Source organism: Desmodus rotundus, chromosome 6, assembly GCF_022682495.2.
Source record: "Desmodus rotundus isolate HL8 chromosome 6, HLdesRot8A.1, whole genome shotgun sequence".
NCBI classification, from domain to species: Eukaryota; Metazoa; Chordata; class Mammalia; order Chiroptera; family Phyllostomidae; genus Desmodus; species Desmodus rotundus.
In genome coordinates, this window is record NC_071392.1 from 43,967,753 (window position 1) to 44,111,931 (window position 144,179).

A 144,179-nucleotide genomic window follows, 5' to 3' on the forward strand; every position below is an offset into this window, starting at 1 on the left:
AAGTCCTTGAAGCCCTACCTAAAAGGTAGAGCTTTTGGATAAAGTGGCAGGATGAATTCTGCAGTGGCTTATCTCATACACAGATAAGGTTACTACATGCTTTACATAGAAAAACAAAAATGATTAAGTGTTTTCTCCAGTGTTGCAGGCAATATAAAAATTAATCATTGGGAGAAAGCTAAAGCTGGAAATAAGCACAATTTTAATACACCATCATAAAGATAAGCAATGGAATAAAAAGAATAAACATCTAGACGACTCACAGATCAGTGGGTACCTAAAACTTAGACAACCTATATAACAAGTGGAGAAAACATTAAATGGTGATGGGTCAAAGGAATAAAAATCTTTAGATAAAAACATAAAATTTTTTAAAGTTTGTAGAAAATTGTAGAATATCTTTGATTTTGGATGAACAAAGATTTCTAAAAGAGGACATTGAAGGGCATTAATTATACAAGATTGATAAATTGGACTAAATTTAGGAACTTATCAAAAACAAAACAAAGTACTATTAATAACGTGAAAATACCAATCAGTCAAATCCAAAGGGAATACAATGTGGAATATGTAAATAATTCCAACAACTCAAAAGAAAAACAGGTGTGAAACTGCCAGATTATATGTGCATACTCAGCTTTCATAGATAGCGCCATACAGTATCTGCTTGAGACTTGAACAGGTAGTTCAGAAAAGAGAATATCCACATGGTCATAAGCACATTTTAATGTGCTTAACCTCAGTCATGAGGGAAATATATATTCAGATCTCAATGTCAGACCATTGTGTACCCATTTGGATGGCTAAAATGAAAATCATTGCAACGATTAATTGCAATACCAAGTGTTAGGATATAGAACAATCAGAACCACTTTAATCCAAAAAACCCACTTCTTGTTATATACCCAAAAGATTGATGTGTGTACGTGTGTGTATATATGTATTTATATACATATATATATTTATATTTAAATATTTTATTTATTTATTTTGAGAGGGGAAGGGAAGGAGAAAGAGAGGGAGAGAAACATCAATGTGTGGTCGCCCCTCGCACGCCACCCACTGGGGACCAGGCCCGCAAGCAACCCAGGCAAGTGCTCCGACGGGGAATCGAACCCTGTGGTTCACAGGCCCACACTCAATCTACTGAGCTACACCAGCCAGGGCAGATTGACGTATTTTAAGTGTATCAAATAGTTCACTGAAACATAATTTGTAATATTCCCAAACCAGACACCCAAATGTCTATTAACAGCAGATTAGACAGACTGTGATATATTCATACAATGCAAAGCTCTATAGCAATGAAAAATGAACAACTGCTATACATAGAATAACAAATTTCAGAAGCCTAAGGGGGAATCTTCTCAGTGGCTCATCTGTTCTATTGTCTGACCTAGGTGGTGATCACACAGAGGCATGTGTGTCTACATTATGCTTCAATATAGGAGTTCCAAAAGAAACCTGGTCCCAAGAAAAAAATCTTTACAAATGATTTTAGGACTGTATTACACAAATGATCAAGTGTGTGAAGGGACTAAATATTTTTCAGTTATACTTTACTTTAGTATAAATTTTATTAGGAAAATTAATATGCTATAAAGGTGTCTATCTCTTGTGAATGTTAAGGGCCCATTGTATTCATATTTCCTTATGACCAAAATGAAGGAGAAAAACTGGAAATTCTAAGGGATCAACAAGAAGATCATTTGGTTTTAAAAATATTTTGGCATGAAGTTGTATTTTGTCTTCCACAATGATTTTCCTTCTATTCACATAAGGTTACTCTATCTCATTTTATCTCAATTTCTCCCCCTTCGTATGCAGAGGGCAAAGATAGAAGATGTCTACCAAATTTAATCCATGATGTCAATTCAAACTTGGTTCTTACGGATGGGACCTGTGCTCCAGTAGTGTGATGGAAAGAAACTGATTTCCCTTTCCTAACTCACATCTGTTTGGTGTTTTACTAGTACCTTAGTAGGCAGTAATGCCTAGGGCTGACTCAAAGGCTAGCACCAAAATTAGTATTACAATTGCAAAGCCATGTGTTTGCAGAAGGTGCTCCCTCTTCTTTAATTAAGAGCTTAAACCCTGTTCACACTCGTGCCTGTAAGGTAAGACTAACCCAGCAGGAAGGCAGAAAATAAGTCTAATTTCCTAGGAATAAGGAATGAAAAACTAAGACAAGTAAGCACTGTAAAACTGACTTTTTAATGGCTGGTCAAATATCCTGAAACATACATATATTTTGATAGTCTTCTAATCCCAGTTGAGTTCAAATATTAAAGTAACACACACGAGCTAAGAGAATTCAATATTGTTCCAAGGCACTTACTGAATCTCCATGACTAGATGAAAACAAGGACAATTAGAATAGACAATTAGACAGTATATAATATAAAAATAACTTTTTGCTTACAATTTACAAAATGTATTATTATTACAATCTTTGATCTCTGATAACCTGCAGTGCTGGCTGCATGAATCCAGCAATTTTAAAACTCAGAAACTATTTTCTAAAACTTCAGGGCAAATAATTTACAAATAAGGTACATAAGGATTAGACCATGCAGAAATTTCTTACATCTTCTGTTAATAATATTTTATGACTCCAACTTTATCAAATTATATACCTACTTGCCCTGTACATATACAAAATAATGCATACATGATAAAACATTAGCAAAAGAGTAGTCCTTAAACTCAATTTATCATAAAAGTATTACTATATTAACATGTTTACAAGCAGCGTGTAACAGGGTTAAGAGACATTAAGGCAATAATACTTGAAGTTACAAAAGAAACCATATGTAATACTTTTTCCTAAGTGTAGTATAAGGCAGGTAGATGCTCCCAGCAAAAAAATGCTAAGGTAACAATCTACACTGCTGTTAGTCCCACATTTTTCAGATGGAATACTATTAATCTGGCTTTCAGTGGCACTTGAATTTTCCAGTATAATTTAAAGTGTTTTCTGGCTCCCTGAATCATGTCCATTCTGAAGGTGGATCTCTTGGTCCTTTGGGTTTTCCACAGCGACTACCAAAACCTATAATCAAAACACCACAACAACTGGTTAGTGTTGAGAAATGTTTTTGTACTGTTAAAACCATACCAGACATCCGTATTTTCTGGAACAAATAAATTTCCATATAGGAATTTAGAATTTAAACTAAATAAATAAAACTATAAACACAAATTAATTTTCAATTTGGGGGAGGTATCTCATTTAAGAAACTGAATAAATTATAATACAAAGTTTAATAAACTTTGTCTTAAGAATATCCTACAATAATGATGGTAAATGAACTTTGTTCAATCTTGCCAGCATTAACTTAACATTAACTCAGATTCTGAAATTACCAATATCAGTGGCTTTTGTTGGACTTCCTGGCATTTGATCTTTCTTCTTACTCGAAGCAGGTGGACATTCTGTGCAAGTCTCTGTGTGAATACCTCCTGCTGGATGATACAAAATGCAAAACAAAGCCACTGTTAATTACCATTATTTGTAGCATCATATGTAGAATCCCTTAACTGTTTTAATATGGACAGTAAGTTAAATGGGCAAGTTTTCTCTCCAGGGCACCATGATTTTAGAGGCCCAGATAAATATAAATGCTAGGGTAGGGAGCACAGGATATTCAGTTCCATGCTGGTCAGGGCACATGCCTGGGTTGCAGGCTAGGCCCCTGGTTGGGGCCGTGTGCGAGGCGACCAATCAATGTTTCTCTCCCTCTTTCTCCCTCCCTTCCCATCTTCTCTTCAAACAAACAAACAAACAAACATCTTAAAAAAAAAAAAAAAACAAAACAAACCTGGATCTCAGCATATTTCCTTGAAGTAGTTATATTGTGTGCTAATTGCAAGTGAAATGCCTTTATATGGAAATCAATGGCAAGCAAGTTCATAGTTAAATAATTGGACTTAGTATTTCCCCTAAAAGTAATAATTTTTTTCTTTTAAAGTTTTACATTACTTAAGTTTCTTTCCTATCAGCCTAAAACTACTGATAATAAATACTGTTATTTTCAAGATCAACAATAAGCTCTGGAATAGTAGTTAATTTGGAAGACATACTACACAATTCAGGTTCTAGAAGAGGTATCCTACATATTTGCACACACAGAAAGAACTACATAAATAGCATATACCATAAGACATTCTATTTTATGAAAATTAATTTATATAATCTATAGCAAAAAGGAACAAAATCTAACTTACCACATTTTTCACTTCCAGAGGTTATCAAGCCCTATAAGAAGACAGTTAATAGCTTTATGAACAACTACAGAAAAATTTGTCTGTTTTAAGTATAGGTCCCAAGAAATGAAGACTTATCAAGATACTCAGTGTCAAAGGAAAAGAAACAATGATGTTTTCAATTAGACTTAAATTTTTTAAATGTACATTATTTTATATTGGGAGTAAAAGGATAGGGAAATTCGTTTTCTTTTTTCTTCTGGATAAAAACTGAAAATGCAGGAGCTACTACACAAAAAAACATATGTACTTCTACATTTTGCCAGTCTTTTACCATATTTATAATTCATAAGCTAGAAACATACCATAATTATCATAGGTTACTACTATTTTATGAGAAAGTGTATCAATGCTTTTAAGCAGTGGTAACATGTACCCCAATTTCAGGGATATTAAAACATGGGAGAAATACAAAAAAATTAATGTTGATGAAAAACGATTATTTTTCATGGCTAAAATACTTAGCTACCAACACATTTCCTAAATGTGAAAGGAAACCTCATGTGACCACAGAAAAAACCAAAGGGAGGTAATGTATCTAGTACCATAACAGAAGGAAAAAAATCTAAGAAAGTACTATGACCCTCAAAAAGTAACTCCAGTTCCATTCATACCCCCAGAATAATTTACACATTTCAAAAGCGGCTTGGGAAAATGACACTCTGAAGTGAAATGATGGTCATAAGTAGACCAGACTACCCTTTAAAAAAAATTCAGATCTCACATTTCACCTGAAATCTAACACAAGAAATGCTGATAAAAAATACATTTAATAGTCTTAAGCTAGCAGTTATTATAACAAATAAACGTATAAGAAATTAACCAAAGAGCAAAAATATTGAGCTCTATCTATTTGAATCCAAAGGACTCACTTCAGACTTTTTTTGTTCAGACTCTTCCTGACTTTGAAGTTCACTCCATTCAGGTGTACCTGAGAAAAAGGAAATCTTACAATTAAAATTAACATCTTTACTTCCTGAAATTTCTTATACTAGATAATTACAAACACATTCTATAGATTTTTAGAAACTATCACTTTCATAAAAAAATTTCTTGCTTCTATTAATTTAAGAACATTCCTTTAAGTTTTCCTTTCTTAAAATCAATTTTAAAAATTCAGTCATCAGTTTATGATGACAATGAAGCCATATACGTCAATAATATTTTTATTTATTTGTTTTTAAAGAGAGGGGAAGGGAGGGATAAAGAGGAGAGAAACAGCGAAACGTCAATGGGCTGACTTGCACACCCCTAACCTGAGAGCTGGCCCGCAACCTAGGCATGGGCCCTGACTGGGAATCAAACTGGCTACCTTTCAGTTCGCAGGAGGGCGCTCAATCCAATGGGCCATACCAGCCAGGGCAACATTCTTAAAATCAGTTAAAATGACACTAAATATATTAAAGATGTTCCTGTACTCTTTTTCTAGAGGGGAAGAAGAGAAATGTATTATCAGAGCTTTGAATTATGATCACTATTCCCAGTTCTCACTGATACTCTGGTGGCCTTAAGTGTCCTTCAATTAATACCAACTGAATGATGCCCAACTAGCAACCCAACTGAAATGTTTACTTACCTGAACTGGCACAAACGACACCAAACTGCAAATACATTTGTAATTGCATTTAACTGCATTATAGTATCTAACATAAATGCAGTCATTTTAGTTATCTTAGCAAGTAAAAACAACATTTTTAAAAGTATTTTTCATACAAGGAATTAAAAACATTCGTCAATATCAATTCAAACTTTTTAATTTAATTATACAGTTTAATATCAACTACATTAACATCAGCCATGTTTTTCAGAGTTTAAACTAGAGTAACAAGTATTTTTATAAAAGCAGAAGAGATACTCACTATGTTCACTTGCTAATACAAAAGACTCGGGAGTTCTTTCGGGGAGAGGAGGAGGTAAATCTTCACTAATGGCAACATCTATATTAAATACATAAAATTTAGACAAATTATGAACTTTGTAAAATGTTGACTCATTAAAAATGATCCTATTATCTAAGCAAAAGAGCCTTCTTGACATTCTCAATTTACCACCATAAGTATCTGAAAAAATTTTTTAAATGCAAGACTTAAGAAATCCTTACCATTTGACTTGTCAAGAATTACAAGGCCTATTCAGCAAAGAAGAATGGAATCCACCACAGAAAATGACTCTCCCATAACTTTCCCAACACCCTGCAAACATCATCACACTGCCTCTGAGCCTGGAGGCAGTCTCCAGAGAAGCCAGCGGCAGGTGACTTCTTTACTTCTTTACTGGGTATGACGATGATGCTTTGAATCCACAAAGGAAAGCTTTGTCATTCCATGGAAGCCAGTATTGCCTAAACTGGAATCAACCACCTAACTGGACTTTGTGAGTTCTGCCACACTTCATAGCATCTATCCTCTTTAATTTTTAAATGCCACTCATTTTAATTATGTAATTCAGTCATTTTTAAAACAGTGATTAAAATAACAGATGTGAAGTAGTAATTTTTCTACTATACATAAAAATAAGTTTTTTTGAATGTCCATTCTTATATTGACTAAAATCTTCTGAACAGCAGCGCATGACTATGAGAATATTGACTGAAGCCATATAAAAGCTTTTCAATAAAAACAAAATTACCTCTTAAGAGAACACAATGCCTTAAGCCTCACCAGCCTTACTACGGCATAGGGTGAATTAAATCTTTTGAGGTTTCACTGGAACCTCAAAAGGCAGAGGAAGAAAACATGAGGACACAATTCCATGTGTGGACTCTTAGGTTAGGGAGGATGAGGTAGGGAAAGGGAAATCTGAGGATCCTATATTATTTTGTCTTGGCCTTGATAATTCTTTTTTTCAAATTTTGCCATGATACTTTGCTATTTTAGCACATCTGACAGGCTATCTATTAAAAAGACATTGAAAATTAAGTAAACCATTTTCAATTTTCAAGAAGCACGAGCCAGGTATGATTGCTATTGTCCGTTCAATATTTATTCAGCTGAATCTACAGGAAACTAAGAGTTCTGCTTCCCGCTGAGAGCAAAGTTCCGGTCCAATACTTAGTAACAGTCTGAGCCATCATCATCCTTCCCCTTGCCCTTTTGTTACTAACAAATCACAGTGACAGAGAGATGGCTGCTGGAAGAAAGGGATGCATAATGCTGGCATTGTGGTGCCATTTCATAATTAAGTGAACAAATCAGGAAGGGCAGTCTTGCTTGTTTACATTAAGTATCAAGTATCTTTCAGAAACTTTATACCTCTTCTCTCTTAAAGCCTTTATTATTTCCAAACTGTGGCACTTGCTTTTAAACTGCATGTTTCTCCCTCAGTTTCTCTGGATTGCCCTTCCTACGTTATAAACTTGTTTTGGAGGTTATTTAACCTCTAAATATGGGGTCCTAGTGTAGCCAAGTTTGAGAATCTTTCAGTATACCAGAGTCAGTGTTAAAATCAACATTCATAGCCAGGAATTTGTCAGGCAGTAACTTATGCCAAAGGGTGTTTTAGGTATCAAAACAGAATTATTCTGTTCAGCTCCCTAACAAAGTTCTAAAACAAACAAAAATCTATTCTTGAGCCAATGGTTCATCTGAAGATAAATAATGACATTAAGAACAGAACTGCTTGTAGTTCCGTTGTTGCACAGAACACTTACATAGGAAAATCTTCAGTTAACACCAGACTAATTTAGCATAGTCAGGAGGGAGTGAAAAGAAACAGCAATCACATTTATAGCTATCTTTGCTTTGAAATACAAATTAAATAAAAAGCAGAAGTGAGCCAATAAATAGTAGGATACTTTCAACTATCCCTGTACAGTATGTGGTATTTTAAAGGAACTCTTTCTGTTATCACCAAAAAACTGGGCATGTGGCAGTAAATTTAATGAGCATATCATATCGTGCCATCCTTCCTGCCCTCAACAAATTCTATTTCTAATAATCATTAAAAAAAATTTTTCCTAGGCCCAAGACTTCATGACTGAAAAGGGGGTGGGGAGCCCCAAATGAAAATTTCTTGTCTACACATTTTCTTGAGTAGTTACAACTTGATAGTTATTTTTAAAACTCTAAAGTTGAGGAAGAAAAAGATATTAATGATTTTAAACTGTGGCAAACTGGTAAAAATAGTATTTATTGTGGTATCCATTATCTCCTGAAGACCTTTCAAATAAAACACAGAAGACTCAAGAATACTGAAAATCCTATAAATTTAGGGAACTAACTTAAGACTCTCATCCATTCATCAGATACATTCTCAAAATAAAAAATACAGTATGTATGAGTTGGGAAAAATAAAGGCACCACAGTATGAGTGGTACTTATTCAATGGTCTTTCAGTAAGAAAAAGAAAATTGTCTTTCAAGTTCACAGTACTTATTTGCCAGCACATTACAAATAAGTCTGCATGTGTTACTACCAAAGTACACTGACAAGTTAATGGCCACTGATAATCTATCAATAAACAGCTTTCATGTTTATTCATTTGCACTCAACTTTTTGGTCTGTTTAAGAAGGCAGCCAATGATTATTTTTAGCAGATCAAAGATTTCCAAGTATACAATAATACACCTTAGGAACTGAGTGTATCTTGAAATGGTAAGACTCCTTAATTAAATAATAGCAGTGATGACTTTATACAGATATAGCTCATTTACTACTTATTGGATTAAAATTCACATACTTCTGCTGAGTAGCTGCAATATTTCGTCTTGGTTAAACCCAGGATTGAAAGCATCCTCTTTCTCAAGCATTTGTGAATAAAAATTTAAATAATGTTTTTATAGTTAAAATAGCATAAAAGATAACAAAGTACTTTTTTATAATCATGGGTGGAATTAAATGGCCAATCAAGCCATTCTACCATATTTGTGCCATTATTTTAAGCAATTGTTTTAAAATTATTTGTTATTCAGTGAGATAAAAAAAAATTTTAAAAAGATTTTATGTATGTTTTTAGAGAGAGGGGAGGGGAGGAAGAGACAAAGAGAAACACTGATGTGTGACAGAAACATCTATCAGCTGCCTCTTGCATGGCCCCAACCGGGGACTAGCCTGCAACCCAGGCATGTGCCCTGACTGGGAATCAAACCAGAGACCTTTCAGTTAGCAGGCCAGCACTCAACCCACTGAGTCACTCCAGCCAGGGCCAGTCAGACAAATTTTTGACTCATATAAAACACTGAAAGCTATACTATAGAAAATTTTTAGCTACAACAATTGAAACATTTTGAAAACAGAAAACCCAGCAATGCAGTGTGATCAAATTAAGGTAAGAAACAGATTACTTAAAAAATTTTAAATCTAAAATAATAAAATTTTGCTGTAGGTTCTAGAGTAAAGTATGGAATAAAACACCATGAATTAATACAGCTAAAGTGGTAGAAACAGTGACTGGCACATAGTAAAAATATTTAAGTGTTAGATACTATTATTACCTTTTTCAGCACCTGAATGTATTGTTCCTGCTATATCATGCCTAGCAATGGACATTGGCAATACTTTCCTTGTAGAAATGCTTTCAGTACTAGTAGCAGCAGAAACTGTGGCACTTGCTGTTGAAATACTAGTTTTATTCTTGGTCAAAGCATCATCACAGTTCCTTTCATCTGAATCTGAGTCATCCGAGTGAAGAGGATTAGTAAAACTGAGGGGTGCTCTGAATAGAGGTGAATTGCTACGATGATCCACAAGATCCTGGGTTTCAACTTGTACTGTGGGGCTTGGTGTCAAACTCACAGTTTTCATTGTTTGACAGTGGTTATCTGAGGATTTTCCTTCAGATGAATCAGGCACGGGTAGGGTATTTTCGGGTCCATGAAATGACCACATTATGTGTCCCTTCTCATCAAGAGGCAAGCGGTCTGGCCTTGGAGGTGTGTCTGAATTCTTCTGTGATTCTTCTGCTGGAATAACTGCAGCTTTATTTGACTGTGATCCACTGCAATCCACACAGGAATTCTGAGAATTATCATCAACTTTTGGATCCCTGGGTGAAGCTGACTTAATTTTAATTGCATGTCCCCTATTCAAGAGTGTGTTCCCATCAAAACTTTTTGGTCCCTCTTGGAGAGGAACCTTCTTAATTTCAAAACTTAAATTTCGCTCTAATTTTTTATCTGTCTGTTCAATAGTTGATTCATTTTTTCCTGGAAGTTCTGTTGCTTTATTGTAATTTCTGTTGAGGTCTGTCAAATGTTGTTCTGATGAAACCATGTGCAACACCGGCTTTGGATGGTATCTGTCATTGTCCTGCCACACAGTAGTGACTGTTGGAAAAGCTGAAGGGGGAGAAGGCGTCAAGATGGGTGGCACTGGGTGAGGTTCTGGTGGCTGCAGTATTTCTTCCTTAGCATCCCCTTCTACAAGGCAACTGAAAAACAAGATTAACAAAAGGCTATTTTAAGAATGTTCATTCTTTTAAAAACAAGTTGATAGGTAACAATTACCTATCATTACCACAGGTTAAGTCTATATTATATAGACTTAACCTGTGGTTATGAACAAAAATTGTAATTTGTCAAACTAAAAAACTTAATGTTTAACAAAGTAATACATGTACAGTTTAAAAAGTCAAATCCAAGAATTTTAATGCAAAACAGAAGCCCCTCACATAGCCGTTTACCTACCCAGACATCGACTTTCAATGTTTTTTAATAGCTGTTTTACCTTCATTATCTCAAAATATTTTAAAATCCATAAACTATTTTAATCTATTTCATATATTCTCTATTGTCTTCCTACTATGTCTTCTTCATCTTCCCAACACTGTAATATTGTAATTTTTGTTTAGTTCCATCTTATGACTGTAGTTATTATTCGTATCAGTGATACAATTATTTTTTATCTCTTATACAATTTCTTGTTTCCCCCTAATAGTTGATTTGTGTTTCCGATGGCTTGGTTCTCTATGTATCATCAGTAATGCAGCCCTTCTTACAACTTACCTGCAGATTTGTACACCTCCTCTCAACTAGCCAGGCACACCAGGTAATTTATCAACACCATGGGCAACCCGCTCAGAAACTCCGGGCCTCCTGTTCCAGTATGGGATACTGGCTCCTCGGGCCACCACAGAGATGATTTCTCTCCTGTGTCATACTCCTCTTCCCCACATCCTGCCTTCCTTTTTCTAGGTATACTCCTTTGTTTTGGTGGGTTATACATCTTCTAGTTGCTTCTTAAGAACTATACAGTCCCCAATCGGTGTGGCTCAGTTGGTTGGAGCATCAGTCCAGTACACCAAAAGGTTGGGGGCTCCATTTCCAGTCGGGGAATATACCTAGGTTGCGAGTTGAATCCCCAGCTGGGCAGTGTCCGGGAGGCAACTAATTGATGTTTCTCTCCCTCCTCCTTCCCCTCTCCCTTCTCTCCCTAAAATCAATAAACATTTTTTTAAAAAAAGAACTATATATAGCAAATTTCTTGAGGCTTTGTATATTTATTAAGTTTTCAATGTTACTGACTTTTTTGAGAAGATATATAATTCTTATATTAGAAATCATTTTCCTTCAGAACTTTATAATTCTGATTCCTATTCCTTTGAATGTAAGCTTTTTTTTCTCTTGATGCTTTCAAGTTTTTTATTATTCTTGATGTTATGTAACCTCATGTAACTGTCTAAAATCCACTGTATTAATTTTTAATCTACTATGTTGGGAACTTTCTATATTAAAATTAATGTTTTGTTACTAGGAAATTTTTATTTCTTTGCTAACTTTTTAATTTTTGTCTCCTTCCAGACTACTACTACTATTATTTAACAGACCTCCTAGTTTGATTCTTCGCTCTCCAATTTTCTCTATTTGTTCATATTCATGGGTGATATCCTTGATTATCTTCCTTTTTGTTTAATTTTTAAAATTTATGCTGTTATAATTTTAATTTCCAGTAGCTTATTTTTTACTATCCAATTCTTATTTCATGTATCAGTATTTCCTAATGAATGAAAAAAACGGACATCTGTCCCCTTTCCCCATCTTTCTTCTACTATGTATTGTCTCCATTTCCTTCCAGTTCCTTTTTCCCCTGCTGACTTGAGGTTGACTTTCACATTAGAGGCTTTGTCAAATGCCTGATCATTCCTAATTTGGTTCACTTTTTTAAAGTGAATGATGGTCTAACTACCACGCTGTGCCTCTGAGGCTAACACAGCACAGTGTTGAATATAAACTGTTATTGAACAAATGTATACATAAAAAAATCAATCTCTTAAATTGTACCTTGAAAAAAAGAATAAAATATTTAAAATTACTGAAAGATGTGTATACGTGTTATGGGAAAGGGCTTGTGGCTTAGTGATCTCTTACTGCATGGGAACTGAACACAGCCCTTGCAGTATCATTGATGGGCACTACCATCAATAATGATGATAGCTTTCCTCTCTTGGGCTGGCTAGTTTTTTAGGAAGAGAATTCTGTCAACACTAGAAGTGGCTACCAGTATTCTGGGAGTGAAATAAAGGGTAAGAGCAAGGGGGCTGAAGGATCTCATCAGTCAGTAGGCAGATTCCTGTTCTGAGTAAGACACTAACTACAACTTCCATTAGTTGGACCTAGTATCCTTGAATCCAGAGATTGCCTGTTCAACCACTCCGGAGTAAATCCTTCCTACTGTGTGCCAAGGTATGGGTGATGGAATATGGGGTTCTAAATCCTCTTTATAGAGACATTCAAGTAATCTTGTTTTCAGTGTCATCCTAAACAACAGCTTAAGTGAGACCTCTAATTTCTGAGTGCCTTTCTGGAAGGTTCTTTGAAGAGAATCATTTTGCTTCCTACTGGTTTTCCCACCTACAGGAAAGCAAGTTTCAGCTTTCTTTGTTAGGTCCCTTTTCATTGGTCACTGTGCTCTTCACTTTTCAATATTTTGTCAACATCTCATTTGATGCTATCTCTGCTCCAATTTTATTTTTTTCTTTAATCTTTATGTATTTTTATATTTCTTCATTAAATTTTAGGAAATTTAGAAAGGGACCAGAGGTAAGTGTTCAAACTGCCTTATTTAACCAATGATCTTAAAAATGCTTTTAGAAGCAACAGTCTATGCATGATGTTCATACGTACACAGTAAATATATTCTTGACTACTCGCATTTTAAAAACAGCTTTATTGAGGTTGAGTTGATATACAAAACAAACTGCACATATTTAATGTATATAATTCAATGAATTTGGACACATATACTCATGACACTATCACCACAATCAAGGTAAAACACATATCCATTACCTCCAAAAGTTTTAGTGTGTCCTTTCTGGCTATTCAAATTTGATAATTATACTGACAGATTTTTTTCCCCCTTATCCTTCCTTATTTTAAGTTTGGTTTAAACAGGGCTTAGTATACATTTATACCACTTGTATACACACAAAAATTGTAAGCCCATTCACAAAAAACATATGCTACATACTGATTTACCACTATGGTACTCAACACTCATATTTTCATTAGATATTCTGATGTAAAAAAAATTCCAGCATAGAGATACAATAGATTTGCATCATTCTAATTTTAAATATTGTTCTAAACTGCATCTGTTCTGAGGAAGGCATGTTTCACTTCTCAGAAACAAAACAAAATATTAGGGACCTACTATATGCTAAGCATTATACCAATACCAGAAAATGACAAAGCAGTGAACACAATAGTCTGGGTCCCTAAGGAGTACAGAGAAACTGAAAAATAAGGCTAAAAAGGAAAGGGTGAAGCTGTTATTATAAGGGCCCAGAATTTCATGGTAAAAAGTTTGGACTTTATAATAGAAAATTTACATTTAGTTTGTTTGACCAAATCTTAAAGAGTTACTCTATAATTGTTTCAAATTAATGTTTTATAGAAATTCATAAAATTATTTTCTTTATAGTAATATAGGTTGGCTTCCACATAGGATGGAAAGATTATAGAGGTGAAAGAAATGACAACCAAAATTTCAGAACACTTTAAACCCACCTCCAAACTGATCCATTCTCCCACAGTAATACCACACACACACACACACACACACACACACACACACACGTATTGGACTGGAAGATAGATTTGTGTTCTCAGGTAAGTCAGCTAGCCTATGCAGGCCAGATCCTTTAGGTCAACTATATTAATATTCATTTAAGAAAGATGCTCCACTTATGTTTAATCTTTATTTCTTGGTTTTACTGTGTACTCTGACCTCTACCAATAACTTTTAAAATTATACCTGAGACCAAAGGTATTTTCTAACAATGATAAGGAACAACCCAAGAATTAAGATTAAAGCACAGAAAGCATAAAAATTAAGAGTGACAATAAGCATGAATAACCATGCATTTTGCCAAACTCTACCCTTATTTATCTTAAAGAATGCCAATGTTTTTTTTAAGGTCTTAATTTTATTTACTTATTTACTTAATTAATTTTTAGAGAGAGGGTGAGAGAGAGAGGGAGAGAAATATCAATGTGTGGTTGCCCCTCACCCACCCCCACTGAGGACCTGGCCTGGCACCCAGGCATGTGCCCCAACTAGGAACTGAACTGGCGACCCTTTGCTTTGCAGTCTAGCGCTCAATCCACTGAGCCACACCAGACAGGGCTAAAGAATGCCAATTTGGAATAAATAATTCAACTGGAACTTTAACATTCTTTTTTAAAATTATTTTTCTCTTTATTTTTAAAAAAATTTGTTTCACTTTTTAAATTCTTATTCAATACAGTAGTCTCCATTTCCTACCCCCACCCCCGCCACTCCAGTGGAACTTCAAAATTTTTAAGTAGTCAAATAAGTCAATCTTCTCCTTTGTGATTTCCTTTATCATAGACTTCTTCAAGTTTGTCAAACATTAAATTATATTTTGTTTCAACGACTTGACTTTTTATACTTACCAGTAATTTATTTAACTACCTGAAGCTTACTTTGATATTTGCTGTGATATAAGGATCTAAATATATTTTTTCCCAAATGGTTAATATTATATGGCAATAAATAATCCTTTTATGTTTCCCTATTTAGTATATGTGAAATTAATTCATAAAAGGACCAATTCCTTAGCTGATCCAATTCTGTCAACTGTTACATTCTTATACCACTAACAAACTTTTAAAATAGGTCTACTGTTTTATAATTTTTTAAAGGGTTGGTTCTCACTCATCATTATTTTCATTCAAAGTTTTCTTTGGTATTTTTGCCTCTTTATTTATCCAAATGGAATTTAACCTTATACTGTCAAGTTCAAAAAAGAGCTTCTTAGGATTCTGATGAGAATTACATCAAATATACAAAGAACTGATAGTTTAAATATCATTGAAAGAAGCTAAGTAACTTAACTTTTCCAACCAAGAACAGTTCATTTTTTTTTTTTTGAAAAATGTAAATGAATACATTCCTACTTTCTACTTCAGGTTGTGTCCAGGTATTTGATATTTTGAAAAGGATCATTCTTTTAACCTTTTCTTCTCCTATTTGGCTGAACTACAGAACTAATTTTCTTCTACCTTTATTCAGCCACTTTGCTCCCCTCTTTCTCATAAATTAACCATTTTGAGGCAGTATATTTGGGTTTAAAAAAGTCAACAACATGGACCTGGCTGAGGTGACTCTGTTGGTTGGAGTGTCGTCCCATAAGCCAAGGGTTTGATTCCCAGTCAGGGCACATGCCAGGGTTGCAGGTTTGGTCCTAGGTTGGGGCACATAGGAGAGGCACCAATTGATGTTTCTCTGCACCCTCCAGCCCCCCGCATCTCCTCACTCTAAAATTAGTAAGGATGTCCTCAGGTAAGGATAAAAAAAAGTCAACAACATGGAACAAACTGACAAACGTCAGAGGGGAGGGAGTAAGGGCACTAGATAAAGGGATTAGCTAAACAACAGATGTGCACAGCCCCTGGACACAGACAATAGTGGGATGATGGACAGAGGAATGGAGGTGGGGGCTGGGTGGAGGTGGGCAAAAGTGGGAAAAATGGGGAACCTCTGTAATAGTGTCAACAATAAAAAATTAAAAAAAAAATCACAACAGCTTATAAAGGATTAGCCACAGCTTTGAGAAAAAAATAAGTCAGTCAACAAAAGAAATGTAAAATTAAAACAAAACAAAACAAAACAAAAAAAACCCCCAAAGACTCTTTTTTTAAATAGTGAAGTAGAATAGTAACTGTTGTAGGGATTGCTCCCATTACCTAATTTTCTACTTGCTATTTCCCCAGGGTCCTTAGTTGCCAAAAATCCCATGACATCCTGTGCTAGATGAGGGTTCCCAAAATCAGGTAGCTTTAAATGCTTCAATTTGAGCAGAACTCAACTCCTGATTTTGACCCCACATATGTTTTCACTTTAGAATATCCAGGTCATTCTAAGAGTCATAGATGTCTGAAAATCCAGCTCATTCTCCCAGGCAACCCTTATAGGAAGTTGATAGTCATGTATTTCTGCCAGATACAAAACTTGCTCCTTTATGACCTCTTTAATGCCACTGTTTTCTGGTTTTCCTTTTCCTTTTTATAGCTTTCTCTTAGTCTGCTCTTTACAAATTACGGTGCCTACCATAGTACTTTGATACTTTGTTATAACCCGAATCTGAAAATTTTTATTCATGCCTGAGTTTCCTATATTTTTATTCTCAAATCTTTACCTCCAGCCTAGATATCAAAATGTCCAAAAGAGAATCAATCACATTCTGTCTTCTTCTCAATTGTATTCCCACTTAAAATTGTTTGAATTGAGAAGCATTAAGAAAGCATCAAATATACTGTTATTGTCTCTGAAAAACTTAAGGAAAATTTACTAAGGCACACACCCTTTTGTGTCTCTAGTTAAATCAATTGACAGTTTATAGAAATAGCTAACAAAGTACACTTCTAGCATGCTGGTGTTAGTGAAAAAAATATCAAAAATTGTATTTGTTTGAAAATAGAAAACTGAAACCTGCTATTCAAAATCTATAATATGATTTAAGTATTTATAAACCATAATTATATGACTCATTAAATCTAGGATCTGGCCTGCAACCCAGGCATGTGCCCAAGACTAGGAATTGAACCAGTGACCCTATGGTTCACAGGCCCACACTCAATCCACTGAGCCACACTAACCAGAGTTTCATTTTTACTTTTCATTAATCTTAGCTCTTGTGATTTTATTTTCAGTTAACAATTTACAATAGTTCCAAACCTCATCTCAACCTATTAGTCACAGACACAATGAAATTCTGCCATTTGGCTCTACTGACTGAATTTAAAAAAAGACCACCTACACATGTAATATAAAGTCACATACATAAAAAACTGAGCACATATCCCCAAATAACATCCTACCATAAGGTGAATTAACGTTTTTCTGTTAATACACATTTGCTACTTTTATTATCCTTTTGTTTATTAAGAAGTAACAGGACCCGAAATTGTGAAATGATATATAAGAAAGGCTTAAAATTTAGGACATTCTATTCCTACTTTTCCTTCAAAATTAGGAAGAGCCTACCATTATTTATTGTTGGAGGTAGAAAACCATATAAACCACAAATTTCAGTGTACAGCTTGAAAACCTCCACACTGGCTCAATCACAAAAAACAAATTAAAAGATATTAGAGGAGCAAAATATTTAATTTAATTTACAGCCAGCACAGTTTCTTCTAGGACTCACATGTGGGACAAAGAAGTTAAGAGAACAGTTTACAGGTTTTTAACTGGCTATCTTCCATAGGAGATTGAAATTCCAATTCTGGTAGATACTACAGTGGAAATCAAACAGGAAAGAACTACTGGGAAGTTCTATTAATGCAGTTAACATCCTAAGCATTTAAATGCTGAGACTTAAACCCATCTATGTAGGCATCCTGATCTTCCTTAGAGAAGCACCACAAAGGCAATCCAGAGACTATAGTAATTACCACATCTTGCCTTAGTTATTGAGGATAGCTGTAGTCTTTTTCTCTTTTTAAAGAGGAATGGTCTTGTTAAGGTACTCAATGCCAAGACCAAACCCTGGTTCACTTCAACCAACATAAGTCAACTTCTATCAAGGTTATAAGGGAAAAAAATTGGTGAGTCCTATATAAAAGAAGTCTTACTCTGAGGAAAGGTCAATCGGTTTGGGCAGATATGTGCTTGAGACAAGACACTATATATCAGTACATCATTTTCGTACTTTTATTACAGATCTCTGATTGTGCTTCCTTTTAAAAATAATCCAGTAACTTGATTGTAACTTCACATATTTTATTTCATTTAATCCTTATGACAATACATAAACAGAAAAGCCGCAAGGATCAAACAAGTGACTTACTTATGACCTTAAAGCTAGTAAGGGGCTAAAAAGGATTTGAAACTAAATCATTTTGACTTTCTATACCTTTTCCATACTACCACATAACTAATCTAGCAGTATAATTATGTTGATTTTAACTACCATAAATGAGCTTAGTAAAAAACTATGTATGTAGCCCTGGCTGGTATGGCTCAGTGGATTGAGTGCCGGCCTGCAAACCAAAGGGTTGCTGGTTTGATTTCTAGTCAGGGCACGCGCTTGGGTTGCAGGCCAGATCCCCAGTAGGGGGCGTACAAGAGGCAACCACACATTGATGTTTCTTTTTCACTCCCTCTCCCTTCACCTCTCTCTAAAAATAAATACATAAATGAATGAATAAATGAATAAATAAATAAATAACTTTAAAAAACTATGTATGGTGCCAGGTGTGTACTAGAATTACTCAGGGGATCGGAGGGGATCACTTCAAAAATTATTTAATTGTCTAACCACTATGCTGTACATCTGAAACTAAAAAAAAAAAATTACCGAATGCCAACTCTAACTGAAAAAAACTAAAAAACAAACAAAAACAACAAAAAACTTAGTATGAGAAAAAATGTACAGAATAAACTAATTTTTGTTAATAATATTATGAAACATCTTCACATAACCTCTTCAATTTGCATATAATTTTTGGCAATCATACTACCTGTATTAATCATTAAGAGAAATTGTAATCTTTAGAATATCTAAAATTTTAGTTGTCCGACATACCAAAACATGAGCTATAGTCAGTTCTGGTTATGATCACTGTTCTTACTCAGTATACTAATTTTATCAAAGTGAAACAAAATTTATGTAGTGCATCAGTATAAATTAGTTGCCACACTTATGCTACATCCTAAACAAAAGAATGATAAAAATTATAAAGAAAATCTAGATATATTCAGAATTTGTTATTTTAATTAACAGTGAGTAAAATAAAAAATATCCTTTCAAAGTGTGACGTACAATACCTGCGGGTCCTTGGTGGTTTTGGAGGAGGAGAATCTTGTTTGTCAGAATCTATGGAGCTGACCATATTTTCAGTGTTAATTTCATTCTGCCAAGAAAGAAAAAATGCTTCATTAAAGTTAGGAGAAAAATAATTTTCTTTCCTCTTATTTCAGATAAGTTGCTTCTGGGCTTTTGATTTTTTTCAAATACCAATTTCTGCCTAGTAACAAAATAGGTCTTATTATTTTGTATAATGTAGCCTGAAGAACTATCAAAAACCAGTCCATCTCCACTTACTAAAAAATCAATCGTATACAACAGCATTTCCACATATTTCAAATGCAGATTTTCCCAGGTTTTGGAATGTGTGCACGCATACACACAAAGAAAAAATAGGTTTCCTAAAAAAAATAAAGATCAAAGAAGGTAAGTCTTTTTAAGGCACCGCTACACTAGAAACTTAGTATGTGGAGAGAAGAAAAAAAGCCAACAAAATAAGGGTTATATCCTTCACCTTCCCAACCTTTTTTGGACCCCTATTGCTACCTAGTACTTTTATTAAAGAGGTCCCAGAGCTCACTTAAATCATTCATTATCCTATCCTCCCTCTGTCACCATGAAGTGCCCTAGTCTGTTAGTGTACATAGCCCCTGTATCACTGCCTGAAAAAATGAATCCCCAAAAGGCAGCGAGAACCCATCCAGGGATATCTTCAGTTCTCACTAGTCACAAGGACCAGGGTTTCATCAATACAGATGTTCCAGGAGAGGTGGAAGAGTGTACAGGGTGGATAACTGGTGATGGAAATAAATGAACAAAACAACAAAAATAAACGATAGCTATAATTAAAAATAACAACAAACTTTGTTAGTGTTTAGGATTGTGAATAGAGGAGCTATGAAATGATTATATAAAACATTCCCTTGAATTAAGTTTCAGGCTCAGGAGTACCTCATTTTTAGCCAGCTAGGCTACGTTAATTCTGAACCAATAAGAAGACAAGAATGATTTTTCACCCTTGCCTATACCAAAGATAATTTGGGGTTGGGGGTGGAATTTTTGCATATACTATGATCACTTAAGGAACTCTAAAACTGTAGTTACTTTTTTTTTTTTTAATCAAAAGGCACTTCTACCATATCCATCTTGGCAGCCTCTTTGTCTTTATAACTGTTTCTTCACAGTGCTTTTTAATAAATTCCCCCCACTAAAGAAAACAGAGATCTCAACTTTCCATCAATTTTTAGGTTACCCTATCTCCTAATATATAATCACATGTATTAGAAGAGTTTTATGCATCTTACTGTGCATCTTACTCTGACCGGAACAAAAGTTATATGACGAGACTAAACATTCTCATTCTTAATTAAACCCACCTACCATAACAAAGGCATATGTTGCAGGAATATCTATTAAAGTAGGGTTAACACGTAATTTATCATTCAATTCTGGGCTCTTGAGAATGAAAGGGGGAGCACTATTAACTATTATATCTAAACAAAAAGTATAAATGAGCATTGCCTCAGGTAAATCGGGACATTTGGTCACCACACTTTTAGATCCTCAGATGTCATGAGAATTTAGAGACTTGCATAATAAAGATACATTTGACATAGTAATGATTTATTGCCCTATTAAGTATCCCCACAACATCCACTAATATTTTTGTACCAAAATCTGTAAATATTCACATTAAGTAGGTTAAATAAAGATTAAGACTGCATGGAAAACTGCTACTATAGACCTGTTTTTAACCTACAAAAACAGCTATTTTTTATAGTACAACATAAATAGCAGCCTCATCTCATGTCAAGTCATGTTTTGCTGAAAAATGAGCATAATACTAAACACACAGACACACACACACACACACACAGAAACACAATTTTAGGTTTTCAAAGCATTTTGGATTTTGAAAAAATAGCCAAGACATTGCGGATCCACAAGTGAAATGCACTGAAGAGTAAGCAATGGAGAGGATACAAAAATGTAAAGGAAACAGTACTTAACTTCAAGAAGTGCATCGTCTGATATATCACCAAACAAAAAAGTAAAAGGTTAATAATAAAACCAAAAAGTCGTAAAATCACTACTACAAAGCTACCAAATCAGAGAAAGGAGATGTTATAGGTGGGAATATTAAGGTGGCATGTTGAATGGCATGGAGAGATAGGTAAGACTTTGACAAAAATAACAAGAGGATGAGAGGGGGAAAAGGTGGGAAGGGAACAACAAAAAGTAGAGCATTTAACAGCAAATGACTACATGTGACAAAGGAAAGAAGGTGTCTGTCACGAAGGATTCCTCATTCTGGGTGAATAAGACAGTGGTAGAGCCATAAACAGAAAGAACAAAAAAGGAAGAGGAATTTATGAAGGAAGTCTTTCTGAGCATGTTGAATTTTATCTGATGAAAGGAATTAATGTAGAAATGCAGAGGGAGCCATGGCCTGCCTGCCTACCCAGCAAGAACACAACATCCTAGTCACTGGACTTCAGAACAGAAAACAGTGTTTTTCTTGGACTCCTAGTTTTTACCTACTGTAAGATTTACTGTACTCATGTCTTCTGACTCTTAAATTGACTATAGTTTTTGTCCCCACATTTGTCCTAAAGTATACGAGGTCTGTCCAGATGGTATCCAGCCATGTACTATGAAAAAGAGACATTTATTGAAGAAGATAGAAGATGAAAAAAACACTGTACATAGGACAATGATGCCTCAGTCCCCTTCAAAGTAGACAGTGTGGGACCTCATGCAGTTCTTCCAATTGCCATCAGCTGCCCCCTTGTATTCTCCTGAATCTCATCAACGGTCTGAAATCTCTTCCCTTCCAAAGGTGATTTTAGTTTTGGGAAAAGTCAGAAGTCACAGGGTACCAAATCCGCGCTGTAGGGGGACTGAATCACCTGGGTGATTTGATGTTTCTCCAAAATGCTCTGCACAAGACGCAATGCATGAATGGGCACATTGTCATGACGAAGCTGCCAATAACCAGTTGCTCATAGCTGTAGCCTTCTGAATCACCTGAATAGTTTCTGAGGATGAATGTTCAAGCTTAGCACAAAATTTGAAGCAGATTCACTGTTGTACTCAATCAATCACGTTGAAAGCAATGGCCACACAGTACACTTGCTCACTCAACAGCGCCTACTGCCCCCACTGATGTGTACAGTGAAGTCGTCATTGTCCACCTGCGTGCATTCCAGTCCACTCTCCTTGGCTGCTAGGTTACACCAATATTGCGTAAACCATTCTGGTTTTATTAACAATGGTTGGACTTTTTCTGGACAGATCACAGATAGCTGTCTTTAGCTGCTTTTGTTACCAATTGAAATAATCTCCAACTTTTTTCCGGCCGAGATGGAGGCATAGGTAGACACACTGCACCTCGGCACACAACCAAAAGAAGGACAACAACAATTTAAAAACTAAAAACAACCAGAACTGACAGAAAATCAAACTGTATGGAAGTCCGACAACCAAGGAGATAAACAAGAAACATTCATCTGGACCGGTAGGAGGGCTGGACAGGACTCACAGCAAGGCGGCAGCTGGTGGACCAAGCAAGGTGGCGGACTGTGGAATGGGGCAGGCAGGGCAGCTAGCAGACCCTGCGGCCCACATTCGCGCATAGATAAACCGGGAGGAATGGTGGGGGAGTGAAGCAGACCACGCAACCCAGGGCTCCAAGGTGGGGAAATAAAGTCTCAAACCTCTGATTGAAAACACCCATGGGGGTTGAAACGGAGGCGGGAGAAACTCCCAGCCTCACAGGAGAGTTCCTTGGAGAGACCCACAGGGGCCTAGAGCGTGCACAAACCCACCCATTCGGGAATCAGCACCAAAGGGGCCCAGTTTGACGGTGTGTGAAATCCTGCAGTGACTGAAATCCTGCAGAGTGGAGCAAGCACCATTGCTCCCTCTCCCCCACATACAGTATCACAACACAGCGACCAGCATTACCCTGCCCCGCTGAACACCTAAGGCTCTGCCCCTTTACATAACAGGCACGCCAAGACAAAAAAAATGGCCCAAATGAAAGAACAGATCAAAGCTCCAGAAAAAAAACAACTAAGTGACGAAGAGATAGCCAACCTATCAGATGCACAGTTCAAAACACTGGTAATCAGGAAGCTCACAGAATTGGTTTAATCTGGCCACAAATTAGATGAAAAAATGAAGGCTATGCTAAGTGAAACAAAGGAAAATGTACAGGGAACCAATAGTGATGCGAAGGAAACGAGAACTCAAATCAACGGTGTGGACCAGAAGGAAGAAGAAAACATCCAACTAGAAAAGAATGAAGAAACAAGAATTCAAAAAAAATGAGAGGCTTAGGAACCTCCAGGACATCTTGAAACGTTCCAACATCTGAATTACAGGGGTGCCAGAAGGAGAAGAAAAACAAAAAATTGAAAACTTATTTGAACAAATAATGAAGGAGAACTTCCCTAATCTGGCAAAGGAAATAGACTTCCAGGAAGTCCAAGAAGCTCAGACAGTCCCAAAGAAGCTGGACCCAAGGAGGAGCACACCAAGGCACATCATAATTACATTACCCAAGATTAAAGAGAAGGAGAGAATCTTAGAAGCAGCAAGGGAAAAGGACACAGTTTACCTACAAAGGAGTTCCCAGATGATTGTCAGCTGGTTTCTCCAAAGAGACCTTACAGGCAAGAAGGGGCTGGCAAGAAGTATTCCAAGTCATGAAAGGCAAGGACTTATATCCAGGATTACTCTACCCAACAAAGCTTTCATTTAGAATGGACGGGCAGATAAACTGCTTCTCAGATAAGGTCAAGTTAAAGCAGTTCTCATCATCACCAAGCCCTTATTATATGAAATGTTAAAGGGAGTTACCTAAGAAAAAGAAGATCAAAAATAGGAACAGTCAAAATGACACCAAACTCACAGTTATTAACAATCACACCTAAAACAAAAATAAAAGAAAACTAAGCAAACAACTGGAACAGGAACAGAACCACAGAAATAGAGATCACATGGAGGGTTATCAACAGGGGAGTGGGAGGGGGAGAGAGGGGGGAAAGGTACAGAGAATAAGTAGCATAAATGGTAGTTAGAAAATAGACAGGGGGAGGGTAAGAATAGTATAGGAAATGCATAAGCCAAAGAACTTATAAGAATAACCCATGGACATGAACTATAGGGGGGAAATGTGGGAGGGAGGGGGTGGGCAGGATGGAGTGGAGTGAAGGGGGGGAAATGGGACAACTGTAATAGCATAATCAATAAATATGTATTAAAAAAAGAAAGAATCTACAGCTTTCAAAGTTGAAAGGAATTTTAGAAATTAGCCCACTGGAGATTAGGTTCTAATGTATTCTCCTGCTTCAAAGAGAGCTTGCTAAAGTTATTATTTTTAAACTGCTGACAACCTTTACCCATTAGCAAAAGTTATTTTATGTGTTACTATTTCCCATATAACTGTAGCAAAAGCCATAAAAGCAAAAATCAAAACCTAATTATCAAATATTTAAGGATAACCATCAGCTGCACAATAAAATAAATATTAAAACAGGGTGCCTTAAAATTTAACATTATTTTTTTAATTGTTGTTCAGTTACAGTTGTCCCGCCTTTTCCCCTGTTGCTCTCCCTAGCCCCGCCCCCACAGTCAACCCCTTGAAGAACATTATTTGAGGGAAAAATATTTAGAATTTAGTATCACATCTAAAATGTGTAACACAAACTATTGTTGCTATTACACAATCATTCTAGAATTGAAACTCCTGGTGTTGGTAACTGACACTGGTGTGTTTTCTATACAAGGTAGGAGAGCATGGGTGTATATACTTCACAGGTAGTTTGCTTACTGAGACGTCTCTAAGTCACAAGTAATATAGTACCAGACGTCAGAATAAACTCTCTCTTTAGATCTCCTATTCAGGAAAGTCACTTAATTATAAATACCTCTTAGTAAATACCATGCATTTATTATAGAGTCTTAAACTGCTGACTAGCATTTCAAACTAAAATTTCTATAAAAATATTTCTGGAACATAGAACTTGTTTAAAAAAATTTGACTCTATGTTGTCAGAGAAATAAACAGAGATTCATGACTTTTATAGCACAGGTTCAGAAAGGTAAGTAAACATTATTTCAAATAATTTTATGTAAGCACACAGTTTTAAGATAACTTCCCCCATTTTTTTAGACTCCACACTTGCTCTAATTGGGGTTCATAGTCTCCAATTATATATAAACATGCTCTAATAAGTCACCTATACTTAAAAGTACCCAAACAACAAGATTTCTTAAGAGGAAATCATAGCACGAGACATTATGGTACACACACAACCTTAGGTAAAAAAATGTTTATTCTCATCAGATATAGCTTCTTCAGAATGGATTCTATACAAAGTTGTTTTTACCTTATGCAGAATAGAAAAACCCCATCTTGTCCAAATGGAAAACTCAGCAGTCACTATGTCAGCTTAACAAAATGCAAGGACAGAGGTTTAACATTTTAAATTCAGTTAGCAGACATTTAGTGTGTGTATCCTTATGTACTTGTGATTTTTTTTGTATTCCTTAGCCATTGGTAAACCTCTGACTGACCGACGAGACAGAAACAACCTATAGTGGGAACACAGTAAACTAAAAATCATCTGTACAACAAAGGGAAGTATCAACAAAATGAAAAGGCAGCCTACTAATGGGAGAAAACATTTTCATATCATGTATCTCATAAGGAATTAATATCCAGAATATATAAACTTATACAACTCAAAACCAAAAAAATAAAAATAAAAAAATAAAATAATAAAATAAAAAAAATAAAATAAAATAATAAATAAAGAAAGAAAAATCCAACTTAAAAATGGGCAGAGGCTCTAGAGACATTTTCCTAAAGACATACAGATGGCCGACAGGCACATGAAAAGGTGCTCAACATCACTATTCATGTGGAAATTGTAGATCTAAACTACAATGTGACTAGTTACAACAGAATGGTTATTAATGAAAATAAATATACAGTGGTAGAAAGGATGTGGAGCAAAGGGAGCCCTTGTGCACTATTGGAGGGAATGCAGATTGCTGCAACCACTGTGGAAAACAGTACTGGAGGATCCTCAAAAAATTCAAAATGGATCTACATATGATCTGGCAACTCCACTTCTTTGTATTTACCCAAAGAGACACTAACTCAAAGAGATATATGCACTCTCATGTTCACTGCATCCTCATCTATAATAGCCAAGGCACAGAAGCAACCTATGTATTTATCACTGGATGATTAGATCAAGTATGTGAGCTCTATACATACATTGGAATACTATTCAGCCATAAAAAGGGCAATCTTGCTGTTTGCAACAACATGGACAGCATTAATACTGAGTGAAGTAAGTTAAGAGAAAGACAAATACTATTAAGTCCTCACTTATATGTGGAATCTAAAAACATAAAGGCAAAACCAAACTCAAAGATATAGAGAAGAGATTAGTGACAGCCAGAGGCAGGGGTGGGAGGTAGGCAAAAATGGGTGACAGGGTTAAAAGGTGAAAACTCGCTGCTATTAAAGTCAGTCATGGGATGTAATGTGCACTTGGTGACAATAGTTAATGTTACTGTATTGTATATTTGATAGTTCCAATGAGAGTAAATCTTAAAAGTTCTCATCACTGGAGAAAAAAATTACCACTATGTGTGGAAATAGATGTTTACTAGACTTATTTGGTGATCATTTCACAGTATATAAAAATATTGAATCATTATGTTATATACCTGAAACTAATAATATCATATGCAGATTATATCTTTAAAAAATTGAAAATAATTCTCTCTATGATTAAATATGTAATGCTTAGAATATTTTTCACTTCTATATACTAAGGAAATCAGAGTTTAAAACATCTATATTTCTGGCCCTGATCAGTTTTGGCTCGGTTGGGCAAAGCAAATCAAAGCAAAGCAAAAGGTCACTGGTTTAATTCTCAGTCAAGGCACGTGCCTGGGTTGCAGGTTTGGTCCCTAGTTTCCATCTCACATTGGTGTTTCTCTCCTTCTCTTTCTCCCTCCCTTCCCCTTGCTCTAAAACATAAATAAAATGATTTTTGTTTTTAAAAAACTATATTCCTGAAGTACAAAAACTTTAAAGTTAATGTTGCATTTATGGAAAAAAACAGGTATATTTTTCAATTAAAGTTTAAAGAAAACTATATAGCCTCCTTTGCTTTTTGAAATATTAAATAAATCTCAATTTAAGTAAGATTATACACAATAATATATTAGCATTCTATTCTGTATTATAAAAATTTGGCTACATTCAGCATAGGTTATAACAAGCTTTAATTAAAATAAAGGGAAAAAGTAATGGCAATGTTTGAGGCATAGTTGCACAATCACACCTATGATAACAAAGGAAGTAAGAATGAGTTCACATAAATAAACCTTAAAAATGTGAAATTGTCACTTGGCTAATAAAGGAAATACACAGTCCCTAAAACTCATGGATCAATGTTTGTCTTAACACACTGAAATCAGCATTCGAACAAATCTTTCCTTTGTAAAACCAACAAATTTCAAGCAAATTGTCTGGGAAATTGCCAAAACCATGTAAAAAAAAAAAAAAAAAACCCCAAGGGTTATAAATTTTGCAACTCACTTCCTCATTCTACTTCAATTATTGGAGCTAAGGTGGTTTATAATGTGATAGTTGTCTTAGGTACAGTGATAAAGATATAAAGAAATTTTAATAAAATAGCCCAATGTCTTCAAGGACAAGGTTATTATACATACAAAGGAAATAAGAGAATTAGTCAAAAAACACAGGCAGAAAGGAGAATATAACAATATACATTTTTATCAGTTCTTAAGTTTGAATATCCAATAAAACCTTTTTTCCTAAAATTTAGCTTTAAATTATACTTGACACACATTAGTTTCAGGTATACAATACAATATTAGACATTTACATACCTTACAAAGTGATTACCATAATAACTCTAAAACCATGTCACCACACATTTATTACAGTATTATTGATTATATTCCCTATGCTGTACATTATATCCCCATGACATAATCTGTAACTGGCAGTCTGTACTTTTTAATCCCCTTCACCTTTTTCATCCATTTCCCAACTCCCCCTCTGTCATCTTGATCCTACCCTCTCTCCCATAAGATCCTTTAAAGCTAAAATGACATTAAACTAAACCATGCCAAAAGGGGACTTAATTGTGGCCCTATACTTCTACCTAATTAAAAAGCATGTACAAAATAACTACATCACCATGGCCAGAACAAAATAAAATTCATGCCAAATCGATTTACAGTTACTTATGTGGCAGTGACAGGAAGAGGACAGACAACTGTGAAGGAACAAGGGGCTGGCTACCTGGCAGACCAGACAAGATCAGGGGACAACTGGCAGGCCTAACAAACTCATTAAGGGAAGGTAACAATACCAGATGTTTTGATCATAAAAATTCCTGACTTGAAGAAGTTATAATGGGAAGTCAGGTCCTACGCCTACGTGATAGATTAATCTTTATCCTGAGCAAGTCTTACACATTGTTTTTGTGTGTCTAGGATAACACACTTAAAATGTCACAATGATCCCTTCTCCAGACCTCCAGAGATAATAAACACCCTGCTAATTGGGGCAAGACAACCCCAACATCCCTTATTGTTATTTTTTATCTGCATACCTCTGTTAACTACATTTATTAAAGGTTAACTATTGTGTACCTACCAATATAAAAGAAGTATATTCCTCTCCATTTTGCTTTTTATCCATTCCTGGAGATTATCCCACTTTACTTTCTCCTGCCTCCTTAAGATACCACCAGTGGATTTCATGTCACCTTCCTTACACCTTCTTTGATCGTACTGTATAAAATAGTGGCAAAACTGCCAGTCTCTGCAGCATTTTATTAATCCACTGAGATTTGCTTCCAAGCTTGGCTCCCAGCCTTTGCTGAAATAAACTCATTAAGTCTTCCCTTAGGCTTGGAAACTCTTCCTTTTATGGAACAATGCAGCTAATTTTTTAAAAAGTAATTTATAATTGAAACAATAAAGAATTACATGATTTTTGACCTAAGAACTACTTTCCCAACTGTATTTTATTTAGTATATGATTTAACTTGTACTGGAGTCATTAAATAACCATCCTAATTGAGAGTTTCAAACAAGAGGAGGAAAGGAATTAACAAAATCAAGGTTAAATAAAAATAAGAACTATCACGGATAGTGTGATGTTAGATTAAACACAAGATTACAATTAAAATATTACATCCAGGTAAAAAGTAAAAGTTTTCGAAAATTAACAGGCCAAGAACACGTACCACTCCATCAGCAATTTTCTGGACTCCATGAATTTCATACAGTTGTAGCTGTTTTTCAAACAGTTGGGCAATAGCTCGGTGAACAAGTTCATACTGTTCCTATTAGAGAGATGAAATGATAAAGGTGAAACATTTTAAAAAGCATTTATAAAAATATAGTTTGCAAGTGAAATAAAAAACTATACCTTAGTTTGTACTGCAGAATGCCTCTGTGTTCTCATTTCTTGTATTAAATTAAATACATTAAATTCCTCTGGTATTTTCTAAAACAAACAATGTAATACATGAACTTTGAATAATTGTTCAGAAAAGTAGTAAAACAGTCTTAGGACTATATAAACATAATAGATATAAACATAATAGAGTTTAAATTCATTCTACAGGCCAATGTTTCCTGGGCTGGCTACATAAAGACAGGCTGAGAGAGGTAAAAATAATCAGATATCTCTGCTACATCGCTGGAGACTGATTACCCTAGACAATTCTTTTGTACATCTGTAATTAGAACTACTGCAATAGGTCACCCTGAAGTGAACAGACTTGATATTCAGGCAACTTTTGTAGCAGGGAAGACGGCATTCTGAAAAGAAGAGAAACTGGTAGAGGTTCATTCAAGCAGTATAAAAACTATAGAAAGGTAGAAACAGATTTCAGGCACATTTCTGAGGCAAAACTATTATACTCTGGGAATCAATATGAATACTTTCAGTGATAAAGAAGATAGAAGAGTGAAGAAAACTCCTAGATTTTTTGCTAGGGAGTCTTTATATCAAAAGATTTTTACATCAAGTCCTAACCTAAGGCCCAAGACGATGGTAAACCAAACTGAATCAAATGGGGATTATGTTCAAAATATACAACTGCTGAAATGATGAGTTTATTTTGCTTGCTGGCATTTATCTAATTGCCTCTTTCCACCTCAATTTTAATCTCTGACTTTTATGTTAACATGTGATAGAATCCTACTTGAATTTTATTCACTTAAAACTTTTCAGTGAATATTAGGAAATGATTACCGTTTTGAGGAACATAAAAATTAAATTTAATTTCTGGGCTTTTTAAGAAACTGTTTAAAATTTAAATATTCCCTAACGAAAGTAAAAAATGGCAGAAAGGTAGGGGGGAAAAGAACAGAGAAAAGAAGGAAAAGAAACTAAACATTTTATTAATCCTATTTTACACAAGACATAGATTGACATATTCAGAGGAACCTTAAAGCTATAAGGGATTAAAAGCTTCTCTGCAATGCATAAGAAATGAACATATTATAGAACCAACAAACAGACCGAATCCATACACAATAAGGAGGACTGTTTTTTTCAAATCCTCCGCAGTACCAAACAATCTTTTTAAAAACAGTAGTGGTGGTAATAGCAGCAATAGTAATAAAAACTAGCACTGAACTGAGCACTTGCTACATGCTACACATAATTCTAAAGAACTTTAGAATGGTTAACTTATTTCATTTTTATGAATTATTAGTATGATGATTCCCACTTTCAGATGAGTTGAGGCACAATGAGACTGAGTAATTTGACCAAGATCTCACAGCTACTAAATGACAGAACCAGAATATTAATTTGGGCAGTTCTACTACAGAGTCAGCATACCTAACCTCTATACTATGTTTCCAGTTAGGCATAAAATATTTATGAAATGGATTTGGTAAAAGCCAATGCAGAATAGGTATTAATTCACCTAGAACAAATGGTTGACATGTTTACCTTGCTGCCCAGTTTATTATCTCAAAGTAATGTGAATCACTTATACCTTTTCACTAACCCATATTATTTGATAGCAAATCTACTTCTAAAAAAGTAACATGTACAACAAAACACATGCTGAAGTTTATGGAAATTGGTTATTATATTTGAAAATCCTAACAGACAAATTGGACATACTGTTATATAAAAATTATTCTTACCCCAGCTTTTAGTAAATTCCACGTATAATCTATGGCACAAATGGCACCTGTTCTTCCACAGCCTGCACTATGAATACAAAGTTTTAAAATTTTGTTTTGATTTTTATGATTAAAAAACTACAAAAATTAAAAACATTAATATTTAGAAGCAAAAAATATCACTTAAGAAATTTGACAAAATTCTAATTATAGTACTTAAAGTACTGTATGTGCATGGCAAACATCCATAACATTAGTATTTGCATTTTGTTTTTATTAAATTTAAAGAACTGTCAATGGTAAGCAACTCACAGAATACCTAGGAACCTTTACTTTGGATGTCTAATTCTACCTCAGAAAAGCTTGTCTAGCTAACAAAATATCTGGCAGAGATAAATTTATTCAATGTTTAAACACAGTTCTGGTGCTTGAGAATAAAAGACAAAACAGTGCATTATTTCAATCTGCAAAAGGTATAGGAAAGATGAAGAATGCTACAAGCCCTGAGACTGATCTGAACACCAGCAATGATTCACCAAAACATCACTGATGCACCTCACCTTCTGAAGAACTAATAGAACCTAGAGAATGTAAAATAAAATACCACAGGTTTTTTATTTTAAAACATTACAAAAATACTTTAGAATAACCAATTCTCAGTTAGAGGGAGGGAATAAGCACCTCAGGATTGAGAGTCACCATGAGTAATTAAAAATGTTACTGACATCACTAGAATAATTTTTAGGCAGAAAAAAGTTGAGCATTATTTTAATGTGTATTTAAAAAATTTAGAAGTACTCTATTAAACCTGTAATCTAGAAAGTCCTGATAAAGTACAGTATAAGCAACTTAGCATGATTTTTAAAAAGCTCTTAAAATGATCAATAATACTCCTTTTAAACCGCTGATACATGTCAATTTCACACATTTCTAGAATTTTATAGTCAAGAATTACTATAGCTAAATAATACATACTTATATCTTCATGGTTAAAAGTATAATATTATAGACACAGGGAACTAGACAAATAAAACAAAACAGAGAAGTTCAGAAACAGATCTCAGTATATTTAAGTGTGTATTACATAATGGTGGATTCTCCAATCGAAGGGTTTCCCTGTTTTACTAGAACACTCAAACAAAGGGCACAGGGAGTTAGCTAACAATGGAGAGCAAAAATTGAATTCTTAACCTCATACCTTAATCATAAAAAAATTATAGATGGATTAAAAATAAAATGTTAAACTATAAAGTGCTAAAAAATACAGGCAAACTTTAAGCACTACTGTGTTAGGGAAGGACTTTCAAGCTTATCACAATAGACAGAAATCATAAAGAGATTCACACCTCTAACTACAAAACAATTTAAAATTTAGACATCGCGAAAGAAGCAGAATAAAAACTATGACTAAAAGTTAGTATCTTCAATATATAAAGAATCTATAATGTATAGTTATTAAGAGATAAATGACTACTACTATAAAATAACTGGCAGGGTATACAAGCAAGCAATTCACACAAAAAAGCATAAATGACCACCCCCAATAAGCCTGCCTATCATAGGCATTAAAACAAACAAAAAGTCTTGGGGTAACTCTGAAGCAAACAGGTCCTCCCACAAAATGGTGGTGGTAGGACTATATATCATTAACATCAACTTTATTTAAATTTAAAAATAAATTTGCATTAAAACCTTCACATCCTCTGACTTAGAAATCCCACTTTTAGATATCTATCCTTATAAAAATAATTACAGATGTGTTCAAAGATTTTGCCATAAGACTGGCCACTGAATTTTTAAACGGTTGTTTATAATTTCAAATAAATTGTAAAGAAGTCAAAGAATTTGCTTTATCTTTTAATTTTACAATTAAATATGGTTTTTTTTCTTTTTAATCAATTACTTGATTAAAAGCACAACTAACCACTGAAATAACTACAGGAAAATATTTTTTAATTAACCAAGTTGTTAACTGACTGTCCCAAGTCCATCAACAATACCTTTTCTGGCTAATAAATAAAAAAGTAGCCCTTTCACTTCACTAATGTAGGCATAACAACTAGATTGACTGGAGAAACTATCTTCAGTGTTCCATCCCCAGTAAAAAAAATCTTTTAACTACTGAATAAGCCAGTAAATCTCCAAGTCACTTAAAGAGGCAAATTAAGAGCAGTTTTATGAAGTACTATGAATATAAGTCTTTTTAAAAATCTGATATGGCCCTGGCTGGGGTGGTTCAGATAGTTGGGAGTGTCACCCTGAGAACCAAACGGTCATGGGTTCAGTTCTCAGTCAGGGAACACGCCTAGGTTTTGGGTTCAGTCCCCGTTTGGCAAGTGTAAAACACAACCGATCAATGTTTCTCTCCCTCTTCTCCCTGCTCACCTCTAAAATCAATAAGCATGTCCTTAGGTGAGGCTTAAAAAAATGAAAACCCTCTCTCAAAGGCCTAGCTTTATAAACACTTATTTAAAAAACATCTACTGTAATTTAAAGATGAAAATTGCCTCAGGATTCAGGGTGTTTTTATGATTTGGAAACACATGTAACTACCTAATGAAATCCAAAAATTAGGTTTCAAAATAAGATATATCTATCACTCATATTGTAACACCAGCAATATTCCAAACTATTTAAAAATCTGGAAAATACTTTTGTACCTGCAATGGATACAAATAGGCACATCTTCATGTTCCTGGTATTTCCTCATTAAGCTTATCATATCCAGAATAGAATCAAAAGATGAGGGAACATCATGGTCTGGCCAGTTCACATAATGAAACTGATAAAGCCTCCGAGATTCCTTCAAGAATAACAAAAATGCAATTATGAAAATACATTTGCAGATTTTAAAACAAAAGCTGCATCTCGCTTTGCTGCCATTTCTAAGAATAGTTATGTGGTATTCAGTATTACATTTAAACAACAACAACAACAAAACCAAATGATAGTCCACATTTATTATCGCATGCCTAGTATTGATCTAAGGGCTTCACATGTAAGAATTTATTTAATCCCCATGTAATGCCACGAGGAAGGTACTATTAATACTATCTTCAGTTTATAGGTAAGAAAACAGACAGAATGATCAAATAACTTATCTAACACTTCATAACAAGTGACAAATGTCAGATCTGACCTCAGAAGTCCTACCTTCAGAATATGCTCTTTAACTATTAAACTATATATACTATTTAATTATTCTACAGTATTAAATGGATATACAATATATCATAAGCACTGTGTTATAATCTATTATAATTAGAAGATTATCATATTGAAAGTGAAAAAGGAAAATTAGAAATGAACCTGTCCAACCCCAAACCCATTTCTCTTATTTCAGATCAGTATGGAGTGGGGAGCCCCATTCCCCAATACTTTTAGGGGATCTATGAGTTTTAAACTATTTTACTACTAATAAAAGGTATTAATTTGACTTTTTTACTTTTATTCTCTCATATATGTACAGCAGGGTCTTCCCATCACTACATGACTTATGATACCACCACGTTGACAACTAATGGAACATGGGCTTGTGTATTCATGTTTTTTAAAGAATATGTCTTGGACTTCCAGTCAAGATGGCAGCATAGGTAAACACGGCTCGCCTTCTCGCACAACCACATCAAAATTACAACTACAATATAGAACAACCATCAGCCAGAACTGTCAGAAATCAAGTTGAATGGAAGTCTGACAACTATGGAATTAAAGAAACCACATCTATCCAGACAGGTAGGTGGGACGGAGATTCGGAACATGCAGGTCTTATATCCACCAATGATGGATAAAAGTTCGGGAGGGATATCTTGGGAGTGAAGAGTCCCCCCCCACATCAGGCCCCCAGCCCAGGGTTCCAGTGCCAAGAATATAACTCCCCAAAACTTCTGGCTGCAAAAAACCAGCAGGGGGGGAACTGAGTAGGTGGAAGAAAGTTCTGGAGTCCCAAGCAGTTCCTCTTAAAGAACCCACAAATGGACTTACTCAGACTCACTTCCTCTGAGCTCTAGCACCAGGGTAGTAGCATGAAAGGCACCAGTGGCATGCAGGGGTGGGAATCGCAATGTCTGGCATCAAGGAGAGAGCTGGGAGACAGTTTTCTCCCTGACAGAAAGGCAGACAGAAGCCATTGTCCCTTTTTTGAACCCTCTCACTCTCAGCCACAGAACCAGCAGGCAGGTGCCATATCTGAAACTTCATCAACCTAGCTATCACAGTTTGCCCCACCCTGGAGATCCCTTAAGACTCTGGCCCCCCAAACTTACAGCTATTAACAGTAGCTGTTCCATATGAATGGCTGATCTTGGCTCATGCTTCACAACTTCCTAAATCCTCTCAGACAAGCAACAGCGTGCAACAGTGAGCACTCTCCCTACCTCTTGCTAAGTGGCCCCAGGCCCGGCACTAGCAGCAGCCAGCCTAGATTCACAGCTTGGCTTCACCTGGGAATCTCTAAGCCCAGCACAAGCCCGGCCACCTCAGATTGCTTTATAGCCCAGGCAAGGTGGCCCTGGCAAAACACACTGGGCCTGCACCACGTGGGAAACCCCAAAGCCTGTGCACACAGTGGACAGCTACAAACCATGTTGGAGCACCACCACGATGCACTGCACAGCTAATCCTCCAGAGGGTGGAGATTGATGGTCAGTGATCCTAGTCAGTCCTTGCAGCTGACTGGCCTGGGTAAATCCCCCACTAACCTGCCAACAGCAATCAAGGTTCAACTACAAATGGAGGGTGTACTCAGCCCACACAAGGGGCACATCTCAAGTACCCAGCTTGAGGGACAGGAAGACTGTGCCACTAGACCCTACAGGACACCTACTGCATTAGGCCATGCTACCAATACAGGGAGACACAGCAGCCCTAATACATAGAAACAAACATAAGGAGGCTACCTAAAGGAGGAGACAAAAAAACATGGCCCAAATGAAAGAAAAGAACCAAACTAAAAAAAAAAAAAAACTAAACAAAATGGAGATAAGCAATCTATCAGATGTGGAGTTCAAAACACTGGTCAAGGAACTTAGTAAGGACCCCAAAAGTATAAAGAATATCCAGTCAGAAATGAAGGATTCACTACTTGAAATAAAGAACAATTTACCGGGAAACAACAGTAGAGTGGAAGAAGCTGAGAATCAAATCAATGATCTGGAACATAAGGAAGCAAAACAAAAACAACCAATCAGAACAACAAGAAGAAAAAAGAATCCAGAAAAACAAGGACAGTGTAAGAAGCCGCTGTGACAACTATAAGCATTCCAACATTTGAATAGGGATGCCAGAAGAAGAGAAAGAAAATTGAAAATCTGAAAAAATAATGAAAGAAAACTTCCCTAATTTGGTGAAGGAAATAGACTTGAAGTCCAGGAAGCACAGAGAGTCCCAAACAGGATAGATGCAGAGGCCCACTCCAAGACATGTCATAATTAAAATGCCAATGGTTAAAGATAAAGAGAGAATCTAAAGGCAAGAGAAAAGCAGATAATTACCTACAAAAGAGCTCCCATGACACTGTCAGCTGATTTCTCAACAGACACTTTTCGGGCTAAAAAGGATTGGCAAGAAGTATTCAAAGTGGTGAAAAGCAAGGACCTACAACCTAGATTACTCTATCCAGAAAATCTAACATTTAGAATTGGAGGGCAGATAAAGTGCTTCCAAGACAAGGCAAAGCTAAAGGAGTTCATCATCACCAAACCATCAGTATATGAAATGTTGAGGGACTTATTTAAGAAAAAGATCAAAACGATGAACTTTAAAATGGCAATAAATATGTAACTATCAAAAATTGATTCTGAAAAACAAACTAAACGAAGAACAGAAATAGAATATAGATATGAAGAACACTGGGATGGTGGTCAGTGGGGAGGGGACCTGGGATAATGGGAAAGGTGAAAATATTAAGAATACAAATTAGTAGTTACAGAATAGGCAGGGGGATGTAAAGTACAGTATAGAAAATAGAGTTGCCAAAGAACTTATATGTATGACCCATGGACATGAACAAAGGAGGGGAGATTGCTGGAGGTGCTGAGTGGAGGGGGACGAAGGGGAAAAACTGGGACAACTGTAATAGCACAATCAATAAAAATAAGAAAATAAATTTAAAAAATAAAATGTCTCGCTTTAAATTTCAAATATAGTAAATACCAAAAGATATAACCCACATAAATAAAAGCTCCTAGAATCTTCAATAATTTTTAAGAATGTTAACAGTGTTATCAAAATGCTTTGAGATAGGCTATTGTAGGTGTTTAACTGAAACAGTACCTGCTTTGAATCCAGATTAAAACTGTATTTAAATTCTATTTCTGCCATTTACGGAGTAACTTTAAGTAAACTAATTAACTTCTTTAAAGACTCTGTATCTTCATCTATGTGCAATGCAGATAAAAATATCTAGACTGCAATAAAGTTAGGAAACTTGAAATGCCTGATACACTAATGAAACTTAATAAGGTACCTATCATTATTACTGTAAGTTAAGAAATAGCAACCGAAGTACAATAAATGACTCAATAAAGGGACATGATTATTAGTCAAGTCAGGAGGGCAGTAAAAGTACTGGAACCATGTCTTCTTGCAAACAGTAAGGTAGAAGTTGCAGCTATGTTTACAAATGCACTTGAAGGGGAAGAATAATGAACTTCGTGGACAAATTACATTACAGATAATAAAAGTAAGGAAAATTAAGATAATATAGATAAATTGAGGAAGAGGTAGACAAGCATTCTCTAAAGTCCATTAGATTTTTCTTTGATTTCTTCCTAGACAAATTATCATTTTATATAGCTCTGAAACACTGAAATCAAATGTTTCAACTAAAAACAATATATCTAAATGTCTTAGCTTTGACAGTGGCCTGTCCCCTTCTAAAATATTATAAACTGCAGAAGTGGATAATAATCATCTAAACAATGCTATAATCTGCTATTCCAATAAAGGAAATATATTTGCAGTAAAGAAACCAACTATTCCAAATACAGTAAATTTAATTTAGTGACAGCTGTCCTAAGTTAAAATTTATATTATGGGACTTTCGGCCAAGACAGAGCTGTAGGTAGACTCACTGTGCCTCCTCGCACAACCAAAAGAAGGACAACAATTTAAAAACAAAAACCAACCAGAACTGACAGAAAATAGAACTGTATGGAAGTCCGACAACCAAGGAGATAAAGAAGAGACATTCATCCAGACCGGTAGGAGGGGTGGAGACCAGAAGCCAGGCGGACAGGACTCTCGGCAAGGTGGCAGCTGGAGGACCCAGCCAGGTGGCAGACGGTGGAGCTGGGCAGGCAAAACTGCAGCTGGCCGGGGAGGCAGAAGCTGGTGGACCGGGGGATAGACCAGGCAACCCAGAGTCCCAGCGTGGGGAAATAAAGCCTCAAACCTCTGACTGAAAATACCCATGGGGGTTGAGGCAGCAGCAGGAGAAACTCCCAGCCTCACAGGAGAGTTTCTTGGAGAGACCCACAGGGGCCTAGAGTGTGCACAAACCCACCCACTCTGGAATCAGCACCAGAGGAGCCCAATTTGATTGTGGGTAGCGGAGGGAGTGACTGAAACCTGGCAGAGAGTGGAGCAAGAGCCATTGCTCCCTATCGGACTCTTCCCCCACATACAGTGTCACAGTACAGCAATGAGCTTCACCTCGCCCTGGTGAACACCTAAGGCTCCGCCCCTTTACATAGCAGGTGTGCCAATACAACAAAAAATGGCCCAAATGAAAGAACAGATCAAAGCTCCAGAAAAATATACAACTAAGCGATAAAGAGATAGCCAATCTATCAGATGCACAATTCAAAACACCAGTAATCAGGAAGCTCACAGAATTGGTTGAAAAGAGAAACAAAGGAAAATGTACAGGGAACCAATAGTGATGCGAAGGAAACGAGAACTCAAATCAACGGTGTGGACCAGAAGGAAGAAACATCCAACCAGAAAAGAATGAAGAAACAAGAATTCAAAAAAAATGAAGAGAGGCTTAGGAACCTCCAGGACATCTTGAAACGTTCCAACATCTGAATTATAGGGGTACCAGAAGAAGAGGAAGAGCAAAATACTGAAAACTTATTTGAACAAATAATGAAGGAGAACTTCCCCAGTCTGGCAAAGGAAATAGACTTCCAGGAAGTCTAGGAAGCTCAGAGTCCCAAAGAAGCTGGACCCAAGGAAGAACACACCAAAGCACATCATCATTACATTACCCAAGATGAAACAGAAGGAGAGAATCTTAGAAGCAGCAAGGGAAAAGGACACAGTTACCTACAAAGGAGTTCCCAGAAGACTGTCAGCTGATTTCTCAAAAGAGACCTTACAGGCAAGAAGGGGCTGGAAAAAAGTATTCTAAGTCATGAAAGGCAAGGACCTACATCCAAGATTACTGTATCCAGCAAAGGTATCATTTAGAATGGAAGGGCAGATAAAGTGCTTCTCAGATAAGGTCAAGTTAAAGCAGTTCATCATCACCAAGCCCTTATTATATGAAATGTTAAAGGGACTTATCGAAGAAAAAGAAAATAAAAAATATGAACAGTAAAAATGACAGCAAACTCACAGTTATTAACAACCACACCTAAAACCAAAACAAAAGCAAACTAAACAAACAACTGGAACAGGAACCAAACCACAGAAATGGAGATCACATGGAGGGTTATCAACAGGGGAGTGGGAGGGAGAGGGGGGGAAAGGTACAGAGAATAAGTGGCATAAATGGTAGGTAGAAAATAGACAGGGGGAGGGTAAGAATAGTATAGGAAATGCAGAAGCTAAAGAACTTATAAGTATGACCCATGGACATGAACTATAGGGGGAGAATGTGGGGGGGGGCAGGATGGAGTGGAGTGAAGGGGGGGAAATGGGACAACTGTAATAGCATAATCAATAAAATATATTTTAAAAATTTATATGCTATTTAAACTACATTATTATCTAATTTGATAAGCATGAAGCTGAAGACACTAAATGCTGAAGATACTAAGGAAACATTACATTCTGATTTTCTTCATTATTGCACAGAAGTAAAAAAACTTAAGTCTCTTATGTAAGATAAAATACGATTTGTCTTCTCTTAAAAATTATCCTTAGAAATTACCTCTAAATGAAAAATACTTACATTCTGAAATTCAAGTAAGAGTGTCCTAATGAAGTAGTCTGTTCTTGCTTGTTCAGCTTCCTAAATAAAGGGAAACACTTGTGAGTCAGTGACAAGATTAAAACAAAAACAGTACACAGCAAAAGAACAGTAACTTCGTATTTAAAGTCCACAATATAAAATCAACATTTAAAATTCCTGGTGTACTTAGTAATTATAAAAACCACCACCCGAAAATTCATGAATTTAAGTTTGTGTGTGTGTGTGTATATATTATTTTCTTATGTTTACTTTTTTCCAGTCAATGGAAGGGAAACTTTATTGATGTCTCAGGGCCACGGGGGTCAGGCAGAAGGCCACACTGTGGGCTGAGAAGGTGGTGGAGGGGCCTTATTTAACCTTCTTGGTGTGCAGCTGGTGTGCCCACACTTCTTGCAGCAACTGACAGCATAGGGGTACAGGCAGGCATAACACTTGCGGCAGATCATCTTGTTGCAGTCACACTTCTGAGCAGCCTGGCGAAGGGAGGGCTCCAATATGCCACCCTGCAAAGTCCACCAAGCACAAAGTGGACTCTTTCTGAATGTTGTAGTCTAATTAAGACATTGGGGCCATCCTCTAGCTATTTGCCAGCAAAAACAAGATGCTGCTGGTCACACAGGATGCCCTCTTTGTCTCATATTTTAGTTTTGACATTCTCACTGGTGTTACTGAGCTCAACCACAACGGTGATGGTCTTGCCAGTCAGGATCTTCACAAAGATCTGCATCTCTGTGCCTGCTGGGGATGCTGCTCTGCCACCTTCTAGAGGAGAAACGAGGGTAGCGCTCTATTCATATTTTTAAACAGAAGTGTCTGTTAACCACCATCACCAGAATTATATAACAGAAATTATACAAACAAAATGTAACTTCTTAGTACCTATCACCACCTTCAATCGTTTCATCCTTCCAGAGAACCTGATTTGCCTTACTAAACACCCAACTCTCAGTTAACTGGATGCCAAATGGAGAAGAGTATACGCTCAGAAATTCCCAAATAGTTATTCTGATTAAGGATAACATAACCACTTTAAAAGTCTTTTACTGTCATTAGTCAGAGTGTTAGAATAAAGGCTCTAGGTCAGTTTGTCCCTAAGCAAACTATTCTTCACCTTAGTAGTTAAAACCAAAATAGTCTAGGACAGTGATTGTCAAGAACAACATACTATTTTATTAATAAAAACAATCCAATATTATCATTGCTTTAATTTTTAAATTCCTACTAATTCATTTTCAACTTTTCAAATAACATTAAGGTAAAAGTATGTTTTTTACTTCCATCCAAAATGAGTATGAATGAAAACATTGGCCTAAGACTTAATCTTCTCTCGCCTATAAAGGATAAGCTAGTATCTATTTTTGAATTTTCAGTCCATAAAGTCTCTATCTACTCAAACTTTGCTGTTGTGAGAGGCAAATATGTAAATCAATGAGCCAGGTTGTATTCCAACAAAACTTTATTTACTAAACAAGCAGTGGATTAGACTGACTCATGGATAGTGGGCAACCTCTGATCTAAGTGGTGTACATGCAGCAACACACAACTGAGCTCCTGCTAGCCAGTCTTTCTGCTTCTACAAACACTTTACCCTCCTCATCCCCAGACCAAGAGAGCTCCTCACACTGTCCTTCCTCAGTCTCAGACACTGACTGCCAAGTAATCAAGTCACTTACTATGGTTATTTTCACCAACTTGCTATCTATTTCTAAATTGATTTTTGTTTACATGAGTTCTAACAAATCCTAAGTTGTTTGAATCAACAAAAATACATACAAACTACCTTTCATTTTGAAATCTTGTAAAAAAATTTTTGCTTCTTCAGCAAGTATCAATCACAATGCTGACAAATCAAACCGGCTGCTACTGATCAAATCAAACCTCATCAAGAGGACTTCTTAAGTATCTTCTAGTTCCATTGAACAACTACCTCCCCCAAAATCAATTTATCTTTTTTCAAATTATAAATGTTTTCTCTCTCTTCTCTATTCATTATTTTAAGTTGTTTTACTATTCCCGATCCCCTACTGATCAAAAATTAAGTTGTTTTGTTGTTGAATGTTAAGCACATGTATTTTCACTTTGAATTTTGTAACACTGAGTACAGTTATCTTATCACATTTAAATTTGCAAATGTTCAACACAACCACACCGCACAAAACTAGGTTTCCTGTGTTCTTAGTATTTCAGAATACTTTTTGGGTTGGTGAGGGGGAAGGTGTTCCCTCATAGAAGTAGACAATGTGGAATGTATTGGTTTTTATTAATTTCAAATAATATGAAATGCAGTATGATTTTTTAAATGTTTATATTTAACCCACAAATAGTTTGTTCTAACGATACTTTAGAGTACTGACTGCCTATTAAATCCAGGCAGTTGCATTCTGAGTTATAGTTAACATTACAAAAACACATTGTATTTATAAAGGAGGTTGTGTGATACAAGTTGAGTCCTTTTCTGTATCAACCCAGGAAGCACTAAACTTTGGGTATACATCAGAGGAATTCAGAAGTTTTAAGTACAAATAAGTCATAAAATTATGGACTTCCTGAACTCACCAGTGACAAGTAAAATCACAGAAACTGTTTTTCATTTAACCATGGAAAACAAAGTCAAAAACAAGCAATTCTGAGATGGAGAATATGAGATGGGGTTAATTTTTGTGTCAACTTGGTTAGGCCCAAGAGTGGTCAATATCAAATAATTGATATTTGGTCAAACATTATTCTTAGTGTTCCTGTGAGGGTGTTTTGGGTTAAGATTAATATTATGATCAGTGGACTTTGAGAATAGCAGACTGCCCTTTATCTACTTAGGCAAAGCCTAAACAGAACAAAAGGACCAGTTTCCCCCAAGACAGAGAATTCTCCAGATGACTGCTTTCATCTGCAAAATCAATTCTTCCTGGTTTTACAACAGACTGTCTTTGAACTGGATTGCACATCAGCACCTGGTCTCTAGCTTGCCCACCCACCCTGCAGATTTTGGACTTACCAGCCTCCATAACAATGTGAGCCCATTCTATATAATTAACCTGTTTCTTTCTATATATACACACCCTACTGATTCTGTTTCTCTGGAAAACTCTACCTAATATAGGTAAGTTATTTAATTTTCATGTTTGCTCAATTATAGGTCTTTTGAGTTGAGTAAATAAGAAAATACATTTCTTTCAGCTGATGAGAAAGATGACATCATGTGTAACCCAGAGCAAACTGTGGTTTTTATTTTAAAGCTCATTTATATTTTACCTTTTTTCTTTCATTGGCTTTTTAAAATTCATTTCTCAGATTTGTGTTGAGAACTTCAACTTAATTCATTTCAAGAGCTCATTAAATGGTTGTATATTTTAAGTTTCTTAACAAATTGTCTACCATAAAGAATCAGTCTTTACGTCTAGGATGGCAATTCTTAGAGCCATCTTTGTATAATATATAATAAGAACATCCTGGAGAGTGTGACAGATATGAAAGATAAACATGATAAACTGCAGTCATCAAAGGTTCCAAATATATCACTCAAAGCACAGTTACTCCATTTACTCATATACTTATTAACTTACATACAAAGACTAACACAACATAAGGCAACAAGTGATTTATATATTTATCATTTATCTCAAAGCTTCTAATTTTTAAGGTGGTATAAAAACAAACATTATTAATATTTGTTTAGTATAATTAAGTACAGATTTACAATGAAATATTGAATGCTTGGCTTATATAAAAAAAGGGTTTACACCGTATTATAATTTTTCATCAGACTAGCATGCCAATCTTCTGATTAAACAATGTACATAAAAACAGGTACTTACACAAGAAATTTTAAATGGTGCAAATGTTATAGGGTCTTCTCCATATAAAGGCCAGTAGCGCTCACATTTTTTCTGTTGTCCAAAAAAGAAAGTTAGTAATCCATAGGATAAGTTTTTCTTGACTTTTTATAAATATTTTCTGCCCTAGTGTTCAGTCTCTTGTTACTTCCCAGGAAACAGAATAATTGCCAATTGGCAAGGATCTGAGAGAGCTCAAATTTATCCAATCGTTCTCATAGATGAGCTACTCTGTCCTCTCCAAGACTGATAATAAGAATGTTATTAACAATGTTCTCTAGAAAAAAAAAAACAACTGCTTTTGGTATAAGATCTATTTAGAATGAAGGGTTTCCAGGCAAGATTCAAAGCCTATAAAATTAAAATCCCTATAATATCTGGCTGAATTTTCATCAAGTGTAAAATCTGTGGCTTACTGGAAAGAGCATTCTGGCTGGTAGCAAAAGAATTTCACAAATACAAGTACTAATTTTCCTGTTTAACTGATCTTTAGTTCCTTTACCTATATAAAAATGGGAACAATAATTCTCATCTTACATAATTGTTGCAAGTACTAAAAATAGTATATTTCAATGTTATACTGATAAAAAATACTCATTAATACAAGCATAATGAATAATGTAAACTATCCACTTTTTTTTGAAATTACAGAAAGTGTAACCAGTTTCCCCCCTTATCTTTCTGTTTTACACAGGCATAGAAATAGAACACTAAATTTTCATTTGTTTTCTAATATCAAACCCCATCATTTTAGAAAATTTGGTTAAGAGAAAAATAACAATAAAAATATACAATGATTCTGATGCTAAGTAATGAAATAACTTTAAAACCCACTAAAATGAAAGCTTTTAAATGACAGTCCAGCTAAAATAAACCTTTAGGCAGTGGGAAATGTATCAATTCTTACTAAGTTCTTACAGTTTCAAATACAGTAAGCAGAATTATTACCTATGGGTTAGAATTAACCCTAAGCTAACATTACTGCTCAGAAGGCAACAAAGTAGAACTCTTTAGTGTGTTATTTTGGCCTAGAGCAGTATTATTAATATTTTAGGATGCTTAGAACAACAAAACTCATTTCCTAGAAGTTCACAGAAAATAATAAAATTAATTAAGTTATTTTTAAGGATTTTTTGGTCTTCTACCTGCTAAAGTTTTAACATCTTGAAAACAGACAGAAACAAATTATACAAGATAAGTAAGAAATGAAGCTGTGACTTATATACCACAGTAAATGAGTAAGGATTATATTAATATTTATAATCCAGGTATAAACTAATGATTATTAATACCAAAAACTATGTGTTAAACATCAATACATGCATAACATATAATCATATAATATTCATGTCAACGGTGAGTAAAATGAAGCTTAGAGGGGACATTTACTGTACCAATGGTCAAAAAAGCTAGAGAAGTGTAGGTTTGTTTGATTTCATTACTTATGCTGTTTCCATCAGGTCACATTCTAATTGAGATTTAAGTTAAGGTTATCAAACAAATTAGCAGACCCGAATTCACTGACAATCTGACAAAACACTACCAATCACAAAATCTTTAGTTTAAAAAAATTTTGCATTCAATGCAACTTATTTTTCATCAAGTATTATTACTGATATATATGGGGAGCTTATTAATAGCACAAAGAGAAGTAAGTCCTAAACTTAATAGTAACTTGAGAAACTGTTAGGAGAGTAAAATTTAAATTTCTTAAGACAACTGATAAATAATGGTACTGAACTACATACTAACAGCACTTAAACAGGTAAGTTAGTAATTTCTCAGTCTGTTTAAGTTCTATTTTAGCAAATGTTTATTTTCTGTCCAATATTACTGAATACTTCCACTATTGGTAAAAAAAAAAAAAAAATTGGTTTGGGAGGAGGAATGACAGAAACTACCAGTTAAACTAAGCTTTTGCAATGATTTATATATTAATACATCTCACATAACTGAAAGATGTACTATCTTGCTTTTGCAACATATTCTTTACCGAAAAAAATTTTAATAAAAATTTTTACAATAAAACTAATTTTTACCTTAACTAATGAACCACATTAACATAGGGAAACTTCAAACTACCACATAACTTGTTTCCTAAGTTTGATTTGTGTGTTACATTTACAGAAGACTACACATAAATTTTATTTAGTTCCTATCCTATAAATATTACCACCCCAATGAAGACACAGTAGTTGATGCTGCAGGAGATCAAATGAATTTAAAACTAAATTCATGTGTATAAGGGCATAAAAATACCATTATCAAAAATCTCAGATTAAAGAACTTTCTTTGAATATAGCATAAACAAACAAAAAAATGCAGTGATATTTGCAGAGAAATCAATTCTAGTTATAAATTTATAATAATCAAAATTATTTAACTCACGTTCATGGCTCAATTTTATCCCTATTTTTAAAAAAGATTTATTTATTTATTTTAGAGAGAAGGTAAGGAAGGGAGAAAGAGAGGGAGAAAAACATCCATGTGTAAGACATACACTGATCAACTGCTTCTGTTATGCCCCCAACTGGGGAGCTGTCATGCAACCCAGTCACGTGCCCTCACTGGAATCGAACTTGTGACCTTTTGTGTTTGCACGCTGGCACTCAATTCACTGATCCACACCAGACAGGGCATTATTCCTATTTTTAAAATGCCTCTCCACTTCAGTCCATAAACAGCATTCTACTTACAGCACCATTAAAATCCATTATTTTCAGTATATAATAAAATGTACTTATATTTTGTTCCTTTCATCCAGTAAAAGCAATAGCAGTACACACACACACACATCTGCTTTAATGACAAGGGCTCAGAATATAAGACCAGGAATATATATCCTTAGAAATAAAGTGACAAAAGGAATACATCAAAATTATTTTTAAGTGTTAACAAGTATACATACCCTTCCCATCTCAAATTCTCGACATGCCATTACAATGATCTAAAAAAGACGTGGGGGTGGGATAAGAGGAAGAATTAAACACAATTTTCTCTTTTTAATGAAATATAGATTTCAAGAATTAATTTTTACCCAGAACTATCAGTCGGTTGCCTCCCATACATACCCTAACCAGGCAAAAAAAGTAGTTTTGATATGAAAAGTATGAAGACTATACTTTCAGGGATCATTTATATAGTTTGTTAATCTAAAAAGTGTGAGTTACAGAAATTATCAAAATCACACCTTCCAAACAAGGGCTATATAGCAACAAATTAAATTTTATGAATCTTACAGATTTACTTGTGACTTGAAATTACATTTAATAAAATTACCTAAAGGATAAATGCATTAAAAGGTCTTTATTATCTTTTTTTTTTTAATCCTCACCCAAGGTTACGTTTTTATTGATTTTTTGGAGAGAGAGGAAGGGGGAGAGAGAGAAACAAAGATCAGTTGCCTCCTCTTGCACCCTGTCTTTGGATGTAGGTATGTGCTGTGATCAAACTCACAACCTTTTTTTTTTTTTTTTGGTGTACAGGACGATGCTCCAACCAACTGAACCACCAGGCCAGGGCCATTTAACTGTCTTTAAACCTCAGGTTGTTACATTTGCTCCCCCACTCTAACATTTTTTAATGTAATGCAAAGTCGGGTAGCTGCCATCTGTATCCTACAATTAGTATTTCACTATACCTGACTTACCACATAGCTATCCCTCTATCCATCTATCAATCCCTCTTATTTGGTAGCTGTCTTATTAGTTACTGACAGAGGACAAGATTTAAAGTGTTATCACTCCCTCTTCTTAATTTAATGAAACATCCTAGAATCAGTTTCTGACTTTTTAGATTATAAAAAGTAAGTTACTTACTACAACATTGTACTCCCATATCATCCTCCAAAAATCTATTACTGTATTTGCTAAAGGTCCTTGGGTTGCCACGTATGCTTTTGGCCCATAAACACCCTAAAATGGTTAAAAGCAAATTTCATTATGATTACCAAGAATGTTCCCTTACCTAAATTTTAAGGTTTCAAATTTTATTAATACTGCTGTTTTCACTTACAGCATTTCCAAATATAATTTTTCATCCAGACTACATAAAAGCATTACAAAATTATAATCAATTCACTTCAGCTTTGGGTGAAATATTATTACTTGTGTATTTATTAGACATGGTACACAGAATTAACAATTGACTGCCTTATGATTGCTCAAAAATTATTTACCGAAGAATTAAAAAGTCCCAAGACTGAGTCAACAAAGTTAACTGTAGTGTAGCAGAAACATAAAAGTATCCTTTGATTCTAAAAACAGTACTAAAACTAGCCAACAGTTCTTTCTTAGATAGATTTTTCTGTAGCTACCTTCATTATTTATTCAACTTAAAGTTTACTGCATGCCTACTATATGTTTCCAATAATGAACCTGAGAATAGACCAAACAAGATAGCAGACTAAAATACTAAACCAGCATTAATGGAATCACACAATGACTAAGTGTTACTAAAGTGCAATTAAAAAGTAGAACTTTTAACAAATGTCCTTTTATAAATACTTAGCAAATGTTTATAAAAGAATATAAACATGAACTACATCTGAAACAACAAATCACCTATGTATTAGTTTTATCTATTTGTTTTGGGTTTTCTAATAAAATTCAGTTTGTTTGGAAAAATAGTTTTTTATTTGAAAGCATTACTGTTCAACATTGGCATAGATATTCTTTTTATCACATAACTCTTACCACTTTAATACTTCTGTCAACAAAATATTCTATTAAAATATGTATGTATACATACCATATACAAGCCACTAAAAATAGCAGGACTATATTGTCATATAAATATTCATATAAAAACACAGAACAGCTTAAAAGTCTTCTATTTAATCAAATAGCAGTTTGAATTTGTTTCTCTATTGATAACCATGTAAGAACTTAACTGCTTTTGATCAAAGAGTATATCAAAAAAGTTAACTATATATTGACTATATTTAATGTTGCATTTTGGGTTGCCACTTGCAGTGGTGACAGCTGACAAGTCTTCAATATAAGTTTATATTCTATAATTTTAAATCAGTATTACACACTAATTCTACCACTGGTAATTTATCCTATGAGGTTTTCCAAAAGAATAATGTTTACTACAATATTACCATCAAGAAAAACTGGAAATAACCTATATGATTTAATACCAGGGAATGGCCATGTACATAAAAACTCAAAGGGACAACAGAAAAGATGATTTAGCAATAGGTGAAGTATTTAAAAGTCTTCAGAGTAAACAAAGAAAACTTTATCTCCAATATCACAGAACTCTCTATGAGTATGGATACTGTAAGGGAAAGCACATAAAAATGTGTCAGGGCTGTGATTTTACTTTTATTTCTTTTGCTGACGGTACCATGTTTAGGCAAATCAAAATAATTTAATAAACTAGTATGAAGGAAGACATTAAGTGTGGCAGAGAAACACCATTTAAACACATACCTTAATAAAATTTGCATTGATATAGTCTGAATCTTGAGAAGGAGTCTTTAGAGTCAACTTAACTCGGCTGTGATCAACTACAAGATAAATATTTCACAAATTATGTCCTGTTGAAGACAGGTGTTTTCTAATGAACCATAAGATTAAGTAAACAACAAAAAATATTTACTTTGAAAAAACAATAAAAACTGACTTGAGGTATCAGAAAGGATAATTTCCGACATCATACTGACAGAAGTCATTCTTGAAAAACAAAAATCTGATGATGTAAAGCTGTGATTTAAAGATGCAATCAGCATAATCTCAGGAGCTCGTTGAACATACAAATTCCTGGGCACCACCCCATCATAATCCCGCATTACTAGATAAGAATCTGATGTTTCATCTCTGCCGTTTTTTAACAAGCGTATCATGCAGTGAGCACTAACCACCAACACACAAGCCCATTTGCAAAAACTTACTAGAAAATCTAACCTTCATTATTTCACAAAATTATAAAAATTAAGTAAACTATGACAACTAATGAATTAAGATGATATATAAAAGTGCTTTAATACTGCACTTGGCCAATACAATTTATTATTAGGTAATGACTACTTAGGGTAAAAATTAATCTTTATAGTAAAGCCCCCAAATATATTTTTTAAAGATTATGTATTTTATTTTTTAAATGAAATGATTTTTAAAAATTAAATCTTAAAGATATGAAATGAAACTAATTTTTCCCTCTCCTTGAATTCTAAGGGCTCTCTTTCCCAACAAAAATACTATGTTAAAGTTCTTTTTTCCTTCCAAAAGTAATTTTTATGCATATAGCTATGTACTTTGAAAAACCACACCAACATAATCGTACTACACAAGTTGTTGCTGCTACATACAAACTGGGTATTAAAAGAAACTTTTATGATGGCAAATTTTAAGCATAGGGAAACATATATAATAATATAATGGATCGCATATATCCACTACCAGGCTTCAGTAATTATTACTGTTTCTCCGGTCTTATTTCATTTACCTCTAATCATACAATAGCTAGGGCGCTAGAGAAAGCAAATTAAAACACAAGAGCTCTGAGTCCCATACTGCAGTAAGTTTGATTCAGTAACTTCAAGATGGGGCACAGAAAATGGCTTAAAAAAAAAAATTTCTGACCTGAACAGACCCTTCTCCAAGCAGGACTACAGAGGACCCAGAGACATATGAAAAGATGATCAGTATCACTAGCCATCAGAGAGATGCAAATTAAAACCACACAAGTCAGAATGGCCGCCATAAACAAAGCAACAAACTACAAGTGTTGGAGAGGTTGTAGAGAAAAGGGAACTGTAGTGCACTGTTGGTGGGAATGCAGACTGGTGCAGACACTGTGGAAAACAGTATGGAATTTATGCAGAAAACTAAAATAGAACTGCCTTTGACCTGACAATTCCACTGCTGGGGTTATATCCTAAGAACCTGAAACACAGATCCAAAAGAACCTACGCACCCCAATGTTCATAGCAGCACAATTTACAATAGCCAAGTGCTGGAAGCAACCTAAGTGCCATCAGTAAATGAGTGGATCAAAAAACTGTGGTACATGATGGAATAGTATGCAGCAGAGAGAAAGAAGGAGATCCTACCTTTTGCTAAAGCATGGATGGAACTGGAGAGCATTATGCTAAGTGAAATTAAGCAAGGTGATGAAAGACAAATACCATATGATCTCACCTTTAAGTGGAACTGTTCAACAAAACAAAAAAGCAAGCAAGATAACCAGAGACATTGAAATTAAGAACAAACTGACAGTAACCAGAGGGGAGGTGGGAGTAGATAATAGGGGGAAAAGGGGGAAGAGTTTTCAGGAACTATAAAGGACACATGGACAAATCCAAGGGGGTGGGATCAGGTGAGGGAGGTGGGGATGGCTAGGGTGGGGGGGAAATGCAGACAGCTGTACTTGAACAACAATAAAAAAAATAACCAAAAAAACCCTTCGAAGGCACATGCAGATTTTGTAGTCACTACTTTATATTTACAATCATAGTATATTATTGACAATTTAAAAATTAATATGCTGCTTATATTAACATCATTTTGTGTAATTTAACACTCTTCATTGGTACTTCTTTTAATCATAAAAATGAGTAGATAGAATATAAAAACTAACAAAGAAGTGAAAACAATCATTTCTTCCCATGGTTTTGCTGACTGCCTCTACAATTTCCCAAGAGCTCAATTCCAAATAGATAAAAATCAATGCCCGCTACCCAAGGGGCTCTTTAAAGCAGTGTGTTCTTTTTCTTTCTGAACAAACATCAACAACCTATGAAAACAAAAAGAAAATAGATAAGATTGTCACCAAGGAAAGAGAAACCACCTAATGACTGAATCCAGGTGTAACAAATAAAAAGATCTCCACAATTAACATTAGATAGGCAGAGTACCCTGATCCATCACTCCTACAGGCTAGCCAGCACAGTTTTAGCCCTCAGAACACACAAAGCACAGGTATTCTTAACACAAGGAGTGTCTAGAAATTTCTTAGTTCTGGTACTGAGCTCAATGTTCTGGTATAAAATAAATCAACTATCCAACATAGCTCTAGAAAAAACTAATTGATATTTGAATAGTGATGAAATTACTTTTAATTGAGCAAAAGCAAGGATGTCTGCTCTTGCCACTTCAAGTCATTATACTAGATGTTCTAGCCAATGTAATAAGGCAAATGAGACTCATACTGAAAAGCAGCAAAATTCATTATTTGCAGCTGTCATGATTCTGTATGTAAAAAATCCTAAAGGATCCACAGAAAAACACTAAACTAATAAATGAGTTCAGGAAGGTGACTAGATTTAAAAAAATCAATACACAAATATAAATTGTATTTCTATACACAGTTGACCCTTGAGGACTCACCGTCCCCACGCAGTCAAAAATTCATTTACAATTTTTGACTCCCCCGAAACTTAAGTTGCCCCGTGCTATCTGTGGGAGATTGATATCTGGACTATGGCCACTGGGGAATACCAAACTCTGCAGATGCTCAAGTACGCTGGCACAGAGCAGTGCATAGTTGGTCCTCTAAATCCATGGACTCCTAACTTCAAACAGAAAATAGTAGTTACTGAAAAAATTCACATGTAAGTGGACCTGCACAATTCAAACCTGTGCTGTTCAAGGGTGATACTGTACTGGTTAAAAAAAGAATTTGAAAATAAAATTAAAAGAATTCCATTTACAATTGCTTAAAGAATTTTGTAAAAGAATTTTGTAGATTTCCAGTGAAGATGGAGGAATAGGTAAATACGCTTCACCTCCTTGCACAACTACAGCAAAAATTACAACTAGACTACAAAAGAAATATCACCTAAATTCGTCAGAAAAATTGAGCTGTATGGAAGACCAACAACCAAGGATTTAAAGAAGCCACATACATCCAGATGGGTAGGAGGGGTAGAGACATGCAGAGACGCAGCAGAGAGGTGGAAAGCCACAGAGAGCAGCAGAATGGGTGGTCCCACATTGGAAGAGATACCTAGGCCTAGGGAGCATGGGATCCCAGCCCCAGCCCTAACCACACAGCCCACAGTTCCAGCACCAGGAAGATTAAGTCCCCCAAACTGCTGCCTGTAAAAACAAGTAGGGGTTGGAGTGGTGGACGAAACTGCAGGATTCCCAGGAGTCTCCTCTTAAAGGGTCCATAAAGGACTTAGTACTAAGGCTGACTCACTCCCATAAAGGACTTAGTACTAAGGCTGACTCACTCCCTCTGGGCTTTACACAAAGGCAGCTGCTGGAAGGGCACCAGTGGTACACGGGGAGAAATTGAAGTGTCTGGCATTAGGGAATGTGCAAGGAGATGGCTTCTTCCTGGATAAAACTCCAGAGGCCAGTCATTGGCATTGTCCCCTTTCTGAGCACTCCTCCACACAGAGCCAGAGGTAACACCATACAAGAGACTCCAACAACCTGGTTCATACAGGTTGCCCCACCCTGGTGATTACCTAAGGCTCTACCCATCCAACTTACTGGTGTGCTTTTCTACAATAGGCCATGCCACCGAGACAGGTAGTCAAAGTACCTCTATTGAATACACAGAAAACACAGGGAGGCTGCCAAAATGAGGAGACAACAAAATATGGCCCAAATAAAAGAACAGAACCAAACTCCAGAAAAAGAAATTGCTTAAAAAGATAAGCAATTTATCAGATGTAGAGTTCAAAACACTGGTTATTAGGATGCTCAAGGAACTCATTGGGTACTTAAACAATATAAAAAAGACCGAGGCAGAAATGAAGGTTACACTAAGTGAAATACAGAAAATGTACAGGGAACCAACAGTGGAGTGGATGAAGCCAAGAATCAAATAAATGATTTAGAACATAAGGAAGAAAAAAAACATTCAATCACCACAGCAAGAAGAAAAAAAATCCAAAAAAACTGAGGATAGGTTAAGGAGCCTCAGGGACAACATCAATGTACCAACGATCAAATAGGGGTGCTAGAAGAAGAGAAAGAGTAAGAAATCGAAAACTTATTTGAAAAAATAATTAAAGAAACTTCCCTAATTTGGTGAAGGATTTAGACATATAAGTCCAGGAAGCACAGAGAGTCCCAAACAAGATGGACACAAAACAAGCCACATCAAGACACACCAAAGTTTAAAGAAAGAGAGAATCTCAAAAGCAGCAAGAGAAAAGCAGATGGTTACCTATAAAGGAGTGCCCGTAAGACTGTGGGTTGATTTCTCAAAAGAAACTCTGAAGGCTAAAAGGGATTGACAAGTAGTATTCAAAGTGATGAAAAGCAAGGACTTACAACCTAGATTATTCTCTATCCAACAAAGCTGTCATTCAGAACTGAAGGGCAGATAAGTGCTTCCCAGACAAGGTAAAAGTAAAGGAATTCATCATCACCAAGCCATTATTATACAAAATGTTAAAAACAAACTAAGCAAACAAGTAGAGGAGGAACAGAATCATGTATATGGAGATCATTTGGAGGATTATCTAAAGCTGGGATGGGGAAGGGGGAGAATAGAGGAAAAGGAGCAGGGATTAAGAAGTACAAATTGGTAGGTACAAAATAGACAGGGAAATGTTAAGAACAGTATAGGAAATGGAGTAGCCAAAGAACTTATACACATGACGCATGGACATGAACTAAGAAGGGGAGGGTGATTGCTGGAGGGAATGGGGTATCAGGCAGAGGAGGCTCGAGAGAAAAATCAGGACAACTATAATAGTATAATCGATAAACTATATTCTTAAAAAAGAAAAAATAAGACATACACTGAAAATCATAACCCTGCTTAGAGAAATTAAAGAAAATCTAAAGAAATGAAGAGAGAGATTCCATATTTGTGGATTGAAAGAGTCAATATGCTTTAAAATGATACTTCCCAAATTGATCTATAAATTCCTACTGGGATTTTTGCAGAAATTGACAAGCTGATCCTACAATTGATATTGAGATGCAAAGGATCCAAAAGAACCATTTAAACACACACACACACACACAGATGGAGGATACATTTCTTCCTTAAAATTTAATATATAGCTCTACAGTGATCAAAATAGTATGATATTGGCTTAAGAACAGGTCAATGGAATTGAATTAAATGTATGGCTCAAATGCTCCCAACAAAGGTACCAAAGTGACTCGATGTAGAGTCTTTTCAAAAAATGGTACTGAGTAACAATCCCACATGCACAAAGATTATTTCAGTCCCTAAACTCATACCATAATTAAGGAAAATTTTTTCACAAATCGTATATAAAGAAACAAAACAAAACAACCCCCCCAAACCCTTGTATCTAGGATATAAAAACAACTCTTAAAACTCAGTAATATAAAAAAGTGAAATTTTAAAAAAGTACAAATGATTTCAAAACACTTCACCAAAGAAGATATATGTTCCCAAAAACATGAAAAGATGCTCAACATCAGTAGTCATCAGAGAAAAGCAAATTAGAACCATAATGAGATACCTCTAAATTTACCACCAGAACAACTATAATCAGAAAGACAGTAACAGGTGATTGCAGACATGTGGAGAAACTGGAACTCTCATATATTGTTAGTAGGAAGGTAAAATAGTATACAGCTACTTTGAGCTGTGTAGTTTATTAGTTTCTTTATAAAGTTAAACATAAGCTTCCATAGACCCAGAAATTCCATTCCTGGGTATCTAGCCAAGAGAAATAAAACCAAACATCCACATAAAAATTTGTATGGAAATGTTTATAACAGCACTGTTCATAATGCTCTTCAACTGGCAAATGGTTAAACAAAATGTGATATAACCATGCAATGGAGTATTACTATAAAATAAAAAGAAATGAACTACTGATATGTGTTACATGGATGAATTAAGTGGAAAAGCCATACACAAAAGACTACATATTTTATCATTACATTTATATGAAATTTCCAGAAAAGAAAAAGCTATAGAGACAAAGCAGAGCAGTGGGGCTTAAGATGTCGAATTGGCATAGGTGATCTTTTGGGGGTGGTAGAAAGGTTCTAAAATTAAATTGTGTCGATAATTGCACAACTCTATAAATTTAGTAAAAATCATTGAATTATATACTTCTTCATGGGTATTTATTTTATGACATGTAGAGGATCTCATTAAAGCCACTTTAAAAATACTGTATCTGTAAGCACTGGACATGCTAAACATGCAAAAGAAATTGACAACTTAATATTATCCTTATGACAGTAAGTAAACATACATCTCTAAGTACAATTATTATTAATATAATTTTCTAAATTAAAGTGACTTAGAATTTTATTGGAAACTGACTTATCAAACTTTACATAATTTAAATGAAAAAAGGCCTTGCCATTCTGACTATAATACCACTGTGATTAGCTCAGGCTCTAGGGCAAGGTTTCTCAACCTTAGCACTATTGACATTTTAGCCTTGGATAATTCTTCTTCTTCTTTTTTAAGATTTTATTTATTTATTGTTAGAGAGAGTGGAAGGGAGGAAGAAAGAGAGGGAGAGAAACATCAGTGCAATAGATGTCAATTGGTTGCCTCTCACATGCCCCCAACCGAGAACCTGGCCCACAACCTAGGCACGTGCCCTGACCAGGAATCAAATCAGCGAGCTTTTGGTTCACAGGCTGGCATTCAATCCACTGAGGCACACCAGCCAGGGCGGATAATTCTTTACTATGGAGAGGCTGTGGCCTCTGTATTGTAGCAAGCAGAAGCATCCCCAGCCTCTACCCACAAGTTGTCAGTAGCAGCCTGCGTACTGTGCATCCAGTTTTGACAACCAAAATGTCACTAGACATTGCTAAATGACCCTTCAAGGGCACAATCACCCTAGTTGAAAACCAATGTTCTGGATACAAACTGCCTCGGTTTAAATTCTCATGCACTCAGTATTAGCTGTATTACAACCTATTTAACCTCCCTGTCTCAGCTTCCCATCTACAAAGTGGCGTATTATAGTATCTACTTCATAGTTTTGTTATGATGATTATGACAAATAAGCCATTTACTATAGAAATTGGTCAACAATACAGAATGAGGGCTTTTATTTTTCAGAGAGTCAATTTAACAACACACTACTGACCTTCCCTCTGTATTTAAAATTGTAAAGCTTCCCCATTCTATTGTCAGCTTTCTCTATGTCCCTCATTCCTACTATATTATTCTCAATGCGGCACTAATCACCATTTGATAGACCACATATGTTATTTCTATTCAATACCTGACACCTTAAATAGAATATAAGCTTCATGAGGGCAGAAGGTTTTGCACTTTTTTCCCCCTGCAGTATCCCCAGTGTACGGTATATGATCAAAATATTTTGTAAAATCAATGAATGAAACACAACCGATGAAAACAGAAACCTAGAGCTGTTTAAGATTCATTTCCCTAGATGATAGACAAAGGTGGAGAAACTGTCTTTTTTTAAAAAGATTTTATTTATTTTTAGAAGAGGGGAAGGGAGGGAGAAAGAGAGGGAGAGAAACATTAATGTGTGTGGTTGCCTCCTGTGCACCCGCTACTGGGGCTGGGCCTGCAACCCAGACATGTGTCCTGACTGGGAATTGAACCGATGACCCTTTGGTCTACAGGCTGGCATTCAATACACTACTATTATATTACACTCAATTACATTACTATTACTAGAATATAATGTTACCAGTACAGGGTGGGGCAAAAGTAGGTTTATAATTGTATGAGAAACATAGTTTATTTTTGTATTTTTATTAATTATTGTTTTATTTTCTACAAACAATTGTAAATCTACTTTTGTACCACCCTGTATAATGCATACACTTAGAGACAAATATTTAGACTGCTGAGAACAGCAGACATACAGGCATGAATTATCTTATGGTTTATTTTTTCATGCATAACTAATCAACAAAGGTTCTCATTGTATACAACAGATAAAGTTTATATTTATTTTAGCATTTTGCAAAATTTATTCAGTTTTATGAATTATCTATCTATATTATTTTATTTTTAAAAAGTTTTTTTTTACTTTTCAGAGAGAGAACAGAAGTGAGGGAAAAAGAGGGAAAGAAACATCAATGTGTAAGACATACACTGATCGGCTGCCTCTCTTACGCCTCCAACTGGGACCTGGCATGCAACCTACCCATGTACCCTGACCAGGAATCAAACCAGAGACCTTTTTGTTCCCTGGCTGGCACTCAACCCACTAAGCAACACCAGCCAGGGCTGTATTATTTTATATTAAAAAAATTAACTTTGAACAGAGAATTCAAAAGACTTTCTTACTTGGATTTTTCAGTATTTAAAAGTAATAGGGTAATTGTGATGCTTAAAGAAAAATTAAACAATGACACACAACAAAAACTATTATGAGAAGGAAAAACAAGAAGCAGAATTACAAATTATTAACTTACAGTATACCCTGAAAGGAAGGTTAATTACTACCTCCTTAACAAGCAAACTCACTAGAAAGACTAAAGCTAATGTAGGCTATAAACTGCTTATTAGCATTTCCATTTCAGTAGAGGGCATTTCAAACTTACATGGCAATATGTCCTTGTATCTGTTCTTTTTAACATTTTCTTCTTTTTCTCCAGTGGCTGTGGGATAAATCTTTTCTGTTCTATATTTGGTAGACAATCTTCTTAATCGCTTAAAATATTTTAAAAAAAGAAGAGAAGAAAAATCAATTTTAGAAAAGCAGTATTTTCAAAATTTTAATAATTCACAAATAGCTCTTCATTGAATTTTGCTAATCCCAATTCCTCGTAACTCAATTTCCTGTTTTTCTTTTTTTTTAAATTTTATTTATTTACTTTTAGACAGAGGGGAAAGGAGAGAGAAAGAGGGAGAGAAACATCAACGTGTGGTTGCCTCTCGCATGCCCCACACCGAAACTGGCCTGCAACCCAGGCATGTGCCCTAAATGAGAATCAACTGGCGACCCTTTGGTTCACAGGCCAGCAGTGCTCAATCCACTGAGCCACAGCAGCCAAGGCTCAATTTCCTATTTTTCTAAGATCACAGCATCTCCCTAATCCTTAAAGGTTAACCCCAAGAATGATTTTTATTAAGTGCAAACATAAGATTAATATTCCAAAAGCAGTGAAAAAAGGAGAACTAGAACAAAAGTAATTTTATTTAAAGAAATCACATTAGCTAAGCCAGAATTATTTAACTCGGTCCTTAACTTACTTGAGTAATTTTTGTGTTTTAATAAGGGGTTCCAAAAACCAAGTTTTAAAACCATGCTCAAAAGATTAAGTACAATTTTCCTTATTGTCTTAAACCCTGAGCACCAATGATACATCAGCCTCTTTCTAAAACATAAGCTAATGATTACTTATAAGACACTGCAAAACAAAATTCTTTCACATACTGAGTTGGAAATGTCCAACAAAGACCAATTCTGCTTATTCACTGTATTACAGAAGTGGTTTGTGAGTTAGTGACAAATTCTTACCACATATGGCAGTAGGGATGTTCTTTGGGGCTGGAATATTTCTGCATGTCTGTAATACACTTCCTGCTTTCAGAAGCACTGAAAGTCAGCATTGTGAATTGTTTTAATCCACTACTCAACTACATTGCTGAAATTTAATTTCAAAGGAGCCTACTCTCTTCCAGGCTTAAAGACATACTTAAGATATTCTGGTTGAACTATTCAATAAATTATTGAGAACAAATGAAATGAAAAAGAAGCCTAGTAACATTTAACTTTTTCACCATTTTTTTTTACTTGTGATGTTGACACTTAAGCAGCAAAGAATATTATGTCTATATTTTTAAAAAAATCACACAGAACTTTAATTCAAGATTCTTAAGTTATTAAGATATACTTTAACATACAGCATTTGAAGTAATCTTACAAATAGAACATATAGAATAGTGAGTGAGCCTTTGGTTTTCTTTGAAAAACTAAAGTTTATCACCATAATCTCAGAGTCCTAAAACAAGAATATACATTTTTTTTCTTTGAGATGAAAAGATGACTAGAATCTTGTTCTGCACTGGCACAATGCCAAAGTGAAATCCCCCGCATTTACAATGCTACTAAAGTTTTCAAAGTATATTAGAGGGAAAAACTTTATTTAAAACTAAATGCACCACCCTGGCCAGGTAGCTCAGTTGGTTGGAGTGTGGCTCCAATACACCAAGGTTGCGGATTGGATCCCCAGTCAGGAAACATACAGAATCAACCAATGAATTCATAAATAACTGTAACAACAAATCGGTGTTTTACTCTCTCTCTTCCTCTGTCTCAAATCGATAAAATAAAATAAAATAATAAAATAAAATAAAATAAAATATTTAAAGTAAACAGACTGTTAGTGAGGGAGGACATGGGAAAACCAGAACTTCATTAAATGCTGACAGAAAAGAACATTTATAACCCCTAAGGAAGGTAACTTGGTGATTACAAATAAATGTAACTCCTTAACCTAGGAATTATACGCTAATGACATGGAAATATCCCAAAAATGCATATTAAGTGTAAAAAGCAGAGAACACAACAGTGTATATACTACTATTAGTGTTAAAAAGAGTAAGAATATATTTGTGTTTGTAGATGTGCATAAAATATCTGAAGAGAAGTTACTAACAAAGGTTGTTGTCTATGGGGAAGAGAAATGGGTAGCTGTAGGAAATGGATGGGAAAGAAACATTACTATATGTCCTTTCATACCTTTTGGATTATATAAATGTACTGTCTACTCAAAAAATTACATGTGAAAAAGATTTTCATTTTCAGATATTTATAGTATCTTAATGCCATTACAAAATATTGTATGCAAATCTGACTTTAAAAGGATACCAATATGAACAGTTGCAGGAACACTGGAAGAAAAGGAATGTTACTTAAGTAACTGTCATGGAAAAAAACACATATATAACACGAAGTAAACAGAAAGAATAACTTAATTATAAAATGTGAATGCACTTCTGGAATACCTGCTGCAATCACTCCAAGCATTCTTCTTTTACATGACAAGCCATGTTGAGAAATGTGCAAAAAAGTTTTCATGTAAAATGACTTTTCAAATAATGAACCTTAAAAACACTTGTACACAAGTATCTAATTTAAGTATAAATTGTTATATATCCAGTTTTCTTAAAGCCTAATACGGAATGGAATGCTACATTGACACTTCTGATGAATGTTCTATTTAAAACAAGTCTACATAAGTAATGTACTTAGAAATCTTCCTACCCATCAAAGATACTAATTTTTATATAGTATAAATAAAAGGTGATCCATTAAATGTAAAAACTTTGTTACTTAAAAAAAAATAACACAAATCAAAATAATTCTATCCCATTGTATTAAAAACATATTCTCAAGTAGGGACTTACTGCCTAATGACAACAAAGTCAGCTTTATAGTTAGCTGCTCAAGTTAACTGATACGCCACTTTCTAGATGTATGACACTGACCGTATTTAACCTATGTCTCACCTTCTGTAATACAAGGATAATACCTATACTCCTATACTTAGCAAACAGCCTGGCACAAAAAAAAGGCTCAGTAAATGTTAGCTATTATTACTGAGTCAATTACTGAAACTCCTTAAATGTTATTTGCTACTACAGATTTATTTATTTTCTTTAAAACCTTTCCTACTCAGAGATCAAAAGGAGTCACACATTCTGAGCCAATCTGTTTCCTGGGGAGTGTTAAGTACTATAAAACATAACTTCAGTCATATTGTCAAATTTGAGCATGCTCCAGAATCCCCTTGAGGGCTTATTAAAACTTAGATTTCAGGGCCCCAATCTAAGAGTTTCTGATTCAGTAGGTTGGGGTACAGCCTCAGAATTTGTATTTTTTAAATAAGTGCCCAGATGATACTGTTGTTTGCTGTCTGAAAAACACACTGTCAGCACCACTAGTATAAGGTATAGGTTCAAGAGGAAGGAGTGCAGTGATCAGCTGCACGGAGGAAAAAGACTGATTTTCAACAATGTTTAGGTTCCTCTGTATTTTATGAACGGCTAATACAAATTTCACAAATAATTTTGAAAAAATGACTAGGGGTTTTTCTCAGAGGTGGAGTATAGATTAGGGATAAAGAAGGAAAATAATTAACAAGTAACAAAGGGATAGGGGAGAAGATTGTGGTTCAGCAAGTGGGGGCAAAAAAGAAATGACCAGCTTTAAACAAAAAGATTTTAAATAGAATAATCAAAAAGGTTTTGAGATTAGACTCTACATAAACTGGGCGGTATGGTAAATAGAAAAACCATACTCTTTTCTAAATCTCTTAAAATATCAGTATAATACAACATTGTATGGACATGGTAGCACTGACCACCAGCAACATATAAACTAAAACAACTACAAAAAGGTGCTTTCAAAATTCCAGTTTAAAATTTCCCCACAATAATTATCCTTGTGTTTTTGTGTACGCTTTTCTTTGCTTCTTAGTGGTCATTCTATTTACATACCCCCAAATCTTATCCATCTTTTTTTTAAGTCTCAGCTTCTTTGCAGTTTCTTATCCTACTGATGCAAAAATAAGTTTTGTCTTCTGAGTTTATTTTAGACTTTACATGTATTCTTAAAACACTATATCCTTCTATATATTTATGGTAAAAATATAAAGAGACTACATCTTTCTTCCCTTACTAAATTCTCAACTCTGTGATTACAATATTATTGTCAGATTAATATTTATAATACCCTGTACCCTGGAACATATTGCTTTAAATAAACTAATCATGGAGTAAGATTTTAATGTTAACCTAAACAAAAGGTTTTGTTCTTTTAATACATCAAAATTAATGTCTAAATAGTGGTTGAAGTAGAGGGTAGCACCAAAGTTCATTTAACTATATGAAATGGAAAGTATATGTTCAACTTCATTTTAACTTCACAACCACTATTTTCCATGGTCTGTAGTGAAGCTGTTACTAGGAAATAAGTTGAAAAACATGCCATAATATACTAAGGGACATTACTCATAAGGTTAGTGCTATGGGACAGGCTGTGTAAGGTTATCACTGAACTAAACATTAATAAAATAATTCATTTATTAAGTTATACATAATTATTCAGTATAATCCTAAAGCAAGAAAGTACTTTGAATCACTTACTGTCCTAACTGCGCAAAAATATAGCTAAATAGTGTAGTCACATACACTTATACACACCACACCCTGTATCACATCAGTATAGTACAACACTGTATGGACCTGGTAGCACTAATTAAAAAAAAAAAAATTAAGCCAACAAAAAACCCAACAAGCCCTTTAAGAAAGACATTTTTTCTCTGACTTATTTCACTTAGCATGAATGTGTGGAATCTAAATAACAAAATAAATAAAAACAGACTGACAGTTGTCAGAGGGGAAGGAAGTTGGCAGGCTGAGTGAAAAATATGAAGGGATTAAGAAATACAAATTGGTAGTTACAGAACAGTCGCAGAGATGTAGATTACAGCACAAGGAATATAATCAATCACATCATGGTAATTATGCATGGGACCAGGTGGATACTTGAAAACAGTGGGAGGATCCACTCTATAAATTATTAGCCAAAAAGTCCGTTTAGTTTTTTCCATAAAATAAAGGACAGATTTTTCATTTTTACCAATAATTTTATTGATTTGGTTATTTTGAGTATGTTAGCTATCTCTCACGTGACGTAATATTGGTTTTTCTCAATTAATGTCTCTATTTCATCGCTATCAACTTCAACTAGTCTACCTGATCGTGGAACATTGTCCAGTAAATATCTAGCATGAAACTTCGCAAACCACTTTTGACACGTTGTTCAGTCAATCTGAGCACCTTCTCCACACACTGCACTAATCTTTTTGTGTGCTTCAGTTACGTTTTTACTTTTGTGAAATAATAAAGCAAAATATGCCAAAAATGTTGCCTATTTTCCTCCATCCTCAATATTAAAATGGCTACACAAAAATTCACCAATTTTGATAAGGTTTTTTTTGAAATGCACACTGATATGACAGCTGTCTCAATTATTTCCAATGAAGTTAAAACTAAGTGTTACCTCAGCCATCTTACAGAAAAAACAAAACACGAACTTTTTGGCCATTACATGATTTTCTAACCATTTTGCTGTACATCTGAAACTAATATAGAACAATACTGAATATAAACTGTAATTGAAAAATAAAAAATAAATGAAAAAAGACATTTTGAATTCTCTACCTTTAAGTCTTGAAAAAAACCCACAAATTCCTCAAATAATTTTATTCATATCTCAGAGTTTCTGTTCTAAAGGACAAGTACAGTCATTTTAATTTTAGTCCCACACTTAAAAATCTTCCAATGGGTCTATCACTTCAAGATAAACTACCAATTCCTTAGTTTAATTACTGTATATTTTCAATGCTTCCTATCCAATTTCCTACCTTCTTTTTTATAACACTCTCTTGCTTAAGAGTTTGATGCTTTGGCCATATAGAATCACCACCACCACCACCACCACAAGAAACCTTTCAACCCTTTACACATCAGAGTTTCACAATTTTTATTCCTGTTAATGCGTCAATGGTAGGTCTCTGGCTAAAGTGTTATTTCCTTTCTGAAGCCTTACTTGAACTGCTGCTGTCCTTTTTTAACCATCCCTCAGCCTCCAGCCCTGAGTAACTCAATAACAGATTGCTCTATTACCACTTGTGGTAAGTATTTCAGTAATTGTCTGTCTCACCCACTAGACTGTAAAACTGAAGACAAACACTGGATAATCTTATTGGACTTTATAGATCAATATGTAATACAATGCATATCTCACTAAAATGGGGAAATTCAAAAATTATTTGAGCCTTTTCAGACAAGCCATAGAAACGTCTCTAATATTAGAATTTTTCATGCAAACAATTGAGTTTAATACTCCTGTCTTAAAGTTGCAAATTATTTTATTTTCACTTTGTCGCCTAAAACACAAGTTTTATTCCTCTAAATTCTAAATCAATAAGCTGATTCTCAAAGGACTCTAAAAGTCACATGTAACATGACGATCTTCTTTACCCTTTGTGTGCCAAGATTTGAGTTCTTTAAAAGGGTAGAACAGTTTCATTGTTTATCCAAGGACCAAAGCTAATGAGAACGTGTTGTGTGATGCTTGTTGAATCTCTCCAAATAGCTGTCTGATAGATTGTCCACTGGGTGTCTCACGGGCATCACAAACCTCCAAACTGTACCACCATTCAACAGTTACTCAAGTCTAAAAGCTGGCAATCATACTTGATTCCTTCCTATAACTCCCCTCACCCCAGATATCCATCCAATCCATCAGCAAACTGTGTTAGCTCCACCTCTGAAATACATCTAATTGTCTTCACAGTCACTGAACAGACTTAGAATCAGAATACATCTAGACAGGAACAAGTATTAAATTTAATTTGTTGACTAGATTTTAAGTCAGAGTAATTAAGAAAACAAACGGACACAAAAAATAGAGCTAAAATGGAAATTAAGCTAACTCAAATTCTTTTTGGAACAAGATGGGATATAAATAATTTAAATATTGGAGCTCAAGACTCCTCATGCTGTTGTTAATCCACACACTACTGCCCCAAATTCCTCAAAGTCAAAACACTTTAAAAACTGTATGAGTTTCCTGAGGCAATACTTTTAGTAAACACACACAGAATATATAAATCTTAGAACTGTACCTTAAAGTGAAATAAAAACAGAATTACTTTAAGCTTAAGAGTCACATTCTAGAAAAATATAACAATAACTAACCCATAAAATAGTACTGCTTTTGCTATTGCTCCAAAAATTTTCTGAGGCAATTACTGAAGAACTCATCTGGAATTTTAAAAGGTAGGGGTCTGGCACATGGTTGGCACTCAATAATAACCGCTAAATGAGTAAGTTCATCTGGTTTGGTACCTAGAATATTTAATTGTTCTACATCACAAAAGCCATTCAATCTAATACTAGTTAGTAAGTTAACCCTACCATATAACCTACATTCAGTATCAAACCAAAATAAATTTTGTTAAAAGCCCAAATACAAATTAACAGTAGCAAGTAGTAAAATCACAGTATAATTTCTACCAAAAGCATACTATCTCTAACTGGCTGTTCTTAAATATTTATAAACAGATTTATATAAAAATATTCACACCTCTAATAATGTTACAAGCAACTAAAACAGCCAAAGGGCTTTTCAATTATCCAATTGCAATGCCCACCTTAAACTGCAAAATATGCAACTCTTTCAAAATTCTTATCTTTGCTCACCCTTTACCTACTTCTTCATTGACAGACTAACTTGTCTGCCATTCTTTTTCAGAAATGCGTCGTTATAAAGCTGTCAGAATTGATGTTAAAAGGACATAATTTAAAGTAAATAGAGGTCAATATTATGGGTCTTTGGGTACAAAATTATCTTATTCTTTGTTCATGTTGATTCCAATGCTTCAGTTACTTTCCCGAGGAGCCTGCCAAGCAAACTTTGCTTTCTTCTAGCTCAATACAGAAATCACCTTGCTGAAACATTTCCTGAGACTAGTACTGATACCAACAACCCCCATCTTCCACTTCCTCAGAAATTACTTCCTCATCTCTACCCACAACTCCTCAAATATACCTCTAATCTAGGACGACATATCCCAATGCATTGGGTTGGCCAAAAAGTCCATTACTTTTTCCATACAATGGCTCTAGTAGTGCTTAGTAGTCTTTAACTTCATTTAAGAAAATTTTTTTAGATTGTATTGTGACAGTTGTCATATCAGCATGCGTTAAAAAAAACCAAAATTAGTGAAGTTTTGTGCAGCTATTTTAATACTGAAGATGGAAGAAAATAAGCAACATTTTTGGCATATTATGCTTTATTCTTTCAAGAAAGGGAAAAACAACTGAAATGCAAAAAAAAATTTGTGTAGTGTATGCAGGAGGTGCTGTGACTGACTGAACATGTCAAAAGTGGTTTGTGAAGTTTCTTAGTACTATTGACATTTTGGCCAAATAATTCTTTGCTGTGGGGCTGTCTTATACACTGGAAAACGTTTAGCAGCACCCCTGGCCTCTACCCACTAGAAGCCAATAGCAGGAGATAGCCGACATACTCAAAGTATCCAAATCAACAGTTAATGATGAAAATGAAAAATGTGTCTTTTATTTTTTGGAAAAAACTAAACAGACTTTTTAGCCAACTCAATTCAGTAATTACTCATATATGCACATATAACCGTCCCTGACAGGACATGAATTCCTTGAAGATGCAGACACTATGTTCTTTTTCTATTTATACCAGCTAGTGCCGGCATAACCCACGACAAATAGTAGAGCGTCAACAGACTGTTTAGGTCTTCTCAGGTGTTCAGTTCAGTTCAGAGAAAATGGATGCAATGAGAACTAGCCAGTATACTTAAGAAACAATTTTATCTCCCCTCTTATACTTCATTATTACTTCACAGGGGACTGCTTGGAGTCAGAGAAGCTGGCGTTCAATTCCATCAACTACTGGCAGAGTAGATAACATAACCATTTTATAATCCTCCCTGAAAGCGCCTAGCATTAGACCTTTATTTAGAGAATTTGTTTCTAAATAAAACTTTGTACTACAGACTTTGTATTTAAAAATAAGTACAGAAAAGCATAAAAACTAAAAGGAATTATATAAATTGCATAACAAGCTATAATTGATTTTTTTTCAACATCCTAGACAACAAGCAAATGCTTCCTTTTCTTAAAGGAAAGGGTCCTATTTTCTGATTTGAAAAGAAATTATTTCTGTATAGTGTTTTCTCAAGAGCAAAATAAGCTGGGAGGCATAAACCAACTTTCTCCTCTCCCTACCTCCATGCTATATTATGGGAATAAAAAAGAACCCCATTTGAATTAAGATAATAATAGGCCTTGGCTGGTGTAGCTCAGTGGATTAAGGGCCAACCCGCGTACCAAAGGGTCTTCGGTTCGATTTCCAGTCAGGGCACATGTCTGGGTTGCAGGCCAGTTCCCCAATAGGGGGCATACAAGAGGCAACCGCACACTGGTATTTTTCTCCCTCTGTTTGTCCTTCCCTTCCCCTCTGAAAATAAACACATAAAATCTTTATAAAAAATTATATAAATGCTGTCTTATTTTATTAATTTTAGTGAAATGAACATACTTAATAACAAAAAGAAAAGTTTTCCCAGGTTTGATTAATTTTATTTGGTTCTACTCACAAAAGCTATCACCTTTTCTTTCATCCATTTCTTCATCATCTTTATCTAATGCCCCTGTACCCACTACACTGGTCCCACATTTCCCAGGTAGGTCCCAATATTAGGTCCCAATATCCCCACAGCAAATTGCTCCCAAATTCCAAAATTTAGGCTTTAAAACTATGGCTCCTGACCATGCCACCCTTCATCTGGTTTTGTGTCTTGACTTAAGAAAATTAGATCACTGTAGTTCACTATTAGCCTTCAGTCTCCATTGTCAAACCCGGACTCTCAAAGTATTCCAAAGTAATCCATCACTAATCTCATTCCATAATGTATAATATAAACACACAGTAAAACTGAGAATACTGAGTTCCAGCTTTAACACAATAAGCTACAATATTATCAATTGTCCAACTAAAAAATAAAACAAACAAGACCCCCAAATTAATAGTACAGATGCAGAATTCATATTTATCTTTGCAAAAACAAATGTAGCACAAGAGTCACCTACACAGTTTAAGAGAACTCAACACATACACATTTACTACTATACGGAAATAAATTATCCTTTGCTAGGGCAAACTGCCACAAAGCTGTGGTCAACAGACCAAGCTTTTAAGGAGAAACTTACACTTTCTGGTGAACCATTAGCTCCCGACACTCTGAAAATTTCATTCTGAAAGCACTTTTATGAAGTCACCACTAATCTCCAAAAGGCATCTAAATCTCAAAAGCCTCAATTCGTATGCTTTTTACTTCATATAGGGGTTGTTTTTTTTTTTTTAAACACAGATGAGTATTTCCTTTCTTAGATTCTATGAAACCACTGTCTCTTAATTCTCCTCCTACCTGTTAATGAGTCGTTCTGGTTCCTCTTCTTCCTAGCCTCTAAAAGGATGTATTCTCTGGAACTGCTCTCTCAGATTTTGCCTTTTTATCAAGTTTCTCTCCTCCCTATTGTGCCTTTAACTATTACATTTCTGAATCTCAAAATCTCTATTTCTAGTCCTGACTTTTTAGTTCCAGTTCCATATTCAAACTGCTTACTGAACATATCAACAGCAAATGGTTTAGGTTATCAAATCTAAATAGATAAAAATAAATACACCTCATTTTTCAAATGTTTCTATGTCCCTTTTTATTTTCATGGTACCTCTGACCTCCTTATCCATTCAGGCTTAAAACTTCCTAGAGTTTGGACTTTCCCCCCTTATCTGTCCACTTGCTTCCCCTCACATCCAGTCAGTTTCAAGTTCTGGTTGACTCCACTTCAGTAAACATCCCCCAAACCTAGCCCTTACTTTCTACTCCCAGGGACAAAAAGATAGTTGTTTTAGTATAGGATCAAGTAACAATTTTCTTTCCTTCATAACATTGTCATTTGAATTACAAATAAAAAGGTTTAAGAAACACTGAAAGAGGAAAAGGGTGAAATCTGGTGGACACAACAATAACAATGCCATAAATTAATCAATGTCAAGGAGTAGAAAAAGAGATGCATGTGTTCATTAAATCTTGACCGTAAGTCCCCTACACAACACCTGGCATAGAACATGCCTTTAAATATGTGAAAACTGAGGTGAGATTATTAAGATTTATGAATAGAAGAGGAATTTAAAAAATTAACTTATTTTCCAGTTACACTTGATGTTACATTATTAAGTTAGTTTTAGGTGTACGACATAGTGATTACATTTATATATCTTAAAACAGTGATCACCCTAATAAGTCTAGAACCCATCGGACACCATACATAGTTATATTATTGACTATATTCCTTATGCACAGATAGGTGTATAAGGGAAAATTTTAATTAGCTGCCTCAGATTAGCTGAATTGTTCTAGAAACTAAAAGATACCAAAATACATTTGTATATTCAAATACCACCAAATTTTTTTTTAAAGAACATTTTAATCCCTTTTTGTGTATACCCTAAGATTTGATGGAAATCAAATCAAATACCTGAGTAGGATACTTAACACTGTTCGTTACCAGCTCCACTTCCTGTTTCAAAACTCAGAAAGCAATTTTTAACTGTATACTGCAAGTCTATTTTAATTGCATTAAACAAAATAAAACATGGGCCAAATTCTAGAATGGTAAATTGTCACTGATGTCCTCCCTAATCCTTGCATTATCAATCTAAACAGAGACCACATTTAAATCTTAATTGTTGTATTTCCAAAAGCTTGAAAATTACCTAGCAAAACCAGACTAAATTTACAGGTTATGTATTCGTTTTCACATTCCAACTTCCCAAGTCTAGTAACACATAAGGCATTATTATTAAGTGATATATTGTACTGATTTTTTCGATCAATGCATTAAAAAGTTCTTTGTTTAATATACGGCATTTATGTTTTTAAGATATAAAAAATTAAGGGCAATAAAAAATCTACTTTAACACAGTATTAACACTTTTCAAAAAACAAAGACTAAGCAGAGATAAAGCTGAATTAGTTGCCAACCTTTTGCTTGTAGAAATAAGTTTTCTTAATAGAAACAGAATTTGGCAAGACCTCAAAAGGTTAAATATACAGTTACCATGTGACCCAGCATTTTCACTCCTAGAAATACATACCCAAGAGAACTGAAAGCATATAACCACACAAAAACTTATACACAAATGTTCAAAGCAGTATTACTGATGAGTCAAAAAGCAGAAACAACTTAAGTATCCATCAACTGATGAATGAATAAACAAAATGTGACATATTCATGCAATGGAGTATTATTTGGGCATAAAAGTACTAGTACATGCTCACCAGATGAATCTTGAAAACATTAAGTGAAAGAAGTCAAACACAAAAAGTACATATAATATGGTTCCATTTATATGGAATATCCAGAATAGGTGAATCCATTTGGACAGAGAGTGGTTTCTAGAGTGTTGGAGAGAGGGGTAAATGAGATGTGACTGGCAATGGGTATGGCATTTCTTTTGGAGAATGTTCAGAATTAGTGATGATAGATGCCCAACCCTGTGACTATCCAAAAAACCAATGAAATGAATATTCTGAAGAGGTGAATACTACGGTTTGTGAATTAATCTCAATAAATAAGAATTTATCTCAACAAAGTTGTTATAAAAATTTCTTAAGAAGAAGTTGGGAGACATTGTTAATAGTATTCATTGGCAGCCTCAGAACAGACTGATCAAGGCATATTCAGCCACCCCACCCTGTAATAAGGAATATCCATCCACCTTTAATTATTACGCAGCCTCTGTTCCTTACTGTGGACTCTCCCATTAGGATATTAATACCACAGAGCCAAACATAACAAAACTGAAGAATCTGATCTAAATAACATGAGGAAAACATGAGGAAATTATAAATGAACAAGTAAGTTGATTAGAAACTTTGGCCAGTGAACTCAACACATAACTTTTGCAGAGAAGGACTGGTAAGCACGATGAACAGGGAAGATAAAAGTACACAGTTTTTACAATGAATTGATGTACAAACCACAGAAATAAAGCTAGACAATTAACTTGGAAGAGTAGATATTTAAAAGGGGGAGACAGGTAGAAAGTGCAAGGGAAGGGGGAAGAGAAATAACTGGTAAACCATCAGCTTACAGTTTAAATTCTGCAATCTCTGTAACTCTAACACAGGATCAGGAAGGAAACTTAAAAATAAAAGAATTAAACCCAAACCTGGGTAATAAAACAAGAATGTGTTCTTAAAAATTTTAGTATATTTCTCTGGACAAATGAATTGGTTATTTTTTATAACAAACATTCGGATTCCTTGCAAAAATATATTTCATTCTAACATTGTTTTAGACTGAGTCCTGAAAGGCTGGACCACACTACTACAAAGACATGTGCACCCCAAGTTACCCAGAGCATGATTTTGTCTTCAAATATCCCTCTGTAATAATGATAAAGAGGGCTCTCAGCTCAAACTCAATCGTAATAAAAACTAGCACCTACCTACCTACCTATATACTATCAAGATTCCCACAATACTTTAAATCAAAACACAAACCTATGATAGAGGAAATACATAACTAAAAATAATATTTAATATAATCTAGAATGGGTTTCTAAATTATCTTTTAAAAGATATTTTAGAATCTGCCAATCAAATTAAGTCAAGATTTTAAATAAAAGATGTGACACATTTTGACAACTTTCAAAACCATGGTCACACTCATTAAAGAGAATTTACTAATATTTTGTCCAGCAGAAACTCTACTGAGATACACAGAAGGTATGTCAATCTGAATAGCAATCTTGAAGGAAAACTTGTAAGTAATTGAAACTTCAGCTGATTATAAGAACTAATAGTTAAAATGGAATTATGAAGCCACATTAACTGTCCTAGAAGATGAGTACATTTTACTTTGAAAATTAATCACAAGCTTTGTTTTAGTATGATTGTTAAACTTTCAAAAACTGGTGGTTCTCTTTGTGTTAAAGATGGATATGTAGAAACACTCTGATTAGTAAGGCCTCCTTACTAATAGATATTTTATGCTGTTTCATAAAAATGGCTGCAACCAACATAATTAGACATGCTATTTTATGCACATATGCAAATATTTTAAAGAAACCATACCCAGAAGTTGACATTCTGGGTCAAAGAATATGCAACTATCAATCCTATTATAAGTGGTCAAAAGATTTCACCAATTTACCTTCTATCAACAGATCGAAAATATCAGCTTTTAAAATACTCTTGCTAATGTGGGCTATTATTAATTTCTAAATTGCCATGATTAACAACTTCTGAATTTTACCAAATTTGGTGGGATCTGGCAGACATCACAAAAGTTAATGATGGACCCAACAATTAATGCTGGCTATTTGTATTGTATTTCTCTGATTGTTGGAGAGGTCGGTGACTTTTCTTCCTGCGTTCAGTAATTACTTGCATTTTACGTACTTCTGTTTATCAGTCATAGCATGTGCTCATTTTTTCTACTGGAGTGTTCTTTTTACTGATATATAGAGGATACCTAAGTATTTCAGACTAATCTATTATTCATCTTTGCATTACTTTGTATTGTTTTTTATTTTTATAAGATTACATTTGACCTTTATTAATCCAGACCGACTCCACCCCGAGATGTTTCACCAGCCTCCATATATATATATTTTCTCCCTACAGACAACTATTTTATAAAAAACTTACCCAAATATAGTGGCCATATCTTTTTTTGAACTTGTTTATTTTAAAATAAAATGAAGAAATCTTATGATTCGGCTACCATTTTATATTACAAAGGGAAGTCTTAGGCAAAATGGTATTCCCTTGCAGCACTTTGTGAAGTGACAATTTTTAGGGACCAGCTAATTTCTAACAGGATGAAGCCATTAGCAAGACCATACTGGACTGTCAGCTTGACTTCTTTGAGCCATACAACACTTCTTGTTTTCTTAATGCTTAATGTGTTAATGTGGGTTACACTGGCAATCCTTATTATAAATTATTTTAGAGCATGTCCCCTATAGTCAATAACATTTATTATTTAAACTATTCTACTGCCTAGACCATTTCATGAATGAGAAAGACCAAATCAACTTGTACATGTGTAACACTGACTTAGCATTTATTCTAAAACCAATTCCTTGTCTGTTGTCTTAATAATAAATTCACCAAAAGCCCAAATATATTAGTTATATCTATAAATGTTCTTTTTGATTGCTCTTGTTTAGCTAATGCTGCTACTAACTGCTGTTCCCTTCACCTATTCTTCTGGGCTCATTTTGAAAGTCCATTCTTATGAAGTACTCCACACTCTCCTAACAGTTATGTGAATTTTCCCTTTTACTAATCCACATTGCACCACAATGTGAATGCCACTAGACTATACACTTAAAAATGGTTAAAATGGTAAACTTTGTTATGTACATTTTAGCACAATAAAGAAATTGCAACAACCAAAATAAAGATAAGAATCTGCATGGAACTTTGTCCCATGGTACTGTGATCAGTTTTGCATTTGTTATTTGCCTACATCTTTTATTTCTCCGTGTCTATTGAAAATTCCCAAGAAAGGAGTCATATAAGCCCCACTCTCATTCAAATGGGTTTAATTTACCAGGAAACTCAGAGTAACTAATTCTCTTTGAAATGAAACAAACTCAGGATAATTCTACATACGACTCACTCTAACTTGGATGTGTAAGAAATATTGATAACCACTTCACATCTGTTTTTACAATTTTAGTAGATAAAAAGGAGCCTATACAAATTACTTTGACGTACTAAATTAGTGCTAAACTGTACTCTCAACAGAAAACTGATGCCAAGCAACCACTTATTTCAAATGTTCTCTCTCCATCTGCCGCCTGGACTTCCACCTTCCCCCGGCTGGGAATGATCATGCTGCTGGTGCCCACAATGACTGCACTGAAAGAGGCAGCAAAACGTAATAGTTAATAGCATCAGTTTCATAGTCAGAATAGTTCTGCCACCATACTACCAATGTGACCTTGGGCAAATTCAGTTCCCAAACTGTAAAAATAGGACTTAGATTAATCTTTGGATCCAATGTAAAGGGTCTAGTAACATTTCTTACAGAATTTATTATATAAACAAGGTATACGGGATTACACATACACCATTATTTGTGTTGTCTGTTAAACATTTTGTAACCATATTGCAATGATTAATTTACTTAACAAGATTTACAAAGCACCTTTCACATGGTCACTGCCTATGCCTGTGTTCCCAAAATACAAAGACAAGACAGATCCAGACTACTGGATCTTTGAATATCTGGCCACTAAAGACCTTACAACCTAATAATATAAACAGAAAATTATATATAGACAAGATAAATATGTCATACCTTTACTCTGTCAAACCCAGTTTATTTCATCAAGTTTTCATGTAATGATTACCACTCCCACCCTCCCCAAACTGAACCTTAAAAGGGAAAAGTTCTGTATGGTATTAACTACTAATGGAGATCTACCTCTCTCAATGTCCCCATAAAGGTGAAGGGCAATTTTGACAACTCTTTTCTCACCTATAAAATGGACATAATATCTTGCTCAATAGGTTGCAATTGAAGTATGAGAGTTCATTAAGCACAAACTGGCACCAACTCAACACTAACTTGTACGGTTTTTTAAATCACTCTCTTGATTCCATGATCTCAGGGTTTTAAAGAAGCTCTGGTTGCAGTGGAAGACCACACTGCTTTAGAGGTAGAGGGCAAGATAAACAGCAGCAAAAGGGTGGCAGCATAGAGGGTAGAAATTTGGAGAAGGGATCCAGGGTTAAGAGACGAGAGAATAATAAACCAAACTGATAGATTAACTTTTTGACCTGCCCTCACTCCATTCCCCAGCTTCTTTCTCTTTTCCCTAAAATGACCATCATAGGTTTACCTTTCAGGGAAATTATACACACATATATGATAATATTGCATGCACAAGGGCAATTTTCCCACTGTTTTAATAAAGTAAAATCTTCTCATGTAATAACTGACTATAACTGTATTAATATCTTCCATTTTTCAAAAAAATATATAAAACAAATTTGTGCTATTATTTTCTCAAGGTTACTCACAACTGCCATCATCAAATCCATATTTAAATCCAAATTCTCTTTGAAATTCCTCAGTCTACCTGGCCTCTATAATTCCATCCAGGTTTTGCTCCCAACTGTCTAGCACTGAGGGCTTATCATCATCAAGCAGACACCTAAGTGTCCCTAGTGTCCTATATTCCTCTGTTATTCTCTGTATATTTTTGTCTCAGAAATCTCATCATTCTTGAGTTCAGTGACCACCTATACACACAAAAAATTAAAGATCTGTAAGGCCAACATGACAATGACCTGAAATCTAAACTCAACTCAAACTCGATAATCTAAAATTGAACTTAGTAACCCAATCTTTGAACCCATCTTTCCCTCTGTATTCCTTCTCATTACCATCACTTAGTGTCCATGTTAGCTTGGATAAGTTTTTCCTCACCCTCCAATATCACCAAGTTTTGTGAATGCTACTTCAGAACTGCCTTCCAAATTCATCCCTTTTCTTCATATTCATTGTCATTGTCTTTAGTCCCTCCTGCTTGAACTACTGTAATAGCTTCTTCTAAATGGTTTCTGCTCCGTCCACACCCCTGTACATTTTATTCTCCACACAGCAGTCAAGGTGATCCTGTTAAAATGTAAACTATCGTCGTACCTAAGAGTAAAACAAACCCAAAAGGTTCTCATCTCACTTAGATGAGTAAAGGTCAATGAAGAACTGAGATGGTCTGCATAACTCCCAACCCCACCGCAAGTCTAGTACTTCCTCATGCATTCCGCTCAAGCACATTGGATTCCTTGATATTCCTTCAACACACTCATCTCAGACCCTTGGGCACTCACTGCTCTTTGAGCCAGGAATGTCCTTCTTGCAGGTAACTTGTATGGCTCATTCCCTCACTATTTTAAGTCTTGGTTCAATGACTTAACCATTCTATGTAATAATAATAACTCCTATACCTGACATATGGTAGATCAATCACATTAATAGCCTATTTTTCAACCTTCCCTGTATTAAAACCACGTTACTTTGCAGTCCTTCTGACTTAAAGGTAGAATCTATTTCCCCACCCTTTATAGTTGAGGTGATGTTATATCCTACTTTGGCCAACAGTGTGACAGAAATGATAGTGATACATATTTTTCCCTCACTTGCATCTCTGCCACTGCCAGGAGAATGTGCCAGGTAGCCTACTGGGGAATTAAAAACATGTGGAACAGGGACAAGCAACCCAGTCTCCCAGCCACAGCCAAGCTAGATGCGCTGATAACCAGCTGACTCTCAGAAACACAAAATGAACCAAGTCACAATCAGTAGAGATGCCTAGTTGACAACCAAAACATGTAATAATATTTATCATTGTAAGCCACTAAGGTTTTGTGGTTGTTATAAAACATTACTGTGGTAATAGATAACTGATACACTCCTTTTTTTCCTTCCTGTTTTACTGTTCTCCACAGCACTCAATATCTGACCTATTATATATTTACTTGTTTATAAGGTTATTCTCTGATTCTTGCCAACAGAAAGTTAAGCTCCATGAGGAGTTGCAGTCTTCATGGTCTAGGATAATATCTGGCACACAGCAGGCATTCAATAAATATTCAATAAGTAAATGTGAGCATGATGATTTAGTAAACCATTTGGATCTATTTATCTGCATTAGAGATCTTTTTAATCTACAGAAACCATTAAACTCAGAATCATTCTTTTGAATCACTATTTCAAAAAGTGTTAAGATCAAGATTTTTATAAAATGTTCCAATTTTACTAAACAGATATGCTTTATGTGCCATTAATAAATGTTTTAATTTAGGAATATTATTTATACAGGCTTTATCTTATCCTATTCTAATTTTGGTGTTTTATAATAAATTTAACATGGTAGTACAAATATATACATAATTTACAAATTAATGAAACTATACTGAGAAGGTGCATGCTCAAAAGTTTTTACTGTGATGAAAAGTTTGGGGATCACTGGTTTCGAGCATAAAGTCAAAACTCAGTTACTATCAATGATATCTTTAGATAATTAAATATATTATACACATTACTTATTTCTCTATCACCAAAGAGGCCCAAATGAGAAAAAGAGCAAGAAGTTGCCTTCTTCCCCTCACATTTATTTTAATTCTTACTTAATACCCTCAATCACTCTTCCTTCCTAGCATCTATTTAGAATAATACCTGACAGTACAGTATGTCCTTTCCTAATGTTATTATTCTCACACTGCAAAATATTGTTTTATGGATGAGGAAACTAAGATTGAGAGTAGCTTAAATAACTTACTCAAAATTACAGATAGTAAGTAATGTTGGGTCTATTCCAGATATAACTGTCGTGATCCACTCAACTGAGGTATCCAATACATATGATGCTGAACACTCAACTTGCTAAAATCAGATATATCATCACAAAGATCCACTACTTCTGTCTGGTCCTCTTTCCTGCCATTTATGTGCTCCTTCCTTTATATCCTCTAATTAAGATTCCCTCCCACCAGCACCAAAGATGATTCTTCTTCCCCCCTCTAGCTACAACATATCTTAAAGATAAAGTAGTGACAATTTATCTATTCAATCCATGTTCTATTTTAAATAAAATTTTCTAAACTTTTAAAAAAGTCATTTATTTATAGAGAGAGGGGAAAGGAGGGAGAAAAAGGGAGAAAAACATCGATCAGTTGCCTCTCCCATGGCCCCAACTGGGGGCCTGGCCCACAACCCAGTCACGTGCCTTAACTAGGAATAAAGGTGACAACCATCTTCTTTGTGGGATGACGCCCAACCCACTGAGCCAAATCACTCAGGGTTATATCTTCTTAAGAAGAAAAATAATAAATAGGGAGATCATTTTGGAACATATTAGATATGGCATAAACAAAATAGTTTATAAACAATACAAAAACTGGCACATAACAAAGCAACAACAGAAAATTAAATGTACTGGTTCTGTAACTAAATGTATTCATTTTATACTCTAAATTATGTTGCATTTTAAAATACTTTAAAAATAGCTCTGCCTGGTGTGGCTCAGTGGATTGAGCACCAACCTACAAACCAAAAGGTCACTGGTTTGATCCCTGGTCAAAGCACATGCCTGGGCTGCAGGCCAAGTCTCAGGTTGGGGGCATGTGAGGGGCAACCAATCAATGTTTCTCACATCAATGTTTTTCTCCTTCTCTTCCCCTCTCTCTAAAAATAAAAAATTAAAATTTTAAAATAATTTAAAAATAAAAGTGGTAGACAGATCTGCCATCCATCACAAGAATTCACAGGATAAAAAAATCAGTATTTTATTATTCTTCAAAATTCCTAAGTAGCATCAGAATAACCCATATCACTGTAGTCAGTTTTACAAGACTAATAATATTCTTTATTATTTCTAAATAGACAAGTATTCAATTATATTTCCCTTAGGACCTAAGAGCATCAAAAATATAAAAGTAAAAAAGTATGCTATAACTGAGCCAATAGTAGAGGAAAGAGACTAAAAAGATTGGCAAAACTTTTTAAATGTTTGATGAATGATGCATCAACATTAAGGGAAAAAAGGACTTTAAAAAAAAAGGTCAGCAAGAGCTAGTAGTCGGTTAGAGCATCATCCGCATACGCCAAAGTTGCGGTTGTGATCCCCAGTAAGGGCACATACAAGCAGCAACCAATGAATGCATAAATAAGATGAACAACAAATCAATATTTCTCTCTTTCTCTCAGATCAATAAACATATCCTTGGGCAAGGATTAAAAGATAAAATTAAGAAAAAAAAAATCCTTCATACCAACCAAACCACACATTGTAAGACTGAACTATGCCACACTAAGACATCAACACACTTCTCACCAAAACACTCAGAACTGTAGAAGCCAATTTCATAGTCATCTCATACTTCCCCTTTAGCTTTCACTCCTTCCTATTATTTTGGTATATGGGCTTTACATATTTCATAAACTGCCACCTTGTTCCTCTCATCTAAAACCCACAGTCTGTATCATCTCTATGCCTGAAATGCCTTATGTCCTAGTCCACTTGACAAACTCTTTCTTCAAGAAGTCAGTTCAAATGGGGCCTCTTTGCTGAAACTCTTCATGATTTTTCAGGCAGATTTAATGCTTTCTTGCCGCTATGGTTTCCATCTTGAATACATTTCCATTAGAGTAACATGTTAACATCTTATATTACTATTGAGTATTTTCTATGTATTTCTGTATTAGGAGGTTCATATACATATTATCTTGATCTTCGTCCTTCTTAGTAGGTATTATATCCCGAATTTCCCTATACAATCTGCTTATGTCATAACAGGGCCAGGATAGAAATTAATTCCTGTGTGGCTACAAAAGTTCATTGTCTTTCTACTAGGTTAGAGGTTCTAAGCTTTTTGGAACCCAAGCCCCTTGAGAATCTAAGAGCTATGAATATTCTCCACTCCAACCCACCCCACCCCCATGGCTTTACACACAAATTATCATGTATAAATTTAAAGTATTCATAGGCCCCCTGAAGCCCACCCACTGCCTCCAGGAAAACTTCTGGAGCAAAATGTCCTATTTTCAATCACCCGATTATAAACACAATGCCTAGGCTATAGTGGGCATTGAATGAATTATCTTTTGTATGAATAGTGGATGATAGGAACCAAGGAAAGATGACAAGGACACATTTTTGCATTCCTTTGGAGCCTACCAGGGTAGCTACTCAAATGTTAAATAGTTTTCAAGTACAGATTACATTTAAAAACAGTTGTTACAGGAAATGTAGATATTAGCATACATCCCAAAGCCTGAGATTAACAGGAACTACATTCCACATTCTCCAGGTAAAACTTTCAGGGAGTAACTACATATATCTGCCATAAGCCAATTCACAGACACTACAACACTGTACAAATGGAAAAAAGATTTTTGTGTGATTTCAGAGGAAAGTAGATTAATTGTCAAAGCTTGACTGCATAGATAGTTATTTAAATACCACAGAAAATATAAACTGGGCTAAAATATTTGTCCCAGAAACTGAGAATTACATTTTTGCTTCTGCGTTCTTGGTATATGTGGTAAAGTCATTCTAAATTTTCAGTGCTCTGATCTTCAAAGAACCAGTCTATAAAGTAGGAGAAAACTTTTCCAAGAAAGGGAAGAAGTATGTTCAACAAGTACAACCACAGATAAGCAAGATTTAATTCATTCAGCAGGTATGCTCAAGGACAAAAAATAGCTTATTCCAAAAGGTAAGAGGAGATACATACTGCAGAGACTGGAAATTTAACACAGGAAAGGTAATATGACACTACGTTAAGGTGGCTCTGGAATGCCAGACTAAGAAGTATAGACTTTATCCCCATTGGCATGTGATTCTAAACTAGGGCAAAACTTACAAAATTGGGAGTACAGAGTAAAGGGAAACTGGGAACACTGATGGGCATATAATTGCAATTTGGAAAAAAGAGCTGGGATCTGATTTATCAGCTGGCTTAGGCATTTAAAATTTCAACTACTTTAATGGTCAAAGGGAGCCAGCCTTGAGGGTGTTTTAGAACACACTTTTTTTTTTGGGGGGGGGGGGGTAATAAAAATAAAACCATGTTTCCAATATGGTTCAATATAAATGTTAAAGAAACACATAACTAATTAGCAACACTGGGATTCAAACCCACACCTCCTGACTTTTCAACCATTGCACTTCCTTTATCCCACTGATGCCAACACTTGAAAGCAGTATTTTAGGAAAGTAAGTATGGAGTGGAGGAGGCAAGAAACTAGAAGCAAGGAAAAAACAACACCTATTGCTATAATCACTCCCCAAACTCTCAAGTTGCTACTATTTTCGAAGAGACACCAATGATATGATATCTGAATTTTATCAATGCAGTCTAAAACCAAAAGTTAAAAGTAGACATATTATTAAAATTAATATTCTAGGATAATGTCCCCACAGTGTGATTCATGGGGTGGAAGATACACAAGGAGTCACTCTAAGTGGTTCCCTGAATCCTCTGTGCACACCAACCAATGTAGAGAAAAATATGTACTGAACTATTTTCCACATTTATGTACAAGACATTATAATTAATGGAATCATACTTACAAGTTTTATTGAATTCAGTCTAGTACTTTACCTGATGTTTTTTCAGTAGATACTGAAAATACGACTACAGTTGTGTAAGCACACCTGTACACATGTAAGGGGGAAGAGCAGTTCTCACACTGGCCTCAGAGACAAGCCCTTTGAACCATTTGAAGAATCTGCCTGAAGAATAAACCTCTCTTCCAGCAGTAAGCTCACTACAAATTTCTGCTCATGCAATGACCATTAATGCCTATGAAATGCCAGGCACTATATTAAGCAATGGGGATACAGAGATAATTAAGTCCCAGTCTCTAGCCTTGGAGACTTTCAGTCTGGGCAATTAAAAAAAAAAAAAAGGAAATGTTTATAAATCTAACAAACTGAGTGCTACAGAAACACAGTAGTGTTAAACATACTAACAAAAAATTTAATCTACAGAAATGTTAATATTTTACTTCCAGTTTCAACCTTTCAAAAACCTTTTCTAAATTAAATGTCAAATACTGAAGGAAAAAAACTAGCAATATTCTTAAAATAAATAAGTAAAAAGATTACTCAAAATTAATATTTGAGGTAAATTTTTAGTGGCTGTTTCAGTGAGCCATGTCTGGAAAGTTACATGAAAGTTCCCTTCCACTTGTATAGTTAATTAAAATATAAATATTTGTATGTTAACATATAAATATGTTAAATAAAATATAAATAAAATATAAAATATAAATTATACAGCCTAAATATGTTTGGCTGGACACCCATCAAAGAATGGATAAGGAAATCTTAACTAACCCAGTAACACTGGGAAAGCACTAAGATTAGCTCAAATGCATACACTAGAAAATATATCCTATCACTCTAGCTTTGAAAGACATACAAAATATATAGATACCATTTATATAAATTTACTGAAATATTTTACAAACCTACACGCCAATGGCAACATACCACTTCCACACTCACTAGAATGACTATAATCAAAAAGAGACAGTAACAAGTGCCAGTGAAGATGTAGAGAAACTGGTGGGAATATAAAGTATGCATTTTCCTGGTGGGATGCAAAATGTGCAGCAGCTTTGGATTAACAGTCTGGCAGTTCCTCAAAATGAAAAATACAGTTATCATATCACCCAGTAATTCTATTCCTAGGTTTATACTCAAGATAACTGAAAATATATCCCAACAAAAACCTGTACATAAATGTTCACCATAGTATTACTCATGAAATACAAAATATATTTGATATATTATTGAATTCAGAACATTTTCAACAGTATAAGCAATTCAAATGTTCATCGTCAACAGACAAGTGGATAAACAAAATGTGGTATATCCATTACAATATTATTCAGTCATAAAAAGGAATTAAGTGAGAACCAAGATGGTGGCGTAGGTGGACACACTGCGCCTCCTCGCACAACCAGAACTGACAGAGAACTGACAGAGAATCGAGCAGCGGGGGGGCACCGACACCAAGGAAATAAAAAATGGACATTCATCCAGACTGGTAGGAGGGGCGGAGACAGGCACCGGGGTGGAGAGGACTCTCGTGGCTGTGGCAGGACTGAGACTGGCGGAGTATGGGACAAATGGCGCAGGCAGTCCGAGCACTAGCAGACCCTGCGGTCCCACATTTGCACAGATAAACCCAGAGGGCCGGACTGAGAGTGGCGGAGAACATAAACCCAGCGGGTAGCACCCTCTATCTGTGGGCACCACATTCGCCCACAGATAAACCTGACGAACGGAGAGGAGCGAAGCACACCTCCCAACCCAGGGCTCCAGCTCCGGGAAATAAAGCCTCAAACCTCTGATTGAAAGCGCACCTGGGGGTTGGGGCAGCAGCAGGAGAGACTCCCAGCCTCACAGGAGAGGTTGTTGGAGAGACCCACAGGGGCCTAGAGTGTGCACAGGCCCACCCACTCGGGAACCAGCACCAGAGGGGCCCAGTTTGATTGTGGGTATCAGAGTGAAAGATTGAAATCCGGAGGAGAGTGAGGCGGGCGCCATTGCTCCCACTCGGCCCCTCCCCCACGTACAGCGTCACAGCCCAGCCACCAGCATTACCCCTCCCCCGTGAACACCTAAGGCTCCGCCCCTTAAAGTAACAGACGAGCCAAGACAAACAAACAGACAAAAAAATGGCCCAAATGACAGAACACTTCAAAGCTCCAGAAAAGATACAACTAAGGGACCAAGAGATAGCCAACCTATCGGATGCACAGTTCAAAGCACTGGTTATCAATATGCTCACAGACTTGGTTGAATCTGTTCGAAAAACAGATGAAAAAATGAAGCCTATGCTAAGAGAAACAAAGGAAAATGTACAGGGAACCAATAGTGATGAGAAGGAAACTGGGACTCAAACCAATGGTGTGGACCAGAAGGAAGAAACAAACACCCAACCAGAAAAGAATGAAGAAACAGGAACTTGGAAAAATGAGGAGAGGCTTAGGAACCTCCAGGACACCTTGAAACGTTCCAACATCCGAATTATAGGGGTGCCAGAAGGAGAAGAGGAAGAACAAAAAATTGAAAACTTATTTGAACAAATAATGCAGGAGAACTTCCCTAATCTGGCAAAGGAAATAGACTTCTGGGAAGTCCAGGAAGCTCAGAGAGTCCCAAAGAAGCTGGACCCAAGGAGGAACACACCAAGGCACATCATAATTACATTACCCAAGATTAAACACAAGGACCTACATCCAAGATTACTGTATCCAGCAAAGCTATCATTTAGAATGGAAGGGAAGATAAAGTGCTTCTCAGATAAGGTCAAGTTAAAGAAGCTCATCATCACCAAACCCTTATTATATGAAATGTTAAAGGGAGTTACCTAAGAAAAAGAAGATCAAAAATAGGAACAGTAAAAATGACAGCAAACTCACAGTTATTAATGACCACACATAAAACAAAAATGAGAGCAAACTAGGCAAACAACTAGAACATGAGGGTTGTCAATAAGGGAGTGGGAGGGGAAGAGGGGGGTAAAGGTATAGAGAATAAGTAGCATAGATGATAGGTGGAGAATAGACAAGGGGAGGGTAAAAATAGTGTAGGAAATGTAGAAGCCAAAGAACTTATGAGTATGACCCATGGACATGAACTATGGGGGGGGAATGTGGGACGGAGGGGGGTGGGCAGGATGGAGTGGAGTGGGGGGGAATGGGACAACTGTAATAGCATAATCAATAAATATATTTAAAAAAAGGAAAAAAAAAAAGGAATGAAGTATTTTTGATCCAACAATATGGGTGAACCTTGAAAACGTTATGTTAAGTAAAAGAAGTCATAAAACACTACATTCTGTACGGTTCTATTTATATGTCCAGAAGAAGCAATAAATGGAGACAGAATGTACATTAGTGGTTGCCTAGGGCTGGGGACAGGAGAAAGGGAGTAATGACTGCTAATGGGTATGGGGTTTCTTTTTCTGGAGATGTGGGGTGATTAAAACTGTATATGGTGATGGTTGTACAATTTTGTGAATATACTAAAAACTATGAAATTGTACAGTCTAACTTAATGAATTTTTATGGTAGGTGAATTATATCTCTATAGAGCTGTTACTAATTTTTAAAACACCTACAAGCCACAATATGCATAAGATCTTACCAGGCGTTCAGTCTTTCCTTCCCTCCTGTTTTCTAACATTTCAAATCCAAATTTTAAATGAAAAAAAAAAAAATCAGAGTTCTTAATTAACCAAAAGACAAGTTCTTGTTATCTACCTTTAAAAATTATATTTAAACTGACAGTAACCAGAGGGGAGGTGGGAGGGGATATTGGGGGGATTAGGGAGGAAAGGTTGTCAAGAAACATATATAAAGGACTTGTGGACAAAGCCAAAGGGGGTTAGGATCAAGGGTGGGAGGTGGGGATGGCTGGGGTGGAAGGGAGTGGTGGGGGGGTGGGGAATGGAGACAACTGTACTTCAACAATAAAAAAAAAGTTATATTTAAACAGCAGTCATTTCAGGAAAAGTATATATGAAACATGAAAAATATTGCCTCTAGCCTATCTTTTTATTTAAAAAAAAGCAGAGGGTGCCCTGGCAAGGTAGTTCATTTGGTTGGAGCATCATCAGGAAGTGCCAGGATTGCAGGTTCAATCCCCAGTAGGGGCACAAACAGGAATCAACAAATAAATGCATAGATCGGTGGAAAAGCAAATCAGTCTCTCTCTCTCTCCCTCCCACTTAAAAAAAAAAATCAATAGGAAAGAAAGGGGAGGAGGGGAGTGCTCCTTCAACCTGTGTCTTCGTCTAACTTGTGCCATCTACTTCCAGAATATTAAAGTAAATGAAGGAATTTACACCCACATCACCTATTTTCCTCTCAACTCACTATAATCTGGTTTTTTCCAATACCCCAACCCCAGACTGCTTTTTTTCTAGCCACTAAATCACTACTTGGCAAACAGAATGGGTACTTTCTCAACCTCATCTTACCGGTCCTCCCAGAATTATTTGACTTTGATAACTACTCCTTTCCTGAAACTCTCCCAGGTTTTCTTCAGTCCTTGGGGTTCCCTTCTCTCCTTTTTGACCACATCTTCTCAGGAACAATCACTGGTTTTCTTCTTTTAGGGCTGCTCTCTAAATGCTGATGCTCTTCGCCCTGACAGTTGTGGCTCAATGGATTGAGCACTGGCCTGCAAACCAAAGGGTTGCTGGTTTGATTCCCAGGCAGGGCACATGCCTGGGGTGCAGGCCAGGTCCCCAGTCAGGGGGGTATGCTACATGCAACCACGTATTGATGTTTCTCTCCCTCTTTCTCCCTCCCTTCCCCTCTCTAAAATTAAATAAAATCTTAAATAAATAAATGCGTAAGTGCTAATGCTCTTCAACCTAAAGAGCTGGTCATTCTATATACTTGTCTGAAGCTCACTCACTCCCATACTTTCAATGACCTCTCTCCCATGTCCTCTCTTAGATGTTTATGTGATGACTCCCAAATCTTGAACTCCATCCTGTCAGCTCACTTGAACTCTACATATCTACTAGATGTCTCATAAGCACCTCAGTTTTAACATGTCTAAAAACATCATTCTCTTCTACATCGAAATTTCCTCCCATCATCTTCTGCTTGATCTCCTCTACTTGTTATTTCTCCATTACTCTTCACCTACCAAATGTTACCTTCTAACTTGGATGACAGTACACCAGGCTGAAAACCTTGGGAGTCATACTACAGTGTTCCTTTCTCCTTTACCACCCACCCCTAGTGAGTCATTAAGACTTCTTTCTCAATCCTCATCAGATCATTTATAAGCTCTCTATTCTACTAGTTCATTTTAGTTCAGACCCTCACTTCACTTCTTATAGTTCAACAACTTCCAAAATTCCCTTCTTCACCCCTAATTCATCCTTCATACTGCCATCAGAATCACCTTTCTACAACACAAATCTGTTGAATGACTGCTTACTTTCTCAACTTTTCTACCAGAACCTATCTGAATGATATAATTGAAGGCTCGTGGTAAAGCAGGCTGGGGAAGGAGAGAGTAGGGTGTTGGTGGCAATTGGAGGTGGGGAATACTGCCGGAGAGCTGGCAGCTGGCATATCTGTATTGTTAACACCTGCCCGCTTTCCCTGTGAATCTAAGAACTGTAGGTAGAACTGTTCAAAATTACTATTACTGACCTATAGAATGAAATATAGCATAGATGCAAGAACAATGTGACTCCTACGTAATTTTCTCGGCATCACCTTTAGCCTATACCATGCATGCATTACCTCATTGGTTCTCAAAATGTGGTTCAGGGGTGCCCAGTCCCAGATCATTTCAGAGCCCATTAAGTCAAAATTCTTTCCTAATAACTCTAAATCATGTTTCCTCATCTGTAAACAAGAGAATGCACAGACTTTAATAATTTATCACTTTCCTTCTCTTAGGTGTGCTAGGAGTTTCCCAGAGGGTACGTGACACATAATACTGTGGGAACTGTGACACTGCAACAGTATGAATGCAGCAGGTACAAGAATCCAGTTTTCTTCTATGAAGCCAGATGTTATATAATTTGCAAAATATAAAAACAATGTTTCTTCAAATTAATTTTTTTTGTTTTGAATAATTAAAATATAGTATACAGGTTAATATGGAGTGGACTTATTATCATTATTTTCAAGTGAATTATTTTTCAAAATACCTTTTAATTTCCAATATGGTAAATAAACAAAAGCTCTCTGGGGTCCTCAATAATTTTTAAGATTGTAAAAGACTGGAGACCAAAAGGTGTAAGTACTGCTGCATTACTTATAGCAGATTATCTACCCCTCCCTAAACATGTTAGACTTTAAAACTTCCATCCTTTTGCATGGTGATGTGCCCTCCACTACTAGCCTAATCCCACCCACGTCTTTAGGGACTTCATATGCATCCTGGTGAAACAAAATAAAAAGAAAAAAGGTTCTGAAGTCATGCAAGATAATTAACTTCTTGGAGTGTTTCCTCATCTGTAAAATACAGGTTATAGCTACTTCATAAATAATTGGAATGTTAAATAAGACAGTTTAAAACATCTAGCATAATGTTTAGCATACAGTAGAAATGAAAAATGTCAATTTCCTTTCTACTTAAAATTATAAAACAATCACTAACATTCTGTAGTAAAATAAAAACTAAATTACTTAATCCTAAGAAAGCAATCAAACTGGTTCTGAGCAGTTCTGTCAGGATTACTATTTGTACAAAACATGCTTTTATAGACTAAATCCCTTGAAATGCATAAATGCTGTGACAGTTCTGTGGCTACCTTTGACTGATAAATTCAAATAAATTTAAAATATTTTATTTCAAATAGGATCTTAATGTAGGATGATTTGCTATTATACCCCAGTTTAGCCTTAGAAAAATGTCCATAAATCTTCTCTTCCCAATGTTTCGCAAAATTAAGTAGTCTAATTCACACCTCTGCTGCGTCCTGTTTTTCAAATACTCCACTGAGTCCACTCATTAAATTTTTGTTTTCACCTTCATAAATGGAGAGAAAACTGGTTGCTAGACTGAAATGGCCATATTTACTTATAGCTTAAGTGTCATCTTTTATGGTTTTTTATATACAAGTGTCTAACGCACATTAGATAACCTTTACCCTGATCAGAATAAATTTGTTTTATGTTAGACATGATAAACCTTTAAAAAACAAAAGTAAATGACTGAAAACAAATGCCCAGAAACCTCTTCCCTTCTATCTCTAGTTCTCTGTAACTAAACATATAATGAACATATCAGCTATATGAGGAAGTCCTCATTCGCACAATAATTTATTAGATGATGACCCTAAGTATCAGTCCCATACTTCAGCCTTGTAAAGGAGGTACACTTTTCTTCTTTCAAAGATGAGAGAACTCAGTCTTTCATTTTCTGTTAAGTGGCCTGCCCAAGGTCAGGTAGCTGGCCAATGGCAGAGATGGGAGTAAAACCCAGATCTGTCAAACTTGAATGTACACCACCCTTCCCTACACATCTGCCTGTCATGATCATTGTCTGCTGTCTTGGAAAGAATACTGAAGGTTGAAATAATTGTTATCAGTCCCAGATTTGCCACCAATAAGCTGTTTAACCTTCAACATGTAAGTAATAATCTCAGCTCCCCAATATACAACCATCTGGATACTTTAGTTTTTTCTCCTCTTTAAGAGGGGGCCACAACAGGCCATGGCCAAGAATATACAACTCATACAATGGTTAATGACAGATGGAAAATTTTCTACCCTCACTAGTCATCAAGAAATTCAAACTAAAATAAGACACCATTTTTCAACCATCAAATGATCAAAGATCAAGGTAATTATTATATAAACACTCATAAATTACTGACAAGTTGTATAAACAGAATGTTTTCAAGAAGTTATTTATAAACATATATTAAATGTTCATGTCCTTTTATCTAGTACTTCCAAGCCTAGAAGATATCTTATGCAATAATCCAAATTAAAGAAGTTTTATGCATAAATGTTCATTACAGAATTATGGTATATAATAGCAGAAAATAAACAGCCTAACATTCAACCATAAGGAAATGGTTAAGTTACAAAATAGTCTCCAGGTGAATTCTGTATCCACTTAAAACTATTTTTACAAACAAAAAACACTTATCAAAATGTTGAGTTGAAAAAAAAACCCAAAATATTAAATGGTGTACATAGTATGGTTGCAGAGAAGCATTAAAACATTAACAGACTAATAACATTGCATGCCAACTAATAATAATTATTTAAATAATTTTTTAAAAGAACTACACATATCTATACATACTTATAGACTCATGTCCAAAGTAAGATACAAATGGGTAAATATAGTTCAAGGCTATTTGCATAAATAAAAATGTCATAGAGATTAAAAAAAATTTAAAAGACAGCCTTTGGGTGATGGGACTGTAACAGTGATTTTCAACCTGTATGCCACAAGAATTTTTAAAACATGCAATATCAGAGGCACTGACCTCTTTTTCCTTAAATTGCCAAATTAAAAAATTGACAACACAACCATAACCATCCAGTGTGAATGAATCAAAATTATACCTATTATTTGTAAGATCAGCAAAAAATATTTTTGGTGTGCCACAGAATTTTAGTAATTAGCTTATATGTGTGTGCATGAGATGAAAAAGGTTGAAAACTGCTGGACTGTATAGGAAGTCTGGATAGAATGATGGAAAGAGAACAGTTTAGATGCCCACCCCACTTTCCTAAGGGTAGGGCATTATTGTTATTCTGTAATTTCCAAATTTGAAATGATGAAGATTACAATTGAATAGGGTTATATGACTTAGGTCACATCTAAGGCTCAGTTCTAAAATGCTAAAATTTAAAAATGTATTTAACCACTTCAGAATTTAAGAATAAGAGAACATCATCTGTTCACTTTCTATGGCAAAAGGTGCAGTTTCCCTCCAATTTTCCAGTCAAGGGGAAAAGCAGCACCAAATAGTAGCCCTAATTATAGCTATTGCTTATCAAGTCACAGAATTAAAAAAGCAAGCACTATACAAGAATGACCTTAGTCATCTAATCTCAAATGCAGAATCACCTAGATATCCCCAGGTACTATGGAAGAAAAAGGAAAACTCATTCAAGTCCTTGAAAAATGAAATCTCCAATAGGAATCCCTGACTCATCTCTAAAGCATGAACCCTAAGGCTTCCCTCCTACAGGAGTTCAGAAACTGGGCACCTGTCCTGATGGCCTGCATCACCAACAATGCTCTTTCCTGACAGGATATGCCCACGGATAACAAAATGACTAGCATGCAAAAAAAAGTGGCCAGAGACCACACCACCTATCCTTCCATAACCAAAGTATGACTGCAAAAGACTAGTTTACATGTTTTAAATCTCCTAAGTAAACATTTTCTTCTACTTCTGCTAGAGTAGTAAAACAGGGACTCCACCCAATTATTGACACTATTGAAAGATACACAATAAAAATTCGCAGTATTAAGGAAAAACTTCCTCTTTTCTTTACCCTTCTTAGATCAAAAAGTAATTTTTCAAAAATTCATAGGCTAAATGTCGAGAAAATGCTTAAAATAAGGGATAGATTATTTAATCTGTATTTTTCCATCTTCAAAAGATACTAACAAAACCTTACTCCTATCCTCTATTATTAGTCTAGAAAGGAGGGAGTCAAAGCCCCATAACACTATGGATCTATGTTGCAAGCTGTTCATTTTAACGCTAAAATAAAGCTTTGCTAGACTTAAGTCTCTTTAAAATGTGACCAAGTATTTCAGTACTAAAAGTCACTTCACCTGCACCTTGTAAACCAACTGTACGTTAAGGAAAAAACTAAACGTTTGCTGCTCACTGATTTTATATACATTAACTGTGTATACTTTTCACAATCTAGAAATTCAGGGTTAAATGATTATTCTTGGGGTGTACCTTGCCCAGGAGCAAAACTTCAACTACTTTATTTCCCATTCCCAAATCCCGCCAAGGCTAAGAAGCAACCACTTCCCCAAATCCCACTTCCTTTTCCATTCCCCAGACCTCCAGGGTTTCCAACGCCCCGGTCTTGCGCAATATCCGCAGGAGCAGCCGCCGCAACCACCGCCTCCTAAGCCGGGAAACAACCCGAAAGGAATTGTCCGGCAGAAAAATAAGGTGGGGGGGGGGGGGGGGCAGGCAATGAAGGAAGTCGACTTCTGGTCCCACGCCTTCGGATCTGACCCCCTTACAGCGACGTTAGCTATAGAATTTCACGAACTAGACTCTTAACCTCCTTTCCAGCCCGCTTGCAAAAGCGGAGGGAGGAAAGGGGGGGAGGGGAGGCTGAGAGGTTATCTCCCAGTTCAGGGCTTCGGCTCGCACCGTCGCCTCCGCCCCACCAGGACTATTGTTCCCAAGTTCCCCACCCCCACCCCGGATAGGAAGTGATAGTCACATCCCCTCCGCCTTCGGCAATATCCCCTACGGAGTCTGAAGGTTTCCTTCAGGATAACCCTTCCCCCTCCACACAAACACACACCCTCAACCTAGAGTCACTTTGACCCCCAACACCTCAAACCAGGGTCTCAGGAGACAAGAGAACGGACGGAGGTGAATGGGAATTAGCCAAACCATGAGAAACCTTAGACAATCCTTTTCCAGGCGTTTGAGATAACTACTGCGAACCCGAGAGCAGAAGTCTTTCCCCGCACACTTTTCGGAACAGCTTGAGCAAAGGGACCCCACAAATTAATGCCAACCTCAACATCCCCGTTCCTCCGTGAGCCGCGATCCGCGCTCCTCCCGGGGCAGACACCCTGCCTCGACCCTCCCAGGAGGGGCAGGTAGGATGGGGAGGTGAGCAGAGACCTCACTCGCCTCCGGATGCCGGCATGGGAAACAATGGGTGGTCGCCGGTGGCGGTGGCGAAAGCAAGCTCGGCCCGGTGGCCGCTCCCTTTGCGCCCAGAGCGCCCGCGGAGGTGGCCGCGAACGCGGGAGGAGGGGAAAGGAGGCCAAGAGAAGGCGGTCTCAACTCCCGCCGGCCTCCGAGACCACCCGGCCCTTGGGGATGGTGCGCGCCCTTCCGCCCCTCTCCTCACTGCCGCACACAAAGCGCTGGCGACCGGGTAAGACGGCAGTAGGCTCCGGTGCCGGCGAAAGAAGGCGACAACCGGGGAAGGACTCACCATGAAGTCCCGGGCGAAGTTGTCCTCCCCATTGTGGTCCGGACTCTTCATGGCCTCGACCCTCTGGATGAATTTCCTCAGGATCTCCACTTGCTCCATCCTCCCGCGTCCCCCCGGCTGCGGTCGCTGGCCCCCCCGCCGCCGCCCGCCCGCCCGGCGCAGAGCCCGCTCCGTCTTCCCCAGCTCGCACCCCCTGCCCGTCCCCTCCCTCCCGACCCCCGCTAACCCCCGCCGCTCGTTCCTCCTCCCCACCGCCCAAGGCGGCGGCACCGGCCTGACTCCCAACCCTACAACTTCCAGGAGCAGCCGCCGCTCTCCCACAGTACGCGGCGAGCCGCGGCAGCTAGGGCCAACCCCAACCCCCAGCTTGCTCCATCCTCCTTCCCCGCCTTCCTCCTCCTCCCTCGGAGACGGAGAAGCTGCCACCGCCTAAAGAACACTGCTCTCCGCTAACCCTGCCCCCCCTTCCCGGTTCCTCCTTTCCTCCCGCTCTCCACTAGCAGCCGCAGCCACCTCTCCCCACCGGCGCGCCCCCGGCCGCCACCCAGACGCGCGTCCCCGCGCTGCGGCTCCGCCCCAGGCGCTACGCCACGCCGATCCGCCCCCGCCTGCTCGGTCTCCAGGCTGCGCCGCCAAGCCCGCTCCGCCCGCCTCAGCCCCGCTAGGAATGGCTGGAAGGGGTCTCTGCTGTCGGCTGGACGACCAGACTCCACTTCCGGGGCGGGTTCGGACGGGGAAGCTCCTGCGCCTGAGCAGAGCTGGGCGTAGGGAATTTGAGCACGTCAAACATTAGTTACTAGGAATAAGAGTTCAATTGGAACTTGCGGTCTCACCGCGGACTAGGTGGAAAAAGCGTATTTCTACAGTGCTTCTACGCTGCCGCCCGCCGTAGGCTGGAACTGAAGTCCGGGCGGGCCGGAGTCCAAAAGCGGGGGCGGAAGAGGCGGTGGTAGGAAAACAGGCATTCTGGGAGCTGTAGTAGTGGTAGCTCCACGATCACAGACGGTCTGTCTTCATGTTATTATTGGCTTGGTGACAGGGCTGCAGTTAGACTTTTGGAATGGCTATGGCTATGAGAAAACAAACTTCCTCCTGAGTGAAAGAGCTTTGGCTTTTTGCAAATCCGTATAAACCCTGGCAAGTGGGCGCCTGAGATTAGAAGTGCACCCTAATACTATTGATACCACGCCTATGGTGGGGACTCAGTGTTTGCTGATTGAAGGCAGTTACTAGTCCTCTTTTCGATTAGCAGTACTTTGAAACTGAATAGACTTTTCTTCGTCGAATGGACTTCACAAATCTTTATACATCTTTGTAAATCTAGTAGACAGGGAATATCCTAGTGTAATAAACCATTTTACAAAGAAAGTGGTTTGCCCAAGCTTTCCCAGCGTATTAGCAGAACCAAAGACAGAACTCAAGTCCTTTTGCTTTCACTACAACACCATATTGCCTTTCACTAAGGAACGTGAACTTGTGCTAATGTGACGTAGTGAAGGATTTGATTCGTGAACTTACACTCAAACATTTTTTACAGATCAGATTGGTCAGAGAATTTGATTAAATTTGGGAATATCAGTGGTAGGCCCCTTTTCCCAGATGCATGTTTAGAAGTAGTCTGGGACTGGACTCTGGTGAGCATTGAATACCTGGCTAAGGATTCGAACCTAATATTGTTGGCAGTGGGAGCCACCAAAGGTTTCTGAGTATAGAAGTAAAATTAGAAAAACATTAATGTCACTTTTGGATAGATTGTCAGTGTTTAAGCGGAGAGAATATAATGACAGATATTGGAAGCCAGTACATGAAGCAGTAAAAGCTGAAATTAAGGTCATAGCACTGCAATTACAAAGACGCAGAGGGAGGTGAGAGAGACTGAAAGAACTAACAGAACTAGGTAACTGACAGCAAGAAGGAAGGTAGAATTTAAAATGTCTGAGATAAATAAATAAATAAGAAATAAGAAAGACTGAAATTACCGCATTGGCAGAGACGAGAAGTTTTAACAGAACACAAGACTGTGCCCTGACTCTGCAGTGTATAATGTGACTGGTTGATTCCTATTCAGGGCACATGCCTGAGTTGCCGATTCAGTCTTTGGTCAGGTCGCATTGGAGAGGCAACCAATTGATGTTTCTCTCACAAGATGTTTCTCTCCCTCTCTCTCCCTCCCTTCCCCTTTCTAAAAATAAATAAATAAAGTTAAAAAAAAAAGACTATGCATGGTATGGGCAAATGGGGACATTCATACACAGATGGTAAGAGAAATTGGCACAACATCTTTGGAGGCAATTTGGAGATAAATGCACTAAAACGGAAAAGTCATGCATGCTTTCACTGAAAATTTTATAGGTAATATCTATAGCTGTGTACAAACATAAATGTTTATTGCAGCCTTATTTGTAATGGCAAGAATGTAAATAACATGCCTGCCTGTCAAAAGGGCACTCGTTAAAAAAACAAAATCACATGCATAAAATTAAGTTCTATGAAGCTACTTTTTAAAAAATGAAAAAAAATTATATATGTTGCTGCAAAATAGGCCTAAAGCTGTGCCTATTAAATGAGGAAAGCTAGGCACATATGTGTTTATGGTATTCCATTTATGTAAAATGAAATATGAATAAAATACTTGAACATACATAGAATTTTTTCTGAAGGATACTTCAAAAACTGTTCGCTGTAATCACCTCTAGGAGGGACTTGAGAATCTTTGGTAGAAAAGAGACAGCTTTTACCATTTGTGTGTTACTTTTCTAACAAAATTAAATCAATTTAATTTGAAGAGTTATTAGACTTTCAATCTGGGTGATAAGTATGGCAATATCTTTCATAGAAATGTGAATAAAGGAAAAAGGAACAGATCTTGTTTGGGAGATTTTTTTAAATGGCACAGGCTAAGTTTCAGAATCTCCACCTACGTATGCCGCAATTCTCAAGGAACTTGCCCGTCCTGCCCAGCCTCAGCCCAGCCAAGGGTTTAGGCACTTGACCCAAGTTAACTGTAGACTGGCCAGCAACCTATGGCCTGGTGTAGGAACGTGATGTGATCCAATTAATTTTCATTGTTAGGAATCTGAACTAGGACACCTAGAGAGAGTAAGTCATTAAGCTGCAAGGGCAAAAGCTAAATGCCATGGGGTAGATAGAGGTAGGGAGTTGGCAGGTTGAAGCCTTGTGGGAGAGTAGAAAATATAAAGAATCTGGTTAGTCAAGAAGGGAGTGTTAAGCAGGCATGCAGAGATATGTAGAGATGTCATGATATAACCCATGTGGCCATGGGAGAGACAGGGAGAATCCCTGGAACTACTTGACTTCCTCATAACTTTAAGGACAGGCTTGGTTGACATTTATTCTATAAATAAATTCTGCTTTTAGTGAAACAGAATAAGGCAACAATAAAGAGCATGGGTTCTGAAGTGAAAGAGATACAGATTCAAAAATCAGTTCCATTTCTTACTCAGGGAAAGTCATTTAGCCTCTCTAAGCCTCAGTTTCATCTTCTAGGAAAGCCACCTTGTGCTGTCTTAACACGATGTGTTTCACAATTAGTGTACTGCACGAGACACTTGCTCATAGAAAACACAAAATAAGAATTGATTAAACAGGCAAAGAATGAATGATTTCCAGACCTTTTACTTTTTTACCTTTCCTCTCTTTAGGCTCATTCCCTATGCACTAGCGGCCTGCACTTGGTAAATACAGGAGGGATGAAAAGAAAGCCAACTACCATTTTCAAACATCTCTCTCATTAGTACTTTTTGTGAGCATTTGAGTGGGAGTTTAAAACTAATAATCAAAAAGAGGTTTCACAATTATCTACCTGTTTCGTATTCACAGTATCCCTTTCCCCTCTAGCTCAGATAAAAGTAATGCTTTATATCTGTATAGAAAACTTAATTTTTAGAGTATTTTCACATCTATTCTCTCATAAAAGCTACCTTTCTTACAGTTTTCATGGCATTACAACTCTTTGTGAGTTCTATTTTTTTTTAAACAAACTTGGGAAGTAATTTGGCGTCATTGTCCTCATTAACAGATTAAAAACTAAATAAAACACAGGAGTAAACATGACTAGCTCACTTGTAAAAACTAAATGGCAGACTCATGGCCAGAACCCACAGATCCTGAGTTTCCAGCTTGGTGCATAAACCACTGAGTCACAATGCTTTTATACCTGGTGTAATTTAAGTGAAACTACAGATGAGGGTTCAAACCTGAGAATCTCTCAAAGTAGCACTTCTAACATTAACTTGTCATTTCACTCTATATACTCAGTGCTCTCTATACTCCCAAATTAAAAGACTCCTAGCTGGGAAGTTATGGGAGAGTGAATAAGAAAGAAGGGAGAGAAATTCTTCTCTAGTTTATTCCTGGTATGCCTTACTCCCTCATTCCTAGACCTAGTCACAGCAAAAAAACTGTTGACCATTTCTTAATTTGTTAGTTTATTATTGAAATGTGTTATCCAATAGATAGTGACTGGGGGAATACAGGAGCATAACTTTTTATTTCAGGGCAGGATAACATTTAAAAATTTTTTAATGTAATTTTTTATTTTAGAAAGAGGGGAAGGGAGAGAGAGAAATATTGGTGTGTGAGAGAGAAACACTGGCTGTTTTCTGTATATGCCCCCATTAGGACTGAACCTGCAACCCAGGCACGTGCCCTGACCAGGAATCGAACCGGTGTTCTTTTGGTTTACGGGATAATGCCCAACCAACTGAGCTACACTGTCAGGGGCTTTTTAAAACTTTTTTTAACTTCACACATAAAATTTTTAGAAGAAAGGCATATAAAAAGGGAGAGAAGTTTGGAAAAGATTAAATTTCTTTAACACTGTATATATTTCTTTTTTTTTTTAAGTCAGAAGTTTATTTCTCTCTCAAGTAAAAGAGGTCCAGAAGCAGGCTCTATATGGCAGGTATGGAGGCTCCACAATAACCCAAGACCCAGGCTCCTTCCATCCTTCTGCTCCACAATCCTTGTATTTGAATTTCAACCTTAACAGTACCTCATGGTCCAAGATGGATGTTGCTAAAGCTCCAGCCCTCACATCTGTATTCTTGGGATTATATTTATAAAGCTAATATTTCAGAGCTTTGTCACATAATACTCCTTGTTTATTCTTATAACTCTACCCTAAAGTAGGTAGGCCAGGTATTAATATCTCCATCTTTATCTATGCATTAGAATTTTAGTGGGGATAATAATGCCTAAGCTTAGAGAAATGAAAAGATTGACAAAGCTCATACAGCTGGCAGAACTGGAACCGAAACCCAGGAGGCCCTCCACTCAATGAAAACTTCAGAGTGTTGCAAACAAAGGCTAAATAGCGAGGTATAATAATAAATACTAACTGCAAGAAAATGTAGTAATTAAATCACCCTCTTCTCTAAATTTTCTGTCTCATATTTCTTTGCTATTTCATTTAATATTCAAAGAAAAAATAATATTTTATAAATAACTTTTAAGTCAAGTACTACCTGATCATTTAATCCGTGATCCTTCAACATGATGACATTTAGTTTCTGTATTCTGGAATGGATAATTAACAATGGCTGTGAAATATGATTGCACCATATAATTCATCCAGTATATTAATTGAGCTCAGGCTCAGATATCTGCAAAAAGCCCCAGAACAAAATAAGCAAAAAATTCCTTTCACTCAGTGACTGCTAAGATTTTAGGTTAAAAATAAATTGTGGATGAAAACAAATAATGTATGATCTCACTTACACACAAAAATTTTTTAATAAAAAAGTCACAGAAAAAGAGATCAGACTTGGACTTATCAGAGGCAGAGGGTGAAAAGAGGCAGAATTAGAGGAAGGTGGTCCAAAGGTACAAACTTCTAGTTATAAATAAGAACCAGGGACGTAATATAAAACATGATGACAACATTCAACATTGCTGTATAACTTAAAAGAAAGTTGTTAAAAGATTAAATTCCTAGGAGTTCTCATGACAAGGAGAAAAAAAATTTCTTTCTTTTTTATTGTATCTTTTTTGGATGATGGATGTTAGCTGAACCTGTAGGGCACAGGTGGCAAACACAAGGCCCTGGGGCTGAATCCGGCCCTCCACCTTGTTTTATCCGGCGGGCACCTTGTTTCTACCCGGCAGCAGCACCGAGCTCCTTGCCCCTAGTTATGGAGGAGTTATATTTATACAGTCCTAAAATTACATTCGGCTCTTTGAAGGCAACCATGAGGCTGATGTGGCCCCCCGTGAAAATGAGTTTGACACCCCTGTTTTACAGTCTTCTCTATTTTGTGTGGCCTTTGATCCTTTTCAATAAATACCCTTCCTTCTTGACTTCTCCCTTTTCTTAGTTCTAGTTTTAAATCAAGGTGAAATTGACATAACAAAAAATTAACCATTTTAAAGTGAATAATTCAGTGGCATTTAGCACATTCAAAATGTTGTGCAACTACTATCTCTATCTAGTTCTAAAACATTTTCATGACCCCAAAAGGAAAGCCCATACCCATTAAGCAGTTGCTCCCTAGTCCTCCATCCTCCCAACCCCTGGAAACTACCAACATGTGTTCTGTCTCTATGGATTTACCTGTTCTGGGTATTTTGTATACATGGAATCAAACAATATATGATCTCTTGTGTCTGGCCTCTTTAATTTACTGTGGTTTTGTTTACTTCAAATCCTAATATTTTGCCACATTTGCCTTAGATTTTATTTAAGTAACAAAACATTACAGAGAGAATTGTGATGTCTTTGTACTCCTTCCCTTCCCTCCCTCTTCAGAAATAACTGTTATCTTGAATACAGAATTTTTATTGTTCATGTTTAATAGTATATAGACTGGCATCTCATCTTTTAAAAAATATATGGTAAAAACATATAACATAAAATTTATCTTCTCAACCATTTTAAATGAACAGTTCAGTAGTGTTAAGTATATTCACATTTTTGTGAAACAGATCTCCAGAAGTGTTTCACCTTGCAAAACTGAAAATCTGTACCCATTAAACAATAACTGCCCTTTCCCCCTTCTTCTCAGGACCTGGTAACCGCCATTCTACTTTTTGTTTCAATGCATTTGATTACTTTAGATAGCTAATAAAACTGGAATCATCATTATCTGTCTTTTTGCATCTGGCTTATCCCACTTAGCATAATATCCTAAAGTTTCCTATAAGTTGGAGCGTGTGACAGAATTTCCTTTCTTTTTTATGGCTGAATAATAGTCCATTGTATGTATATACCACTTTTGTTTATCCATTCATTGATGGATATTTGGGCTATTTCCACCTTTTGGCTGGTGTGAATAGTGCAGCTATGAACTTGTGTGTGCATGTATTTGGAACAATTATTGCCAGGTCATATTTTATGTTTAACTTGTTGAGGAACCACCAAACTGTTTCTCCACATTGGCTGCAACATTTTACATTCTCACCAGAATCATACAAGGGTTGAAATTTCTCCATACCCTTCGTATTTGCCTTAATTTTTTAAAAAATTTTTGGTTATCCTAGTGGATGTGAAGTAGTACCTCAATGTGGTTTTAATCCGTATTTTCCAAAAGACTAGTGATGTTGAGCATCTTTGCAAATAATTGATGGCCATTTATATATCTTTGAAGAAATGTCTATTCAAGACCTTTGCCCATTTTTTAGTTAGGTTCTTTGTCTTTCTGTTGTTGAATTGTAAGAGTTCTTTATACACACACACACACACACACACACACATGTGATACCAGACCCCTATCAGATAAATGATTTGCCAATATTTTTTCCCATTCTGTAGGTTGTCTTTTTTTGTTGTTCTGTATTTCACGTTCTATTATTATTTTTTTCTTTTTTTTAATATATTTATTGATTATGCTATTACAGTTGTCCCATTTCCCCCCCCACTCCACTCCATCCTGCCTACCCCCTCCCTCCCACATTCTCCCCCTATAGTTCATGTCCATGGGTCATACTTATAATTCCTTTGGCTTCTACATTTCCTACATTATTCTTACCCTCCCCCTGTCTATTTTCCACCTATCATCTATGCTACTTATTCTCTGTACCTTTCCCCCCCTCCCTCTGCCCCTCCCACTCCCCTATTGACAACCCTCCATGTGATCTCCATCTCCATGGTTCTGTTCCTGTTCTAGTTGTTTGCCTAGTTTGCTCTTGTTTTTGTTTTAGGTGTGGTCATTAATAACTGTGAGTTTGCTGTCATTTTTACTGTTCCTATTTTTTATCTTCTTTTACTTAGGTAACTCCCTTTAACATTTCATATAATAAGGGCTTGGTGATGATGAACTTCTTTAACTTGACCTTATCTGAGGAGCACTTTATCTTCCCTTCCATTCTAAGTGATAGCTTTTCTGGATACAGTAATCTTGGATGTAGGTCCTTGTGTTTAATCTTGGGTAATGTAATTATGATGTGCCTTGGTGTGTTCCTCCTTGGGTCCAGCTTCTTTGGGACTCTCTGAGCTTCCTGGACTTCCCAGAAGTCTATTTCCTTTGCCAGATGAGGGAAGTTCTCCTGCATTATTTGTTCAAATAAGTTTTCAATTTTTTGTTCTTCCTCTTCTCCTTCTGGCACCCCTATAATTCGGATGTTGGAACGTTTCAAGATGTCCTGGAGGTTTCTAAGCCTCTCCTCATTTTTCCGAGTTCTTGTTTCTTCATTCTTTTCTGGTTGGACGTTTCTTTCTTCCTTCTGGTCCACACTGTTGATTTGAGTCCCAGTTTCCTTCACATCACTATTGGTTCCCTGTACATTTTCCTTTGTTTCTCTTAGCATAGGCTTCATTTTTTCATCTGGTTTTAAACAGATTCAACCAATTCTGTGAGCGTCTTGATAATCACTGTTTTGAACTGTGCATCTGATAGGTTGGCTATCTCTTCCTCGCTTAGTTGTATTTTTTCTGGAGCTTTGAAGTGTTCTGTCATTTGGGCCATTTTTTTTTCTTGGCGCGTCTGTTACTTTAAGGGGCGGAGCCTTAGGTGTTCCCCCGGGTGGGGTAACGCTGGTCGCTGCCCTGTGATGCTGTATGTGGGGGAGGGGCAGAGAGGGAGCAATGGCGCCCCTCCCCTCTCCACTGGATTTCAGTCTTTCACTCCGCTACCCACAATCAAACTGGGCCCCTCTGGTGCTGGTTCCCGAGTGGGTGGGCTTGTGCACACTCTAGGCCCCTGTGGGTCTCTCCAACGACCTCTCCCGTGAGGCTGGGAGTCTCTCCTGCTGCTGCCCCAACCCCCACGGCCGTTTTCAATCAGAGGTTTGAGGTTTTATTTCCCTGCGCTGGAGCCCTGGGTTATGCGGTCTGCTTTGCTCCCCGCCGTTTGTCCGGTTTATCTGTGCGCGAATGTGGGGCCCGCAGGGTGGTACCCGCCGCTCTGCCTGCCCCATTCTCCGCCACTCTGAGTCTGGCCATCTCGGCCTATCTGCGCGAACGTGGGGCCACAGGGTCTGCTAGTGGTCAGACTGCCTGCCCTGTTGGTCCCACACTCCGCCAGTCTCGGTCCCGCCACAGCTACGTGAGTCCTCTCCGCCCCGGCTGCCCATCTCCGCCCCTCCTACCGGTCTGGATGAATGTTTATTTTTTATTTCCTTGATGTCGAATTTCCTTGCCATTCGATTTTCTGTCAGTTCTGGTTGTGCGAGGAGGCGCAGTGTGTCTACCTACGCTGCCATCCTGGCTCTCTCAAGTAATATTTTTTTTAATTGAAGGGGCCAAAACAGTATTTACTTATAAACTGGACTTAGGCTATTTACGATGAATACATAAAAATACTCAGAAATGCCCTGCCCAGGTGGTTCATTTGGTTGGAGCATTGTCCTGTGCACCAAAAGTTTGTGGGTTCAATTTCCAGTCAGAGCACATACCTAGGTTGCAGCTTTGATCCCTAGTCAGGGTGAATACTGGAGGCAACTGACCAATTTTTTTCCCTCACATCTCTCTCTTTCTCAAATCAATGAACATATTCTTGGGTGAGGATTTAAAAAAATACTCAGAACTATTCTAAAATTGGTCAGTACAATAATATGCTCTTGATATTGAGAATAATGACAATGAAAGATACTCTTTTAAAATAAATAAAATATATTAATAAATTTTACATTAAAAAGTAATCAATTCATAAGAAACTAAAATATTGCTCACATTAAAGTTTTTTGCATTCTGATTTTTTAAAGTATATTTTATTGATTATGTTATTACAGTTGTCCCATATGTTTTCTCCACTCTATCCCCCTGTGTCCTGTGACCCACCTCCCACCTGCATTTCCCCCGTTAGTTCATGTCCATTGGTCATACATATAATAAGATCTTTGGCTTTTCCATTTCCTATACTATTCTTAACCTCCCCCTATCTATTTTGTACCTACCAATTATGATTCTTATTCCCTGTACCTTTTCTCCCATTCTCCCCTTTCCCTCTCCCCACTGATAACCCTCCATGTGATCTCCATTTCTATGATTCTGTTCCTCTTCTAGTTGTTTGCTTAGGTTGTTTTGTTTTTGTTTTTCTTCTTAAGGTTTAGTTGTTGATAGCTGTGAATTTGTTGTCATTTTACTGTTTATAGTTTTGATCTTCTTCATTTTCTTAGATAAGTCCCTTGAACATTTCATATAATAAGGGCTTGGTAATGATGAACGGCTTTAGCTTTACCTTGTCTGGGAAGCGCTTTATCTGCCCTCCCATTCTAAATGATAGCTTTCATGGAAAGAATAATCTTGGATGTAGGTCCTTGCCTTTCATGACTTTGAATACTTCTTTCCAGCCCCTTCTTGCCTGCAAGGTTTCTTTTGAGAAATCAGCTGATAGTCTAATGAGAACTCCTTTGTAGGTAACTGTCTCCTTTTCTCTTGCTGCTTTTAAGATTCTCTCCTTATCTTTAATCTTGGGTAACATAATTATGATGTGCCTCGGTGTGTGCCTCCTTGGGTCCAACTTCTTCGGGACTCTCTGAGCTTCCTGGACTTCCTGGAAGTCTATTTCCTTTGCCAGATTGGGGAAGTTCTCCTTCATTATTTTTTCAAATAAGTTTTTAACTAGCTGATCCTCTTCTCCTTCTCGCACCTCTATGATTCAGATGTTGGAATATTTAAAATTTCCTGGATGTTCCTAAGTCTCTCCTCATTGTTTTGAATTTTTGTTTCTTCATTCTGTTCTGGTTGAATGTTTATTTCTTCCTTCTGCTCCAAATGGTTGATTTGAGTTCCGTTTTCCTTCTCTTCACTGTTGGTTCCCTATAAATTTTCCTTTATTTCTCTTTGTGTAGCCTTCATTTCTTCCTTCATTTGGTGAGCTTAATCAATTCTGTGCATTCCGAGCATCTTGACTACCAGTGTTTTCAACTCTGCATCAGCCAGGTTGTCTATCTCCTTGTCGCTTAGTTCTGTTTCTGGACTTTTGATCCATTCTTTCATTTGGGCCATATATCTTTGTCTTTAACACCTGTTATGTGGTAAGGGGTGGAGCCTTAGGTATTTGCCAGGGAGAGCAACCATCTTTTCTTCATTGTGGCGCTGTCTGTGGGTGAGGGGATCAGAAAGGGAACAATGTCACTTGCTCCACTCTCGTCCCACTTTCTGTCACTTCCCTTGCTTCCTGCAAGTGGTTGTGCCCTTCAAGGTGCTGATTTGCAGGTGGGTGGGTTTGTGTACATTTTAGGATCCAGTGGGTCTCTCCAGTGAACTCTCCTGTGAGGCTGGGAGTTTCTCCCACTGCCATAACCCCCACAGATTTTTTTACAGCCTGGAGTTTTGAGTGTTTAGTTTCCTGCGCTGACACCCTGGGTTTTGCGGTCTGTCTCACTCGATCCCCTGGGCTTGTCTACGCAGGAATGTGGGATCACCCAAACGGTCTACCAGCTGCTGCCTTGCCCACCCAGTCCTCCAGCCTTGCCTTGCCTCAAGTCCTCTCTGTCCGGCTGCTGGTCTCTGCCCCTCCTACCATCTGGGTGAATGTTTCTTGAACTCCTTGGTTTGCATGAATATTTACTTTCAGGCAAATATTTCTCTTTCAGTTCTGGTTGTTCTTTGTTTTTAAATCAGTTGTTATCGTTTTTTTGGTTGTGCAAGGAAGTGAAGTGTTTCTGCCTAGCCTCCATCTTGGTGGGACTGGTCTGTTTTTTCTTTTGGGCCATATTACTTTGTCTTGGGGCACCTGTTACATTGTGAGGGGCAGAGCCTTAGGTATTCACCAGAGTGGGTCAACTGATGTCGCTGAGTTGAGGTGCTGTATGTGGTAGAGGGCTCAGAGAGGGAACAGTGCCACTTTCTTTGTTCTTGCCCTTCTTTCACTCATTTCACCGGCTGACCACAAGCAAGTTGGGCTCTTCTGGTGCTGATTCCAGGGTGGGTGGGTTTGTGTACGTTCTAGGCCCCTGTAGGTCTCTCCAACAAACTCTCCTGTGAGGCTGGGAGTTTCTCCCACCTCTGCACCCTCACGGGGATTTTCAGTCAGAGGTTTTGAGGCTTTAGTTTCCTGCACAGGAACCCTGGCTTGTGCGGTCTGTTTTGCTCCCCCGTTGTTCCTTCCAGCTTACCCACACACAAATGTGGGACCACCAGTTGCCAACCACTGCCTCGGCCAACCATTCTGCCACCTTGCCACACGTCCTCTCCACCCCAGCTGCCTGTCTCCAGCCCGCCTACCAGTCTGGATAAATGTTTCTTCTTTAACTCCTTGGTTGTCAGATTTCCTTACAGTTCAATTTTTTGGCATTTCCAGTTGTTTTTTGTTTTTAAATTGGTTGTTATCCTTCTTTTGGCTGTGTGAGGAAGCAAAGTATATCTGCCTATGCCTCCATCTTGGCCAGAAGTCACTTCAAAGTTTTTTACAAATTATGGAGAATATATATACAGGGTCCGGCGCAAAATAATGCTCTTTTTTAATTACAAAATCATGATCATGTAATTCTGTAAACTAACAATATCACACTCAAGCAAATTTCATATGAAATTTCATATGAAATTTTAGATGAAATGTTCAAATTAAAACTATAAATTATTACAATCACATTATTACTCTACAACCACACTCAAGCAGGTATTAACTTCTGCCAGACCTTGTATATCTTTTAAATTTTATTTTTCAATTACAGTAGACATTCAGTATTATTTTATATTAGTGTCAGGTGTATAACATAGTGGTTATACATTTATATTGCTCAATAACATGTTATTTATCCTCCATGAGTTTGTGTGTTTTCAGTTTTTTTCTTGTAATTTATTTCTAGTTTCATACCATTATGGTTGTAGAAGATTCTTGATATAATTTCAATCTTCACAAATTTATGGAGACTTGTTTTGTGGCTTAACATGGTCTATCCTGGAAAATGTTCTATGTGGACTTGAAAAGAATGTAGATTATGCTGCTTTGGGTGAAATACTTTAAAAATATCAATTAAATCCATCTGGTCTAAGATTTTCTGTCTGGAAGATCTGTTCATTGTTGTCAATGGGGTGTTAAAGTCCCCTACTGTGACTGTATTACTGTCAATCACTCCTTTAATGTCCATGAATAGATTTAGATGCTTCTATATTGGGTGCATAAATGTTTAAAGGGTTATATCCTCTTGTTGTATTGATCCCCTTTATCATTGTAAAACAACAATTTTTGAATGGTGTGCTGCAAGAATTTTTAAAACATGCAATACTTGACTATTTAAGTAATTAGGGGCAATTTTCCCTTAGAATGTCAAGTAAAAAAATCCCAACAGCCAACACAATGATGGCCATCTGGTGTGAACGAATTAAAATTATACCTGTTTTTTTGTAAGACTGGCAAAAAATATTTTTTGGTGTGCAAGAATTTTAGTAATCAGTATATGTATGCCATGAGATAAAAGGTTGAAAATTGCTGTTAAAAAATATCGTTCTTTGTCTCTTACTGTAGCTTTAGTTTTAAAGTTTATTTTGTCTGATATAAGTATTGCTACCCCAGTTTTTTTCAACTTCCATTTGCATGAAATATCTTTTCCCATCCCTTTACTTTCAGTCCATGTGTAATTTTTGATCTGAAGTGGGTCTCTTGTAGCTAACGTAGACATAGGTCTTGTTTTCTTAACCATTCAGCTACCCTATGTCTTTTGATTGGAGCATTAAATTCATTCACATTTAAAGTGATTATTGATAGGTACATATTTACTGCCACTTTATTATTCATATTTATGTTCATCCCCCCCCCTCTTATTCCTGTGCCTTCTTCATATTAAAGAAGTCCTGTTAACACTTTTTGTAATACTGGTTTGGTGGTGATGAACTCTTCTATTACAGTTTTTTGGGAAGCTCTTTATTCTCCTGCAATTTTATTTATGTATTTTTAAGGGTATTATGTTTTTCATTATAAAGATTTTATTTATTTTTAGAGTGCGGGGAAGGAAGAGAGGAAGAGAGGAAGAGAAATATTGATATACAAGAGATATATCGATCAGTTGCCTCTCACACACCCCCAACTGGGGACCTGGCCTGCAACCCAGGCATGTGCCCTGACTGGGAATCAAAGTGGTGACCTTTTGGTTCCTAGGCTGGCACACAATCCACTGAGTCACACCAGCCAGGGCTATTCTCCTACAATTTTAAATGATAGTCTTGCTGGTTATAGTAGACTTGGTTGTAGATCCCTGTTTTTCATCACTGAATATTTTGTACCAATCTTTTCTAGCCTGAAAAGTTTCTGTTGAGAAGTCAGCCGACAGTGTTATGGGAGCTCTCCTGTAGGTAACTGCTTTTCTCATGCTGCTTTAAAAATTTTCTCTTTGTCTTTAACCTTTGCCATTTTAATTATGATGTGCCTTGGCGTGGGCTTCTTTGGGTTCATCTTGTTTTGGATTCACTGAGCTTCTTGGACTTGTGTGTCTTTTTCCTTCACCAGGTTATGGATGTTTTTAGTCATTATTTCTTCAAATAGGATCTCAGTCCTTTGCTCTCTCCTCTCCTTCTGGTACTCTTACAATGCGAATGTTGTTATGCTTGATGTTGCTCCAGAGGTCACTTAAACTGTCCTAATTTTTTTGTTTTTTATTTTTCTTCTCTGATTGAATGTTTTCTGCTACCTTGTTTTTCAAATCACTGATTTGATCCTTTGCTTTATCTAATCTGCTATTCATTCCTTTTAATGTATCCCTCATTTCAGTTATTATAATCATTTCTAACTGGTTGTTTTTAATGGTTTCTTGTCCTTTTTAATGCTTACTATCTTTTTGTTAAAGTTCTCCTGAGTTCATTTATTCTTCCCCAAAGTTTCTTGAGCATTCTTATAACCATCATTTTGAACTCTGTATCTGACAGATTGCTTGCCTCCATTTCATTTAGTTCTTTTTCTGGGGATTTCTCCTTTTATTTCATTTGGGGGCATGTTTCTTTGTGTCCCCATTTAGTTGGCCTCTCAGTGTTTGTCTCAGTGTATCAGGTAGATCTGCTATGTCTCCCAGTCTTGGTGGGGTGGCCTTATGTAGTAGGTGTCCTGTGGTGTGAAGTGGCATAGTCTCCCTGATCACCTGAGCCAGGTGCTCCAAGAGTGTCCCTTATGTGGGTTGTGTATTGAGCCTTGATTGTGGTTGGCACATCTGTGGGTGGGGCTGAACCTCAGGCTAACTGGCTTGAACAGTGTGGATTGGCCGTGAACACAGTGTATGAGCTGCTATGCAGAGGCTGTCCCCATGAAGCGGAATTTGCTCTAGCAGGATCTGATGCTCTTTGAGACCTCCTTTTATATGTGCTGCTTGTGGAGCTAATGGGTGGTGCTCTGCTGTGGTCTGGTCTAAAGTCAACCTAAGGTGTATTGGTTCTGGGGTCTCTTGGGAGTGACTCTGGTGCCAGTCAATGTCAGATGTTGCCTGTGATCAGCCCTGGGCTACATGTTAGGAGCTACCAAGTGATCATGGTTGTTAGCTGCCTCTTTTGGCCTGGCTGTGCATGGGAGAAGCCAAACTGTGAGCCAAGGTCAGCTGCCACTAGAATCAGGCCTGGAGCAGGTAAACAAAAGGCTCAAGACACCCCAAGACCTACTGCTTCCTGCCAGATTCTTGTTAGGCTCAGCTACCAAAAGAGCCTAAGGCAGTACACGAGTTGTAAGGTACCTTCTCAGGGAGTCAACAGATAGGGGTGAGTGGTGTTTGCCAGGTTAATATAGTTTCAAAACTCATCACCAGTGCTAAGTCTGAGGCCACTCAACAAAAGTCTCAGGGTACACTGAGGCCAGCCACAACCCCCCTGAAGCCTTTGCAATAGGATGGGATCTCAGGGAGTTATCCAGGTGGAGTTAGTGGAGTTCACCAGGCTAAAGCAAATTAAGATTTGTCTGAGTAGAGGGAGGAGGGCTTAATACAGGGAAGTTGCCACTAGTTGGCCATGTGGGAAGGTGGCCCTTGCCCTGAAGCCACACAACTTAGTTTCTCTCTGTGTGTCTGTGGCACCCCATGAACTTGATTGAAATTTCTCAAGAGCTTTCAAGACTGAAAGATGGGCCCTAGCTCCCTACTGCTAACAGAAACCCTGGAGTACACAAGCTGACCAGGATAGGGGCTCAGGAGTGTTAGGGAAGCCCTAATATAGCTTATCATGCTAATGCTGTGTCAGGGGAGTGCTTAATCCAGGAAAGATGGTGTGCATGGACCATGGGATAGGAGAACTCAATGCAGGGGCATTAGAGGCTATTCCTCCAGCCCTCGCCCTGAAGTCCCACAGTTTAGTCTCTCCATGGATGAGTCTGGCACCCTTCCAAGCCATTGTTCCGCTGCCTGAGCCCAGGGTGAGTGCCTGTGAGCAAGAGTGAGAGTTAGTGCATTGTCTCTTTAAGAGAACACCTGGTTCCCAGCAGCCTTTTGTGTCACTGGGGTAGATAGAAGCTCTGCTGATATTCACAGCCAGATGTTATGTGGGCTCTTCTTCCTGGCACTGGTGCTTTGGGGTGGGAAACCTGGCATGGGGCTGAGACCTCTAGCTCCTCCAGGGCACCTCTGCAACTGAAATATCCTTCCGGATCCTCAACTGCCACACGTAGGGGTGGGGCCAGCTCATTTCAAGTCTCCACCTCTCCTACCAGTTCTGATGTGGCTTCTTTTCTATATCTCCTTAGTTATAGGACTTCTGTTCAGCTAGTCTTCAGATAGTTCTCCACGATGATTGTTATATAGCCTAGTTGCAATTTTGATGTGGTCAAAGGAGGAGGTGAGTGTGGCTTCTACCTACTCTGACATCTTTGGAGAATATATTTTAAAGATGTAAAATGAATAATTGTTTCTAACATTGCATCTTTTATTTATACAAGTATAAATACAAGTATATTTATATTAACTTGTATTTTTCTCTTATTCTAAAAGTATGCATATACATGCAAAAAAATTAGAAACTAAAGCAAAAAAATGTAGTTTTAATATTATAAAATAGTTTCTAAATTAGGTTATTTGGACCAATCTTCTTGTTAAAAATAAAGATGATAGAATGTGTATATGTATATGTATATATATATATACACACACACACACACGTATGCATATATAGTTTGCTGTAGCTCCATTTGTTCATATATATACACAAAATATATACATATATATATAATGAATATACCCAAGGTTGACTTCAGAGTACAACAGAGCAGTGCTGGAGCAAATTCCTCTTCACGGGGACAGCCTCTGCACAGTAGCTCATACACTATGATCACGGCCAATCCACATAGCCAGTCAGCATAAAAATACATATACATATATATATGTATTTTAGTGAGCACAGAAGCCAACAGCTAAAAACTTGTGCTGATCCCAAGCAAATTTCAGGTCTCATTTTGATAGCTTTTTGGGGCCAAGGGCACAGAAATTTAGGTGCTTGACATACACAGCAAGAAGTTCAGTAGGCAATATGGACTCACACAGTAAAATAAAACTCCAAAGAAATACATCTTTGTGGTAAAGATCAGAACACCAGCTTGGGAGACTCAATAGTAGTATTTCAACTTATAATTATATAGGTTAATAATGCTCCAATGAACATAGTAGTGCATATATTCTTTGAGTTATTGTTTTGGGTTTCTTCTGATATATTCCCAGAAGTAGAATTGCTGGGTCATAAGGCAGATCCATTTTTAATTTTTTGAGGTAACTCCATGTTGCTTCCCACTGTGGCTGCACCAATCTGTGTTCTTACCCACAGTGCATGAGGGTTCCCTTTTCTCCACATCCTTGCCAATACTTATTGTTTGTTGATTTGTTGATGATAGCCACTGTGATAGGTATGAGGTGATATTTCATAGTCATTTTAATTTGCATTTCTCTGATGATTAGTGACATTGAGCATCTTTTCATATGTCTATTGGCCATCTGTATGTCCTCTTTGGAGAAGTATCTGTTCAAGTCTTTTGCCCATTTTTTAATTGGATTGGGATTTTTTTTGATGCTGAGTTGTATAAATTCTTTTTTTTTATCCTCACAGAAGGATATATTCAATGATTTGAGAGAGAGAGAGAGAGAGAGAGAGAGAGAGAGAGAGAGGTGAAACATCAATTGGTTGCCTCCCACATGTGCCTGACCGGGGATCAAACTGGCAACCTTTTGGTGCATGAGACAATGCTTCAACCAACTGAGCCACCCAGCAAGGGTGAGTTATATAAGTTCTTTATAAATTTTAGGTATTAACCACTTATCAGGTGTGTCATTGGCGAATGTGGTCTTCCATTCAGTAGATTGTCTTTTCATTTTGCTGATGGTTTCCTTTACTGTACAAAAACTTTTTAGTTTGATGTAGCTCCACTTGTTCATTTTTTTTCTTTTGTTTCCTTTGCCCAAGAAGATATTTCAGAAAACAATATTGTTATGAGAAATGTCTGAGATTTTACTGCTTATGTTTTCTTTTTGGATTTTTATAGTTTCAAGTCTAACATCAAGTCTTTAATCCATTTTGAGTTTATTCTTGTGTATGGTATAAGAAGGTGTTTGTTGTAGTGTTATTTACAAAATCCATGATTTGGAAACAACCCATGTCTCCATCAGTAGATATGGATAGAAAAGCTGTGGTACATTTACACAGCTTATATTACTTAACCATAAAGAAAAAGAGGAAACCTTACCCTTTGTAACAGCATGGACAGACCTGCAGATTATTATGCTAAGTGAAATAAGCCAGTGAGAGAAAGACAAGTACCATATAATTTCACTCATGTGTGGAATCTCATGAACTAAATAAACTGATAAAGTAGAAACAGACTCATAGATACAGAAAACAGTGACAGCTGTGAGATGGAAGAGGCTTGCAGTACTGGGATAAAAGGTATAGGGATTAAGCAAAAAATAAATAAAATTCATGGATACAGACAACAGTACAGTGATCACAAGAAGGAAAAGGGGTGGGAGAGGTAGAAGAGGTTATAGGGGGATAAATGGTGATGGAAGGAGACTTGGGCTGGTGAACACATAATACAATATACGGATATTGTATTATAGAATTGTACACCTGAAACCTATATAACTTTGTTAAACAGTGTCACCCCATAAATTCAATGATAGAAAAACAATACAGGTTTATAATGTTCTTCCATTCCTCCGAAGGTAATTATTTCTGGTACTTAAATCAGTTCTCTGTTCTGTCAATCTATCCAGCTTAAGGATATGAAAACCCTAAACAAAGACACTGAAAAATAAAAAGCTAGCTGTTAGAGCCCTGTATCAGTTAGGAATAAGTTCAGCTATGAATAAAAGACCCCAAATAACAGTGGCTGAAAGAAAGGTAGTCTTCTGTTTGTTTCTCATGTACAAGTCTGCAGCTAATAGTTGTCCAGGGTTGTTGTAGCTTCCATTCCCAAGATTACCTCATGTTCCCATGAGACTACTCCAGCCATCACACATTCCAGTCTGTCTGGAGGAGGAAAAGAAGAATCAGGGGCAAAGGATACATGCCAGCTGTCTTTTAAAGGTTTCTGTGCTATACTTTGCTTACCTATAAGAAAAAGCTACCCGACACCAATATCCGACAAGGCCAAAAAAACAAGGCTACATAATTATGCCTGAATACAGATAAAAAATACAAATATTGACCAAACCGCAGTGACCACATCTACTCTGCCTAATAAAGCTGACTACTACTTTGTTACCGATTCAGCTTTAGTCATGTTTCACTCTCCTGATATTTTTAGATCCCCAATCATACAATTACCTGTTTCCTAGTCCAAATTAGAGGAAGACCCTGTTTCCTTCAACTCTCCCTACAATTGCCCAACACAAGGCAAATCCTACAGTAAAGCTTTTCTAACATTTTCTTGCTGTGACACCCATGGTTTCCCATGGTATGAATGCTCCCTCATAGCAACAAGCAATAAATCTAATTTGTTTAACCACGAACTTATTCCCATGGCCTCTGGATGAAGGGCAGAGACACCCATTATTAACAGTAATTAGTAATGCTATACCTGAAACCACAAAAATCCTAGAAGAAAACATAGGCAGCAAAATCTTGGATATTGCTCGTAGCAATATTTTATTGTATATATCTCCACAGGCAAAAGAAACAAAAGAAAATATAAATAAATGGGACTACATCAAATTAAAAAGTTTTTGCATAGCAAAGGAAATCTTCAACAAAATAAAAAGACAACCCACAGAATGGGAAAACATGTTTGCTGATACATCTGATAAGGGGTTAATATCCAAAATTTATAAAGTACTTACAAACCACATCTACACCAAAAAACCAACCCAATTAAAAAATGGGTAAATGACCTGAACAGACACTTCTCCAAAGAGGACATACAGATGGCCAATAGATATATGACAAGATGCTAAATGTCACTAATCATCAAAGAAATGCAAATTAAAACACAACGAGATACCATCTTACACATGTCAGAATGACTATCATCAATAAATCAACAAAAGCAAGTGTTGGTGAGGATGTGAAGAAAGAAGATCCCTTTTGCACTGTTGGTGGGAATGCAGATTGGTGTAGCCACTGTGGAAAGCAGTATGGAGATACCTCAAAAAATTAAAAATGGACCTGCCTTTTGACCCAGTGATCCCACTTCTGGGAATATATCCAAAGGAACCCAAAACGCTAATTCAAAAGAACATAAGCACCCCTATGTTCATTTCAGTGTTATTTACAATCACCAAGATATGGATTCAGCCCAAGTGCCCATTGATAGATGAGTGGATAAAACAACTATGGGACATTTACACAATGGAATACTACTCAGCCATAAAAAAGAAGACAATTTTACTATTTGTGACAGTATGGATGGACCTGCAGAACATTATGCTAAGTGAAATAAGCCAGTCAGAGAAAGACAAATGCTATATGATTTTTCCTCACATGTGGAATCTAATGAACAAACTGAACTAACAAAGAAAATGGGGACAGACCCACAGATGGAGAGCAGGATGACAGTTAATGTGGGTAGGGATGTTAGGGGTTGGAAGGATTGAGCAAAAAGTAAAAAGGACTCATGGACATGGACAACAGTGTGGTGATTGCTAGGGGGAGGTGGTATAAGGGGATTAAACGGTAATGGAAAAAAAATACAATAAAGATTAAGTTAAAAAACAGTAGTTAGTTATAGGACCACGCTCAGTTGGTGAGTGTTGCTGAGAAATGTAGTCTCGTCCTTGGACCACCATGTGGTCAGTGAAAATTGGGGTTTCTATAGCCATAGAGGGAGAGAGAATAGCTATATCAACCAGTTAACCATCTCTTCTACAGCCTCTAAACTTAAGAAAGCCCAAAGGCTTTGTCCAAAATAACTGTATACTAAGAAACAAGAAGATGATGTCAGAAAATAAATAAATAGGGAAGCCATATCAGTAAGTCACAGAGTTTGTAGGTTTGGTCTCTCTTTCAAAAAAATATCTGTAGGCATTGCAAATGCGGATGTGTGCAGACTATGACCACCTGGAGACGCCTTGCCCTAACTGAAGGGAGCAGCTGTCATTTCTCAACTCCAGCAGATGTTGTCATGTGGGGATACTGCCACAGTGTTGCCAAACCTTCTATATTGAAATCTCATAATTTTTCAATGTTGGCTTATATTTTAAAAAATACAGTGTGGGCCAAACAAAATATTTCTGTGAGCTAAATTGATCTTAGTTTGTGACTGCTTATAGAGAAATGGATTGATTTCCTCCCCTTCAGATAACCTCCCAGTAACATGCTTCTCTCAGCACATATACATGTTCTAGTTGCTCTGGGTCACTGGTATGTTTGACTTCCTCTTGCAAGAACAGAGTTGCTTAAATGACATGGGTTCCTGAATAGAATGTCAAAGCAGAAGAGAAGATACTTTATTTCTTCTCAGTTTTCATGAAATGATCCAATGATCAACAGAATATTAATTTTAGAGCTGGTCTTCTTCCATGGTACACTTGGAAATGACCCAGAAGAGGCCTAGCTTATTTCACTGAGGCCAAAAAATGACCCCATGATAGGACCCAGTAGGCACTTCCTCCTCATTTTTGTTCTTGAATTTATATTTTTCACCACTGATAATAATGCTTGATGTTATTTTACTTCTATGTAGCTAATTCATAATTCATAGATAGCTAATGGTGACTGGAAGAAGGTTTCATCCCTAATTTTATTAGACCCAAAGGGTACTACTGAAATATCTACATGTGGACACATGGGTTTTTCAGTTCTTCCACAGTGACTTCCACAGCTAAACCTTTTTGATGCCCTTAGTCACTAAGTTGGGGAGAATGCTCTAATACAGTGATGTTCACCAGGTTCTTCTCAAAAACAAGTATGCTTGAAATTCACAGCTCCTTGACTGCCAAGGTTATTATTTCCAGATGACCTCAAATATCCAGCTTATCAAAGTCAAAGGGGATAAAACTTCAGAGACCACACCCAGAAATATGTCAGACTTTTTTTTGGGGGACTATAAACCAGGGAATGATTGTGATTTTTTTCAGTCTTCACCTGAGTATATGTTTCTATTGATTTTAGAGGGAGAAGAAGGATGAAAGAGAGAGAAACATTGATCAGTTGGCTCCTGTATGTGCTCCAGCCAGGGATTGAACCTACAACCTAGGTATGTGCCCTGACCAAGGATTGAACCCACAACCTTTTGGTGTGTGGGACTACACTCCAACCCTGATTGAGGTTTTTTAAACTTAAGTAGAAAGCCATATGGTTTACAGTGTTAATTAAGGAAAGGTGTGTTTGGAGTATATGACATTATATTAATAGTATACATATTTCTATTTGGAGCTGTTTGACATGAGTTACCAACTATATATACTGCCACTACAGTATGCCAATAGATTATATCTAAATAAGCACACACCCCTAGTATTTGCCTCTGGTGATAGACTATTATTTACCAAGGTAAAATTTAAGCTTTAATATTATGTACCCTGATATAATGTTGACTTTATTATAATAATCACTAAATTAGGAAAAAAATTGTATTGTTTGACAATGTATATTATTTATCTGTTTATTATTTAAACCTTTCTAAAAAGGTTTAAAGTCATTTAAAATGAAGTATAGAGGCATTTTTTTAAAAAAATACAAGAGAAAAAGAACAAAACCAGTTTTTGAACAAGGTGGTGGGAGTAGGAAGTGTAGGGATGGTAAACAATTAATCTGAAAACTTAAGAATGATGATACTAAAACTGATTAGAAAACTTAATTCTGGACTTCTTAGAAAAAAAGGAGCTATAAGTTGCATAATTCATACTAAACACTAAAATGGAACATACTAATTGATCAGAAGAAACACACATTGCCTACCACTGAACTCAAAGAACATTGTTCTTGTTATGATGGACATCGAACAAACAAAGTGTCATCAAATTGTAATTTTATGAAAGATGCCAAAATACTCCTTATAAGCTTTTGGCAGAAATCTAAGAATGTAATAGGTTAATAGGTTTCTATGAAAGCTGAAGATGTAGATTAATTTTGTAATTTTGGAGTGAAGGTAACATGAGCAAGGATAGACTCACTAAGTACTATGCCTCTTTGACTATCCACTTAGTAATCAATGAAACAAATATTGAAGACAATATGTTTTAAGGCTTACAGACTTTCTGAGATCTTTTGTTTTCATTAATTCAGCAGGTATTTACCGAATTTACAACATATATGGTTGTTCTGTTATGTGCCCTAGAATGTTCATAAATATCTCATCTTTAGATGATTCTTAAGTATTTGTATATGATGTGTATATCCCCTTGGTTCTAATGAAAAATTATACTTTCTACCAATTCATTCTCTGATATATATACATACTGAATTCTGTGTTTAATTACCATTTTCATGAGATTATAGATAGTTATTTTACACCTATAGTAATGTGAGGATTTGAGGTTTAAAAGAAAAATACCTCACCAGCCAAGATGGAGGCATAGGTAGATAAACTTTGCTGCCTTGTACAACCAAAAGGACAACAACCAATTTAAAAACAAAAACCAACCATAACTGCCAGAAAATCAAACTGTACGGAAGTCTGACAACCAAGGAGTTAAAGAAGAAACATTAATCCAGACTGGTAGGAGGGGCAGAGACGGGCAGCTGGGGCAGCTGGTTGACCGGGTGGTCCCACATTCCAGTGTGGATAAACCACGATGAACAACTGGGAAGTGAGACAGACTCTGCAACCCAGGGTTGCAGCACAGGAAACTAAAGCCTCAAAACCTCTGGCTGTAAAAACCTCTAGGGTTTGCGGCAGTGGGAGAAACTCCCAGTCTCACAGGTGAGTTCGCTGGAGAGACCCATGGGGTCCTAGAATGAGCACAAACCTACCCACCTGGGAATCAGCATAAAGGGCCCAATTCACTTGTGGGTAGCAGGGGAAGTGAAAGTGGGGTGAGAGCCCAGCAAGTGGCATTGTTCCCTCTCTGACCCCTCTCGTACATACAGCACCACAACACAGCAAAGTGGGTTACCCCACCCTAGAGAATACCTAAGGTTCCACCCCTTACAATGTAACAGGTGTGTCGAGATAAAGAAATGTGGCCCAAATGAAAGAACAGATCAAAACCCTAGAAAAAGAACTAAGTGACAAGGATATAGCCAACCTATCAGATGCAGAGTTCAAAAGGCTGGTAATCAGGATGTTCACAGAGATGGCTGAGTATGGTCACAAAATAGAGGAAGAAGTGAAGGCTATGCAAAGTGAAGTAAAGGAAAATGTACAGGGAACCAACAGTAAAGGGAAGGAAACCAGGACTCAAATCAGCAATTTGGAACAGAAGGAAGAAATGAACATTCAACTAGAACATAATGAAGAATCAAGAATTCAAAAAAAAAAAAAAATGAGGAGAGGCTTAGGAACCTCTGGGACATCTTTAAATGTTCCAACATCTGAATCATAGGGGTGCCAGAAGGAGATGAGGAAGAGCAAGAAGTTAAAAACTTACTTGAAAAAATAATGAAAGAGAACTTCCCTAATCTGGCAAAGGAAATAGACATGCAAGTCCAGGTAGCTCAAAGAGTCCCAAAGAAGTTGGACCCAAGGAAGCACACACCAAGGCACATCATAATTACCTTACCCAAGATTAAAGATAAGGAGAGAATCTTAAAAGCAGCAAGAGTAAAGGAGACAGTTACCTACAAAGGAGTTCCCACAAGGCTATCAGCTGATTTCTCAAATGAAACCTTGCAGGCAAGAAGAAGCTGGAAAGAAGTATTCCAAGTCATGAAAGGCAAGGACCTACAGCCAAGATTACTCTGTCCATCAAAGCTATCATTTAGAATGGGAGGGCAGATAAAGTGCTTCTCAGATAAGGTCAAGTTAAAGGAGTTCATCATCACTAAGCCCTTATTATATGAAATGTTGAAGGGACTTATCTAAGAAGATGAAGAAGATCAAAACTATGAACAGTAAAATGACAAAAAACTCACAATTATCAACAAATGAACCTAAAGAAGAAAAACAAAAATAAAAACAAACTAAGCACACAAGTAGAACAGGAACAGGATCACAGAAATGGAGATCACATGGAGGGTTATCAGCAGAGAGGGTGTAGGAGGGAGAATGGGGGAAAAGGTACAGGGAATAAGAATCATAATTGGTAGGTACAAAATAGATAGGGGGAGGTTAAGAATAGTATAAGAAATGGAGAAGCCAAAGAACTTATATGTATGACCCATGGACATGAACTATGCTGAGAGGGTGGGGAATGTTGGATAGAGGTGGGTTGTAGGGCAGAGGGGGATAAAGGGGAGAAAAAAAATGGGACAACTGTAATAGCGTAATCAATAAAAATACTTTAAAAATAAAAGAAAAAAACTTCAAGAAAAATAATTGTTGGTGTAGTTTGGGCAGAAGATATATATTTTTTAAATTTTTATTGTTATTCAATTACAGTTGTATGCCTTTTCTCCCCATCCCTCCACCCCACCCCAGGTGAACCCACCTCCCTCCCCCACCTCCACCCTCCCCCTTGGTTTTGTCCATGTGTCCTTTACAGTAGTTCCTGTAATCCCCTCTTCCCACTGTCCCCGCCCTGGCTATTGTTAGATTGTTCTTAACTTCAATGTCTCTGGTTATATTTTGTTTGCTTTTTTCTTCTATTGATTATGTTCCAGTTAAAGGTGAGATCATATGGTATTTGTCCCTCAGCTCCTGGCTTATTTCACTTAGCATAATGCTCTCCAGTTTCATCCATGCTGTTGCAAAGGGTATAAGCTCCTTCTTTCTCTCTGCTGCCTAGAATTCCATTGTGTAAATATACCATAGTTTTTGGATCCACTCGTTTGCTGATGGGCACTTCGGTTGCTTCCAGTACTTGGCTATTGTAAATTGTGCTGCTATGAACATTGGGGTGCACAGATTCTTTTGGATTGGTGTTTCAGTGTTCTTAGGGTATAATCCCAGCAGCGGAATTGCTGGGTCAAAGGGCAGTTCCATTTTTAGTTTTCTGAGGAAATTCCATATTGTTTTCCACAGTGGCCTCACCAGTCTGCATTCCCACCAACAGTGCACTAGGGTTCCCTTTTCTCTGCATCCTCTCCAACATTTGTTTGTGGATTTGTTTATGTTGGCCACTCTGACTGGTGTGAGATGATACCTCATTGTGGTTTTGATTTGCATCTCTCTGATGGCTAGTGATACTGAGCATCTTTTCATATGTCTCTGGGCCCTCTGTATGTCTTCCTTTGGGCAGAAGATATTAAACTGTTAATGGACAATTAAAATAATAATGGGGAAGAAATTTAAAATATTCCAAAAGAGTTCCAGACTCTCATAAACATTTGTCTGGTTATTTTATGTAGACATTTGTATTTCTGACAAAAGCAAGTGTTTCTGGTTAAGTTCATATGAATTTATTTTGAGCCTTGACTTTGGGAACACGGACAGCTAATATGCATACCAGATGATTTAATCACAATGGGTGATAAAAGATGAAAAAATCTCATAATGCAAAACCTGCATCTAACTTCAAATTCTAAACCTAACAATTTTCTCAACTTCTGTCCTTTGTTATGGGAAATTGTGTATGACATGAGTTTGAAATGGGTGAAGAGCCTCTCTAAAGGCAACAGAAAGCATGGGTTTAACTCCGTTGAGGCTCTCCTATGGTTTGAAGCATTATGCTAGGCAGTTTTTACAGGACGCATATGTTCTTAAGTCCTGTCCATGGCATCTCACAACGAGAGAACAGACACAGGTTAAATAGCTTGCCCAATAAAGTGCACCAAGTGAGGATTGTAATGATGGCAATAGTGCAAAGAAGCTGGTTGGAAAGGTAACCTGCCCGAAGCCCCACAGTAAGGAAGTGGCAGAGCCAGGCTCTGACTCCACTGCACAAGCAGCACTCTCAGCCTGGAGAGACCACAGAAACATAGTTTGGGACACTCCTGAAAGAGCATCTTACAATTCAGATTTTCAGAACTACTGATTTTTTAGAAATAGCTCACCTCTCCTAATTGCTTTAGGTAATAAAGTGCTTCCAAATGGAAACTGGTAGGCTAATTTGGGGGAACTTCATACACCTAAAATATGCTCTTATGATTTCCCTAAATTCCCATTGTTCTCTGAAGTTCCCATTGTTCCCAATAATAATTGTTAGCTTTTTTGTGGAGAGAATCATCAGTGAGCTGAATGAACAAAATCCAGGTGCTTGAACTCTCCTGTGCTCTTTACCTATACCTCTCTCCCTCTGCCCTGGTTTCCTGTCATGTGCTTATAAACTTATTCAGAGAACAATGGGAATTTAGGGAAATCATAAGAGCATATTTTAGGTGTATGAAGTTCCCCCATATTAGCCTACCAATTGCTATTTGGAAGTACTTTATTACCTAAAACAATTAGGAGAGGTGAACTATTTTTTAAAAATCAATAGTTCTGAAAATCTGAATTGTAAGATCCTCTTTCAGGGGTGTCTAACCCGCAGCCCATGGGCTGCATGAAGCCCAGGATGCCTATCAATGCAGCCCAACACAAAATCATAAATTTACTTAAAACATGAGATTTTAAAAAATGATTTATTTATCTATTTTTAGACAGAGGGAAGAGAGGGAGAGAAGTATCAAGGTGTGGTTGCCTCTTGTGCATCCCCCACTGGGGACCTGGCCTGCAACCCAGGCATGTGCCCTGACTGGGAATCAAACCAGTGACCCTTTGATTCATAGGCCTGTACTCAATCCACTGAGCCACACCGCCAGGGCTATGAGATTTTTTTTATTTCCATTAGTGTTTTTTAATTTAATGTGTGGCCCAAGATAACTCTTCTTCTTCCAGTGTGGCCCAGAGACACCAAAAGGTTGAACACCCCTGCTAGATGATCTGTTTCTTAGATCTCTGGCAGAATAAACTTTTTTTGTAATTTAACAAGTGTGTATTTATGCTTTGGACAGAAATAAATACTTTATTTGTGATGTTACATTTTTTAAAGTAACAATTCCTTTGCTTCTCATTCAAGCAAAGCTATCCATGCTAAGTATCTCCAGTCATGTCCAGTTAGGAGTATGTGATCCACATAGTCTTTCTGTTATAGAACTTTTTCCCATGAGAGAACTACTTGTCTTTCAGGATGGAAATTCTACACAGTCCTTCTCTGAATAGCTGGTTCCAGTGTTTACTCATCCTTATAATCAGGGAGTTCATCTTTGCATCTACCATGTATGAGTCCTACCACATTCCTCTGGCTCTGCCAGCTGTGCTGGCTGGGACAAGCTGTACAGAAATTCACTCACCTGGGAGCCTTCCCACACCCTCAAGGAGCTAATGCTCAGTGGAGTGGCTGTCACCATGTGAGGTGCAGAACAAGTTGTAATGTGCTCACTATGCCTTTTGAGTGACAGTAATCCTTCTTTGAAGCTCAGCTCAAACTGGCCACCCCATTAAATCTCTGCACCCCAAATTATTCTATCCCTCTCTCTCCCTTCTCTATCAGAACAGCTACTTGTTAGGTATTGAGTAGAGCAAAGTGATTATCTGACAAAATATTTTTCATTTAGGCATGGAAAATTGAAAAGACAAAAGGCATTTACTTGTTAAAATAAGCACCTGTTGATTAAGGCATAAAATACTTATTACTGAAAGATATCAGAAATTGGAGCTAATATTACTTCCTTTCAGGCCTATGTAAAGCTTAGAAATAATAACAATAAAGTACTTAGCAGGTTGTATCCATAAAGCAAATAGTATCTGTTATTGTTAGATCCTGTAGTCCAGATAGTCTTTGATTCATTAATAACATTTCTATGGCCCTCTCTGAAAAGTTTTTGCTTTACTACTGTCCATATTAACAGCTCTGAAATATAGAGTAGGCTAATAATCTCAGTTTTTCAAAATTTTCTTAAAGTCATTATATATCCTTTAAAGCTTTTGGTGTTTCTTTCCCCTGGAATCTCTGATTAATTTGTAATATATCTATAAAAATTTATTTTTTCAGTATTTCTATAAGACACATACCTTTTAAAACGTGAACAGCCAGGTAATAGATAGTTACTAGACTTCTTGTGGTGATCACCTCGAAAGGTATATGAATGTCTAGTCACCACGCTGTACACCTGAAACTAATATAATATTGTAACATGTGAACTACAATTTCAAAATAAATTTTAAAAAATGTAAACAGCCAAAATAGAAACATTTGTGTAACTAAGATCTAACCAATGCTGAGAATGAAGGAAGAATAAATTTATGGTTAGTAATTTTGTAATCTTCATATATAACAATAGTAGACATATTTTCAATTGTGCTGCTTTCCTGACTCATGTTTGGGAAGGAATCACTCTAGTCTTCTATTCTTTTCTATTATTTCCTGATATATTAATACTTGTATAAAACCCAGCTATGTCACCTTGTTCTTGAGCAGACTGTTTTTCTTCCCTAAAATAATTACATATATCCTGCAAAGCATCTTCTGTTCTTACCCATTCGTTCTCCTATTTTGTTAGGAATTTTAGTTTTAATGTAATTTTCCTATATTGTAGCCACCCCATGCTACTTAGAATTACTATTAATTATCATCATTTAAATGATTAACGGAAGTGCTAAATGGCATAGAGTTCAGTACTGATCCTTTAAGACGATCTTCACTGCCCAAGTCCCAATTAGCTGTGATAATGTAATGGAAAGAAGGAAACACTGAAAAGGTGGAAAAATATTTGGAAAGGGACAGAGGCCAGAGTGAGAGATAGAAATCCAGAGTTCCAAATATCCAGAAAGAAAGATGTAGACAAAAAATAAGACTGAATGGGAGAATGTGGAAAAGAAAATAAAAAGTCCATGATAAAGAGGGAGATGTACGGTAAATAAATGTTTAATAAGTAAACCAAAGTTCAGTATATACATCAAGTCGTGAACTTGGCACATCAGATGTCCATTAATTCCAGTGTCTATTTTGAAATATACTCTTAAGATAATTGTTAACATTTACCATTAGTGTTTAAAAAGTTCTATTTAAGCCCTTAAACTCTATATAAGTTCTATTTAAGTTCTTAAATCCCTGAACTTAAGCTCTGTTTAAGTTCTGTTTAAGGCTGGGTGGCTCAGTGGATTAAGTGCTGGCCTGTGAACCAAAGGGTCACTCACCAGTTCAATTCCCAATCAGGGCACATGCCTGGGTTTTGGGCCAGGTCCCTGGTAGGTGGCCGTGAGAGGCAACCACACATGGATGTTTCTCTCTCTCTTTCTTCCTCCCTTCCCCTCTACCTAAAAATAAATAAATAAAATCTAAAAAGAAAGTTCTATTTAAAAGTTAATCTACTTTTTATATGGAGCAGAATTTATAACATTTATATTTGGTTTTGACTAACATAGAAACTGACAATTTTTATTTAAAAGAATTACAGTATGATATGATAGAATAAGCAGGGGTTTTAGATCTAGGTAGATTTGAGTCCAAATCTTGCCTTTTTTACTTACTACCTGTTAACCCCTTGAGAATCACTGAATTCTCCTGCCTCAGTTTCCTCAAGTGCAAAACGAAGCTGAAATTTAAATATTTCAGGCCTGCAATAAAGTTTAGAAATAATGTACATAAAGTGTTTTACAAGTAGCATGAATAAAATAAATCAAAGCTATTTTTATTAGGTTATGGAGCCCAGTTAGTCATTGATACAATAAGTAATATTTCCTGCCTGGATACCTGGCACTTCATTTAATAGCAGAGCCTGTATATTTTCTTATTTTGTATGTTTGGTATTTTGTCATTAAAATGTGATATTTTAATAGTTGGAAAACAACTCACGCAAAATAACTCTAAAATTTTATCTATTTATTTCCTTTTTGCATCCAGTGATTTATCTTGTTTTGCTAATGGGCACCAAGTGATGAAGTTAACATCACCAATGAGGAAAACTCTCATGGTGGGTCCTCTGATGTGATGCGCAGAGGACACATCACTTATTAAGCATTCTTGCTAAAAATACATACTTTGATCTCAAAATGAGGAAACTTCAAAAAAATCCAAGTTGGAGGGTATTCTGTGAAAACGAATGTGCTGTATTCTTTAAAAAAATGTCAATGTCATGAAAGATAGGGGAAGGCTGGGAAACTTTCCAAATTAAAATAGATTAGATATGACAATTCAGTGCAATTCATGATCCTGAATTGGATCTTGGATTAGGGGAAATTTTACCATAAAGATTATTATTGGGAAACTGGTGACATTTGAATATGGACAGTATATGAGATAATAATACATACTGTATTAATGCTAAAATTCTGTATGAGAATATCATAATATAAATAGATAGACAAATAATTAGATAGAGACAGGGACAGAGACAGACATAGCAAAGACTAAAACAAATGTGTCAAACTGTTAAAAATTGATGAATCTGTGTAAAGAGTATCCAGGAATTCTATGTACTATTTTAGGAGTTCTATGTACTATTTTTGCAATTCTCTTACAAGTTTGAAATAATTTAAGACTAAAAAGTTCAAAAAGAATTTATATTGTTTTATAGAAAGCAACTGATCTTTTGATGCGGCTAGTTGACTTTTTAAGTAGAGTTTATTTAGAAGTCTTATAAGCCCAAATCAGGCATATCTTCCCTTAACATCCTATTAAGATTAATTTATCTCAATTGGTGCCTTATTCTCATGAATGTGCTTGAAAGAAATAATGAGAGTAATGATTTCTCTCTCATCCTTTTAATGGATGGTTCCCCCAGGCAAATACGATACAGTGTTATGAACAGATCTTCATGTAAACGTCTGCATTATTAATGTGAACAGGACATTCACTAGAATGCAGAAATTGCAATGAACAGTTTTGAATGTCTATATGCAAAAGTTGGACCTGGCAAATAAAAATTAACCTTCTTTGGGAAAAATAAATTTCAGTTTAGCCCATTGATCTTCAGAGAAAACTATTGATATATACATTTTGAAAAATAATTTAAAATATTTTAGATTTACTTTCTCTGAGAATTTAAGAACATATCCCTCATATAACTCTCTGAAATCTGGAAACAGGACTAACTCTTACCTCTTGGTATTTAATATTTCAACAGACAAAAGGAGGTCATGAATGTTTTACTTTTCCCTCTCTATTAGGAATGTGAAATTCTTTATATGTAACAGTCAAAATTTGCTTTTTTCATACAACAAAAGTAGTATTGTTGTTTGGAGTTGCATCATTTCTATATTCTCAACTTTGCATGCATTTATTTTAGGCTATAATTTTTGGATTCTTTTTTTAGAAATAAAAACAACAAATTTCCTTTATAAAACTAGCAAATACCAGTTGCTAATTTATGTCATATATTCTCCAGCTTAGAATGGCCACAGGCTCCAAGAGGCCATGTATGTCATGAGGTAGATGAAATCATTCCTCTGTTGTGGAGGCTGAAGTAATTTTGTAAGTCCCTGGGTGGTCTGGCTGGATTTCCGGGTTGAATTAGAGCAATCTTTTATGTCATGGGATGCCTTGCCCAGGTTGTGCAATGTAATCATTGAAACCAAGCAAACCTGTTGCTCAACTACTTCAATTCTGTTCCTTCTGTGTCCAAATTAGGTGATATCCATACAAACGTGGTTCAATAGAATATTTACCAGCTGATAAGAAGGATTGTAAAAATTTCTATGGACTTACTAAATTAAAAAAAAAAAACAACTAATTTGAAAATATGCTGTGAGTGAGATGGGGCTTGGAAGGCACTTTGAAAAACAAACTTTATTGTCCAGATAAAATTCAGGTTCAACCAAGAACAGGTGATATCAGACACTATAGTTCTTTACAGGTGGCCCTCCTTTTCTCCTTTCTACCCACCTGGGCTACCCACAAACTCCTTTACTTCTCATCCTAGGACTGTGGCACAGGTGTGCTAGGTGTGGCCCTGCCACTGGCATAAAGCTTCTGCTTCTCACCAAGGCCCAAGACCAGGTCACTGGATAGGAATGAATGGATGGGTTGTTTTTGCTCTGGGCAGAAGGTGGGAGGGAAAGCAAGAGGAGGTCTGTATGTGAATTGTCTTGGCAAGAGAGCACATTAAGTCCTTTTTTCAATCGTCCCATTTTTCTTTAGTTTTTACACAATGGCTTTAAGAGTCAGTCATCTATTTCTTTATAGTAGATGATTCACTTTTTATGCTTTGTGTTCTGCCTTCCAAATTTATTTTAATGAAAATGTGGATCAACTAACTCTGAATTCAGTTTTAACTGGTACTTAATTTGTTAACTCCTCACGTATTAATTCCTCAGAGAAAAATAAAACAAATACGGTCTTGAAAAATGAATTTGGAAATTTTATTTTTAAAAAGAAAAAAATAAATTGCTAACATTTCTTTGGGCAGTTCTGTGCTGTAACTTTCCACTGCAAACATTGAAATTTCCAGAATTTCTTTACAAAAGCTGCTCTTGCATAAGATTTATCTTCTCTGTTTTATTCTATAATGTTTTGAGCCCACAACTACTTTGCTGCATTATGAGAACAGTTCAGGGTCTAACCATGTAAAGATATGTAGGTTATTAACTGTATTATTAATTGTATATACTAAAAAAATGATTACTGAAAGCCTACTATGTGCCAGTCACTGTGTGACAGTCTAATTGGGGAAATACATACATATCTGAATAACTATAAAGTAGTCACAGAAGTGTTAAAAGAGATCTACCATGAAATAACTAATTGTGCCAAAGAGAGTCAAGGAATGTGGTAATATTTGATCAAGGTCTTAAAGGATGACTAGAGATTCACCCAAGGGTTCTACCCAGTGGGAGTAGGCATTCCAATTATAGGGAACATTGTTTGCAAAAGCAGGGAGGCCTGAAATGCAAGATAAATCCTGAAAGTGTTCTGGAATCACTGGAATTTAGGGTACAAACATTAAGCATAAGTTCCTTTTGCCAGTTGGCTGGTTCTCTCAGCTGCCTCTCACATTCTCCTCTTAGTTTCACTCCTGCTTCAGCTCCTGGTACAACAGAGCTCTTTTTCTTCCCCAGCACCTCTGGTCATTGAGTAGGTAATTTCTCAGCTAGTTTATGAGCATCAGACTCTTTTCATGAAAGGGACACACCTTGTGCTTCATATTACTTTCTTTAACAAAACCAGTCATGCCCAATCTGATTACGCCCCCTATATATTGGGGTTTATTTTCCCACTGACTTTTCGACTGTTTTCATTGAAGTCAAGTCCATTTTGGAAGAGTGAAGCTTTATCATCATTTGGGATAACTAAGGAATGTATAGCAAATTCTGAAAATAACCCTGAGAAGTATTCCAAAAATGTTTTGAGAAATACTAGCATCACTTATAGACTTTAAAGATGATTCTTTGAAAAGAACACTCCTTTGGATGTGCAAATTCTACCGTATTCTAAAATAGTCACATATTGTTAATTTTTAGGTGTGGTAATGACATTGTACTTATTTTTAAAAGTCATTTTTTGAGGTACATATTGAAATACTAAGGTGAAATAGTGAGATATTTGCTTAAAATAATCCAGTAGTGGGAGGAAAGGGCAGGGTGGGGAGTAGAGGAAATAATATTAGTGGATAGACATATGAGTTTCATTGTACCAGTCTATTTTTGCATGTTTAAAACTTTCAATAATAAAAAGTCACTTTATATTATAGTCACATTTCATCTTGTCCTTCTGGTGAGAAAGGAATAATCATTTTCATAAATATAAAGGCACATAGAACACTTATCAGTTCATTAGCCCCTCCATAGGTTGAGAGAATCTGAGGTTTGGGTTTTTTTTTTAAGATTTTATTTATTTATTTTTAGAGAGGGGAAGGAGGGGAGAAAGAGAAGGAGAGAAACATCAATGTGCTTCCCCTACTGGGGACCTGGCCTGCAACCCAGGCATGTGCCCTAGACTGAGAATCAAACCAGCGACCCTTTGGTTCACAGGCCAGCACTCAATCCACTGAGCCACACCAGGCAGGGCAGAATCTGAGTTTTTTTATAAGGACTTCTAATACCTTTTGTTGTTAAGAATTTTATATTTATATGTAAACAAATGGTCTTTTAACTGGGCAATCTTTTAAGTAGGCAATTAAACATGCAAATCTAATAATATATACTAAAAATGCTACCTTTTATCCCAAAGAGTGCACCACTTATTTTAGTTTGTCATTGTCATTTATTTTACAACATACCATGCTATGAATAATGAATAATATTATCCAGTGTAATTGTAGAGGCATTTTCCTCCTGTTAAAATGCATCAACTTATATTGATTTGTCTTCTCTATAGTACCCTCTTCCACATACTTTAAAAATTTTAAAGAGAGAACCAAGATGGAGGCGTCGGTAGACACACTGTACCTCCTCGCACAACCAGAACTGACAGAAAATCGAACGGCAAGGAAGTCCGACACCAAGGAAATAAAGAATAAACATTCATTCAGACGGGTAGGAGGGGTGGAGACGGGCAGCCGGGGTGGAGAGGACTCCCGTTGCCGTGGCGGGACCAACACTGGCGGAGTGTGGGACCAACAGGGCAGGCAGTCTGACCACTAGCAGCCCCTGCAGCCCCACATTCGTGCAGATAGGCCAAGAGGGCCGGACTCAGAGTGGCGGAGAACGGGGCAGGTAGAGCGGCGGGTAGCACCCTGTGGCCCCACATTCGCGCACAGATAAACTGGACAAACGGTGGGGAGCAAAGCAGACCTTGAAACCCAGGGCTCCAGCACAGGGAAATAAAACCTCAAACCTCTGATTGGAAATGCCTGTGGGCATTGGGGCGGCAGCAGGAGAGACTCCCAGCCTCACAGCAGAGGTTGTTGGAGAGACACACAGGGGCCTAGGGCGTGCACAAGCCCACCCACTCGAGAACCAGCACCAGAGGGGCCCAGTTTGAATGTGGGTAGTGGAGTGAAATATTGAAATCCAGTGGAGAGTGGAGCGGGCGCCATTGCTCCCTCTCGGCCCCTCCCCTACGTACAGCGTCACAGCACAGTGACCAGCGTTACCCCGCCCTGGGAACACCTAAGGCCCCTTAAAGTAACAGATGCGCCAAGACAAAAAAAAAAAAAAATGGCCCAAATGACAGAACACTTCAAAGCTCCAGAAAAAATACAACTAAGCGAGGAAGAGATAGCCAACCTATCGGATTCACAGTTGAAAACAGTGGTTATCAAGACACTCACAGAATTGGTTGAATCTGTTCAAAACCAGATGAGAAAATGAAGCCTATGCTAAGAGAAACAAAGGAAAATGTACAGGGAACCAATAGTGATGCGAAGGACACTGGGATTCAAATCAACAGTGTGGACCAGAAGGAAGAAAGAAACATCCAACCAGAAAAGAATGAAGAAACAAGAATTCGGAAAAATGAGGAGAGGCTTAGGAACCTCCAGGAAATCTCGAAATGTTCCAACATCCGAATTATAGGGGTGCCAGAAGGAGAAGAGGAAGAACAAAAAATTGAAAACTTATTTGAACAAATAATGCAGGAGAACTTCCCTCATCTGGCAAAGGAAATAGACTTCTGGGAAGTCCAGGAAGCTCAGAGAGTCCCAAAGAAGCTGGACCCAAGGAGGAACACACCAAGGAACATCATCATTACATTAGCCAAGATGGAAACAGAAGGAGAGAATCTTAGAAGCAGCAAGAGAAAAGGACACAGTTACCTACAAAGGGGTTCCCATAAGACTGTCAGCTGATTTCTCCAAAGAGACCTTACAGGCAAGAAGGGGCTGGCAAGAAGTATTCCAAGTCATGAAAGGCAAGGACCCACATCCAGGAATTACTGTATCCAGCAAAGCTTTCATTTAGAATGGAAGGGAAGATAAAGTGCTCCTCAGATAAGGTCAAGTTAAAGAAGTTCATCATCACCAAGCCCTTATCATATGAAATGTTAAAGGGAGTTACCTAAGAAAAAGAAGATCAAAAATAGGAACAGTCAAAATGACAGTAAACTCACAGTTATTAACGACCATGCCTAAAACAAAAACAAGAGCAAACTAGACAAACAACTAGAACAGGAACAGAACCATAGAGATGGAGATCACATGGAGGGTTGTCAATAGTGGAGTGGGAGGGGGAGAGGGGGGGAAAGGTACAGAGAATAAGTAGCATAGATGATAGATGGGAAATAGACAGGGGGAGGGTAAGAATAGTGTAGGAAATGTAGAAGCCAAAGAACTTATAAGTATGACCCATGGACATGAACTATAGGGGGGGAATGTGGGAGGGAGGGGGTCGGCAGGATGGAGTGGAGTGAGGGGGGGGGATGGGATGACTGTAATAGCATAATTAATACATATATTTAAAAAATCGGTCGAAAAAAATTTTAAAAAGAACTCTAGGCATTTTAGATAATAAAGATCTTGTTAAAATCCAGTCTTTCTTTAATTCAAATTGGTTAGCCTGTAGAGCAGCTCATAGGATGGGATGTTTCCAGCCCCTCTTTAGCATGTAAAATGTTTTCTTACAGGAATGGTAAGGTGACTGACTCAATGGTGACCCAAATCCTCCTCTTCCCTGGGTGAGCACAGGGACTTCAGAGCACAGGGCAGGCTCACCAGGCTGAGCTCACATTTGGACCAACAGAGAGCTGTTGGAGATGAACAATTACCACAGGCAAGGCTGTGCTCTTCTTGTTTAATTTAATTCCAAACTCATAACATGTGCATTTTGTAGTGGTTCTCCTTGTTCCAAATGTAGCTTAATCAACACTCTTTTAATTCAGTTTTCATTTTATAAATCACCTCTACAAATTTTAATTTCTACGTTTTCCAGTACACTTTCCCTTTAGATGAGTATTTCCCAAAGTGTAACCAAAGGACCACTTCTGTCCAAATTGTCTGGAGTACAGCCCCCTACCACAGACATTTTGGTTGAGAATCTCCGCAGGCAAGGCCTGGAAATGGGGCTCCAGTGCACATTAACAACTGGCACCTGAACTTAGGAGGAAGTTTTCATTTGTCTGTGGAATAGCAGGACCAAGAATAGTAAACCACTACTCTTCTCCTGCCTATCCCCTTCTTTAGAAGTAGATTTCCTCAAGTTGAAAAATGCACATTGATTAAATGACAGCTTCTTGTGCAAAAGGAAATCCTACATTTTGGGTGACATTTTAGAAATATTAAATGCAAAAATACCCATCAGTTCTAGAAATGGTGACATTACATGTACATTTGCCAGTTTTTCCAGTTGTCAAGTCATTTGAATAGTAAGCTCTTTTAAAATACATGTTTATCTGTAAAACTCCGATGACACATAGACAGTAAAATCTCTAATATTTCTTGTAGCAATATTTTTTCTGATATATAACCCTTGGGCAAGGGAAATCAAACGAAAACTAAACAAATGGTACTACATCAAACTGAAAAGTTTTTGTACAACAAAGGAAACCATCAATGAAAATGAAAAGGAAACCTACTGAGTAGGAGAAAATATTCTCCACTGATACATTCTATGAGGGGTTAATATCCAAAGTGTATAAATATACAACACAACACTAAAATAATAAACAATCTTATTTAAAAATGGGCAGAGAACAAACAAATGGCCGACAGACATATGGAAACATGCTCACTACCATTAATCATTGGACAAATGCAATTAAAACAGCAATGAGATAACATCTCACACTTGTCAGAATGGTTACCATCAATAAATCAACAAACAGCAAATGTTGGTGGGGATGGGGAATAAAGAGAACCCTTGTGCAAATTGGAGCAGCCACTATGGAAAACATATGGAAGTTCCTCAAAAAATTAAAATGGAACTGCTTTTTGATACAGCAATTCCACTGCTGGCTATATATCCAAAGAAACCCAAAACACTAATACAAAAGAATATATATATGCACATCTATGTTCTTTGTAGCTTTATTTACAATAGCCAAGATATGGAAGAGACCCAAGTTCCCATCAGTAGATGAGCGGTAAGATAAAAAAGCAGTGGTACATATATACAATGAAATATCACTCAGCTAATAAAAAAATGAAATCTTACCATTTGTGACAGCATTGATGGACCTAGAGGGCATTATGCTAAGTGAAATAAGTTAATCAGAGACAGACAAATATCATATGATTTCACTTATATGTGAAATGTAAAGACCAAAATAAACAAATTTGAAATAGACTCATAAGTATAGAAAAAAGACTGATAGTTGCCAGAGGGGAGGGAGGTTGGGGGCTGGTTGAAAGAGATAAAGGGATTAAGAAGTACAAATTGGTAGTTACAAAATAGTCACAGGGATGTAAAGGACAGTATAGGGAATATAGTCAATAGTATTGCAGTAACTATGTATGGTGCCAGGTGGGTACTGGAAATATCAGGGAGAACACTTTGTAAAATATATGATTATCTACTATGCTATGCACCTAATACAAAATAATATTGGATGTAAACTGTCATTGAAAAATAAAATAAAAGAAAATGCAGTTTTAAATGTTAGTCATTCTTATTCTTTTGAAATTTAAAAAAAATTGTGACTATTTTGCCCTGCTTTGTGTGACTTAGTGGATTTAATGCTGGCCTGCGAACTGAAAGGTTGCTGGTTCGATTCCCAGTCAGGTCACATGCCTGGGTTGCAGGCCAGGTCCCCAGTTGGGGGAGTGCAAGAGGCAACAGATCAATGTATCTCTCACACATCAATGTTTCTCTCCCTCTTTTTCTCCCTCCCTTCCCATCTTTCTAAAAATAAATGAATGAAATCTTTAAAAAATGTTGTATTTTATGTCAATGAGGAGATACTATTTAGGCAAGTTGTGGGGTTTTAGGGTAGCAGTCTTCAAACTATACCTATACATATATGATGTGTATGAAGACATTACAAGAGCTATGAAAGTCATGGAAGAGTTTTAACGATTCAAGAGTTTAGATTCAATTTCCCTTTGCACTCCTTAAAGCTTTTCTGAAAAAATAATGTATGGAGAGAGGACAAGAGGGCAAAAGTAGAGGTTCCTGAGTTCCTGTTCTCCCTTGAATGCACTGATAGTACAGCTACACATGGAGCAATTCCCTCTGAAAGAGATCCAGAAACTAGCCAAGCTACTCCTACACATCAGGCAAAGAAAACACTCACATCAAAACAGGTAAGAAAGGCTGAGACATACTCTACCCATTACCTCACCCCCAGTCCATACAATGAGGAGGGAACCTTTTCCCTGAGGAGAGAAGGGTTTAGGCTGTATGTTTAGTGCCTCCACTTTTAAGACACCCACTCAACTGGCCCCGCAAATACCTAGCTCTGAAAGTCAGCAGGCCTTGCTTCTAAGAGACCCAAAGATCATAGCAAAAAAGGATAATATTGTTAATAAATGGTGTTGGGAAAATTGGACAGCCACATGCAAAAGAAGGAAACTGGATTCCTGTCTTACATCATACACAAAAACAACTCAATGTGGATTAAAGACTTGAATGTAAGGCCTGAAAACTAAAACTCCTAGAAAACATGGGGCTAAGGCAGGGTGGCGAGCTCTCTGATATTTGTCTTAGCAGTGATTTTTTGAAATTGACACCAGAAAAAAAGGTAACAAAAGAAAAAATAAACCATGGGACTACACCAAACTAAAATGCTTCTGCAGAGCAAAGAAAACCATCAACAAAATGAAAAGGTAACCTGAGGAATAGGAGAAAATATTTGCTAACCACATATCCAGTAAAAGGTTATTATGCAAAATATGCAGGGAACTCATACAACTCAACAGCAAAAAAGGAAATAACCCAATTTAAAAATAGGCAAAGGATCTGAATAGACATCTTTTTCAAGGGCATACAGATGGAAAACAGGTACATGAAAAGGTTCTCAACATCACTAATCAGCACAGAGATGTAAGTCAAAACCACAGTGGAGTATTACCTCACACCTGTTAGAATGACTGTCCTCTAAAAGACAAGAGATAAGTATTGGTAAGGATGTGGAGAGAAAGGAACTCTTGTACACTACTGGTGGGAATGTAAATTGGTGCAGCCTTTTTGTACAATGCTTCCTCAAAAAATGAAAAATAGAATTACTGCATGATCCAGCAATCCCACTTCTGGGTATATATCTCAAGGAAACAAATTTACTATCTTGAAGAGATATCTGCACTCCCATGTTCATTGCAGCATTATTCACAATAGCCAAAGTGTGGAAGTAACCAAAATGTCCATCATCAGGTGAATGGATCAAGGAAATGTGATACCTACACATATATGTGCACACACAAAATGGAATATTATTCAGCCTTAAAAAAGAAGGAAATCTTGTCATTTGTAACAACATGGATGAACCTGCAGAGCATTATGCTAAGGGAAATAATCCAGACAGAAAAAGGCAAATACTGCATGGTAAAACTTATATGTGGAATCTTAAAAAAAGCCAAATTCATAGAAACACAGTAGAAAAGTGGTTTCATTGGCTGGAAGATGAGGCAAACAGGGAGAGGATTATAAAAGGATACAAACTCTCAGTTATAGGATGACTAAGGTCTGAGGATCTAATGTATAATATGGTGACTATAGTTGATTTCAATTATACAATACAGTATTATACAATACAGTATTACTGTATTGAAATTTGCTAAGAGAGTAGAACTTAAATGTTCTCACCACCCTTCCCTTCCAAAAAAGTAAATATGTGAGGGGATGAATGTATTCACTAACTTGATGGGACGAATCCTTTTACAATGTATACTTATATCAAATTATCACATTATATACTTTAAATATTTTATAATTTTATTTGTCAATTATACATTAATGAAACAAAAACAATAAAAAACTGATCTGCTTGAGGATACAAAATTTCCACCTTTTCTTTCATGCATCTTTCCCTTTATGTCATATTTTAAAGAAGAAAGATACCCCCCCCCCTTACCCTGATCTTTCTATACTTATTACCTTATGGTAGAAAAACCTCTGTAACCCACAGGGATAATTAGAAATGCAGCACAGGTATATTGGTATTGGTGTGGAGAAAGGAGTCACATTGATAAATGAGTAACAATTCAATTTGCAATTAGATGGTTTTCTATTTTGCTTTCAAAGATCTTCTATCAAGTTCTCAACTGATAGAGCACTAAAAGAAAATTTTGGTGCTAAGTTTCTCTATAATTTTTGGTATAATTTTTTAGTGCAAAGGGATTAAGCCAAAAGGAAAATGGACTCATGGATATTGACAGCTGTTGGGAACCGCCCTTCCTGGTTTCAGAAACTGTAACCCCTTGTGGCTAAGGCTGAGTAAAAAGACCTTGGGACTATAAACCATTTAGGAGACAAAGCTTATCTTCCCTGGCAGCGGCACCGCCTCTTCCCCCTTTCACTTCACCCTGCTTGGCCCAGGTGGATGACCGGTTAGCCAATGATGGGTAAGATTCTTCAAAGGAGGGACAACCTAAGACAGGCATGGTCATGAAGGGGCCCTCAGGGAAGGACTTGGGGGGCTATAGAGAAAGGAGGTGATGGACCCTTGCCCCTCAGCTTTGACATAGTCTGAGTCCTCATTCTGTCTGCAGGAAGTCTCCTAGTCTCTTGGCTGCCTTACTTCCCCTCCCTGACTTAAGCCTGAAACAATGCCTTAAGCCTGAAACAATGCCAGAGGTGGGTGCGGCCCTGTGCTGGAAAGGGCAGGTTCCCTAGGGCGATCAGGCCTAAGAAAGAATGCATAAAATCCTACGAAACCTACTTTGCTAATACCCTCAATTTAAATGATAAGGGTCCATACATGAAATGAGTTTGTTCCTCAAAGTTTTATGGCCCTTTAACTATCTGACCCTGACTCAGAGTAAGCCCTCATAGTTCTTTGAATGTTATCTATTATTTGATCATTTCTGCCTGACAATGATTGATGAGCTTTACATATATGCCCAGTATTTCTATGCAAATTAAACCCAATAAAAGCCCATTGAGGAAAAGGTTCTTGGCCCTTCTCCTATGAGAGATCGGATCGGCCACCTTTCCTCCCCAAGCAGATTATGTCTTGGTAGACTTATTCTCATCCATGGCAGCTAGGGGGGCCCTGTGGGTGGACCCCCCCCCAGCAGTGGTGATTGCTGTGGGAGGGTGGGCATAACAGGGGTAAATGGAAGTGGAAACAATACAAAATTTTAAAAAGAAGAACTGAGGGCATTGCTATAACAAAACTCCTATTCCCACCTACTTATTTATATGAACAAATTCTGCTCAGCATTTACATTAATAATAAAACACAAAAGGTAGGGGAATAAAACTGAGGTTAAACACTGTCTCAATTTAGCCATAAATAATAAGTAATTATACTAAATTGATAGTTGAACCTAATTTTAGGAAAAATTACATACTTGACCTAATTTTAGCAAAACCCATCAGCCCCCATCTAGCTCATTAAGAGATATATTAATGGGGTGGAGGGGTGGGGAGAAAATGCAGACAACTGTAACTGAACAATAAAAAAAGAGAGATATTAAAACAAAAATTTGATTTTTCTGTTTAATAATTTACTTAATCAAAATTTACAATATATTCATGTTGCCTTTACCTAATAGTATGCTAATAGTAATGCTAATATTAATTCAAATAATAACCTAATACAGAATAATTTTTAAACACAGCTTTTGATCATCAAAAATTTTAAATGAAATTTCAATGTATATACCTTTTGTCATCATAATTAAGATAATATTGACCAAGACTTTCAAGAATAAAAATATGTCATATTAAGATGAAATTCTTTGGCAAAAGCAGATTAGAATTATAAGTTCAAGAAGAAAAAAGGAAAGATGCAAAATCTCTGCTTATTAAAAAAACAGCTTGTTCATATAATTTTAAAAGTAGATGACATGATATTTAGATTCTAGTGATATATTTTTTAAAGTGCTATAATTTTTTTTAAGGACAATATTTACAACACACTGAAAGTTACATCCTTTGTAACTATTTTAACTTGGGATGAAAAGTTTTAGATGTCAGCTTAATAATGTGCAAGAGGATACAAAGCTTTACAAAATTCTTTTGAAAGTATTTGCAAGTAAAAAGTTTGAAGACTACTATTTTAGGAAACCAAGTCAGAAATCAGTGTGTAGAATAGACTAGAATGGGAAAGAATGAGGAAAAACTGGCAGCACCCCTGTTAGGAGACAATTGATTTCTTCCAGATATAAGGAATTTGAAATAAATTAAGTTCACAGTCATGGAAATAAAGAAAAACAGACTGAAAGCAAAAGCTACTAAGAAATGAGGATTGTTAGTGTCAGTCCCTGCTTTATTTTCTATTAAGTTTTAAATACTGACAAAACAATTTCCCACTCTCAGTTTGGTCCTTCCTTTTCTTCTTCCTCTTCCATTCTTTCCCTCCCTTCCTCCTTCCCTCCTTCCTTCCTTCCTTCCCCTACTATTCATCACTCTGCTAAGTTCTGGGCTTCTGAAACAGTTAACATCAATCAGGCCTCTGGCATCTGACAGCTTCCAGCCTAGTAGAGAAGCTTGCAGCTGAATATGATGCTGAGAGAGATATCACATGTAGCTCCCTGCCCCCTCCTGCCCTGCCCCCTTGTAATATGCTAGAGAATAGGGAGCCGAAGCTTCCATTTCCCAGACTTCCTCAGATTCCACATGTGGCCTAGTCTCTCTGCCAAAGCAGACATATGAATGTCATGTTTTGAAGACAGAAGTGAGACTGAGGTGGCACTTCTGCTGTTTCCACTAGCAAGCAGAGATGTAGAGGCTCTGGTTCTTCTATGGCAATATAGCAGGGGCCCCAAGGTCTGATACCTACTTTTGTGGTGCCAGGGACCTCCATTTTGATGGCATGGATCTGGACTGAGGCAGTGTGTTTGGAGCCAACAGTTGGAGCTGTTATTTCCTTATTTTCCAGCTTTCTGATTATTCCTGTTTTTTGACCATGGCACAGAAAATAGCTACCTTGATTGGCACATTTGGCAATTATTCCTGGAAACTCAGCTTGGATCCTGTTTCCCCCAGGTTTTCTAACAATTCTGTAAGCATCTAATTCATTATATTACATCCCTTTATTTTAAATTAGAATGGCTTCTGTTATTGTCAACCAAACCCTGCCTGACACAGATGAAGCCCATCATTCCTCCCAGCCTCCTCCCAGATTCTTGTGTTGTTCCTAGGTCACTTTATTGTCAAACAGCTGTTATCCTATGGGCCAATGGTAACCGAAATAGTACAACCCTGGATCTAGTCTCGGGCATGACTTGTTCTGGCTCGTTCTCTCTTTGGCGAACTGTGGTCTCTCCTACACAATTCCAGTGAAGGTTGTTCCTGAATATATCTAAATGGTGGCTTCAGAGTGTTGAAACCTTACATACTGTTTACTCTGTTTTTGTGCCTCTCTGTTCTACCCACTTGCCTTGGACTCCATTACATCTTCTTGTGCCCTATGAACAGGGTACCTTACTTACCTAACTTCTCCTCCGCAGTTTATCTTTTCTGCAACTGGGTCATTTCCTTTAGAGTATTCTGTTTAGTTGGCCTAAGAGTTCCCTGGAGAACTATTTTAAAACGCAGACTCCCCACCTCAACCCTGATTCAGTAGGTCTTTGGTGTGGCTGCAAGTCTGCATTTTTTAACAAATGCAGCAGGGATTCTGACCCATTGGCCTTGTACTACACCTTGACAACTCTCTGATGTCAGTGGTTGGGACAGAGAGTAGGTTCTTGCTCCTTTCCTTCCTTCTTCCCTGTACTGTGGAGGATAAGAAAAGAAAGAAGTGAAAGGTAGCCCCTAGGTTGAAGATTGGATGACTAGGATTATGGTTGTAGCACTGGTTCAAAGAGGGAACTTAATAAGGTAAACCAGCTTGTGGAGGAAATAATGAGTTCCACTAGAAATATGTTGTGTTTAACATCCCAAAGAGGATGATATATTGTTGGAAGCTTGTAATGGATTGGTGACTTAGCCTCTGAGGTTGGTTAGTGGGGTGGATTCTCTGTTGAGTGGACTTCAGAGAAGCATTGCTATAGCTAAATTATTTCTTTAATGTGGTAAAACCATAATTGTCCTGAAGATTACATACATCTATTGGTATCACTCCCAATATGACGTGGAGTCAAATATATTTTGTATAAGAAGAAAAGTGAGAAGATTCATGGAAGGATAATCAATATTATAGGTTGCCTAGGAGATGCCTATGGCTCAGCTCTTTCCCTTAGATTTCTCTTTCCCCTCTCCCTCAATCCTTCCTTCCCTTTTCTCCAGCCCAGTGGTAAATAACTGTGGAAGGAAAATTGTGTAGGATAAATGTAACAGAAGAGAATAAAAACTAAAACTACAAATTTTATTTGTTGTCCATGTTTCAGTTGGCCACAGACTAGGCAGGGCAAAGTAATGCTATGCTGCAGCTGTCTTACAGGTCTGTGTAAAGGCGAAATCTAGACTCTTGTTTCAATCTATTGTAAAATACATGTTTCCTCACCAATATTTAAAGCCATTGTTTTAGAGAGGCTTTCAAGCTCTTTTTTGCAAGTGAAAATCTTATGCAGAAATAATATTTCAGAAATATAAGTGTACTTGATTTAGTTGAAATGTATACATTTATTTATTCTAAAGTTGTTACTTAGGTTCATGAGAACAATGTGACTACTTTTATGGAGATAAAAATTTAAAACTAGGGTATATGGACAATAGTTGTATGTAGACAAATTTCTTTCCAAATTCATATTGATAAAATTCTGACTTATTCAATAAAGTAGCTGCGAATGGAATAATTTTTAACATGTTTTGTAATCTTGGGATACTGTGAATAAACAGATATGGTATCAGAACACTAATTCTGAACTCTGCCCTATAATCATTTCACTTTGTTAGTGGGTCAGTCACAAATATTTATTGAACACTTAGTACATTCTAGATCAGGGGTGTCAAACTCATTTTCATGGGGGGCCACATCAGCCTCACGGTTGCCTTCAAAGGGCCGAATGTAATTTTAGGACTGTATAAATGTAACTACTCCTTAACAGTTAAGTGAGAGCTCGGTGCTGTCGCTGGGTAGAAACAAGGTGCTGAGCCCGATAAAACAAGGTGGAGGGCCGGATTTGGCTCACGGGCCTTGTGTTTGCCACCTGTGATCTAGATACTGAAATTATGTTAGAGAAAACAGATGCCTGGAATTTAGCAGGGAAGATAAACACTACACAAATAATTGTAAGTAATTATAGGTGCATAAATTACAAGCTGAAAGAAATTCTAATTATGCTGGGAATGTATGACAGGAGACCTAACTTGTATAAAAGTGTTCAAAGATGTTTTTCCTAAGGAAATGATGTTTAAATTGAGATGTGAAAGGTGAATAGGCAAAAGCAAGGGCAAAGAAAAGTATTCCAGGTAGATGAGCCACGATGTGCAGAGACCCAGTGTGACAGAGGGCATGGTTTATCTGAGAAACCAGTCAGCATGACTTACCCAATGAAGCTGGAGAGACTGGTGAACTATGTTTTTAATGCCAGTGCTATATTAATCTTCAACCTTTCACCATTTGACCTAGAAACCAAGAGGTATCCCCCCCCCAAGATGTGGAGAGGATGTCACAAAGAAAACCAATAACAGAAACTTCAAATTTTGGGCTGTTAAGTGTAAACCAAAAAAGTGACAGGCTGGGAATTAACAAAATCGGGGCTGGATGCTTGCTGAGTGAGAGTATAGTACAGGGCCTGCATAGGGGGCCTGAGAGAAGCACCTGGGCACAATCTTACAGTTAAAGATGATCGCCAGTCAGCTGGAAGGAGCAGCCAGATATTTTCCAGCAAGGCCAGAAAGTAACATTGAAGAGCTGGCTGAGCAGGAGGGTGCTGGTGAGGCAGGGTACACACTGAGGGCAGCAAGTGTCTAGAGAAGGAGAGACAAGGGATCAGTGTATATTGATGTGGGGTTGGAGTCCCTCAGTTAACATTTCTCATGTTATCCTGACATATATATGTTAGGTATTTGGGCCTTCTTTAAAAGATAATAGAAAGCTACTGAAGGATTTTAAAGGGAAACCTGACCTGATGATATCCCTCTAGCTGGGGATAAAGAATGATGAAAGAAGTGAGACTGATCTAGAGGGAAAACTGCTAGAAAGATATTGCACTAGTGTAGGCAAGGGATAATGGTAGTTTGTACACACATGGTACCAGAGGAGATAAAACAAAATGGACAGTTTATAGATATCTATCTTGGTGGGCTTGGATTGCCATAAAAAAGTATATAACAAAGGCTGGATGGCTTAAAAAGCACAAATTTATTTTCTTACAGTAGTAGAAGCTGGAAGCCTCAGATCAAGGTCCAGTAGGGTGGGTTTCTGGTGAGAGCTCTCTTCCTGGCTTGCAGATGGCCATGCCACATGACAGAGAGAGATCTTTCTCTCTCTCTCTTCCTCTTCTTGAAGATTGCAGTCCTTTGGGTTTAAGGCCCCAACCTTATCATCTCTTTTAACTTTAATTGCCTCCTACAGCCCCTGTCTCCAGATACAGTCACAATGGGGGTTAGTGCTTTAACATACGAATTTTAGGGAACACAATTTAGTCTTTTGTAGCAGTATCTTTTTTTTTTAAAGATTTTTATTTATTTATTTTTAGAGAGAGGGGAAGGAAGGAAGGGAGGGAGAGAAACATCAATGTGTGGTTACTTCTACATGCCCCCAACCAGGGATCTGGCCCGCAACCCAGGCACATGACCTGGGAATTCAACCAGCGACCCTTTGGTTCGCAGGCCAGCACTCGGTCCACTGAGCCATACTAACCAGGGCATAATCTGTAGCAGTAGCTTACATCTTTAGAAAATAGTGCTTGATTGGGTATAAGGATGAGGTGGATTAGCATAGGGGAGTCAAGGATGACACGTTTCTGGCTTGAGTAGAAATGATAGTGCCATTTATGGAGATTAGGATCACTGGAGGTAGAGAATATTTTGGGAGAAATATCTGAATCTAGTGTTAAACATGTTTACTTTGAAGTATCTGAAATATCAAAAACAAAATGCTAACTGGGTAGTTGATTGCATGGGTGTGGAATTCGGAAAAGATATCTTGGTTACAGAAGTAGATTTAAGACTCATCTGTCTAGAGATGACCATTAAGCCATTGGAGTAGGTGAGAGTCCCTAGGACAGTGGTTCTCAAACTTAAATGTGCATCAGAATCCCTTGGGTAGCTTATTAAAATGGATTGCTTTGTCCCACTCCCAGAATTTCTGATACCACTGCACTTTCAGAGGGTTATGAATATTTTAAGGCTTTTAAAATATAGTGGTAAATTACTTTACAGAGAGCTCAGAGCAGTTTATATTTTTTATCATTAGTATGGAAAGGCCAGCTCACTGAACCCTTTATTAGATTGAATATTGTAATTTTTTTTAATATTAGAGGCAAAAAAGTAAAATCATTGCAGTTTTAGTTTGCCTAACTTTGGTGATCATTGTGATGGTGAACTTTTTTTTCACATTTTAAAATGCTGTTTGCATGTCTTTTAGGTTTGGGTTAAAAAAACTTTTTGTTTTTACATATTTATATTTTAACATATTTGTTCTTTGGCCCCTTCAATACACCATTGCATTTTGTGATCAACATATTTGGGAGATAACTCGTACTGATAAAATGTACCCTAATGTGTGTGAATCATCACAATTAGTCAGGTGTTTAAAATTCACCTCTTTAATATGATGAAAGTACTACTGCTACTTTTCCAAGATGAATAATATAAAAATGTAGCCTATATAGTAATAGAGACAATTTCCATGTATATGTAGGGTAAGTAAAACCAAGACGTTGTCATTCTGATTGATCTTAGGTTGACCTATGGCCTTTTGTAGGGGCAAGGGACTAAAAATTCTTCCTCTTTTTCTAAACTGGGCATTTCCTCTTGACTAGTTCTGGTAAACTGGACATGACCTATTGTTACACGATCTCATTGCATGGGAAAGCCAGCCCAAATGCTTAGCTAGAGAGCAGTGAAACAACTGATGGCAAAACCAGATCCTGCTGAACATCAGCTGTCTTGTCTCTGCAGCTCTTTCAGTCAGCAATGTCAGATGACTTGAAATTATACTTCAGTGCATGCTTCAGA

At 36.8% G+C, this 144,179-nt stretch overlaps 1 protein-coding gene across 1 annotated transcript; it reads right to left on the reverse strand.

The window, feature by feature from the left end:
- Window positions 1-2,195: 2,195 nt before the first annotated feature.
- PTPN12 (protein tyrosine phosphatase non-receptor type 12) lies at window positions 2,196-93,573 on the reverse strand. Its single transcript, XM_024558930.3, has 18 exons — window positions 93,394-93,573; window positions 59,112-59,220; window positions 50,100-50,176; window positions 48,480-48,575; window positions 47,570-47,608; window positions 44,644-44,715; window positions 40,811-40,870; window positions 34,353-34,495; window positions 31,714-31,780; window positions 29,975-30,052; window positions 29,790-29,888; window positions 19,497-19,582; window positions 9,698-10,632; window positions 6,126-6,203; window positions 5,139-5,197; window positions 4,228-4,258; window positions 3,367-3,465; window positions 2,196-3,052 (listed from the first exon to the last, which is right to left on the reverse strand). Exons 1-18 carry the CDS (start codon window positions 93,490-93,492, stop codon window positions 2,991-2,993), a joined length of 2,289 nt encoding a protein of 762 aa, XP_024414698.2. The 5' UTR covers window positions 93,493-93,573; the 3' UTR covers window positions 2,196-2,990.
- Window positions 93,574-144,179: the final 50,606 nt, after the last annotated feature.

What these genes read in the sequence shown, in the direction of transcription:
- PTPN12 (XM_024558930.3), bottom strand. Translation starts at nt 93,492, where the DNA reads ATGGAGCAAGTGGAGATCCTGAGGAAATTCATCCAGAGGGTCGAGGCC. An exon ending in ACTTCGCCCGGGACTTCATG is followed by an intron (nt 59,221 to 93,393) that starts GTGAGTCCTTCC and finishes AAATATTTTAAG; the next exon opens with CGATTAAGAAGATTGTCTAC. An exon ending in TCTTACTTGAATTTCAGAAT is followed by an intron (nt 34,496 to 40,810) that starts GTAAGTATTTTT and finishes TTATTCTTGAAG; the next exon opens with GAATCTCGGAGGCTTTATCA.